The sequence below is a fragment of the Cavia porcellus genome, unplaced genomic scaffold, assembly GCF_034190915.1.
Source record: "Cavia porcellus strain 051 isolate PalLab524CR breed Dunkin Hartley unplaced genomic scaffold, mCavPor4.1 scaffold_9, whole genome shotgun sequence".
In the NCBI taxonomy this organism is placed as follows: Eukaryota; Metazoa; Chordata; class Mammalia; order Rodentia; family Caviidae; genus Cavia; species Cavia porcellus.
In genome coordinates this window covers 31,259,126-31,403,304 of record NW_026947492.1, presented here as the reverse complement: position 1 = coordinate 31,403,304, position 144,179 = coordinate 31,259,126, and the positions used below count along the sequence as shown (strand labels likewise).

The 144,179-nt window shown below is 34.4% G+C and overlaps 3 protein-coding genes, 1 long non-coding RNA gene and 1 pseudogene across 4 annotated transcripts in view; 3 read left to right on the top strand and 2 right to left on the bottom strand.

Annotated features, from left to right (window-relative positions):
• Nucleotides 1-23,624: 23,624 nt before the first annotated feature.
• On the bottom strand, nucleotides 23,625-45,733 carry LOC134477658 (caspase-13-like). The gene is made up of 9 exons (XM_063256149.1): nucleotides 45,457-45,733; nucleotides 38,852-39,106; nucleotides 36,137-36,246; nucleotides 35,233-35,406; nucleotides 33,804-34,038; nucleotides 29,033-29,176; nucleotides 27,640-27,749; nucleotides 26,046-26,149; nucleotides 23,625-24,378 (listed from the first exon to the last, which is right to left on the bottom strand). The coding sequence occupies exons 1-8, from the start codon at nucleotides 45,461-45,463 to the stop codon at nucleotides 26,051-26,053; spliced, it is 1,134 nt and encodes a 377-aa protein (XP_063112219.1). The 5' UTR covers nucleotides 45,464-45,733; the 3' UTR covers nucleotides 23,625-24,378; nucleotides 26,046-26,050.
• Nucleotides 45,734-47,538: 1,805 nt separating this feature from the next.
• On the bottom strand, nucleotides 47,539-60,772 carry LOC100725217 (caspase-1). The gene is made up of 9 exons (XM_063256148.1): nucleotides 60,719-60,772; nucleotides 59,816-60,082; nucleotides 56,491-56,553; nucleotides 52,854-52,969; nucleotides 52,032-52,205; nucleotides 51,381-51,615; nucleotides 50,779-50,922; nucleotides 48,602-48,711; nucleotides 47,539-48,122 (listed from the first exon to the last, which is right to left on the bottom strand). The coding sequence occupies exons 1-9, from the start codon at nucleotides 60,723-60,725 to the stop codon at nucleotides 48,024-48,026; spliced, it is 1,215 nt and encodes a 404-aa protein (XP_063112218.1). The 5' UTR covers nucleotides 60,726-60,772; the 3' UTR covers nucleotides 47,539-48,023.
• Nucleotides 60,773-77,535: 16,763 nt separating this feature from the next.
• LOC100730749 (caspase-1-like) lies at nucleotides 77,536-116,654 on the top strand (annotated as a pseudogene).
• A 6,425-nt stretch (nucleotides 116,655-123,079) lies between these two features.
• LOC134477657 (uncharacterized) lies at nucleotides 123,080-126,203 on the top strand. The gene is made up of 2 exons (XR_010049760.1): nucleotides 123,080-123,368; nucleotides 125,030-126,203. It is a non-coding gene; the product is annotated as an uncharacterized LOC134477657 (long non-coding RNA).
• A 16,697-nt stretch (nucleotides 126,204-142,900) lies between these two features.
• LOC100731032 (caspase-4) overlaps nucleotides 142,901-144,179 on the top strand; it is a 9,696-nt gene continuing 8,417 nt past the window's right edge. Inside the window, exons 1-2 of the mRNA XM_013155397.2 lie at nucleotides 142,901-143,000; nucleotides 143,856-143,929. Coding sequence (XP_013010851.2) covers nucleotides 142,901-143,000; nucleotides 143,856-143,929 — 174 coding nt within the window. The remainder of the gene's footprint in view (nucleotides 143,001-143,855; nucleotides 143,930-144,179) is intronic.

Sequence of the window (144,179 nt, the reverse complement as noted above, 5' to 3'; positions counted from 1 at the left end):
CCAGCTTTTTTTTTTGGGGGGGGGGTTCCTGTTGCATGGAATGTTGTTTTCCATCCTTTGACTTTGAGTCTGTGAATATCCTTTTGAGTTAAGTGGGTTTCTTGTAAACAGCATATGGTTGGATTTTGTTTCTTGATCCATTCTTCCAGTCTGATTCTTTTAATTGGTGTATTGAGACCATTTACATTAATAGTAAGAACTGTTATAAATTGGTTTATTGTTGACGTATTATCTTTCTGGCATTGCATGTTTATCTTTCTGCTCTGTTCACCTGTCTGCTTTGTTTAGTGGTTTTTTCCTAAATGTATCTAGGCTGTCTTTCAGTATTCTTTGCAGGGTTGGCTTGGTGATCATGAAGTTTTTCAGCTGATCTTTGTCATGGAAGTATCTTATTTCTCCATCAAATATGAAGGACAGTTTTGCAGGGTACATCAGCCTAGGTTGAAAATCATTTTCTAATAGCCTCTTCAATCTCCTTTTGCAGAGTATTGTAGTTTCAAAGTTGACTTTGAATATGACTTTTAGACTACTGTAATTGAGACCGTTAAGTATGGTAAAGATGTTATTACAAAATAGTATATCTGGGTTTTTGTTGCATAGTTCCACAGATTCCATGCTGGATGCTGTGAGACAAAGTATTAAGATTATGCTGTTAGATGACTCGTGCTCTGTGTGGCCAGCAAATTCTCCTAGAACTGATTTCATATCCTGAAAAAGGCCAATGCCATCCCTCAGTAAAACAAGTTTTGTAATCCCTTTAACCTCCCAAACTGATTATGAACAGTGTAGGAGTATAATATTCTGGACAAGATACATAGTGATACTCAATTAGGTTAATTGATATATTTTTTCCTCTTAACTCAGCAGTGGATAGTACATTTTTGCTCTTTCTGATATGCTATAAATTGAAAATTTAATATATTGTATATTGTCTGTGTCGGTTTTAACACTTTTTTCTTTCAATATGTACCTTTACTCTCCTTACCCATTGATGACATTGTGTTATAACTTAATTGTCCAGTTTTATTTTTCCTTGAAAACCCTATATGCTTAGATTAAAATCAAACTTCTGGCCCGATCGTTTCCTTCTCTGCTTGCTTCTACAAACTCTTGTTGCAGTGATTTTCTCTGTTTGGATTGCCATGCCAGTTTTATTCCTGTCTTAGCCCTTTTACTTGGACCTCCGTCACTATATTTTCAAGGCCTTTCCCCTACACCTTTTCAGGACCATCTCCTTTCTAATGGTCAGGTCTTCTCAGCAGCACAAAATGTTTCCTAGACTCCTAAAACATCCTCTCTCTATTATGTCTTTTATTATTCATATACTTTTATTCATGTGCCACATGTTTAAAAGCATGCTCTCATTACATTTTGATTCTCCTTTTCCAACTTAGATCAATGCAAAATAGGCACATTAAATCCAGTGACAGGAAAAGGCCCTGCCCCAAAAATAAGATCTAATATTTGTGTTAGGAATATACTCCCAGTTAGCATTTACTATGCTGGAATTCTGGGCCTGAATCCCAAACATTTTGCTCAGGAGATAAGGAATCAGTTAGAGAAAGGAAGATGTCTGTAAATAATCAAAGCTAATAAAGGTATTAAGTGGTGTAACAGAGATGCATGAACTATGTGAACTTTAACCAGAGTTGTTGAGTGTTCCCTGAGGAGAATGCAAGTGTGCCTGTAAGGATGCTGTCTTCCTCATGAACATAATTGATAAAAATTTGACAGATTCCGGCATGTTTTTGAATGAGGGCATAAACTAAAACTTTGACCTTACCTGTAACTGTCACATGTCTTTCTCCATCTCTTCCTGGTTCTTTTCTCCAGTAATTCACCCAGCAAATCATTTACTGGGCCTGGGCCAAGGGAATAAAAAACTACTTCTTTTTTTCTTTCAGAATTTTGCGTCTTAGCAGCACAAGAATTGCTCAAATCATCAAAACAGCCTTCCTTTCCTCTTGGATCACCAACAGCAAAAGGCTTCTGTTAGATTTAATTAGTAAACCATCCCTCTGTGCATTCAATAATATCTTATTCTATTGCTACACTGCATTGTCCCTTTAGTATTGCCCGCATGTGCACACAGAATGGCCGGAAGACTGAAGAACTATCCCTCTGTAGTAATTTAGAGATTATCCTTTCATTGCCTGCATTTGTTCAACTCTGAATAATGAAATAATGAAAGAATAAAAACCCATTTTCTTTGTAACAACAGTTTCTAATAGTCAGTCTGTTCTGATTCTGTTTTATTGTCAGACTTTAGATGTCTAAGAGTTAAAATTGCAAGATGACAGCCAGACTTCAGTAAAGCCGCAGTGCCATTCTAGTCCTTGATTTTCTTTTCTTGTACCATCTGGAATCTTGTGAACCCTTTTCCTCCCCTTTTCTATTCTCCCGCTTCAATTTTGTTTACCTAAAAAGCCACAGAAAAAGCCAGGCCCTATAAATCTATTTATTTACTTTTTAATTTTATTTTAAAAATAGTGAAACTAAACATAACATAACAGATCAAAAGAAAACAATGTAAGTAGCACAGATTTCATCCCAGAGACCATTTTTGGTGATGACACTTCAACTGCAGTAAGCCCTAGGCCCTTGTTTCCATGAATCCATATCCAAGAGGGAAAGACAAATTTGGATGGCAGCATACAATGAGGATATTGAGAATGGTAGCATGTGGTTAAGTGCTCAGGAGAAGAAATTATATAAAATCACAGATAAAATGTTAGAGGATTCAGCTTAGAGAAGTCAAGGAAGGCCCAAGGTGATCGGTACTTTATGCAAGCACATGCTTAACTGATTATCCTAAAACAAGATCCATTGTACCAAACTTATTTTACAGATGTATTTGATGAAAGATGGATGAGAAACAAAAGGCAGATGCTGCTCCTTCAAGCTTATCAGTTTCTTTATCAGAAGTCCTGGGTACTGATGAATTTCCTGCCTTTGTGTTTGTACCAGTCACGCCTTGCCACAGTGCTCTCATCTTCACACAACTCAGAAATAAACAGATTCCCACAGGTGAGGTTGAGGGTGTAAATTGAGAGCCATCACGCATTCAGTCAGTATATCAGAGGCTTATATGCCAGGTTGCTGAAGATTCTGTGAACCTCTGCAGCCTGGAGACTGAGACACTCACGGGTATTATAGGTGTTTATTCTGGCTATGTTCACCTCTAAATGAAATCAATGTAGGCCATATATCTAGGAGAAAAATTTTACTATGAGAGACACCCTATAAAATTAGTAGAAGCATCTGGTCTCCAGGATGTAAAAATGTCATCATAGGAACTCAAAAAAACATGACAGAAGATGATAGCCAGACAACTGCAAAGGAATGTAACAATTCTCTAGCAATATACCCTCTAACACATTGTCTAAAAATGACTTCAAAATAATTATTTTAAAGATAAAAAATTACAATAGAATATATAAAGGCAATTAAATGAAAAGAAGAAAATAATTCATGATCTGGATGAGAAAAATGGCAGGGAAAGAGATGATAAATAGAAATAAAAATATTGGGACTTAAAAATTTAATAAGGAAAAATTTTTAAACAGTTAAGAATCTCAAAAGCAAACTAGATCAAGCAAAATAATTTTGATCTTGAGGCAGTTCTTTTGAAATGCCTTAGCTATATCTAAAATAAGTAAGAATGAAGAAAGCAAAGAAATATGTTTAACACATATGAGAGTCTCTGAAGGGAAAGATTACATAAATGAAAACAAAGCACAATCTATTCACGAAACAACAGCTGAAAAATTTTCCAGAAGAAATATCAGTTATAATCAATAATGGGCATTATAAAAGACAAACTCACAATGACTTGAAAATATGCCATGTTAAGATATATCCAAAAGGATTTTCCAGTGTGCAAGAGATTGAAGAGGTGGAAAATCTGAAAGAAATTTGAGGTAAATGATGTAAAAATTTGTGATGCGTGTCAGATTTAAAATATCATGAACACAGGTGGACATGCACAATGTGTGTTGAGCAGGATAAATCTAAAGAATAATTGCATTATGACAAGTCTGAGATAGACATTGTTATAGGTTCCATTATGTCTTGTAAAAGTGTATTGAAACTCTAAAAAACATTATATTGAAATTCCTATGTTTGTATTAGGGTAAGGGAGACCTTTAAATCAATAAGACTAGTATCTTTGTTGGGAGAAGGAATGAGAGAGTGACCGAGAGAGACAGAGATAGAGAGACAGAGACAGAGGACTGACAGGCATGTGAGATAGGCAGAACAAAGAGGAAGGCCCAGAGACACAAATAACAATGAAGAAAGCAGAGAGGGGAGGAATGTAGCTAAAAGCAAGGAACACAAATATTGCTAGGAATAATCAGAAGCAAGGAGAGAGACTTATCCTGCTGACAGCTTGCTTGAGACTTCTAGCTCACAAACTATGAGAAAACAAATATCTATTTTTAGCCTCTCAGAATGTCGTGATTTGCTATGGCAAATGTGTATAGACATTATTCCTTCCATCGTGTGGACAAGCAAATGAAGTTTTTCTGAGATTACGCCCTTAGGAATGTCAGTGAGGACTGATGTTAATCTCATGGACACATACTCCCCTAGTAGATAAGAGAACATATGGAACAAAAAGTGGAAGTGAAAAACTGGTGATCCATATGAGCATCAGCATACTTCCTTGACCTTTACAGATTTAATTATTTTATATTGAATTATCCTTAAGAAATAAAAAATGAGATTATTAATTTTGGATACTATGCCTGTTCAAGGTTCTATGTGTTAATAATTGCATAGAATTAAATCCATGCAACTGCCTCATGCATGCCTATGCTGTCCCCTTTTTCCGATTTCCATATACATTATTAATTTAATGCACCCTTTTCTGTTAAGCCTATGGGGTATTTATAGTTGTGGTATTTGTTCCAGAGACAAAAGACAAGACTTTGGACTTAACCAATCTTATTAGGATTCATATTAATAATTATTCTTAAATACTTTTTAACAACCTTTTTGTTTTGGGTACTTGGGATCAAACTCATGACCTTGCCAGATAGGCTCTTGTGCCACTTAGCTAAACCCCTAAGCCTTAAATACTATTTTAATCTCAACATTTTACATTGATATAGTGAGAGGCATCATAATTGTCTACCTCAAAACTGAGTTACTGTACTAAACACTGTTTGTACTGGAGATGTTGTTTGATTAATTGTAATGCTTGAAAAAGGGTGTTGACCATCAAATATCCTATGATATTATTTATTATTTTAATATAATCAATCATCTGTAAGCTAGCAAAATGACAGAAACGTTTAATAAGAGTAAACTAATACAAGGAGTTCAAAAGAGAAACTTCACCCATTTCAAGACTGGGAGGAGAATAGAATGCCGTGGAAATTGTGTTGATTAACACAATAAAATACATTTAAGAAACTAAAAAAATACATTTCATAAACAGTGTACATCTGATGTTTCTTTAGAGTATAAATTCAGAAAATCTTCAACACAAGCCACACTTCTCCAGTCTAGCTGATCTCAATGCTGTGGTGTTATTGCAATCCCCTTATGTGATTAGTATCCCACCTAAAACACTGAGCAGCAGGTTTATTCTGTTGTAGCCTAACATGTTCCCCAGAGTACTCAGGGCTATGGTTGTGTCTGGCTGTCACCCCAGAACCTCACGTGGTCATACAGCTTTTTCAGAAGTGGCTAAAATCTAGACTATGTGATTGATTTGTAGTGAAATATTGCGATCAAGCATTGAGAATTACTGGATTAGTCCACTGAATAGACTGGCACCACACTCATCCCAGTAGATTGACCACAATATAAAGGACAGCAAGAGGCTTGCTCCTCCCTCCTTTCTTATTGTTTTGGTATGTCCTGCTGACCTGAATGATTGTTTCTCTACCACACCATTCTGCCGTTCAGCCAGATGATTATAAACTGAAACCTCTACAAATCATAAGCCAACTAAACCCCTGCTCCTTTAACTTTGGGTGTCAAGTATTTTCTCTCAAGCTGAGGGTTTAGCTCAGCAGCACAACTGCCTGACTGACAAGCATGAACTCATAAGTTTGATGCCTGGTATGAAAAAAAAAAAAAAAAAAAAAAAAAAAAAAGATGTGTTATGTATAATTATTTTGCCTCAGCAAGGAGAAACATAATACAAAATTTGGTACCAGAGAAGCAGGGTTGTTGTAGTGAGTATATGTTACCATGTGGTTCAGGAACTTTTGAGAATGTTTTGTGGGAAGAGATTGGAATGATTCAGAAATGCTGGTGGAACAAGTAGAGATAGAATAGTTTAGATTGTTCTTTATGAAAATTATGATCAGAGCTGACAAGACCAGAAAACTGATAGAAATCTTACCAGGAAACACCATGCTTGGGAAAAAAAGACTGCACTGACTGTTGGACTCCATATGATGTATGCTACAGCTTGGGAGAAAGTTTGCGTTTTACTCAGGTCTGAAGTCTTTTCCTAAGAGTAAGATTAGGGGCCGTAGGCTAACACATCTCATGGGAATTTCAAGGCAGTTGAATATTGAGGTGATGGCATGACACTGCTGGGAGATTTTTTTAGCCAGATTTTTGTTGAGAATCAAGAGTTAAGAACCCAGAAGAATGTTTTAAAATGTTGCAAGTTTGGCCATAAAGGAAGCTCCAGTAAAACTGTGGACTTCAAATGCAGAGCTGAGGAGAAGTAGAACAGAAAATATGATCTCAGGGCATCTCAAGAAGTAGCAGGACCATACACTTTGCAGTCTCAAAACTGCAGAATGAAAGACTTTGCTTTGAGAAGAAAGCAGCAGAGAACCATGTTCCAGAATGGCAGCTACACAGAGACTTTGTTCCTAGGAATTGGATTCAAGGTCTCAGCAATCTAGACACTTGATTCCTACAGCCAATAGAGTGGGAACCCTGGGTATTGCTCCAGCTGGCAGTAGACACTGGCATCATGCACACGAGCAGGTTTTAGGTGTGTGCAGAATATAAGACCTGTGGGGTCAGGAAGGCTTCTACCCCAGTTTCAGAAGAAGGCCTGAGAGACCAGGCAAGTATGCCTCTGAGAGGGCAGTCTGTGAAGCTGTAAGTATGAAGCCATAAGGGCAGTGGAGATCTTATAAGTTTGGGGAATCCAAGAACATGAATCACCTGAGGACAGCTTCAAAGAGGGAGCAATGCCAACTTAAGAGAGAATCCAAAGGAGCTGCAAACACCAAAAGTGCCATCGAGATGGGGCCAGTAAAGACTTATGGATTTGTCATCTTTCCACAATTACCTCAGATGCTACACAGTATTTAAAGTTTACGCTGATAGATTTTTGACTTGATTTTGTTACATTCTTTTGTATCCTCCTGTCTGTTCTTAGAATAGAAATGTTTATGTTGTGCCATTCAATGTTGGAAGTGTTTAAGTTTCTTTTAATTTATACAAAGGCTCACAGCATTAAATCTCAGAGGAGACTTTCTACTTTTCAGCAGTACTAAAACTGTTAGGACTTTTGCAATACTTGGAGATGGAAGAAAGGCCTTTTTCATAAAAGAATGTGCATACGTCTGGAGAGTTATGTTGGGGTGGAGTGTTATTTGTATCTAGATGTTCCCCAAGAGCATCATGTGCTCATGGAACTTTTGGAGGTGCTAAATCTAGAGTGTATGATTGCCTCATAATGCAATGCTAGGATCAATGGTGCTGGAATTAAGTGTGAATGATTACTAGATCTGTCCACTGATTGGATTGAGACTGTCTTGATCCTAATGGACTGAGTGCAACATCTGGGACAGAAAGAAGCCTGTCTAGAGCTCTCTTGTTGCTTTTGCTGTCTTCTGCCAACCATTAATTCCTCTCCTTTGTGAAGTCACTGTCTTGGCGGCAACTGATTATGCACTGAAACCTCTACAAATGTGAGCTAAATAAACTCTTCCTTCTTTAACTTTGGGTATCAGGTACTTTGTCTTGGAAAGAGGAAAAATAACTAAGAAGCTGGGATGTTGTACGCATAGGGAGCAGACACTTAGGGGAAGAAAGGGCCTCCTTTGTGAGCTCATTTCAATCAGTGGTTAGTAGCAATCAATTACGGGCTACTTCTAGTTTTCCATAATTCCTCACATTCCAGTAAAATGTTTTCTAAAAGATTCCAGAGATTCTCAACAACATTTAGCCATAGATACTTCAAAAATTAATGAATTTATTAATGAGGGAATTCATTAATAAGGGAATATGTTTCTTTCTGTCCAGTAACCTTCCATTCTGCCCAGGCCTTATACTCCATCTCTTCATTCAGTTGTACCCAAATTGAAACATCCTCCTCATTTATTACATACTTTCTTTGTAAAATGCTATCTGCTTACTTTTCCACACATGTAATGTTATTCTTACCATATTGTTATATTGATAGTATTATTTACCCTCTCTGATAAAAATCTATAGCTAGAAAATCATACAAATAACAAAACATATGAAACATAGGTATATTTGGACATATATCCATTTTAGTTTAACTTTCCAAATCTAGTCTGAGTTTGATTTATTTATTTTTATTTTCTATAATTCTTACCTTATGTTTCAAAATATTGAAAATGTGTTTAAAAATATTATTTCAGACACATTACTTATTGCTTCCAACAATATGGTAAGCTAATTTTAGACAAAGACACTTACTGCATATTATCTTAATATTTTTCTTGTCTTCCTACACAGAAACTTTTTTGTATTTTAGGTCTGTTTTCTTTTTTGTCTGATATTCTCTGTCATGACTCCACTATTTGATGAGATCATTGAATTACAACTAACTTAAAAATAAAAGATACAGGATTATTTTCTATTAATAGATGGAATATTAAATCAATAAGGAAATACACACAAAATCATACTCAAAACTCAGTGTGAACACTAAAATCCTCTTTTTGATATATCTAAAATTCATCACTTTCGTCTGGATATCATCTGACTTCTTGCTCCTACGATGTGATTTTTAAAAAAAAATTCTTGGTAGAGAACTCTCAGTGATTTAATAAATATGTAAACAATTTCTACTTACAGTAATAGTTTCCAATTTCTCCATTATCTTGCTAAAATTTATGTTATGCTTGTTTGTTTTCATATTAACTATTATTATATACATTCTGATAAGTGTAAAGTAATAGAGTGATTTGATTAACTTTAAACTAATGGCATTGAGTATCTTTACATGTGCTTATTGCTTAATGTTATTGTAACATTTCTGGACAAATATCTGTATATAAGTATCATAGCAAGGAGTCATCTAAAAGCACAGTGAATGCTATACTTTAAAAAAAAACTACAGTAAAAGAAACATGGCCAATGTCAATGTGATGAATGTGTTTGATGTGAGGCGAGTAATCTGATTAGGATCAGTGATAATGTGTCTTTTACTGTAATGATTTTTAAAATATTTTAATATATATCATAAGTGTTATTCGTACTTTACTATGGCAATTTCTCTCAAATAGTAGCATTCCAATGTGCCCTCACCCATTTTACTTCTTATATCTAGCACCTTGTAAATTTTTTTTTTTAATTTAAAAAGGGTAAAACAAAACAGAACAAAGCAGACCAGAAGAAAACAATGTTTACATTTACATGACACAGATTTCAAAGCAAAACAGGAGATTTATAGTGGCTACATTAATTTCTCTTGTTTTCTTCTGAATAGTTGTCCATATCTTCACACACATACAAAACAAAAGATATAAAACTGATCATAACAGAGCAATGAAGGCATGATAGGCCTTTAAAATTAGACAAAAGGGAAATCAACAATGGCTGCCATAGTGTCTCTAGTTCTCTTCAAAATAGCGTTCGATACCTTCATGTATGTTGAAATTAAATAATAAAAACAGAGTAAAACCACTCTAAACAATGAATAAAAGCATTACTGGTTTCTGCAGCATGATGTAGGAAATCAGAAATGGATACCATAATGTCTCTTTGTCTTCAAAGTAGCTGTTCATTTAATCATGCATTATCTAGTCAGTTCTCATAAACTGTTTAGGAGAAGTTCTACGCATATATAAGCTTCTATGTATCCCTATCCTTTCTGTACTAGAAGGAAAAACAAAACAAAAGAAACCAGACTACTAGAAAAACAAGAAACCAAAAAGACAAATAAATAACAATAGTAAAGAACCCAAAACAATGACCATATAGGCCTTCAAAACAAGATGGTCGGAGCACAACTAGGGTTGTTATTTTGCATAATGATCTTCAAGACTTCCTCAGATCACTAGACACTAACATGCAAAATTATGCCAACGCTATGAATGTTAGCTCTTTTATTCCAAAAACTTAGAGAATTTGTAACACAATCATCTTAGCTATCCAAAGTATGTTTATTTAAGTATTTTTCTTTTCCTTTTCTTTTTCTTTTTCCTCTTTTCCCTTCAGATATTATTTTTTGCCCTTTGAGCAGATTCTTACCCTTTCACTGTCTTTACTGAGGATTTTGTATCTTATGTACTCTTGCCATTTCTTGTACTAGGGAGACAATTTTTATTTACACATGTGGACTTAAAACAATAAAAAATGCAATGGAAGTCGTTTTAGGAGAAACTCATTATATTATAAAAACTGATGTATAAAATGTGATGGTGGCAAGAGGGCTTGGAAAATATGGAATGCCTCTGATGAAAAATAAAAAAAAAAATTGCTATTGTTTGAATCTACTGGTGGGCCAGGGTTGAAATTGTACAATAGAAGTTCAGTATTAAATAAAATGATTTAGATGAAATTCCCAGTATAGATTCTGACATTCATTGATGGGATAAAGTAGAAAAGGAACTGGTTGGGAGGAAGATGATGGTCTTAGCTTTAGACAAGTTTAGTTTAAAAGTGACTGTATATGTCCAGTAGGTAGGAAAGAGAGCTACTGTGAACTCAGGAAAGTGGTCTTGATTTAAGAATTCGACATGGGAAAAGTCAGTCTATAAATAAAGCTCGAGCCAAAGGAATAGATAAGATGCTTCAAAGCCCATCTTTGAGTATGGTTTAGAATCAGTTCCTGAGGTCTCCACCTTCCTCTTAACATAGATTAACTTAATAGGCCAGTGATAAAAACTAATGGATATAGGCTTCAAAGGGTGCATTGGCTTTGGAAACAATATTGATTACTAGCAAAAGAGATTCACTGCTTGGAAACCTACTTTACTGTCAGTAGTTCTAGCATATTGTGCTAAGGAAGGATGAGAGGTAATAAAATACAGTAGTTACTTATCAATTCAAATTTAGTTTTCCAAATATACCTGGTATTTGTCAATGACAATTTCTTTGGTTGGCTGGTAAATCATCCATTCAAAGCTATGACAATAATGACATTTGTCAACTATTTACAAGGAAATTCACTGCTTGAGTTGTATATGTTTTAGGTTCTTAGTCTGATCATCACTGGATGATAAGTATTTCCAGTATTAAGCTAGCTAGATTATAGTAAAAAAAAAAGCAGAAAAACAAAACAGTTCATAAAAACTACCAACCTTGCATAAGTTTATTGGAGAAATATGTAATCAAGGGGTACTCTTGCTTTCATCAAATTTTAGAGAATGAAGCTCCAGCATCAAGCCTAAAGTAGAGAGCAAATTCACTCAAAGCATGATTGTTGAAGATTAGGTAGATCAGAGATAAAGAAAATTAGTAGCTCACAAAGTCTTTCACTGGAATTTTAGGAAAAGGGAGATAGTTAATAGAAATATCTTCTCCATTTTTGAATTATGGATATTTATGCAAATCAACAAAGGCTCAAAACTATTCATTTATTCAATATTTTAATGTATTTATGATATGCTAGATCTTTGATAGTTACTGACGTTAACCAGAAAGCACTAATTGACAAAGGGGCTAATGTTTTCATGGAGATATTTATATGGTTCAGCATATACATAAAAAAAGAAACACTTTAAAAACTAAAATCTTAAAGTCTCCTGCACTTTGATGTGTTATCATTAGAATGTAACTAAAAAATATTATTAAGTCTGTTTAGTGATGAATGTAAGAACATATAAATTAGAATCTTTACTTTTTTTCAACCTAGTGGAATTAAGGCTTACATATAAAAATGAGCATAACAATTGTCTTCATTCTTAAGGCAGAGATGAATATTAAATGAGAAGATGCTGAAAGCTTTCTCAGGTAGGTACCCATAAAGTAAGTTTGTACATAAAGGATAAAATCTATGAATGTATGTGAATATTTACATTGAAAGTGACATCTGATTAAGAGGTGAAATATTACAGGTTGACTGAAGAAAAATCATTCTGATAAGAGGAGACAGATTGTGATCAGTAAAGTGGATAGTGGAAATGAGGGAAAAGAGTGGATAAAAAAAGCATGCAAGGTTGATGTGTTCTGTGAGGAGGCTAAAGGGGGTAAGCAGGCAGAAGAGAGAAAGCCATGCTGGCTGTTAAAGAAAGGCTTTTCTAAAAGAAGTTTCTAATCATAACAGTACTGCTTACCAAATATTTATTTAAGAGTGGATTTTTATTGAGGAAGTGAGAACTGAGAAGGCATTTGCTTTTAACTGTGTCTCATTGAAGATTCTTCTATTTGATTTATAAATGTGAACTGGACATATTGAGTACAGGAATGAAAACAGGATTGGTCAGGAAGGGGCAGATTGGAATGTGAATCCTCCATTATATCTATCATTTGGAAACCATCACATCCATTGCTTTTCACTTACTGTTGGTGTCCAGGTTAACAGCCAAAATTGGGAATCCCTGATTTGCTTTAACAGTGTCACCTAAGAGGAAGACACTTCTCAGCCTCTCTACACTTGACATTGATTATGCATGGTGCACAGAGTTTCATGATCTTGAATTGATTATATATATATATATATATATATATATATATATATATATATATATTGTGTTTTTAAGTAAAAGAAAAAATAATTATCTATTCAATAAATCTTACTCTCTGGACCTTCTATATTTTCAGTATTTTGCTTCTGTGTCTCCAAGAATACAAGTAGCAATAAAGTGATAACATTTTTAGAGAAAATGTGTTGCTTGCTCAATAGTTTGTACTCATTGGACTTAACACTTTACAAGCTCATTTAGTTTTTTCCAGTACTTTGTCTGAATAATGTTAATTATACTTAATGTATGAGCATATTGTGCCTCAAAAGGGCTAGAAAACTTTTCAATGGGTAGAACTTACAGAGTCATCTCTTGAACACAGCATGGGCTCTTTACTACATTACTACCAAACCATCTTATAAGTGTGTTTCCTGATAGAATCCATCTGATTGCCATGTCAGGAGTTCTAAGCCAGTCTCTAGTATTCCTCAGACAAATACACAGACTGTCAGTGACACATGGATCCTCTGTGGAGAAAAATATTGAAACAATATGTCTTTGGTGTCATAATGACTTTGTCACTATAATTTATGGCTGGCCAATTCAGAAAGTACAGGAATGAAATCAAGATTTATTTTATAAAGAACTAATCAAAATTGCATCTACCGGAAAATCCAGTTAATGATTTTCTCTTCATTTTTTGGATTTTGATATCACAGTTTATGGAGTTTTTAAAAAGGTATTAATAGTTTATTTGATTGACTGAAGCAAGGATAAATTAAAGCCCACTGGAAATACTCTATGGATGTCTGATATTCCTTGGTTTATTGCCAATGAGGATATTGAAGGACTCAAAAAATATAAATCATAGAGTAGATCAAGTAAAGATTTATTTGGTACAAATGTGAGGACCTCAAAATACAGCCTTTACCAATATCTTAGGAAGCAGATCTGTGAGCAGAGCACCAGCGTCCCTGAAGTACTCTGTCACCACCCTTCTCTCTATGCTAGACCTTACAGTGAGGATCAGAGTCATTCAATTGGGAATGTAAAAGACCAAGGATTTAATTTGCTCCTGGAGTGAAAAGGACTCCGTGGGAGTACTCAACAGACAAAGACGGATAGGGTGGGCATCCTTATCGTAATAGACACGATCTGAGTGACCCAACATGAGTGGATCATGGTGCTCACTGATTAGTCATGGTATCTCCAAATATGAAATCAACAGGAAGGGCACTGAATTTTTACTGCATTTATATTAGCTGAAACATATTTGGCCAAATGAACAAAAATTTACCACAGATAGTAGAAACAGAGAATCATGGTCCTCTAACCAATCCCCAGATTTGAACCAGTTTTGAGATTTTGGACCCCTAGAAAGAAGGAGAGGGCAGATCTCCTTGAGAAAAGACCCTAATACATTACCAAAATTTATATCATCAATCTTTCTTCAATCTTTCCTCAAAGTGACTTAAAGTCTCTTAGCAAAATAACTACTCTGGGGAAAAGGAAAGTTAGACATTTTAGGAACTCCTGGACATTGGTTCTGAATTAATGCTGAATCCAGGAGATCCAAGCCATCCTTGTGATCTTCCAATAATAAATGTGGGCCAAGGCAACTGAAATAAATAGATATTTCATAAACAAAGCACAAATATTCAATAAATATATTAAAAATATTCAACATCTCTGGTGTTTAGAGAAAAGAAAATTAAAACAGTATTGATATTCCTCTTACTCCATGAAGTGTGTCTAGCATAAAAATTAATAAAAATATTGCCAAGGCTGCAAAGATAAAGGAACACTGATATGCTGTTGGTGGTAATATAATGCTGTGTAACCTGTATAGAAAACAGTATGGTGATTCTTCCCAATACTAAAGCTAGAAATTTTTGGATGAGCTATTCCCCTTCTAGGTGTTTCCCCAAAAGTGTTAAAGACACCAAATTATAGTGATAGCCACATTTATAGCAGCACAATTTGTAATAGCTAAATCTTTAAAGTGGGCTTATGTCCATCAACAGATAAATAGATAATGAAAGTGAGGTATTTATATACAATATAGTACTGCTCTTAGAAGAAACAGTGACAAACTTTACTCTTATGCAGGAAATCTAATATGCCTCGAAACCATAATGATCACTAAACTTCTGATACACAAGCTTAAATATCATGTTTTCAAATATATGGGAGACTAAAATATTAAGAGAAAAATAAAAGATAGAAAATAGCAAACATGAGGATAGGCTTTCTGGAAATATGAAGGGGACCAAGAGATGGAGGAGTGGGGAGAGAGGGAAGAGTAAGGGGATGAAAAAAAATCTAGATGTGTTATTTAAATGTACCAACTCCCCAAAAGGAAGGTCATTGCTAATTACTATAAACACACACTACTAAAAAATGAAATAAAAAGACTAGGTCACATGATCAATGGAGGTCTGATTCACAATGGATCCAGTAGGTCCTGAAATTCATCCTTTGACCATTTTTTTAAATGATGCATAATTTGAAGAGGTATACTTAGTACGTGGAGGAACTTCTGTAATGATTCTGTAACATGCAATATGAGGATCTTTACAGTGGGGAAGAGCAAATGGAAACCAATAGAGTTGCTTTTACCATGGAAAATAGAAAATTAAAAGAAGATGACATTCGAGGAGAACTGCAATGGTTGGTGCCACCAACGAAGCCTTGAAAGATGCAGGCTGGTGTCTCATACCACATCCAGGTTTAACTCTCTTTTTGATCTGTGCAGAAGAGGGATTGGTCTTGGACAATGATAGTGGATTACCATAAGCTTAATCACGTGGTGACTCCATTGCAGCTGCTATGCTAGATGTGGTTTCCATCTTGTAGCAGTAAAACACATTTCCTGATACCTGGTATGGAGTTACCACTTTGGAAAATGCCACTTTTCTTCCCACCTGTCAGTAAATCCTACTAGATGCTTTCATCTGGCAATGCCAGAAATACAACTTCAGTGTTATACTTCAGAAATACACAAATTGCAAATCTTCTGTCACAATTTAGTTTACAGGAATCATAGCCATATTTATTTCCACAAAGTATCACATTGGTATATTTTTGATGACAGTATGATCACTGAGCAACGTGCTCAATAGTAAAAGTCACCGTGGACTTGTGAGTAAAGTATTTGTATACAAGAGGATAACAAATAAAATCAAGTAACACTCAAGGTTCCACTACTAAGAAAAATTTCTAACAGTCCACTCAGCTTTCAAGGAGAAGGGTCACTTATTCCATCTGACCACTCTAAGACTAAAAAAAAAAAAAAAAAAAACAGCGACAGTGCCTATTGGCCTCACTGTATTTTGGAGGCAATGCATTCCTCCATTAGATATGTTGCTCTGGTCCATTTACAGAGTGATTCAGAAACCTGCTAGTTTTGAGTCAGGCAAAGAGGAGACTTTGAAAAAAGTCCAGACTGCCAAGCAGGCTACTTTGCTGCTTGGGCTGTGTGGTACAGCAGAGACAGTCAGTTAGAGGTGTTCATGGCAGATAGGGATACTGCTAGATTCCTCTGGCAAATGCCCATACATAAACCACTGCAAAGGCCCTTGACATCATGGAGTAGACTCTTCCATTTGTTTTACACAACACTTTCCCTGAGAAAATCCACTCCTAGTCTGCTACTGGACCTTAGTGCAAACTGGAACTTTGACCATGTGACATCAAGTCGTCATGCAACCAAAACTGCCTATTATAGACTTGGTGCTCTCTGACCCACCGAGTCACAAATTTGGATGTACACAGAAACCATTAAATAATGTCCATCATTAAGGAAAAGCAGTATGTGTATAATCAGGCCTGAGGAAGTCCAGAAGGTACAAATAGTTTCCTCTAAAATGTAACCCAAATCACCAAGGTTGCTACTCCTGTTGTTTTGCTCTTTGCCCCCTAGTGTGCACATATGGTGACATGAGGTATAAGTTATGATCGATATACAAGACTCAGCCTGGTTCAGAGGAGAAGACTAGGACCTGGTTTATAGATGGTCCTGTATGTTATTCATGAACCATCAGAGAGTCGATAGCTACAAAACTGTAGTCTCTTCCCAGATATCCCAAGGATCATGATGAATTCTTCATAGTAGGCAGAATTTGAGCAGTGTATATGGTTGTATAACTTTGCTTGAAAGAAAGAACGGCCAAATGCATGACTATATACTGATGCATGGCATCTAGCAAACGGTCCTTCTTGATTGTCTGGGAGTTGGTAAGAACATGACTAGAAAACTGTAAGAAAGACATCTGGGAGAGTGTTATATAGGTAGTTCACTCCACAAGGGTGAGGGATATGAACATAATTGTGTTATGTGTAAATATTCTCCAAACAGAGACTTCATCAGACGAACACTTTAGTATTCAAGTGGATAAGAAGACCTTTTCTATGGATTGTGGCCCACTTCTTTCTTAGGCACTTCTGTTATTGCCCAACAGACTCATGAATGGATCACAATGTGAAGTATGGAGGTTATGTATCAATTCAGCACCATGGGCTTTCACTCCTTTAAGTCTGATCTCCCTTTTAATCACGGCTAAATTCCCAGTCTGCCCACAACATATACAAATCTTTGAGATCTTTTGTGCTTCCTTATATAATTCATCATTGTTTGTCTAGTTCTGTGACGAATGACATTGGTATTTTAATGGTAGTTGGATTGACTTTTTGGAGCAGTTTAGCAGGCTGGCCTTATGGAAAATATAATTTTTCTGGTCCATGTAAATAGCTAGTATTTCCATTTTCTAACACCTTGTTCAATCGTGAAAATTTGAAATTTTTATTGTAAGGTCTTTAACTTCATTAAATATTTACTTCTAAATATTATATTTTAATTTAGGCAATTCTGAATGCCATTGTTTTTTTGATTTTTCTTCTCAGAATACTTAATAGTGTACAGCAAAATTATTTTTGTGCATTGATATATTTTCTTGAAGTCTTTAGGGTATTCTAGTGGTAGAAAAAATATGTCAAAAAATAAGGATTATTTAACTTCTGCCTTTCCTATTTGTATATATTTTATTTTTTCTGGCTTGATTGGCTCAGTTTTCACATATGTGATAAAATAAGAGTGGTACCGGTGGACACACGTTCTTTATTTCTGATAATACATTAGAAGAAATGTTACAAGTTTGCAATACATTGTTGACTTTGTGTTGTCACTCATGACCTTTGTTTTGTTGAGGTCTAATCATTTTGAAAGTAATTAATATGAGTTTTTATCATGAAGATAATTTTGAATATTATGAAAGACATTTACCATTTATTGATTTAATCCTGTGATTTAAAAATCTTGTAATTTTATTTTTAAATTTGCAGTTTATGTAGTTTGAGTTGTACTGGAAAATGGATACATTCACATATTACAGTGTGTTTCTTTCTTTTGTTCTTTAACCCTCTTTGTCTTCTGGCCTAGTCCCCACCTTGTTCTTATTGTTCCCTATCTAGTTTTCCATTCCTATTGATAATATTTATCTCAGCTCATGTTATAGTCTATAATGTCTACATTAGTTGGTGTAATTAGGTTCCTGTATATAGGACAGGATTGGTCTATAAATAATAACGAAGCTCAGGTAGTTGTGGGGAAATGGATGCACATGCAAATCACAATGTTCAGTGAAATAAACCAGACACATAAACTTAAAGACCATGATATTTCTCATTTGAATGGGGCAAAATACAAACAAAAAACTGATAAAGGATGCATGGAGAGGTACAAGGGGATGGATCTCTTGCAAAGGGAGAGTGGAGATGAGGGGAGTGGAAGAGGAGATGGCAGAATAAGCAGTATAATGATGTTTTCATTACTGATTCTATTTGTGTGGTTTGTCATGTTTATTGATTTGCATATGTTGAGTAATACTTGCATTTTTGGAATTAAAAGAAAGAGAAGATCCAAATGAAGTTAGAGATGAAAAAAGGGAATACTTCAGTGATATCATTGAAATCCATAGGATTGTTAGTCAATATTTTAAAAAATCATATGTGAAAATTTGGAAGAAGTAGTATAAATGGACTAATATCTTGACATATTTGACTTATCACAATTGAACCAAGAGAATGTAAAATTATTTAATAGATCAAGAATATTGATATATAAGAAGTAATAAAAAGTCTTCCAAAAAGAAATGCCCAGCATTAAAAACTTAGACCTCTCTTTTATTATAATTTTAAGGGAGTTACGCCAATCTTCCTTTGAATATCTCATAAACAATAAAGACAAAAACTTTTCTATTCTGACTCTATGATGCCAGTGTTACTTTGATATCAGAACTTCACGAGGACCCAAACAACACAGAAAGAAAAGTATATGAATAATCACAAAAAAATTCCCTAAAATACTCACAGGTTAAATTTGACTAGTTGTTATAAAAATCATAAAGATTGTCCAATTGACTTCCTATTTTCTGGAAGCCTAAAAGGGAGCTATTAGATAACTGAAGGCATTCTTGGTTATATAAATGATAAGTACCACTGACTATAATTTTACTAGAAAGAAAAATATTTTCTTTTCTACTTCAGCAAGGATTTACACTAAGTTGCAACTATTGAGAAAGAGTAAAAATTAATGACCCTGAATCTGATTGCCAGAGATATTAATAGATACATTCTTAGAGACACCAAAACATCACAAAATTCACTTACAAATAAACACTAAGAAACACACTGGAAAGCAAACCCAAAATATGTGAGATCATGAAAAACAGAAACTAGAAATGTAGAAGCAATAATTTTCACATATGTTTTAATGTTGTAACAAAGTATACAGATGGTTTATGTAGTAAACGCCCAAAAATATTCATGAAGAGAGAAACACATAAACTTTAGGACATGATCATATTCAAACAGAGTTCTTTTTTTCGTTTCATAAATTTTGGGACTATTTAGTGTTTTAACAAAACAAAGGACTATATTATAAATGGTACTCTAATTTCGTATTCTGTTTTTAAGTGTAGCATAAGGAACATACTTTAGATATGTATTTTTTATCTTTTTACTTTTTAATCTTTTCATTGGTTTTGTAGTTTAATTGGTTTCATTTCAGAAGAATCATTCACACATCTAACAAAAACATAATTTTTCCAAAATAGAATTTATGAAAATAAATCTGCAATCATTAAAGTTAAAATTTATAGGATAAATACCCAAATGGTAGGAGATAAGTGAAAGTTATTAAAGTTTTTATCTAGAATATACACATCTTAAAGAAAATACAAATGTGTTCCTAAGGTAAATCTTGGGAAGGTGATGGAGTCACGAGAGGAATATTGTTGGTATTATTGGCAGGTGATGGAAATAAGAGAAGGAATTTTATTGAAGAGATTAGATCATGAGGAACTAAATTTGGGAACCATGTCACCTTATCCACTCCTCCTTCTCTGCCTCTTTTCTTTTCTCAGTCATTCCTGGCTGCCATGAATCCAGCAGTGTTTTTCAGTAAGACTTTCTACTGTCATGTTCCTTCTCACTACAAGTCTAAAACCATTGGAATCAGCTTATCATCAAGTTAGAACTCTAAAACCATGAACCAGAAATATCTTTGCTCCTTTTGTTTTTTCAGGTTCATGATTACAACAGTGAAAATCTGACCAACACAGGAATTTATGATATGAGAAAGAATGAGCTTCAACAAGCAAATCTAAAATAATAGGAAATACCAAACATTTACTTGCTTAAAATAAGAACATAAAAAGAAGTATATTGCAGTTCTATTGAATGGTATGTTGACACAGGTATTATTGGACAAAAATCAAGTCTTAGACAATGCTGTGTCCCTCAGTACAGTTATCTAGAGAATCACTTACTTAAGGCGCATTAAAATTTTTTGTTGAAACCTGTTCCTCAAGGTTATAGAACAGAAACTATGTCCTCCTCTGTTTTCAGTTGGGAGTTGCTCTGAATTCCAAATAACCTCTGGCTCTGTGATCCTTATATACACAAACCCCCTTACTCCCTATAATCAAAAAGACTATGCCAAGTACTTCTCAAACATGAAGCCTAATTCAACTTTGGCTGAGTCACTTATGTTACCATTTGGAAACAAATCTCTACATTTAAGAACTAAATGACTACCTTGAGACTACTCAGGAGATAATTCAGATAAAGTATAATACCATAATAATAATACCATAAGATAGTCCATATCATATGGTAAATTGATCAGTAAACACAAAGATTCTTTTACCACCAAAAGTTATCTATTTGAAGCTTCGGGACCAGGGAGATAAACACTTTAGGAACTAAATTTCACTCTCTCACATCTCATGTGACACAATATTAAGAATGAACATTAGACAATATCTAGAAATTTCTATACTTAAGTTTGAGTTAAAAAAAAATCAGAAATCCAGGGCTGAGGATTTAGCTCAGTGGCATAAGAGTCTGCTTGGCAAGCACAAGGTCATGAGTTCGATCCCTGATTCCACAAAAAAAAAAAAAAAAAAAAAAAAAAAAAAAAAAAAAAATCAGAAATCTGAAATACTGAAATATGAGGTTCCAGGAAGACAATTCATAATTATAAAGAAAGTTACTGCCTTTCACCACTTCTAAACAGATCAGATAACTCCTCTCTCATGAAGGTTGATCTGATTTAGATAATGAAGAGAGACTGCTTTGTTTCTTATGAAACTAATTAGAAATGAAGAAAATAAGACATATGCGAAGCGAGTTCTAAGGATGTGATGAAGCACACAGAATTTAGACCCATGATTCACAGTGATTATAATTTAACTGTAAACAATGGAAAGGATTTTATTGTGTTTAATGGGAAATTTATTGAGCTGTATTTATGATAATATGGCTACTAATACTGGATAACAGTGGAACTAGTAACTTTAAGATATATTCATCCATCGGGCACCCAATGGAACTTGCACTTTAATTTTAATAAGTAAAATATGGAAAGTGATTTTTTTCAAAATTTGGCAGTAAAATCAGGTTGTCTGTCTTGGTGACTTATTTTCAATTTATTCACTGTGTTGGAGGCTGTCCTATTGTGAGCTATCCTGTGAAGAAGCTCATGTATTAACAAACGAACAGTCTTTGGAAAACAATCAATGAAGAAACAAAGGTTATTAACCACTATTCTACACTACTCAAAAGCGAGCTAGAAAAGAGATCTGATCTTTCCATCATCACATCTTCAAATGATAACACAGCCCTGTGTGATATCTTTTGTCCTGCGTTGCTTGAGTGAGCTTCCGAGAAGAGTTTATATATTTTTTGCTCTTAGAATTATATCCCCTCATGGAAGTAAAGTATGATAGAAAACAAACTATTGCTATGAATGATCCTGGAATAAAGCAGACTTGCAGAGCCAAGAGCAGGAAGATCCCGATGAGTGTCACATTCAAGGTACAGGATCTGATAATTATTAAAAAATCTCAAAGGTAAACTTGAAAATAATGTGTATGCTTTCTACACTAAACAACATGCAATTTTTTACTCCATAAGCTGACCTGGATAATGACAATTTTCAGTTTTTCATTAAAAACTAGAAATATTAGACATGTGATAGTATGACAGCTAGAATGAAAACACCCAGTACCATGACATGGGTACTCCCATGAAATTACAACAGTAATAAAATAATCATTGCAGATTAGATTTTTATCTATTAGGAAAAGAGATTTTTGTTTAATTTTCATTTTTTCTATTTAATTTTTAATTTTTAACAGTATATAGTTGTGCTTATCAATATACAGAAGATTTAGTGAGGATCGTATCTCTCACTGTGTACTAAACTAAGATCGACATGATCAAAGACATAAGACAGAAAAATTTAATTTGCTGGAGGTTATAACAGACAGTTCTTAAAGATGTAGAAGCTGAGTATAACCAAAACTGTACAAGAAATAAGTACAAGAATTAACAAAGAGAAAGGACCTCATTGACTTGCAATAATACAGGATCTTCCTAAGGTTTTAACACTCTATTCCAATATGATAGTGACATTTCTTATTATTCTTGGCTACCTACTGTTTATGTAAAAAAAAAAAAAACTCTATATATTTTAAATCTGTTCCACTTTTAACTACACCTAAGAGGAATACTAAACTAATACTAAACTCTATCTTTCCCTCACACTTCTTGGGAAACCAGGCTGAGAGAAGTGTAGTGCCACTCCTTGGGGTCCTGATTCAGCCCCACTGCCTTGGCAGGCCTACAAGATGAAATACTTCATTTGTTTCTCAGAGTTTTACAAATAAGTGGTTGAATATTGCAGTGATAGAGAGTCATTTTGAAAAACACCTGGGGTTGGGGATTTAGCTCAGCGGCATAAGCGCCCACCTTGCAAGCAGGCAGTCGTGAGTTCAATCCCTGGTACTGGTAAAAATGAAAAAATGAAAAAAGGCCAAAAAAAAAAAAAAAAAAACACCTGCTGTTCATCTCTGTGCTTTGTTTCTCGTAATCCATCCAGGACGCCATGTGACTTAAACACAAGGAATGCGCTGCCTCCACATTGGTGTTCTTGGGGGTGAGCAAACTGCCTTGACTCTGATGTGATTTAGTGAGGAGATTTCAAGGTCACTCTCAAGGAACTCTCTTTACATAGTTCATACTCACATAGTAGATGGAATCCTCAAAATGAATAAAATACAATGATTCAGATGCTTTTTACGGATGGAATTGTAAGAGAAAACAGTTCTTTAGCATAAACTCAGAAAATTTAGATATGCAGTTTATAAAATTTAGTATAGTTTTTATATAGCATCTGACCCAGTGCGATTTTTCCTTGAACCTTAGAATTCTGAAGAAGCTAGGAGATGGAATGCTATGAAGACCAGGTGAGACGACTGTTCTCTCACAGGAACAATTTATTTTTATTTTCATTAAAGTGATATTCCTATGGCTTTCACTAGAGAGTGATAGACATGCTGACAGAGACTTGTTCTGAAAAACTTTTATATTGAATCATATGACATTAAATCCATGTGCTTTACTTGGAAATATCCTTCTTGAACTGACAAAGGAGAGCTGCCTGTGGTTTCTGCTGGAGAGCAAAACACGAGCAGGTAAGGGTCCTTATGTCCTTCAGCCTTCATCTCATCCCACATCATGTGTCTTCTCTGTCTTCCACATGTGCTGGCCAGTCCCCTTCACTTCCATCTGTATATTCTGCTGTGTATTCAGGGATAATGTCTGAAGGTGCCTTCGTGAAAGCAAACTTATCAGGTATGAATGATATGCATGATTAATATTTAGTAAATACATTGTTACAATGAAAAAGAAATTGTCATTAAACTTCAACCTTCCCCTTGGGGAAGCAAATACCCTCTCTTCGTGATCCTTCTGCAGCAGTTCTGAAAGTCCTAGTCCTCTTCCTAAGTGTTTGTACAATCATGGGTGCCTCCATGTCCTGTTTAATTCAAAATGTTTCAATTTGATGGTCATTTTCACTTTGGAGAAGAATCAGAACTCACTGGTTCCAGTCAGGAGAATAAGGCAGTTGGGGACACACCATAATGATCATAGCCTGCATTCTGTTGGACATCGCTGAGCAGCAACATTTACTGTAATTTCTTCTCCATGAAGAGCACGTCCAGATCTCCTACAGAAGTGATAAGAACAATGGGGTAAGAATGCTTAGAGTGAGGGGAAGTACCTAAGGGGAATCAATGGCTGTGTATCTTACACTGAAAGAAATTATTTTAAACACTTGCCATGCATTTTGACCTCATAAGGAATATCACTGAACTGCTGAAAAGCACGTGAAGGGGTTTCCTTCTCACACAGGGTAAAACTTTTTAAAAGCTTTCCTGTCTCTTCACAAAGCTCGTGTGTTCCAGCTCTTTACCCTGTGTCTAATCTCTTCCTTCCATTTCCTCCTTTTATTCTCCTGTACTCTCCCTGTCTCCATGCAGCTTTTTAAACACTTTTGGCACATTTCGCCACAGTGCATAGCATTTGTCTGTGCTGTGTCCTGGCGTGAGATATACCCTTTATGGCAACCGTGAGATTTGCTCCCCACTCTTTCTCTTCTTTTCTATCTGAATTCCTCATTTCAAACATGTCTTTCATATTTTTTAAATTTTATTTTTATTCTTTTTTTGTACCAGGGATTAAACCGGCCCCACACTTGCCAGGCAGGCTCTGTGCTGCTGAGCTATATCCTCAGTCCTTTCATAATTTATCTATGTCAGACAGTACATCATCCACTGCTTTGTGAACCATTGCTGATCATGTGTTTTCCTGCTGCAATATTATTTTTCTCAACTATAGTAAATGTTTCTGTTTATCTACCAGGAGTATATCTTTAATTATTAGAATTTAAACTTTCTTACAGTCTGGATTTCATTTACTTTGTTCGCCAGTTTATTTTATGCATTTATAACAAAACTTGGGAAATAGTAATGTTGATAAACACCAGTCAAAAAATTTCAATTCTCAAAGTGTTACTGTGTATGAATTAGGCAACAAAGACTATTCTCCTACAATATCCATGTAGATTTATGAGTATCAAAACCCAGAAATAAGAGATGATGCAGATAAATTCTTGCAGTATGGAAATAATCTTTAAAATAAATGCAATTTAAATTATTTTTCTGTAAGGTAGTTTATTAATATAAAATTGTGTAATTTGAAATTTTATGCATATACTAATCATTTGGTTTAAACTCATTCTACTCATTTAAATATTTTCATCAAAAATGTTTGAGCATTGTCATTGAAGCTTAAAATTTTCTGAGTAATATATGAAAGTCTGATGACTGACTGAGCAATCCACCATCCACATTGTGAGCATATTGTGCCAAGTAGATCCCAGCATCACGAGATACAAACATTCAAGTCTGGTAATATTAGAACTACATCATCCATGTGGAATCTCTTCCATTTGGCGCCCAAAGAATTCATCTCTACACAAATAATTCATTTTTATGTTTTGTTTTGTTTTATTTTATTTTTTAATTCCACCCCCCTCGTGTGTCGTGTGTGTGTGTGTGTGTGTGTGTGTGTGTGTGTGTGTGCTTCTGTGCGCGGGAAAAAGGAAAGGGATGGCAAGGGATAATAATATAAATAATAGAAGAATAAATACATTTTTATGCTATGAACTGGTACCCTGGGTCCTTCATTGTTTATTATTTATTGCCTTGGTTTTGATATAACAAAGAACACAGCGTTATCCTCCACATAGTCAAATGTCATTGGACACTGGACCTCAGCATCAATATTATCTTCTCACTGTATTATTTGAAATCAGTAATTCTTTGTACTTACTATTTTCAGTGGCCAGGGAAGAGGTAGAATAGTCTTCCCACGGTTGATCGACCAATAGTAGGCATTTGGGCTATACCATTTGGCTTTTCACATGATAGCTGAACCTAAAACCAAAGACAGGATCTAGATGAGATTGGTTTAAATAATCTCCAAAGACATTTCATAATATAAAACAGATAATTCCAGTTATCAAGGATGCTGATGAGGTTGACGGGTTTATAGCTACAGGTTTTCTAGCTTTCTATCACAATTTCTGATCTCTTAGGACTTTCAGGCCATGTAGGTGTATGGTTTTTATATCAATGCTGTATCCTTAATTCAAGTCCTTTCCATCTCCATCTCAATTTCTGCAATTTTCCAATTCTGAATTACAGACCTGACCATCATTCTTTCAGATCTGTTCAGGAGAAGTGAATCTGTAGACACCTCAAATTTTCTCCTCCCAGGCTGACTCCTCTATCAACTCAAATACCCTCCAATCTGAGAGTCTTTTCTGTCAGGCTTGATTGAAGAACAACTTTCATATTTCTGTCAAAAAGTAGACCTGGACAGGTTTTTGCCTTGACCATAATAAAGGTGAAACACATTAAATGCACTTTTTCTATTCTTTTCTAACTATATTGTTGATATTGTCAGTTCTAATCCATTTTCAAACAGCAAAATATATATTTCAAGGTCTCTATGCACATGAATGTTTACTTCTTCAATAAGGTAATGTATGCTAACCTCATAAAGATATGTCTCTCTTTTCTTACAAGAATATTACTGTCTTCTTTAGTTTTGAATTTAAATGAACCACCCTTCCTTGGGATCTTAAATTAATTCCCTTTTCTGCAAAAGATTAAGCATTTATCCACTTATTTAACTATTTTTCCTTCAATCAACATTATTTACTATTTACTTTGTATCAGGTATTTTGAGATATTAAACAAATCCTTGCTTTCATGAGGCAAGGATTTTAATGATAAAATAAAAATGTAAAAAACAACCAAACACATGAACGTTTACATACCTGGTGAATAAGAGTAAAAGCAATGAAAAAAGTTAATTAAGGATGGGGAAGGAAAATAAAAAACATTCTCAGCTGAAGAAGTTTTCTGCATCATGCAATTTAATTTTATTCATTCTCATATAAGTATAGATCTTTCTCTTTATGGATATTTGATAATCTTCAATCATATATTTATTTTATAACTTACATCTTTTAGAATTCATGTATCTCACAAAAATGTGAGTTTTAGGTAGGATGATTCTTACTGTGGTAAAGCCAATATACAGCCTGTTTCCTAACAGGATATATGACATGTACTTATTTCATACATGAAAAAAAAATGGAAGTTAACTTTATATACTTTACATTGTTGGAGATTCATAGCCTCAAAAAAGCTGATATTTTTATATTGTGTTTTTTTTTTTTTACTTTCATCTCCCACTGTGCAGTATTTAGCTCTTTTTCCAAATTACATTTAATCACTTGCACGACAGAAACGTGGCAGTGCTCCACATTGTCCTGCTGGACAAGTATGCTATTACAGTGTGAAAAGTGCAGAGGGATAGTTTTTTAGGAGTTATTTGAAGGGAAACAGAAACATACTTTCCGGAATATTTCTTGTAGAGGATCACACCAGGCATATTTCTGGAAACCAGTGATAAGTTGTGTGATAAAGTAGGAGCCCTTTGTACTGTCTCGCCAGGAAATGTTATCTATGAAGACACAAAGTGGTATATGTTAGTTTATGGTCTCTTACTGTTTTGTTAGTATTTTGGATTTTTAGACTTGAAAAAGAAGAGATAAGTATAACTAAGGAATTGTCACAATATTTTTATAGGAAACATTTATTTCCTCTACACTGAGTCACTTTTACAGAGAAAAAAAAAATTGGCAGAGGAGTTAAGTGGAATCTTAAGAGAACTCCAGGAGATTGGATGAGTCTATAAGTTATTTACAATGTGTCTTATTCTCATTTGCCAGTCTATGGAACAGGGCTGGCTAGATAATTAGAATTAGCCCATCTATGGGAGAGAAAAATAGGAAGTCAGCAGGAAAAAAGAACTTTCTCAAGTTCCCACAGTGAGTAAGCCTCAAAAAAAAAAAATGACCTTCCAATTCCATGCTGATCTATATTTCATGTCATGCTTTCTTTCACAACATAATAGACAGAATACACAAACTGAGCCAGAGTTTTGGTAATAAAAGATGAAGTCATAGAGATCTACTACTCTACACATAGTGCCAATGACTAGACTATATCATATGTCTAAAGTATGTTCATAGCATAGATCTTTAATACATGCAAACAATAATAATAGAGAAATCAAGAAGATTTCATAGGATAAGAATGTTTTTGTGGCACAGATTGTGACGATGGTTTCTTATATTCATCTGTTATTTTTATACAGTATATCTACACGTTTCTTTGCATGCCATTTTTATCTGAAAGAAATGGGTTTTAGAGTGATACTTGAAAATTGGTAAATTAGAAAATTTAAATATATGCTACATGCAAAATCTTAACCAGTATTCTCTAACATTAGACATAATAATCTACACTGTGCCAGTTTCTTCCAGTTGTAAAAGGGCATCCACATTCCTCTATTTATACAATGACACAACATATGGAGAGATGCATTTGAGTATATTATTTCAGAAAGGATGGCCAATCCTGGGATCTATAAAATATCTAATGAAAAACACTAACTGAATTTATCAGAAAACTTAACCAATAAGGGTTTCTATTAATAATGATTTGCTTTATATTTTAAATATACTTGAGTGTAAATTACCATCTTATGTAATAAAAAATTAAAATCGTGTGTAAATATAAGCAGATCTGACTTCTAAGAGCAGATAATAATTAAAATTTATTGATAACACTGAACATTTGTCTCAGAGTATTAACTTACAGAGTTCACCTTGATTTCCTAGAAGCACTGAACAGTAATCAGAGACCCATAACAACACCCATCTGAACCCTAAAGACACCTACGTGGGGTTGTGGAGTAAAAAATGATAAAATCCTTCTCCACGTGGGTCATATAAACAGCATCTGACTCCAGATTCTCTGATGATTGGGCAAGGCTGTCTTCCAGGGCTGCTGGAGAATCTCTGACCCACATTCCCCCAGGGTTTACTGTGGAGAAAACAACTTTTTTAAAATTTTATTTTAAAGATAATAAAACTCACAAAGCAAAACAGGTAAATCTCATCACATCAAAGCAGTGAAAGTGGCACAAAAACTTTGATGTAGGATAATTGGAAATTAACAATAGCTACCATAGTATATCTTCATTATACTTGACCACTCCATCAGACATAGTAAAATCAGATAAAACAAAACAGAATAAAACCAATCAAAACAGAAAATTGAATAAAGCAAAAAAAATAAATTGGAACTATACAAAATTGGAAAATAATACTGAATTTCTAAAATAGGACCTAAGGAAAGCCCCCTTATTTGATATATTGCATACTGCCATCCTCCTAATAGAGGCTAAAAACACCTTTCAATACTGCTGTGCCTCTCTGAGGACTACCACTACAAGTCACCTGTTTTTCAATGTTTATTTTAAATAACTACACACACACACACAGAGAGAGAGAGAGAGAGAGAGAGAGAGAGAGAGAGAGAGAGAGAGAGAGAGAGAGAGAGAATATTTGGCTTTATCTCTACTGTCATTAAGAAACATGCCAGTAAATAGTGAAGATATCCTGTTGAAAATAGAGAGTATAAATGTGGAAGAAGCTATATGCTGAGATTTGAAAGGAGTTAAAGTCTCATCTACATAATTTCAAAGAATGGCTACCAGATTGTAAATCGATCATATTTGCTTAGAAGATTTAGTTCCAAGTTATCATAATCAAATTTATAATAAAGAATGCATACAAAGACATATTTGATAATAATGTATCCATGACTCATGAACCAACAGTCATTTACCCATCAATAAGGTATAAGAAGATATCCATTATTACACCATAAATGCATCTTATCTTTTAAAATGTTGTATTATAGAATTTAACACATGTTAACTGTTGGAATTAATGTGTGTCACTGTGTCATTTCCACACATTTTGTGTCATGATCATTTCCACTCCGCAGATTCTGTCATCTCTTAATATTCAGTCTCTCAGCTCTCTCCACAAACCAAGTGCCATTTTCGAACAGGTCCTAATCTAGCTTAAATTCATTTACAGTTTGCATAATACCTGTCATTTTCTGTTTGGCTTATTTCAATTAACCTGACGTCTTCTGGTTCCATTCATTTTTCTGTAGGTGATGTGAAATCTTTTTCTTTATGAGTAAACAGTACTTCTTCTTGAGATACCAGGTTATCTTTATCTTTTCATCTGTTGAAGTGCAAGTGAGGTGATTCTGTGCTAGCATCCTCAAAAGTGTTTTCACAAATATTGTTATTTAGAATCTCCTTTGTAAGCTTTCATGTCTTTTGGATACACAATTAACTTTTTGTTTCTTGATCTCATGTTCTGTATATTTTTTTTTTCCCTCGGAAACTCGAGATTATTTTCCATAGTGAAGATACAAATTTATGTTCTTGCCAATACTGTAAAGGGGTTTATATTCCCCCATATTCACCAGTATGAGTGATTTTTGTTTTTGGGAAAATAGTTTTCTGACCAAAATGGGATGAAATATCAATGTCACTTTGACTTGTATTTTCCTGACAGTTAAAGATAGTGAGCATTTCATCATAGGTATATTGGTAAGTTACAGTTTTCCTTTTGAGAAGTATCCATTGAAATCTGCCCATTTTGACTCAATTATTTATCCTTTTTCATTACTTTTTGAGTTCATTATATACTGCATGTATTAATCCTCTGTAAGATGAATAGCTGTTAAACATGTTCTTGCACTCTGTAGCCTGTTTTTTAATTCTGTTCAATATCTTTTTATCAGTACAGGTGTTTTTCATTTGATGAAATCCAATTTGTCTTTTAATTCTTTCTTTTGTTTGAATTGTTGCTGTGCTACACATATAGCAAATCATTGCCTCTGTCCATATCTATATATCTGTACCATATATTTTTTTCGACTGGCCTCAATCTTTCAGGTGTTACATTAAGGGATATCATCACTTTTATGTTGATTTTTGTATATCATGTGAGACAAGGCTAGCATTTCCATTTTTTCAAATGTGGTTATCTAGCTTCCAAAGCATTTTTTGAATACCCTTTCTTTTTTCCACTGTATATTTTTTTTGCATTTTTATTCTTTCTCAGTTGGATATAGATGCATAAATTTATTTGGGATCCTCTGTTTCACTCTGTTCATTTCCATATTTACACCATAGTGGCTTTGTTGCTTTGGCTCATAGCATTTTAAAATGAAGCATTATGATTCCGGCAACATTTTTCTTTTTGTTCATAATTGTTATGGCTGCTTCAGAATTTTTATGTTTTTATGCTTTTCTGTGAGTTTTAGGATTGCTGAACTAGTATATAATCATCCTTTTGATGGAGATTTTATCAAAGCTATGGATAGATTTGGCAATATTACCATTTTAACAATATTAATTATCACAATACATTTTTATGGGAAATATTTTTACCTTTGAGTGCCATCTATGATTTTTTTCCTTTTTATAATTTCATTGTAGAGGAACTTCACATCCTAAATTAAGTTCACTTATATGTATGTATGTATGTATGTATGTATGTATGTATGTGCCTGAGGCTATGGTGAATCAGACTGCTTTTCTGATGCCATTCTAACCAGTTCAATGTTGATGTAAAGGAAAGTTACTGAGTATATTATGCTGACTTTCAATTCCTACCAGTTTCTTAGTTTTATCAAGTCTGACATTCTTTTGGTATAAACTTTAAGGTTTTCTGCTAAAAGTTGAAGTACTTATTGAAAAAGATTGATCACAGTGGACATCACTGGCCTATTCTGTGTAATAGAGGAACTGCTTTCAGATTTTTGCATTTCAGTAAAATACTGACTATGTGTTTCTCATACATAGCTTTTATTTGGTTTTGTGTTATGCATCTTTGCCTATATTATTCAGAAATTTTTTCATGATGGGATGTAATGATGGATTTTTACACATCTTTGATTTTTATCTTTTATTCTATCTATGTGCTATTTACTGCTCTGTGTTTGTTGAACAAATATTGCATCCCTGGAATGAAATCAACTTGATCACAGTGAATGATCTTTTCAGTATGGTGGGGAGTTCACTGAAAATTAATTTTAATGAGGATAGTTGATTCTATAGTTTCATGGAGACTTACTCATTTATGTGCACTGATGTGTCCCCATTGGATTCCAGCCGCAGAATAGTACTGATCTATGTCATTCATTTGGAAGCATTTCTTTCCTATTTATATTTGATGAAGAATTGTGAGGAGCATCGCTATTATTTTTTCTTTAAAATCTAGTACAATTCGGCTGTACTTTTATACAATACTTGGCTTTTCCTTACTGAGCCATTATATTTCTGCTTTAATTTGATTACTTGCTATTGATCTATTTATCTTTTTCATATACTTTTATTTCAATCTTGGTTAGTCATGTATGTCTGGAAATGTAACCATTTTTAAGTATCTTCCAATTAAAGGTAAAAAAGAATATTTTTCTAAATATTCCTTAATGATTCTCTAGAGATATCTGTTGTAATACATCATCACTATTTTTGACTTACATTTTATATGTTTGGGTTTTCTTTTTGTTTCTTTCGCTTGGCTTGGCCAATCTAGCTATCTTTTCAAAAAATCAACCTTTTTGTTAATAGAAATTTTTGCTTAATTCTTTGTCTCTACTACATTTAGTTTTCAACTTATCCTTATTAGTTTTTTACATTGTATCATTGATATTGAATTTGCCTTACTATTTTTCTAGAAACTAGAATTTCATCTTACATTACTCACTTGAGCTCTCTCTCTCTCTTTCTCTCTCTCTGTCTCTCACCTTTTGATGAAGTCTCTCATTACTATAAAATTCACAATTAGTTTGCTTCTGCGGCATCTGATTTGTTCTGGTATATTGTGTGCCAATTTCCATTTGGTTCTGGTTAGCTTTGCCCCCATGATTTTTTCAGTAACTCTTTGGGTTAAGAATGTACTGTTACAAATCCATTTGTTTGTACACTTTTCTTTGCTGCTAATTTCTAGTTTTACACCTTCCTACTATAATCTCAAAAGATGGAGAAAATTATTTCATTATTTTTAAATTTACCAAGCCTTGTTTATTTCTAATACATGATCTAGATCAAAAAAAGTTCCTTGATGTGATAAAACTATATATATTTTCTAGCTGTTTGATGGGATATTTTATATATATCTGTTAATTTTTATCTGCAGTATATTTAATTTCAAGGATTCTGAGTGAGTGAGTGTTTGTCTAGATGATCCATATATTGGTAAGAATGGGGTATGGAAGCTATAAGTACTATTCTGAAGAAAGGCCTTATTTTTAAGTACCTATCCATTCAGGCCAAATAATGTTTATACAATTAGAGCTAAAGCTGAAATTAAAATGATTAATGCCAAGGCTTCACTGTTTCTGACTACCTGATTAATAAGAGATTCTGAAGACCACTGTAGTACTTACCACAGTTGAAAACTGTATAAAAATGCATGAGCTGAGCAGCCAGTTTCTCAATACACCATTTCAGGAAGAATTTCTTAAAGCTTATGTTTAGTTGGGACCTGTGATAGTTTATCAGTTACTTAAAACACGCAAGCTTTTCCTCTGGAAACACCTTTAGGACTATTAGATTTCCTGGCTGATAACTCACCACCTCTGCAGGCCTGCACAATGATGACTTTGGGTTTGTCTCTTAGACCTGGGCAGGAGCGATTGTTGAATATCTTGAAGATGGTGTCATACTGAAGCACATCTGGGCTGTCATCACTATGAAGAGTTCCACAGATTCCATGCAGGATGCCATGAGACATAAGAACCAAGAATGTGCTGTCTGAGGATTTGTGCTCTGGTTTGCCAGCAAATTCACTTAGCGCATACTCCATGTCCTGGAAAAGGGCAAAGTCTTACTACAGTTGGATGAGTAATAAAATCAGTTTGACCCACCAGATTTACCTTGAGCAGTATAGGAAACATAATGTAATGAGCTGAACAAGGTGACCATACTTAGCAGCACTCAATAACATCAAATGTTTCACTTTCTCTTTATCAGGCAATGGATTTTAAGTTCATTTTTCTTACTGATACTGATTGTCTAGTCAATATATTGTATATTTACTATATTAGTAATATTACTTTTTTCTTTCATGTTTGCCTTTTTTCTCCTTATGCAATGACACAACTGTGTTGTCACTTAATTAACTTTCTCTCTAAATCCCTTTCCATGTGCTAAGAATAATATTAAACTCTGCCTGATTATTTTCCAATTTCCTCTATGCTTGCTTCTCTTACTAACTGTGGTTGTAGCATGCTTCTATCTGTTTTCTTCCAGGACAGATGTATTTTCATTTTAGCCTTGATACTTGGGCCTCTCTTGCTGTATTTTCAAGGCATTTGCCTTACATATTTCTAGAATTATATCATTCTTAATAATCATGCCTAGGCAGCTGTGTTATATAACCACAGAATCTTTTCTGGATTCCGCGGATATTGTTCCCAACTCTCCGCTTTTCTCTCATGTTCTCTTTTATTATTCACCTACTGTTTTATTCATACATCACTTCTCTAAATCTTCATTTTCCTTATATTTGGGTTTCGTCTCTCCAATGTTGATCATAGCAAAACAGATGTTTTCTATTCTTATTTACACATGCATACACAGTGACTAGGGGTTCTTTGTGTCCCAAAGAACTCCTGCTACAAAGTCAGAATCCCTGCCACAAAGGCAGAGTTAATATTAGTGTTAATTCACATCTAAGTGACATTCACTTCTCCTGAATTTTTTTTTCCTGACTCCGAACATTCCATTTTGAAGATCATGAAAATTCATTAGATATCCATGTCAATCATTTTATGTGCAGTTACATGAAACTGAGACTATCTGATACTCCAATAGACATGGATAAAGTCTATTTAATTCCTTCAATATAAAGCATGTATGCACACACACACACACACACACACACACACACACACACACAGTCCCATAGATTGTTAGGGCTTTGCTTTAACACTATGATCTAATTTATTAGTGAAATGCATGTTTGATGGCGCATGAGCTTAGGTGCATGTGTGGCTCTCACCCTGGCTGTGAGATTCTCTTTCACAGTCACAGTGTAGTCCAGTTCTTCAAGCAGTTGCTTCATTCCTGTGACATCTTGTTCAGCCCCATTCCTCACAGTGAGATGGGAAAACTCTACATTGCATATGATGAGAGCCTGGCGAGTGCGTTCATTTCTGTTTTTTATTGGGTAGATCTGCAGAAATTTTTTAGTGAACCATGTTTACTCGAATTCATTGAAATCCCCACAGACTCCTATGTGTAGTTTTATTAATTCTCATCTGCTGTACAGTCTCCAACTCTATCTTATTCTCTCTTACAAACTCAGAGACAGACACTAGAAATAGTAAAGAATTTTGAGGAAAGTAATATCATTTTTAGTTGTGCCTCCTCCTCCACCTAGTCAAGCTCAAAATTAAAATTTCATAATAACTTCCATGAAAGCAAGGATTTTAGTTTTGGAATAGAACTAAGTGAAGATTTCACTGCCTTATTCAAAACTAATATAACAAATATCCTTTTCCCTAGGTACTGTTATTAATGTTGTATTATTTTTAGCATTTCAATTTATGATGCTTCATGAACTTTCATGGCATTTTAACAATAGCCATCATGTTTATAACTTTCAACTAGAATACAAGCATTTACTATTTCTGCATGTTATTTTGTAAATATTTTAAGTTGGCAATATGTTTGAAATTCTCATAATTCTCAAACAGATATCATAATAAGTAACAAAACAAAAGATGGTATGTAATTTGTTCGGAGTTTAATAGGAATTGGAATCTGTATGAAATCACATATCTAACTTTACAGCAAAGCATCTTTTGAACAGCCTACTCCTGTCCTCACTCCCTTGAATTTCATTCTTTTAGGGACAGCAAATATTTCTGCTCTGATTTTATTGTATGCATGTTGCACAGTACCTCTGAAGCCCTTTCTATACACAGTTTCTGGAATTCCTCAGGGGGGCATGTCTTGAGGGTGTCAGTAGTTTCTGAGGACTCAATTGCTCTGCACTCATTGTCCTGAGGAACTGTGGATAAATGACATAATATAGAGTTCAATTTTTATTTGTGACCTTTATCATCATCTGAAAGTTCTTAAAAAGGCAAAGTTTAAGAAGAAAGCTTCGTATGGAGTGATTGTGATAATAGCTCTCCTCCAGTGTAAGGAGATGCATGTGACTGGTAAAGAATTTTAAATTTCTTGATAGACAAAGAAAAAATACCCCAAAACAAAAATAGATTTAGTAATTTGGAGGGAAACATCTCCATGATTTGGGGTTAAGTTTGGCCTTTACACATTCAACAAAAATTGATTGATTTTTTTTCTAGTGATTTACTCAAAGATACTCACTTATGCATGTAGTCTTACTTTGTCTCTAAGCAAAAATTTATAAGACTACTGACCATTATGAATATAGCACAAACTACATGTGTAATTTGAAATATCTCCCTATAAAATAAACAGGGAAAGTTGTTTTTTTTTTAATAATATGCTTTTTTAATTTAATATATATTGTTATTTCATTATATATTACTAGAGGAATTTAAGTCCCATATGTGGCTTATATCCATCATAATGCACAATAAAACACCTCTTAATGATAATACCCTTTGGTCTATACTACACACACTGAGCACTCATGAAACACTGTAAATCTTGCATTCTGTATCATCTATGTATTATTCATTCAGGAATCTTAATTTTGAACCTTTCTAGAGGAAATGAGCTTAATCATTCCTTATAAATTTAAATCAGCTATTTAATGAGGAAGGGTCATCTAGAAATAATGATAGTATATTCAAGGTGAAAGGGGCATTTTTTTTTGTTAGTGTTTCTGACAAATTCTGCATATCTTGCCTGCAGAGTGCTCTGAAACCAACAATAGGCTTTTGAACACATACATTAAAATGTAGAGAAAGTAATTCCCCTTTGTGGTAAATCTATTTCAGAGTCATCCCGGTATATCTCCTAGAGAAATGTAGTACTATGATATTGCTTAAACTCATATGACAGAGATTGTGCAAGCCACTGGGGAGTAATTGAGCCCTTCTTTGCAAAGAAAAAAAAAAAAGAAGAGGAACTTATAAACAGAAATTAAAAGTATACTGAGATCCAGCATAACAAATTCTATTGAAGAAGGAGTAAAGAGTTATGTTACTCCTCTTTAGTTACACGAGTTCAGCAAGCTGTTCTCTGGCTTTGTACTTCTTAAATGAGAAAATCGATATGATCTTATAATTTTGCTCATTTTTATATTTATAATATCTCTATCTTCTTATTTTATTCATTTGTTTTCATGAGTTTTTGAATAAGTGCCTAAGTATCTCATATTCTTGAGATACAGCATATTCAAACAGCACATAAAAATATTAGTTTTTTTTGGGCATTTTTAATACATCAAACAGTAACACATATTCTCACATCCTATTCAGAAAATCAAGCCAATGTGATGACCTATAGTTTCCCTGGATAATCCTTGGGCAAATGGTATGTTTTTTAATCCAAGTTTTATGCAGTTACCTATTTATTTACAAGTAGAGAAAATTTTGTGAGTTAATAGTCCGCTAACAAACTGGTGCACACGTATAAATAAGTGTTTCCTGCTAATGTTATCCTATACCTAATAGAAAAATTAGCATAAGGGCAAACCTGTTTATTACCAACTAGTGAATAGGATAGTACAGTCTGGTTCTCAAACAGATTCCCTATTATTCTGTTAGTACAACAAAAATGGAGAAACTATAAATCTAGACAAAATGTTTAATTTCTGAGTCCTATGAGCTTTTCAAAATTTTCTTATAATTAATTGCAAACAAATCCATTAATACAGAATAAGACAAAGACATGTTCCTTGGCATGTAGGTGTTAAAGTGATTATGTCTGTGGATATAACAATGTTTTGCATGTATTGAAAATGAAACAAACAAGAAATTAATTTGCAGTCTTTCTATTCTTCACTGCATAACCTTTAGATTGTGCTTGAAACTATTCCATTGTATCTATGCACATTCATCTGGTGAGAGTCTTTACATAATTCCGTATTTAAGCACATATAATGTCCTACTTATCTGAGTTGTTTTACCTAAAGGATCCTCAGATCATTTTTGTGACTTGAATTTAAATGTAGCATAGGGGCTACTAGAACATCGTAGCTCTACATGGGCTTTTTCCCTAATGCAGCCTCTGCTGATCACATAGGTTGATTTTAGAGTTTAAAACTTCTTGTGATTCTGTTTCTGAAGTCAATTTGAATATCTTGTGTGTTTTAGATTCCCAACTGATATGGTATCTTTACACTGGAATACTCTACAGCTAACAAATGCTAAACATGACGATTGAAAAGGTTTAAGAATCTTGCTCCAAGTCACAGAATTCATTAGGCAATAGAATCTAGGCTGGGGTGTCCCTTTCTACAATGTTTCTGTGTTGAATATTTTATAAACACCTTAAACACAAAGAAACTGGATCCCATCCAATGAGAGACAGTGTTGCTTTTAAAAGTAAGATACTCCTACAGTGAAAGCACTGCTTTGTTCATGGAATGGGAATCCCAGAAAAGAGTTGAAGAGACTGCGATTTGAATTGATTTTGGAAATGTTAAGGCATTTATTTTCAAGTGATTCCAGTCTTACCTCTTGTACCATTGGTCTCTTTGTCGAGATTAAAAAATGTCTGGAGAAATGCTTGACCTGCCTCCTTCGGTTTCCGTCTGACAGAGTCTACAAACACCCTGGCCTTGTCTCTACGCTCGGCCTCCGTGAACCTTTTCTTGGCCTCTTCATCTAACTTCACCACATTCTTCTGTACCATATCTTCCAAAATACCAGTGAGGTATTCTTTGCCTATGTGCTCCAGCATCTTAAGTGGTGGTTTAATTTGGTGTTTTTCTGTCAAAATAGAAATATACCTTGAATAATATCCCAGTTAAAGAGTTTTGCCCTCATCAGTCACAATATTTATAGTATGAACTATCTTGTGTGTACATTCCATTTGATTATCTCCCCCAATAACTATACAATTATTTCCTTGTACCTATAAGTTTTCTCAAATCCTTGAAATTATATCAAGCTGAATCTAATCATTCATTGTCACCTAAAGTTTGTTTTTGATGTCTTCATCTGTGTCATCCACCTTTTTCATATTCTTTATTGTTTTTCTCAGAACTTTGATGATAATGAGATCAACCTAGAATGTGTGCTCCATAGAAAATAAAAGATCTTGTCCAGATGGTAAATTCCTCCACTACACAGTAAAGTATTTCTCATGTTCTGTATTTTGTAGGGTTAAAACACTCTGTCCTTAAATTCCCATAATTCTACATAAATTCTATCTTCAATTTTTTGTGCTGTACATACTTTAAAACTTAATATGCTCACTTAATTTATAAATTAAATAATAAATTAATAAATGCATTTAGATTTTGCATTCTTCCAAGAGCTAATTCCCAATTAAAATTTAGCACTTAATATAATGGTTACTAAACTTTCATTATGATAAATTAACTACTCCTTAGGAAAATTTAAAACTTTATGGAGAAATAGAATATGAGTATCAAATAACAAATCTTTTATTGTACATTTATGGATATATTTTAGTGAAGAAATATATGGGAAGGCAGGTTATCATATTTATTTTCAGTTTTGCAGCAATAGTTACACAAACGTTCTAAATGTTCAGATAGGTATGATATAATTTATATTGTCTAAAGAAAATGTGCTATAAAATTGAAAAAGAACACTGTGAAATGAGAAAAGCGAGGAAGAAAAGAAAGGAAATAATGATAAAAGTAGGAAAAATTGAGGCAAAACTTTTGTAATTCAGGAGGGGAAGAGGAATTAAAGAGAGGGGAGGGGAATGGAGTAAAAAAAGAGTCGAGCTATACCATGTACAGGTTCAAATTCCCTATAATGAATGTTATCATTATGTATATCTAAAATATACCAGTAAACTTAATTAAAAAAACAAAAAAAAAACACTTTGTCCCAGAATTCCAGTCTCATAATCTATGTTATATAGAGTTATTCTATCAGTAAATGTTTATTAATGAATAAGTAATAGAAATACACATAGATATCATAAAATAAGGAAAAAATTATATACCATCAATTAATATAATGAATGTTCGTATTTCCAATGAACTTTTATGGCTAATAAGTAATATATCAAAAGCAAGATAAGTCATATCATTATTATTTATGCATTTATCCTGTTGTCTACTAACATTATGCCAGAACCACAGAAAATCTCAATGAAGTAGTTATTTACCTTACATTTAAAAAAAATAAAAAAAATTAATAATATAATAATAAGTAACATATCAGCTCAATTATAACTTACCCAAATTAGGAATTGTGTTCTTACACAATGGTTAATATAGCCAACTATGACACAGCTTCAGTAACAATAGTTAATACTCCCCTGTTATGACAATCATTTTACAGGAATCTTCTCTCTGAAGCAGCACAAAACCTCATAAAATATCTCTTACTCTCAGAGAAGAAGTTAATTGAATTATTGGCCAAACTTGGGGGAAAAGATGGACATAATGGTCATGAAATTAAATGACAATTGGGGAATAGCTACTTATAAGAAAACAAGATATTTTTATAAGAAAACAAGAAAAAATGGGTCAATTCTAGCTGGTAAGATCACATAGGCTTCAAAAAGATATAGTGGGCCTGGGGATTTAGCTCAGCGGCCTAAGCGCCTGCCTTGGAAGCAGGCAGTTGTGAGTTCGATCCCTGGTACTGATAAAAAGGAAGTGAAGTACACAATACATGATAAACTAAAGAGGCTAAAAACATAATAATGGCAAATATGACAAACTCACAGCAAACATCGTATTTAATGATCTGTAATTGAAAAAATTTTTTTCTAAAATGAGAAACAATATAAGAGTAATAAATCTGACGATTTCTATCAAGGTATTACTGTAAGTCCTAGCAAGAGTAAGTAAAATAAAGAAAAAAAAATTGAATTGGAAAGAAGTTAAATTGTCCAAGTTTACAGACTATTCTAAAAATCCTGCCAAAATTCTAACAGAATTAATAAATCAGTTCAGTAAAGTTATATTAGGCAAAATCAATAAAGAGAAATTTGTACATATCTTACTAACAACACTCTCTGAAAAATCAAGAAACAATTCCATTTAAAATTGTTACAAAAAGTAAAATACTTGAGCACATTTCACCATTGAAGTAAATGATAAATACACTGAAAGCTACAAGATACTGAAGAAGTAAATGGAAAATGTATAAATAGGTATTTTGTGTTTATGGATTAGAAGAACTTAAGATTGTTAATATACCCATATTACACAAAGAGGTCAATAGGTTCAGTGGAATTTCTATCAAATTTCCATTTAGTTTTTTACAGAAGTAGAAAAATTTTAATTCAAAAGGAATAGCCAAAGTAAACAGAATGAAGCTTCAGGAATTATATTACCTGACGTTAATATACGCTGCATAGCTAAAATAAGCAAAACAGCATAGCACTGGCATGATAGCATACAAAAAAATCAATGAAATAGGCATGAAAACAAAGAAGTATCCCAATAATTTATAGTTTGTTGATTTCCTACAAAATTCCACAAAACAACAAATGAGGAAAAGACAATTAAATGACTCTAGGAGAACTAGTATTGGCATTAAAAATGCTCGTTAGAACATTATTTTACGTCAGATCAAAAAATTAGCTACAAGGAGGTTAAACATTTTAATATGTGTTTAGAAATTTTGAAAACTGCAAAAGAAGGCATAATAGGAAAATCATTACTTTAGGTAGAGATTTAGTGGATATGACCTGCAAACCATGAGTTTATAAGTCAATATAAACAAATGAGATTTAACTCAAAAACTTTTGTACAGCAAGCAATCCGTAGAGTGAAGACAGAATTTACACAGTGGGGAAAAATGTTTGTTAATCACATAATCAAAAGGGCATTAATATAAAAATAAATAAGAAATTCCAACTAATAATAAGAAAACAAGTAAATTGATTTAAAATGGACAAAGGACTTGAATTGATAGTTTTTAAAGAAGATATACAATTACTAAACATATGAAAACCACGTGACTGACCACATGAAAATACTTAACATTTCCAGAGATCAAGGAAATGCAAACTAAAACCACAATGAAAATTTCCCTATACCTGTCAGCAGTCTATTGTTAGAGGATGTAGATAAAAAGAAATCCATGCATGTTCTTCATTAAAATCTAAATTCATACCACCACTATGAAAAATAATGTGTGCCTTAAGGATAATAAGAAACCCCCAAACTCATTACTGGGCATAGGTCCAACCATATGGAAACATAGCTGAACAATGCGAAATGATAGCTGTGTTTGAATGTTCTCTGAAGCATTATTCACAGCAACAAAGGAATCAAATCACCACAAGTGTCCGATGGAATGGGAATGAAAAAAGAAAGTGGAATACTGTTCATCTATTTTAAGAAAGAGATTTCGGAAATGAGGAAAAAGCACGAATAGGGAGCTGGGGATTTAGCTCAGTGACATAAGCGCTGCCTGGTAAGTGCAAGATTGTGAGTTCAGTTCTAGTATCACACACGTGCACACACACGCACACACACGCACACACACACACACACACACACACACACACACACACACACACAAGCATGAATAAAACAAGAGGACTTTATGTTAATCAATAATGACCAGATCAGGTTCTGAAATTCAAGGACCACATGATGTCACTTGTATTGGAATCTTAAAAAAATAATATTCTTAAAAATATAGAATAGAATGGCACTTAGCAGGTTTTAGTAGTGGAGTGGCCAAAATTAGAAATTTGTCAAAGGAAATAAAATTTAGTACCAGAAGAAATAAGTTAAAGAGATCAATTGAGAAATATGGTGAATATAAAAAATAATGATATATATTATTTTTGAAAGTTTGTCAAGACGAATTTTAAGTGTTCCCATTGTGGGAAGCCCTGTAATTGGCTGCCACCTTGTATCTGCAGTCCACACCACCTTAACTCCCTCTAGGAGTTAAGTTTGGTAGGTAAGCAGCACCTTGCCTAGCTTGTTTGGCTCATTAAGGATTATGCTAATCAGCTCACTTTATGAGCCCAAGCATGGGAAATTTAAAAATTTGAATTAACCTATGACCCTCAGTCTTGCCACTGTTGCTAAGTTACCTGCAGACCTCTCAGAACCCAACTCCCTCTTCCCCAATACCCTATATATTTGTTACTGATTTCTTGAATAAACAAGACTTGATTGGACTTTGTCTTGTCTCCATTCTTTGGTCTCTTATTTCCTTTTCATCCTCACTCCCCTTCTAGGGTCTCCGTGGACTTGCCCACAGGCCGGGACACCCATCACAAAAAAGATAGAAGTATCACATATATTAATTAGTTCCATTTAATCATCCCTCAATCTATATATAGTATATAAGAAATGTATACCATATTTACCAAATAAAATAAAACATATAAGTTGTAATCTAAGCAAACTAGAGTTTTGACCTCAGTTCTTCTTCTCTTAATCTACACATTTTCATTGCAGCAACTACTATATTTGAATAATAAATATAAAGTTTACACATTTTTAGATTCAGCCTAGATGTGGATACCAGTATTCAGATTCACATATTCAACTATCAATGACATACTTCAGAAAATATTTAGATTTAACTTGAAAAGCTTAATCATTTTAATCCCCCTCTCCCATTTACTCACTAGTAAAGTCTCTAATCCCCAATATAAGAAATCAGCAAAACTTCATGACTTTACATTTCTTCCTTACTTATATTTTGCTTTTAATCTCAATGTATATTAGTTTTATTTCATTATCTAAATGTTTGCAGCATCTTACCAACTAATTCTGTCAGTTCTAATAGTTCATTTCTCCTCTTCAGATCAACATGCTTCTTTTCTTAATTATTCCAAGATGCTTATAATCTACGCTTATCCCCTTCTTGTGTATTCTTCACAATGAAGCGGAGTGAGATTTCTAATATTAAAATTTGATAACGAAAACTCTCAGTTGAATCTAATCTAAGCTTTCTCATCCAGCCTTACTTTCTGATAGTAAATCCACATTTTACATTTTAAGTATGCTACCTGTCTTGTGATTTATCAAAAATGTCTACTTAGAAGTCTCTGCATCTCCCATTTCAAAACCTGTCATTTCTTCCTGTGGTCCTATGTTTATTTCATACAACTACAACTGTGATTGCCAACCTATCACTTATCACTTATCATAAGAAATCACTACACTATTATTAGATTCACATCACTATCCTATTATTAGATTCCACTATCCTGTGGAAGTGTAGGAGCCATGAATTAGGTCTGTATTACTTCTGAATTTAGGGGATGTTCAATAATTCTCTACTGTATCACTGGTCAATTATAGGAACAAAACAAAATAGGGACAAATGACTAAAATTTAGGCATGACCTATCTCTTAACAATGCTTAATCATAAGTTAGGTAAGTTTGATTTATTTAACATTTCCAATGATCAAGGTTTTTTTTGTGTGTAAAATGGGTGTCCTGAGAGTAGGGTGCAGGATGAATCAGAGTATTACATGCAGGCAGAGGAAGAGAAGGACACTAGGAGACAAGGGAGCTGGGAGACAGAGAGAGAGAGAGAGAGAGAGAGAGAGAGAGAGAGAGACAGAGACAGAGAGAGACAGAGAGACACACAGAGAGAGAGAGAGACAGAGAGAGACAGAGAGACACAGAGAGAGAGACAGAGAGAGACAGAGAGACAGAGAGAGAGGGAGAGAGAGAGAGAGAGACAGAGAGACAGAGAGACAAAGACAGAGGCAGAGAGATAGACAGAGACACAGACAGATCGTGATAGCAATTAGACCAAGAGTATAATTCAAAATAATAGGTTAAGGGTGTAAACTCAAGGCTTTCGAATCTGATCTGTTTCTTGTGACCCGAATCATAAATTCTGAATCAAGAGGAAATATGGAAGATTTCAGAGTGGATTTAGAGACCTCTAGTGCTGTTCCACACAGTACTTTACCCACTGTTTCATTACCAGACACTGAAAAAACTCCTGTCAGGCTTCAGGAGATCTGGAGTCTTCTTTATTCCTTCCAGTGTCTCTAACGCCACACCCTGTGGTTCTAATTACACACCGAAGAAAGGGGAAAGTTCCACTTAAACACTCCTGGCTCGCTTCCCTTTCTTATTTCTGCCTATCACAGGGCAGTAAATAAATCCTTTTACAGGAAGGGACCCAAACTCACCCGCCATGGGTAGCCACTCAGTCTCTTCCCTGGCAGTTGGGCTGAGAGGGCCTCACACTGGAAAATGGAACTTGCTGCCTGTTTCCTAAGTGCAGGGGTGGGGACGACCACAGGCTGTGAAACTGCTGCTCAGAACTTCAGTTTCCTTGTTTGGAAGTCCCCTGCCGCTGTAACAGTGGAATCTTGGTCCTGGACTCTAATATCTTCCTTTGGAAAGGAAAGTTTAAAAACTAGAAGTGATAAACACTGTCCTAGGGCCTGACTCCTCTGACTCCTGTGTTCCTCCTGCTCCTTTGCTCTGTCCAGGGCTCACAGAACTCCTCCTCATCCTGCCTTCTCTTTTACTCTCTCATGTCTCCCTCTCTAGTTATTAAAAGTTTGAATATAATGAATCACTTTCCATTTCCCAGTAAAAAGTCACCAGGTAGCTTCTGTCTTCTGTTTAAACTGTGCTTATTGTATCTTTGCCTTCTGCCTGTCATCTTAATCTTCTATTGCAGAGAGTTTTAGAACCTTTTTCTTACTCCTTCCCCCAAAATGAGTTTCTTTAGGTGTCCAAGAGCAGTGTCAGATTTTTTGTTAACTGGATGTGACAGTTCTGCTTTGGATATTTGCCTTTTGATATTCTAGACCAGAATTCTTTATAGAACCAGTTCTAGCCTGTAGTAGAAGGAATGATCACACAAAAGATACCTGCCCAAAACAACCGGCAAGAAAGAGAAAAAGCAGTGACATGTTTAACATGGAATGTTTCCTAAGGGTCAGAAATCCACTTTCACTTTAAAATACTTTAGTACCAGAGAGGGCCATTCTTACAAGTGAAGCTGGAATTCTTCCAGCGGACAAGATTTTAGCCCACAATTTAATTTCCTTCTTCACATAAGGACTTCACACCTCTAGTATTTATTATTCGTGTCATACATCTGCTGATGGTTTCATGTTTGTTGATATTTTATCTTCTCAGTAGACCCAACTATTTCCTTTCTGGGTATTTTTGTACAACAATTGAAAACATCATACCACAGCAATGTATGTGCATGTATGTTTATAGTAACAAAATTAGTGATATTTAATTCTTGGAAACAAATCAAATGCCCATTTACCCAGGAATGGATAAAAAAGATGTTGTCTTTTCATACAATGGAGTACTAATCAAATATAATAATAAACATGAGGCTTTTATAGGTAAATAGAAGCAACTTATGAGATCATACTCATAACTGAAATAAATTAGACTGGCATTATAAATATCATTTTCTCCCTAGTGTAAGAAACTGAAAGAGTAAATAAGATTTAAAAGATACAAGAGATATTGTGAAAGAGAAAGAAACAGCTCAAAAGGAAAGAGAAACTGAGATAGAGGAAAGAAGAATAGAAGGAAGGGAAAAAATTTACAGACACACACTATATAAATATATGATAGCTAAGATACTTGTACTACTCATTCTATTAGTTCATTAAAAGAAATAGTGCTCATATTGTTTGATCAAGTTGGAGTGCCTATATCTGATAATCTGAGCAACTATTTTGAAGATAACAAAATGCAATATAATAACCATTGTTAATTTCTTATCATCTTGCTCTGAAATTCTTAATCAATTTTGTTTTTTATTTTTCTTTAAAAATTTTTAATTAAAGTGAAAACCACATTAAAAAAAGAATGTAAGTACTAGGAGTCAAACTTTGCTTGGCTTCCCTCAAACGTCTTAACAAACTTCAGAAATATGTAGGTTGTGTGCATAACTTTGTAAATAGTAAAATCTGAGCTCTAGAATAACTCACTCAACACACTGTACCATTGCTGTCATAACTGCTTCTCGTTCCCTTATCCCTCAACTCAGGTGACTTCTTTGCATTGTAATACATTGCAGTACTTTTACAGGTAATACTTTGCATTGTATTCCTAAAGCGGAAAGTCAAGCAAACAGTATTTTAAAATAAAAAGAATAGTGTTACCAGGAGTTCCACTCTCATGGTGTTAAAACACTCCAAATATGTTACTTTTGTATGTTGCACCTCTTGAATTCCAAGTGTTGTAAAAACAAACAAACAAACAAATAACAAAGTAAACCCAGGACAACCTTACATTTTTATTTCATATTTATTAGATTTTTTTAAATAAATGTCTGTTTCCAAGAGATATGATTTTAAACACTGGCCCAGAAAAAGAGAACTGGCTTCCAACAGGAAAGGAAATAACACGAAGGTAAGGGAGAGTACTGTTAATATAAATGTAAGTGGTAAGATATCTTTACCAATGGGGACACACATACAAAAAGGAGGAATCCATACTGGTTTTAAATGTTTCCCTACTGTGGTTCTCCTAAAGTGGGTTCTCCAAATCTTACTACTATTTTTTCATTTACAGAAGTCTTCCTTAAAGAATACCCAGCCACCTCTGCAAAACGTTTAAAGCAATATGCTAAACAGAAAAAGAGATAATTTTCCAGTACCTCCCTTCATTTTATCAGATGAGGATGGGGTCCCCATACTCTGTTCCCAATTCCTTTTTCTCCTCACTACACATAGACCAACCTACCCACAGATATTGATACAACTTATACATTTTAATGTCCTGGGAAAAGATAGAAGTGTTTTGTCAAAGTCACTCTCTCAGTAGTGGGCATCTGTGCCACAGGATCTGGTATTTCAAATGAAAATTGAACCTAAAAGAGAAAAAGATTATAGACTTTTTTTTTTTTTATCTGAGTGGAGAACCTTGATTTGGTCAGTAAAACAAAAGAAAACTGGGATAAATATAGGAAAGTAAATGACTTTTTAAAAGCCATTCTCTAAGAACCACGGCAAGAAGCATTATCTAAGCATAGAATGACCTTTCAGACTTAAAATCTGTTGCTGATCCGTTTGCTATATTGGCTATGGGCCCATTAGAGTTTACTCATATGTCTGTTTATAGCAGAACAAGAGCTTAAGTAAGTGAGTATTCCTTAGGGCTTCTGGATCTTTCTACATTGGATCTCTCATACATGTTTTCTGACCCATCAAGGATCTTCAAAATTCCTTTGGACAGAATAGTTTTATAGAACTATTGGAAGATAAACAGGTCCAGAACTGACACATAGGAATCCAGCAGGAAAACAAAAAGCTGGAGCAATAGAGTAAGGAGAAACATTTAGCATCTCACCTTTCGAAAAATTTCCTGCAGGTCACAGCACCAGGCATATTCTTGCATAGTTTTAATGAGTTTCATAATAAAAAGAGAGCCTCTTTGAGGATGTCGCCAAGAAACATTATCTGTAAAAAAAAAAAAAAAAAAAAAAAAAAAAAAAAAAAAAAAAATCACATGACAAGTGTTTGCTTGGACAGAGGGGCAGCCCCAATATTTCCAGTGCAGCTTATGCATAATACTGAGGACATCACGTTTTCTACTTGTTGCATGGCACAGCAAATATATTTAATGTTAGTGAGAGTATTTTATGAGTACTCAAAACAGTGATTGATGCAATGCAGGTATTAGGGCAGCATAGTCCTCGATTTAAAGGAGATGCAAATGCATGAGAGAATGGAAAGGACAGAAGGACATTGAGAAGAGAGGTTGAATCAAGCGTTTCAAGCTTGTTATTTAATGGCTCTTATTTAAATTGTGGCATCAACTATTGAGGTAATGATTTCTGTGACAAAGAGACATTTGATGAACACATGTAATACAACAAAAACATCTGGCAAATATAGGATTATGTATTAGAAAATGCTAAATAAGAATGAAAATTGTATCAACATAATGATAAAGGGTCAAAAGGAAATATCATTTCCAAATGGAAAAATTAAAGGTTTTTTAGAGAAGAGAACTATGGAAGACACCACTAATAGTTATATAACATAGCAGATACATAGAAATAGTGGAAATACTTAAAATATCAAAGGGAATGTACAGAGAGAAAGCAATAGGAATAGCTGTATGTATTCATGGACACATCATTTAACCAAATCTTTTAGCCAACATAATGGTAATAAAATGCATATTAATAATTAAAATCCTGTTAAATTATGGCTGGATTATTGCACTTTTGCTAGCTAGTAAAAAATAGAACATAAGAGGAAAGGCAGAAGCAGGCATCTCTGCAGGTCTTTGTGGAATTCAAGAAGTTGAAAATCAGGTTTCTCCAGGAAAAACACATGATGCCATTAGGATTTATACAGAGGACTCTGAAGTTGAAGATGCCTGAACTTCGATTTGTATCTGGAATCATCTGGATGGGTGCAAGAAACAAAACTGAAGGGAACAGAAACCAGCAAAACAGCCGTTGAGAAGTCAGACGATACAGTCTACAATGTAGCCAGACATTAATATATTGTAGAAGCCAGAATCAAATGATTCAGAAGAATAATTTTGTCTGCTATTAAGTCCACTCCAAAAAATGCAAAAGAATGCATGGTATCATGGTTTTTACATTTCTCATTACTGGAAAATGTACTGTGTTCTACATCAGGACATGGTCAATATAATGAGGTGCCAGGCTGTTTCTGGAGATGGGAATCGCATTATAGAAGATAATCTCTAAATTATTTGAATCAAGGAGGGATGCCTTAGCATCAAAGGTAACTAAGAGAACATCAACTCTAGGACAATGCAAAATTTAGTAGATGAGAGGATTCACATGACTTTTATTTAAACTTTAATATGTGAAATATCTTGAGTTGTTATAAGATACAAACTGCTTATAACAGTTTTTTGTGTGCTTTTACTTCGTAATATACTCATTATTGCACATATATCATCTCATTTAATGCTTAGAATAACAATCTTACATTTATATATATTAATGAGTGATCAATAGGAAGCCTAGCAAGGCTAAATGACCAGAACTAGTTCACAAAGGACTAAATAGAAGTGTCAGGATATACTTGAAGTGCTCCTTCTCCATAGCTTACATTTAGAATCATTCAGATGTATTTTCTTTTATACACTTTATAATTCACTTTCACATAAGACTTAATGAGCCTGATTTGCCCTTATGTCCATATTTTCCCTCAACATACTCTTCTACAAATGAATAATGTCTTGGCAACTGGGAAATAAGGGATCTCAACATGGTGGGCATCTTTTCCTGTGAAGTCCAAGTATAATTCATTGCTCTTCAAAGATCAAGGAAACATGGTAAAATTTTATTGCTAATTTTATTGTTAATTCAGTAGAAATATATGTACATTCTATCTTCATGAATAAGGGCAGTTGAATGTGTTTTTCTAAGAAAACAGACTTAGTCTTCAAAAGTTTCATCTAAAAATAAACTTTAACACAATGGTGTGAATTTCTCTATTACTAATCCTAAAAAGCTGTTCTGCACAAAAGCCCATTACCTGGTGTTGAAGAACAGAAAGCAATAAAATCCTTTTCTATGTGAGCTTTCATAATGCCATCATCCTCAAAATCTTCTGGATTGAGTAACATTTTGTTTCCATAGTCTCCTGCTGAATCTTTTAACCACACTGCTCCTTGGTTGCCTGGAAAGAAAAAAAAAATTTAGTTTCTTTTCCTATAAACTTTTAGGAGCACTATTGGTTTCTCTAAACCACTACAAAACTATGATATAATTAATTTATTTACCACATAGATATATTCCATGTATATAATATCATACATTATCATTCTTTTACATATAAACATGTGTTCCAGGAGCTATCTTGTCAACAATTATTATTTTTCATAATGCGCAAATGAAGAGCATTTAAGCATCAAAATTTAAAGATTAAAAATGAAGTATCTCTTTAGTTAAAAGTGAAAGTAAAATTTTCAAACCAGAAACAAAATTCACAGAAACCACATCTGATGGATTTACTAAAATATATGATTTTTTAAATATCTAGAACATACATAAGAAAACAACGAACAATATTGGATGTATGAAAATAATAGAGTCAATAATTGAACAATTTGTGTTCCAGCAGAGATCAACACTCACCACCACGGCAGGCTTGGATGATGATCACCTTGGGTTTGTCCTTCAAACTTGGACAGTTGACAGTGTTCAACATTACAAAGATAGCATTGACTTTCAATACATCTGAGACTGCTGCAGAGTATCCCTTTCCACAAATGCCACCTGGAATACCATGAGACATGAACACCAGAAAAGTGCTGTCCGAGGTCTTGTGCTCTGGGCAGGCTGCAAATGCCTTCACCTCTGTAGCCATTTCCTGAAAAACATCACACCACCAGTTTTGGACTGTGTGATCATGGCACCCTGAGATTCCAATAAAGAGACAGTGTAGGATTTCCCTGAGTCATTCCATGACAATTAATGAAGTAGGAAAGAAGGTTTAAATCTCAATTCAGTGAGAATTGATGAAAGCAAAGTTTATAGAAAGTCATCAGATTTCTAGAGGAGAGAAGCTGACCTTCCTTAAAACACCTGCTGATTGAAACTTACACCAAACTCTTGCTAGAGGACATCTGCATTTGAAGAGGATATTTAACATCAGACAGTTTCCAAGGGAAAATTTAAAGATAAACTATCAAGAAGTTAAGTTTCCTGGCATGATAACTTTGCCTTCTAACATTATTTATGAGAATAATAGAAATAATTATTGTCTCTATAGTTCAAAAAATATACCGAAGCAGTGAGGTTTTCTCTCACAATCACTTGGTATCCCAGAGCTTCTAGCAGTGTTTTCATGTCTCTGACATCAACATCAGCTCCGGTCCTTCTGGGAAGAGTCTCAAATTCTGTGTTGCAGATAATGAGGGCAAGACGTGTGCGGGTCAGCTTATCCCTTATTGCATAAATCTGGAAAAAGGCACATTGAATGGAAGTCTTATTTTCTTTAACTCAGTATTTTCTTCTGTGTTTAAACAGTTGCTCCATCCTGAACCCTGTTAAGAAACCCAGTCCCATGAATGATAGATTAACAGAGGGGAAGAGAATGCAGGCTTTATTCAGAGGTGGAAATGGAATTTGCAAATGTCCAGATCATCTGAATATCTGCCTGTGTTTTGGACAAGGGATATTTTAAAAAGATTCACAAACTTTGAAGGCAGGGTTATGCAATGGGAATTAAAAACAGATACTTCCACCTCTGATTGTTTGACTCTGTAAAATGTATTTAGCAATCCTCTGATTTTAAAATGGATGATTTCTAAGGTTAAAGTCATTAATATGCAGAATAGTTACGGTAATATCTGACTCACAGTAAGCATCCAATACTAGCAATTGACATTGCTTTATTACTGTTTTTATTTACTCATAGAAATGGAATTCTCTGTACAAGCCTGGGATTCTAGGAGGCAAGGATCTGTTAAGTCAGGGGAGCTGCCTAATGATTCACCAGAGTATCTCAGTTACTTTGGCTCTAAGTAAGAGCCACTTCACTTTACAATAGACTCAGGTATTATGGATCTTTCAGCCTGCTCCATGCTTGTGTTCTGAGCACAGCACCTCTGCTGACTTCTCTTTCCGTATTCTTTGGAAGGTTTCCAGAGGGCAAAGCTTGAGGGTTCCTGCTGGGCCTGAGGATAGGACTACAGCTTGGTTGTCCTGTACTTCACAAGCAGCTGTAAAGACAAGAAACACTATGGATCATCATATTTCCAAATTCTTCCCTTCCCACTCTTGACAAAATCACCTATGTGTGCAGCCACAGAAGTTAGTGTTAGGGGTACAATGCTGGGATGCTTGCTAACAAGGTGAGCACATTTATTGCTGGTACAACACAATTCCTGCCAGAGGAGATTTCTAGAGGCTTGATACAGGGACACAAGAGATATACATTTGTCTGTTGGAATAACTTTTTGACAGATATCTTAGAACAATGTAAAGAAAAGGAATTCTTCCAGATATTACATGTCAAAAGACTCAGAAAACAATGTTAGTAAAACATTAAAATATAAATTTATTTCAAAAGTTTTAAAGCCTACTGTAGATTAAAAGATAAGATTGTTAGAGGTATGTTTTGACTATTTAAATGCTTTGTAAAACATGTATGTTTTTTCTATTTATTAACTTAAGAAGCATGATGGTAGATATTTGTATTTTTTTAACTTTCTCTGGTCCTGTTCTTCAGAATCACTTTCTGCACTATACCCATGTAAGATGGCATAAAAATATTGAATATATAGAATAGAATAGCTAAAGTAGAAAGATAAATGCTACAGTCAAGGGGCATACTAGATATAATCATCTCACAAAATGCTGATTGTTCAAATGTAAGGGAAGGTTTCCATAGTCACTATGAGAAAATCCCAAAGGTTTTTATTTGATTACACACCACCCCACAATGTAATGTACTGACTAAACAAATTAATCTGCTTGGTTTTTATTTTAAAATAGATATAACTTGACTGGATATCCAGAAGATGTTTTAGAAACTAAATTGTTAAAATAAGAAACATCATCAATTTTAAAGAAGAATCTTAAATAATATGTTGCATATTCATCATTAAACATTCTAAGTGGAAAAAAGAACTAATTAGAATCAATGTATTGGAGAAAATAGTAGAAATAATCATTAATTGGGAGAAATATCCTGTTTCTGCATAATGAACTCTAGAGAACAATAGCAAAAATAAACAGAGAAAGTTAAATTAAATGAGCTATTTTTCCAGGAATAGGATAAGGTCTTTGGATATACAATGAAATATCCAAGAAAAAAACCTAGTTATATCACTATTAAAATGTTCAGTATAGTGATTTTCCCATGTTTTCTATGTTTCATATTCTTCCAATCATAAGCTCCTATTAATTTAAATTAAAAATGGTCACTTTTGGATGGCACTATTCCACAATTGTGGGTCCGAAACATTTTTAAAGAAAAAATAAAATAGAGATAAATTGTTAGGAAGAGGCTAATACCTGAAAGAAGTAAAATTAGCTATCAAGGAGACTGGTGAATGTTGACTCCTTGAATAAAGCCGAGACTATCATTTCCAGAGCAGAACAGATGAACTTAAGATGTTCTTCATCATTTGGAACACAAGCATTCTCTGAACTTCCTTTAACATTGTGAGAAATGGGAAGTGTTTTTTAATGGTTTTGTGACAAAGAACGCATACTTTCAGTGTCCACATTTGGGAGGCACTATTTCCCTGATACTTAGCTGCTGTGATTTGATTATATGTTCCCCCAAAGCCTCATGCAGTCATGGAGGCAACTGAGTCTAGCGTTTGTGATTGGTTTATTGTCTATCCCTGGGATTGGTAGTGTGAATGCTGCACCTGCCCAGGGACAGCTAACTAGCCTACAATACAAGTTAGGGAAGGAAGCTTGCCTTCCCCTTTTTGCTTTCTCTTGTGGTTTTTGCCACCATGAATGGCTGCCCCTCAGCCACAACTCCTTTCCTTGGCGTCAGCTGAGTGTGCACTTAAATCTCCAAAAAACTGTAAGCTACATAAACCTTTCCTTCATTCATGTTGGGTGTCAGGTGCTTTGTCTCAGCAGTGAGAGACAAGTAAACAAAACAATAGCTAATCACTCCAGAATGTAGCTGTGATCAAGGGACTGGTTTTAGCAATGCTGTGCAAGATATGTTTGATGAGACACATCTAGACTGAAAATCCTCCACTAATTATATTCTATGTGTTTTAGAATGCCACTGACTGTATAGCTGTCATAGTTCTTTTGTATTTTCAGGTATCTGAGCCACAAAACCCATGAGCCATGGGAAGAGGTATTAATACCTGGGTTAAAAACTGGAAGAAAGCTGCCTGATGCTCATGAATGGGCATCCTAAAATTTTCATTCATAAAATGTAATTTTCTATCATTTAAGAACCACTGTAAATACTTGAATTTGATATTGTTCCCTATATTATCTTTATTGAAATAAATGTGTATAGTATAATTTCTATTTCTAAATGTGTGATGCTTAACTTTACAGGTACTGAGGTTGAACCCAGGGTTTTTGATATTAAGTAAATCCCCAGTCCATGTCTGTTTGATTTTGTGACAGGCTTTCACTACATCATAAAGAAACCCAGGCTGGGCTCCCACTTGCTTTATTTCTGACTCAGTCCTCCATAGTGCTGTAGCTGCACATATAAATCAGTGTAATATTTGATATATGTAGCTATTGGATACCATGTAAGTTTAACTGATATAGGTTTGTACAGTATCATTTCCATTGCTAAATCTGTGGCAACTTTAACTTGATAGTAGAAGGTTGCCTATCTATTGATTGATAATTTAAGTATTAATGCAACTTCAGTCTTAACAGGTGAGCTGTGTATCTTGTTCATTATTATAAATTGTTAACTCTACATAGAACAAGATCTGGATTATAAAAATTATTTTTGAATATTCTACTAAAATAGTAATTCTGATAAACTGTATTTAGAGAAAGTATTTTAACTATTGCACAATACTGCAGACTATTAACAACCATGGTTAGATGACCATTATGAATTAACCAGGAAGGTTTAATTTCATTATAAATCATGAAGTCAGTGGAGGTAAAGGACAAATTTATTTGAAAAAAAAAAAAAACAAGAAAAATACAGTAAGAGTTATGGATGTAGAATTAATCTGCACTGTAGGAATGTGCACTGTGAAATACAGCAGTGGGAGTAGAAAACAACAGACGAATCCAGATTTGAGAGAGGAATCAAGAAAAGTTAACCATTCCTTGACATTAGAATTTAAGAATAAGAGAGAATCAAATATAAATTTTTGGGAAGCCAGGTTTGAACAAGTGGTGAAGTAACACCATTACTCAAGACAGAGGAAATGAGAGAAGAAGTGGGAGGAGGGAAGCATGGCAAATTTAGCTCTGGGAGCTTTAGATAAAGAAGTCTCAGGGAGCTCTGAATGAATATATTTACTAGGCACTTGAACCATAAAGCCTGGCCTTCGAAAGAGAAATTAGGATTTAAGACACAGGGTCCAAACTTTTTATTATAAGTGTGGACTGTGATGCTGTGAGAATAGTTTGTGGTAAAGCATAATAAACTCAGTAGAGAAAAAAAGGGCATATTGTCCAATAAGAATTGCTATTCATATTCCCCTCTCCTTGCGTTTAGGCTATTAAGTTAATGACTAGAAAGACGAAGTTTCAAAGAATGTTCTTCCTTGAAAACAATTACCTGAGGAAGAAGGAAATACTTCTTGTTTGCCCTGTGTATTAAAATCACTTCCAGTTTGTGGACCTGCCAAAAGATACCAGACAATGAGAGTTACTTATGATCTCAGATGTACTTTGTGCAATGCATTGCATACTCCCCATTGACCTCCATCCACAGGCAAAAGGGATTAACAGTCCCATCCAAGATGTGATTCAGGTGAACTCACTCTCAGCACTGGGAAATGAAAGGCTTTACTTTTCATAACTAGGTAGTTACTTAGAGGACAAAAGAATATCTGTAGTGAAAGTGAGACTAGGACATCATCAGAAATGGGAAACTGCACTTGATATGTGGATATCAAGGTGGCTCTTAAGATAAGTGCTACAGGTGTGTGCATAGGAATAAATCCTAACTAAGAGCTGGTTTTAGGGCACCAGCACTCACAAAACTAGTGTTGCTAAGATTTACCACAGCAGAAAAAATTACCATGATCTTCTGCTGAAATCAGAGGGAAAAAAAAAAAAAAAACTCAGTTCAAACATTGAGACAAGTTGCTGATGTTACCAGAGGAATATTTATATCTATAGAAGAGTTCATCCAAGAAAGGCTTTCACTTACAAGGTATTCAATTCTGCTCTCAAAATTGGTTTTTGTGTTATTAAACCTACGTCTTTAATGTCTAACTTTTTTAATTTTCTGAAAAATAAAATTTTATGATCAAATAGAGAGTAACAACAGTTTGTATATGGTGCATGATTGTCTTCACAGTAGCTTGGAGTATACGACATAGACCATAAAACAATTCTGACAGAGAAGAAACTAAGAGTAATGCAAATCTTACCTTGAATAACAGCACCAAGACTTTTTACTTTTATATTATTGAGACATGGTTTTGCCAAATTGATAAATTTCCAGACTGTCTAACTTGAGATCCTTCAGTTTCAGCCTCCCTGAGTGCTTTTATTATAGGCATGATCCATTATCCTCCACTTTCAATGTATTTTTCAACCCAGAATTAGGCAATTTTGTACAAAATCAGTAAATCTGCTTCACAAGGTTGCAAAAATATTTTATGTATATTCTTTATTCATATAATCTCAACTCTTTTAAAGTAATGAGACACCTATGGTGCTTAAAGACTTCTGAGGCACAGACAGACCATTTAACAAAGTGGCTCTAATGATATAGATGAGTGTCATAAGAAAATACTGCATAAACATCCCTGTAGGACTTATGCTACCCAGCCATTTTCTATAATTGTCTGTTCTATACTCTATCTATCCTCAGTTATGTAAACTTGACCAAAAGTAGTAATGAAATTAATAATAATAGCCATATTGGTTATATTTGCACTGGTCTTTAAGGAGTAACTCATTAGGTTATTTTCTGAAGGATTAAGTAAATTCCTAAACATGAGGGTATAAAACTGGTATATCCACCACATAAATGTTCATTGGTCTCCATTAAAAATTTTGGATTTTAAAAATCAAACCCTTCAGATGGCTCCAAACCTACTCCCTGGAATTTCCCAGGTGGATGCAACTTGCTATTAGTAACCTGGTTTCTCCTCTGAGGAGGAAATCCTGGAATCAACATTCAAATTATTTAGTCATACAAATTTAACTGTATCTTTTGTTAATAGTTCTACTAGATTGTATAGGATTGTCAAATTCAATGATAAAAATTGAATTGAATCTTATTTATACTGATAAAGAACTTGTAATAACAGCAGTCACCCAAGAAATTTGTCCAAAATCACAAATAACTTGAAAATTAGGAATGCCCCAAATTTATTTTATAATATCTAAAGAATACAAGTTTTCTTCAGAAAAATATATCCAACTCCCATTGACAGAGAGCCACATGATTTCCTACATAAATTTCAGCCTAAGGATTAAGGTTATATTTGTTCCATCTTTTTAATATTGACTATTGGACTATATTTATCATCAAAAAATTCAAGATATTTGAGGAGGCTTTGTTATAGTAATAGAATATTGCTATGACCTCTTCTCTAGAAGACCTTACCTATTAGTATACCTATTAGTATATCATATATTATCTTTAAGTGTTACAAATATGACCTGAGGAAAAACCTGAATGAAGAAATATCATCTAATATCTAGAAATTCGGGACTGGGGAATTAGTTCAGTGGCATAAGTGCCTGCCTTGCAAGTGTGTGGTCATGAGATCGAGTGCTGGTACTGATAAAAAAGAAAAAGACAAAAAAAAAATTAGAAATTCAGACTTCAGGTAGTAAAACAGTCACAGTAGGCTGTGGAAATGCCTTTGGGATTCAAAGACAAAAATGGAGCAAGGAAGAAGACAACTTTGGTTATTTTACAATCATTTCTGATCCGTAATGAATAGGAATTTTGTAGGATATAAAAAGAAAATAAAATAATGAGAGAAAATATGGAATTCATTGCACGTGAATAAATACAGAAAACACATACAATATCAATCATATAAGAAAAGGATTCTGACAACTTAAAAGGAATAATGTGTTTGGGATGTGAAAAAGAATTCAGTTCCTGGGAGTCCACGGTGCTGGTGGACAGTTTTGAATAAGAAAATACAAAGACTCAACTGAAAAAATGAGGCTATTAAAATCTTTACTTTGCTATAAATATTCAGTTTATTCTCTGAGTGTTCCCCCATCATTCAACTATAATATATTTTCCCAGAGAGGCACATTTTGGAACACATTTATGAGATGTGTTATATGCCTGTGTCTCCACATCAGATGAGAACATACATCCATAGTGAGTTTGAGATTTGACATTCATGACCCAGGAAAGTGACTTAAGTGTTAAAGTATATCATTTAATGCTTTTAATGTTTTTTATGAATTTCCAGAAATAAGTGAACATATAGGCAATATAGGAAACAGATGTCAGTGGGGAAAAAAGTCATTGAGACCAAACTCATGGGAAAACAAAGAGGAAATGTGCAGAATATCTGCTGACACAGGAGTGGAGTCCTGAATTGAGAAGTAAGGAAGATCTCTTCACACTAACAATATTAGAAAAGAAAAAGAGGAAAAAGACTGTTATAGTACTAATTTCTCTTAGTTCATTGTAAAGAAAAGTGTGTGCTAATAGCATCTGGAGAATTTTTGTACCTCTAACTTGTACTCTGAGTAAGTAATTTGAAGAAACAGTAACATTAATTATTGTTATACTCTTAAATTTTTGTTTCAAAAATTTTCCCATCAATTAATAAAAGAGAGAATAATAAATTAACCAACACCATAAAGAAGGAATCAGTTAATAAAAAATGTCAGATTTTGTATGCAAAGACACATAGACTATGTGAACATTAACTTGAGTCATCAAGCCTTACCCGAAAAGAATCCCAGTGTCCTAGCAAGGTGGCAATCTTCTTCATAAATATAATCAATACAAATCTGGCAGGCCTGGGGCCCTTTTCCAATGAGGCTATCCACCAGTGCTCGGGCCTTATCCATAACTGTAGAATTTCCACATGTTATAATCTGTACCTCTTCTTGGTTTAGTACTCGTTTCTCAAGCAATTCATCCAGCAAACCATTTATTGTACCTGTGCCAACTGAACGAACAAACTGCTTTCTTTTCTCCTTCATGGTCATGTCTGTTTGGAACAGAAGAATTTCTCACCATGAAAACAGCCACATTTTCCTCTCAGATGATCAGCAAGAAATAGTTACTTTAAGACTCAATTAATAAATCATCCATCTCCACAGAATTCAGTATACTCCAATTCTATTAGTAGAATTACCTCTATTGCTACACTTAGCTCTTCAACATTGTCCATCCATGCATATGGAGTGGCCTGAAGACCGAGAATTCCTATCCCTCTACTAAGTAACTGAAAAGCAGCAATTACTTTGTCGCATCTCATGTTAATTTACCTTTGAATAATCATAGCACAATAAAACCTCATATTCTTTGTGAGAACAGCTTCTGATACTGATTTTGTTTTGATTCAACTTTCTCTGGCAGACTTCAGACACTTAAGAGTTAAGGTTGCAAAATAGCCTAAATCCCGGTCCCATTCTAACACATGGCCTTACTTACTGACACCCCTCCTTCATAAGCTTCTCCTGTAGTTTAAACAGTGCAGTTTAAATCTGAGCTCTTTCTTCCTCTCTCTATTCTTTCCCCTCGATTCTGCTCACCTACACATTTACAAAAAGAGACACACACTTGCAAAGCTACTCATTCCCTAAGACCTGTCCTTTCATGAGTCAAAAATTCAAAAACTCACCAGCCATGGTTTTCTATTCTATCTTCTTGTATGATATGAAAATGAAAGTATCCCTCACTTCCTCTTTAGCAAGGCACATATATTTATTGAGAAATAACCACTCACCACGCATTTTTACTCTTTTATTTTCTTGAACAAATGTTAAATTCTTGGAGTTTAAAGCAGATCTGAGATTGCATTCATTGGAATTTTTCTTCCATGTCATTTGGAGCAGTTCTTGGTTCCTAGAGATCTAGGGCTCCCAGAACATAAAGTAAAATTTTTGTATAACTAAACTCAATAAAGAATCTACTGTTCGTTAAGAATTGTGATTCAGAAAAATAATTCAAACTGTGGAGAATTTGAACCACTCTTCCTACCTTCTTCTGCTACTCTGTGGAAAATCCAGAGGTTATATTACTGTCTGGTTTGTTTTTAGAAAAAGAAAGCCTTTTTATTTAAATCAAATGTTTCTGGTTAAATGCTCTTCCTTTTCAGGTGTATCTGTTCTGAGGTACTCTTTATCATACTAAGTAAAAGCTGGTGCTCTAATCTCAAAAGGTTGAACACAGTATTTTAATCTTTATTCCTAGGCAAGGTATTGAACTTTCTTCTGTATTTCTCAATGTGGAAAATAATGATGTGAATGTGTTACACATTATGTCTCTAAATTAATGGAAATTTTAAATTTATAGCAATTATTATGGCACCTATTTATCACACCATATGTTTTAGGATTTTAGTATCAATGTTTACTCAACAAAATGTACTAAAATTATTTACAGAATCTATATTTAATTTGATCTTTGTAAGAATCCTATTGTATCTCATCCATTCATTTACCTAGCAAATGAATATGGACAACACTGTCCACCCTAGGTTACAGATGCAGAAGTTTCAGTTAAAAGACCCCCTGTTCCACTGTCCCAGGGACCTTTGTTTGAAGAGTAAAAGACATGTTAGATTCCAGTATGTAAGCAGGATATTGAGAATGTGAATGTTCAGTTAAGTGCTAAAAAGAAGTCAATTAAGAAAATGGATGAGTGAATTTTGGAAGAGCCAGTATAGACTGAAGAGTAGAGCAAGAGCCCAGTGAGTTCACTACTTTGTGCATGCAACTACACATGCAGTTAATTATTCCAGAGCAAAATCCATTGTAGTCAATTTTATTAGTGTTTCAGGAAAATTGTTGGTATATTTTAAGTATGCATAATGGTTACATTCACCAGAGAGAATTTGTGCCTGTAAATGATATATCTTCCTTTTTTGTTTTTTCCCATTTGTCTGATTTCCCTCTAATCTATCTTTTCCTTATTTAAAAAGGCTTTGTTTCCATTTTTCCATCTATGCTCTTTTTTCCTTATTCCTTCCTACTTTCCTACTTTCTCCATTGTCCACTACTTTCTCCATTGTCCCTCTTTCAATTTTCTATCATTTTCCAATATCTATGAACATACGCAAATTAAATACACCCTCTTCAATAACCAGTGTACCCCAGATGAAATTAAAGATAAAATTAGACAAAGTTAATTATTAAACAATAATATCAATACATAGCGAAACTTAAGGGATGCAATGAAAAGAGTCCTATGAGGGAAATTTATAGGAATGAATTCCCATGTCAAAAAACTGAGTGAGCTCAAACAAACAACTTAATGTTGAACCTCAAATTTCTAGAAAAAGAAAGGTAAGCCAAGAACAAAGCTCACACAAGGGAAGACATTCTAAAGATCAGAGCAAAACTTGATGCAATTGAGGCTAAGAAAATACTGTAGTCAATTTCATTTTAGATATATTTGATGAAACATTTACCTATAAAAATTCATATTGTTATGAATTAAAAACTGGCGATCAACTTACACCAGCTGAATTAAATCGGCTTGGTACTGAGTGTAAATGGCTCCATGAGTAAAGTTCATGTCCTAAAAGGAGCTGTGGAAAGGAAGAGTGAAGCATTGTGTGTTCTCATAAGTATTGTTGCTTGGAGCCATCGGTTCACCTGCAGGAGCTTGTCTTGACTGCCCCCCCCCCCTGATATGAATCTAGCCATTGTCATTGGAGGAACTAGGGACTTTGTTGCTGAGAGTATCTGTGGTTCAGTTTTGGGGAGCTCTGGCCCTCATATTGAGCATTTCTTCCTGGGTACAGAGGGAATGATGTGCGCTGTTTAAACTACAGGAGAAGCTTATCTACTATTGCTAAATTTAGCTCTTCAATATTGTCCATCCTCACATGTACTCCACTATTCTTGTAGGAGGAACTCAGGGCCTCACTGTTGCTAAGGATCACTGTCATAATTTTCAGGAGAGCCCTGCTCTTTACACTGAGCATAGTTTCTTGACTCCAGTATAGAGCCCTTAGCCTACCAACCCAGATCTTTCATCTCACTGGCTAGACTTTGCACCTTCCACCACTGACCTTCCCACTAGGCCTTCCCACTAGGCCTTCCCAGTGCAGATACATAAAACAGACTTGCATGAGGCCTTGTTGTGAGCTCTAGACCTCCAGTTAGAGTTTCTCTGGCATTTTCTATGGCTCTGGGTCTTCAGCTGGACTCTGCAGGATATTACTGAGATATACAGGCCCTAGGATGAATTTCCTAGGTCATTAGTGTTGTAGACAGATTTCCTGCACTGTCTTGTATTTAACTCTGGATGACTATCATAAAATACTATTAAAAATTCCATGTCCTATATGTAATTGTTCTCCTTGTAACCCTTGATTACAATGCATATGTTATGCCTTCAATTTTATCAATTTTATTATCAAATAGTCTTGGATACAGATGAATGTCCCCTCCCACTGTTTTTTCAGCCATACCTCATCTACTCAAACTGCCCACAGTGGCTTCATCTTACACAATCCATAAAAACTTCCAGGTTTTTAGAAATGAAGTTGAGACTGTCAATTCTATAACTGTCAGCTGTTAGACATTGAGTCGATCAGGTCTCAGAAGTCTATATCCCAGGTGGCAGAAGCCTTAAGAAATTGGGCAGGCATTGCTGATTTTTATTACAGCTTAAGAAGCTTCCAAGACAGTGTATTACTGTGGCCATTTGGATGCAAATCAATGTAGTTCATACACCAATTCCTTACAACATATATCTAAAAGAAACATTTCTCTGTGAAAGATATTCTGTAAAAGTGGAAAAAGCAACTGGTCTTCCTCATGTACAAATGTTCACATAAGGACACAAAAGTATACTAAAAGAAGGTAATGAGATAACTCCAATGGAAAATAGCAATTCCTCAGCAACATACTCTCTGCAACAGAGGAAATTTCTGAAAATGAATTAAAAGCAATAATTTTAAGGGTAAAAAGTTATAAAAGAATATATACAGATAAATCAATAAAACGAAGCAAAGAAATCATGATCTCAATGAGAAATACAGCAACAATAGAGATGTAAATAGCAATAAACATAAATCTTGCAATGTAAGAATTCAATATACAAACAAATAAAAAATATAATTGAGAGACTTAACAAAAACTAGACCAAATGGATGAATTTCTAAACTTGAATACAGATCTTTTGAAATAACATAGCCATATTTTTTGAAATAAAAAAAAAAATGATGTGAAGAAAATCTACAAGACATATAGGATTCCATTCAGGGAAAACAAGCACAATATACAGGAATTTGAGGAGAAAAACAGGAATAAAGAAAAGCCCAATAAGACAAATTCCATAATGTAATAGTTGAAAACATTTCAGATAAAGTTTCAATTATTTTATTAATGAACAGACTAAGAGTAGACACAAACCTTTGTGAAACCATAAGTCATAAAGAAATTATTCTAAACTTATTTACTGTGGGACAGAGATGAGGGGTAGTATGCCAGAAAACATGATGGAGGCCTAATTGACCTCTGTGAGCTAAGGACAAAAACCACAAGCTGTGCTCCTTTGTTGACATGCCAACATGCTAGCGCTTTGCAGGTTTCAGGAATCCAATTGTTTACCTGAGTATATACTATAGATAAAAGAAGACAGAGACTCTTCTACTCTAGTCATTTAAATAACAGCAAGGTAAACTAGATGGTTATATAATTCCTTTTCCACTAGAGGCAAGACTCCATTGGCCTCCTCTGTCAAAAGTAACAGCGTCTTGTCCTTAATCTCCATTCACCCACTTTTGGTTAGATATTGCTAGCAAACTGGTTTCCTAAAAGTGGTACCCAAACAGGGACTTGACAGGGAAGGTCACTGGAGTGGAAGGTGTAGTTAGTAAGCAACAGAGAGTTTCATGTCAAAGGGAAAACAAAACTGAGCAAAGAGAAGAAAAAAATGATCAGGAGACAAGAAAAAAGTAAGCAAAAGAAAAAGAGCAGGAGAAAAGAAAATTGGGAGAAAAAGAAAAGGAAAAAAATGAGCAAAAGTAAATTTGAACATAAGTATGTGTGGAAAACTCTCAGCCAGGTTAATGAGGCTAAAAAAAGGAAAATAAAATAAAATAAAATAAAATAGAAAAAGTGCATGCAGATAACTTTCTCAGCCAGGGTAATGGGGCAGAATTTGTTGATCGTAATATAGCATTATGCCTCTTAATTAGAAATTCTGTTGCACCAGTCAAGCACTGAAGTCAATATTCAGTTGTTTTTCCATATTTTACAAGATGCTATCAAACATAGTCTATGGTTTCCTTAGACTGACACATTCAATGTAGAATGTTAGGAGAAAGCAGGTGAAGATTTGGAGCATGCTTGCATCCAGGGCTCTGTTGCTTCCCCCAAAATTTTCTGTATATGGAGCTTGGACTCTGCAGTTTAACTACAGGAAAATATCCCACATCTAGTGCATCCTTAGAAAAGTTAAAAATGAGGGTGTAGAGTTTTGATTCCCTTCTTCCCCTTTCCCCCTTTTTCTTCTTTTTCCATCTGTGATAGATACAGAAGTAGTGTCTCCTAATCAAAGGCTGATTAGAAAATATTAGGCTTCTTCAAAAGTATAATTTTTAGTTGTGGCAGGTGTCTTCATGGACAGAGTACCCAATCCCAGAGGAGGAGGGTACAACTATCCTTCCCCCAAAAGGGAGGGCACCAGTCCTCAGTCCTTGATGTCAAAAAAGGAAATCACTGGGTTAATCAATGTCATTCTAAATATCACAAAGATGGCACCCCATTGATGGGAAATGGGCTGCTGGTCCAGCCAGAGGCTCAACAAATGGTCAGAGAATTTCCAGTACAGGTTTACAGTCCTAATCCTCAGTAGATCTCTGGAGAATTATTGAGTATCTTATTAACAGAACCCCACAATATGCAAGATTAAGCCTCTCCACTGCTGAACAGGTGACTTTGACTTGTGGAGATCAACTTGTCAAAATTCCTACAGGAATCTGGGGGCCTCTACCCTTATATACTTTGGTATAGTTTTAGAGTAAAGTAGTTTAAATATATATATATATATATATATATATATATATATATATATATATGGAGTTGAGATGCTACCTGGCAATATTAATTCAGACTCTTTGGGGGAAAATTCAGATTGTGGATCAGTTTTACACTATATTTGGGTTTTTGAACCAGGGAAAATTTTCCAAGGGCTTGTGGGCAAAGGTGCAATGGTTTCAGTGATGGCTTCCTCTTAGTGATGGCTTCCACCTGCCTGGTCCACCCAAGAAGCTGTCAACTCCTTGGTGGGGTTTGGGTTACCTAAGGAGGCCATGCAGACCACTGCATTTCTTTCTTATGTAGGCCTTGCACAGCATAATCATTTCTGACACTTCCTTGGCCTGATAGCCTTTTTACAGATTATATAGGATTGAGTTAGTAATTATTATCCTTCTAATAAGTTCATGCAGCTATATTGTCATTGTTCATTTGCTTACCTCAAAGTACTCAGACAATTCCCCTTATAAATGCCTCAATTTATTTTGAGGATGAACCTTCTCTGGTTTTGCTGCCTATTGTACTGTGCAAAATCACCAGAATATTGTTACACATGGACTTACAGCTCAACGATCAGAATTAGCTGCTGGGGTTACTGTATTAGAATGTACTCTGGGCAGAATATCTCAAACTTTAATGTACTTAATGTCACTAATCACTTGGAGACCATGACTGTAAAGGGAAGCCTGCATGTGCTTCTGTTAAACCTGTTTTTATGATTGCATAAAACCATTATGAATAGGATTTCCTCTTTCTGATAATCATGTGCTCTTACACTCTGATCTTCCTGTACCACTAGTAGAGGGCCCATTTGGCAAACTTCAGTATCTGCGTATGCTGAATGTGCATATTTGATGATTCAAACAATAATTACACAAGCGAAAAAGGAAATGAGCTGTGATAAGCCATAGTTTCTCTTGATATGGCAAAATTTAGCCTTAATTCTATGAATCATGTTGGTGATACAGATAGCTCTCCAAGGGAATTACATTGGTCAAAACTACAAGAGCATGCACAAGAGGAGAAAGTAGAAAATTTATGGTAGCTGTTAGAGACCGGAAAATGAGAGGGACTGGTCACCCTATGGGCATGGGTGGGTGTATCCTTGTGTCCTTGCTGGAAATGGACAAAGCGTGAGAGTGCCTTCTAGGAGCGTGCAGCCTGGAGAGGTACTCTCTGTGGTACACTTGTGCTGGAATTTGACTCCACTGTCCTCACCAGTGGGAGTCTTCTGCCACATGACAGCTGAAGAAAGCTACCCAGGAGGCAGACATTTTGTGCAAGGTCAAGGACTGTTCAGAATGCCCAATAATTTGATATTATTTTGTTCATAGTCTGCAGATGACCTCAGTAGAAGAACCTAGCAGTGCAGGAAGTAGGCACAACCACACTTTGCTTCACTTGTATTATAAAATCCGCTGGTAGTATTATAAAAACAAAAAGGGGGAGATGTAGGAGGTCAGACAATGAGAATCAAGGCTTACTTGACCTTCTCTGTGTACACAACAGACAAAAATCATAAGCTGTGTTCCTTGGCAGTGTTCTGGCAGGGTACTGTAGCAGAAAATGTTCCCCCTCAGCCAACATACTCAGTTTCCGTTTGTTGGCAAGGTAACAGTCTCTGTTATAGTTCCTATTACTTCTGTCTCTTAGAAACTGCTGGTTACTGTGATACAGATTGTTAGAACCAATCCAAGACAGCCAAGTATATTCTGTGTATTTCCTGCTTGCAACATCCATATAAGTCCTAAGTCACCAGATGCAGGGCCTGACATTTTTTCTTGAGATCCATGCCCATTGATGTTAAAGAAATCTGCTTCCAAATCTCAGTTGTTGTTTCAGGGTTTCTGTTTGCCACAGCAGTACCTCCTTGAAAATTCTAGAAAAGAGTCAGTTGAGCTGAGATCTGGTTGTTTACATGGGTATATACAGCAGATAACAGGAAGCAGATAAATCTTCTGCTACTCTACTCATTTGTTCCTGTGTCTAAGTAAATAAAATTGAGGTGATCCAGGTGCCCAGGGCTTTTTGTCCATTAGAAGCACCAGCACTCTGATTCTACATTACACATTCATTCCATGGCTTGTAGTCTTTCTTTCTCATCACTTCCCATTCAGTGACAAATTTGTAGGCTGGTTCTTACAAGGAGCTATAAAATTTTAGAGAGGGAAATAGGTGAAAGTCGATATGAGAATTTGTAAGACATATCTAACGACAATTTAATAGAAGTAGACATGTAAGTACAATAAATGGTGAAAATGATAATCTAAAGACAAACTATAGTAGTATAAGAGCCTTATGAGTTAGTCATTGTTGTAGAGAAAGTTGTTATATAAACTAAATTGAAGCCCAAACTCTTAGTGATTCTTATTGGAAATGTACCATTATTGAGAAGTATGATATTAAAGAACAAATTATTTCCTGTAAATAAGATAGATACTTAAACTGTTGTCCATGTTTAAATTGGAAATAGAGAGGAGGAAGATAAATGGACACTTGGAACAGAAATAGACAAGGAAGACAAATTATAAGGCAATGAGTAAAGAAAATGATCAAAGCAATGATTGGAGGGATGTAGTTTCAAACCAGATCAAAGTATCACTGAGAATAATCAACACTTCTCTGCAGATTTGTGGCTGAAAAAATGTGGGGAAATAAATTTTCATTTTAAGCCTCTGGGTGTATGGTAATCTGATACAACATCCACAAGAATTGCATAATGGCACTAATCATTCATTGTGCTGGGGAGGATGAACTGAAGTTATAGGGAGTCTCACACACACACACACACACACACACACACACACACACACACACATTTAATTTTTTTAGCATAGTTGTCAGAAGTAAAAAAAGAAAAACTATATTTTTAAATACTCTTTTGTCCAAATGTCCACATGGCAATAACTACCTAGAAAGAAGTCCATGAGTTTGCTTCACGCAACCCATGCTTCCCCACTTTCCTGATGCCAACATTACCCAAGAAATATAGTGCATATTTCCCACGAAGCACATAGAGTGTGTATCTTTGCAGCATTTGCTGGGAAGACTGAAGACCAAACTTTGCACACAGCCAACTTTGGATTTATTATTAATTATTCCTAATTATTAACGCTTTACACTACTATAATGATTGACATAACAATTTTGTACCTCAAATTGCCTTCTATGATGAAAATGCCTCTCACTGAGAAGTTGGTGAATTAAATTTGATGCCTGAATAACAATAAAAATGATAGTGTTATTTATTACTTTAATGTACTTAGTGACATGTGTATAAGCAAGCAAAATCAGAAAAGCTTTGTAAGATTAGTTTTTATATGAGATTCTGGCATGTTTCTATAAAGAGGTCAAGAATGTGATGTTGTATCCACTATAAGAATGCAGAGTAAAATGCCTCAGAAGTGGTGTTGATTAAAAAACAAGAATTTGGCCTTGTTGGAACTTAGGGTGCTGGGAAACCAAGCAATCAGCTTGCCCCCCAGGTAGGTGGCTTTGGTGTGGCAGGCTGCAGTGTCCCAGGGGGAGAACCACCAGGGACTCCTGGGATCCATGCCATGATGGAACTTAGGGCCCAGGGAAACCAAGCAATCAACTCATCTCCCTGGAAAGCAGCTGTGGTGTGGCAGGCTGTGGCCACCCGAAGGCTAGAACCACCAGTGACTCCTGAGATCATGCCATGTTGGAACTTAGAGCACTGGGAAACCAAGTAACCAGTTTGCCTCCCTGGTAAGTGGCTTTGGTGTGGCAGGCTTTGGCCACCCCAGGGCTAGTACCACCAATGACTCCTGAGATCACGCCATGTTGGAACTTAGAACACTGGAAAACCAAGTAACCAGTTTGCCTCCCTGGAAAGCAGCTGTGGTGTGGCAGGCTGTGGCTGCCCCGGGGCTAGAACCAGTGATTCCTGAGGTCCATGCTATGTTGGAACTTAGGGCACTAGGAAATCAAGCAACCAGCTTGCCTCCCAGGTAAGCAGCTGTGGTATGGCAGGCTGCAGCCACCCTGAGGGAGAACCACCTGCATCTCCTGAGATCCATGCCATGTTAGAACTTAGGGTGCTGGAAAACCAAGCAACCAGCTCGACTTCTTGCTAAGCAGTAGTGAGCCTACCAGTGCACGGGCTGAGAATCAAACACCCCACCTTTCTCCCCCCTGCCCCATTAGCAAATGGGAGCCAGAGATCTGAGCATATTTTGGGAGGTTGATCATATGCAATATATTAAATAAGGAGGATTTCCTTCTACCATCTGTTTGATGGTTTACCACTGTTTTGCTTTATTCTGATTAATGGTATTGCTCTATTCAATATTCTGTTTTGATAAGTTCTATAATATTCTGTATTTCATTTTATTTTGCTATACCTGATTGAAAGAACAACTATTGTGAAGATAATGTGATATACTCTGGTACCTATTTCTGTTATCCTGGTAATCTGCTATAAAGTTCTGTACCAATTTCACTACACTGTCTAAACTGGCTTTGTTCCATCTTCTTCTGTTGTATTTTACTACCTTCAAAATAATAAAAAAAACAAGAATTTCAGGGAAAAAGAATAAGTTTTAAAGCAATGTACCATGAGATCCTCGAAAATCATTATCATATACCACTCTCCTTCAGTCCACCTACTGGTAGTGCTGCTGTGGTTGAAAACTTCCCTCCTCCTGCCAGTATCCCATCTCAAGAGACTATCTCTGTGGGATTTTTCTGTGTTGCTGTCTTCTGATGTTCCCCAGAGTGCTGAGGGCTTGCATTCTGTGTACATAGGGATTAAGATTTTGGCTCCCATGGTAAGCAAATTTGTTTTGTTATTAATTAATGAAGTTTATTGGTACATTTTAGGACTACACAATGGTCATATTCAACATAGGGAATTTGTATCTCTGTATGATATCCCTTGATCCTTTTCTCTGCTTTTTTCCTTCCCTTCAACCCCTCTTCTCCTTACTATTTGCAAAGCTTTCTTTACAGTTTATCCTTTGATTCCCTTACCCCATCCTTCCTTTTCCCCTTCCTCCACCAAATTTCTCTTTCCTTTTGAACGATTTCTTCCTATTTCAGAATATCAATTGTACATTTCAGTTTTTATTTACCCTTTCAGTGTCTCACACCAGGGAGACATTGCAATATTTACACCTGTGTATCTACTTTGTTTCACTTAAGAATTTGGTCTCAAGTTCTATTTATTTACCTAGAAACATCTCAAATTTTTCCTTCTGTACAGCTGTGTAGTACCCCATTGTAGGAAAAACCACATCTTTTTTATTCATTCATTGGGTGATGTGGATGTGGGTTGTTTCCAAGGTTTAGCTAATAAACAGTATGATACTGTAAACATGGTTGTCTGTATATTGCTGTGGTATGATAGTTTTAAGTATTCTAGGAAGGTACCCAGAAGGTGAATAGCTGGGTCCAAAGGAGTATCTAGTTCTAGTTTTGTTTTTGTTGTTTGAATTTCCACAGTGACCATACCAGTTTGTACTCCCTCCCACTTTCAATGGAGAAGTGTTCCTATTTCCCCAAACTCTCCAGACTTAGTTATTGATTGATTTCTTGGCAGCCACTATTTCTGGATTCATAGGGGCAGTGTTGTTTTAATTTGCATTTCTCAAATGACCAGTGATGTTTATTTGTCATTTTTATCTTTTTATCTGAGAAGGGTGTATTCATCTCAGTTGCCTGTTTTTGAATGAGTCTTTAAGTTTGAGAGGCCTGATTTTTTTTTTTTTTTTTTTTTTTACAGATAGTCATTTGTCTGAGGGATAATTGACCTAAAATTTTCCAACTCTGTGGGTTTTCTTTGCACTCTGTTGATTTCTTTTTACTATGAAAATGCTTTTTTAATAAGATGAGATATCAATGTTGATTCTTTGTATTATTTCCAGTGGGACTGGTGGTTTGATTATGAAATTTTTGCTTACGCATATGTACTTCAAGAATTCTGCCTATTCTCTCTTTTATCAGATTTAGTATTTAGTATTTCTGTTTGATGTCTAGATCTTTGATCCATTTTGATTTCAGTTTAGTGCATGGTGATAGATGTGCCTAGTTTTCATCTTTCACATGAGGAGTTTCATTTTTCCTGCACTATTAAAGAGACTATCTTTCTTACAGTGAATGTGTTTAGTCCTTTTGTGAAATATAAGGTGACTGAGTGTGTTAGAAGTTGTTTCTGCATCTTTCTAATCTTTTACATTAATCCTCAGGTCTGTTTTTATTTTTTTTTAACCAGCACTATGTTGTTTTAATCACAACAGTATTGTAGTATAATTTTAAATCTGGAATTTTGATGTGTCCAATCTTGCTTTTGTTACTCAGTATTGTTTTTGTTATTCTAGGTCTTTTTTGGTTCCAACTATATTTTAGGAAAGTTTCTCTAGTTCTGTAAAGTGTACTAATGATATTTTGATTTGGATTGTGTTAAATCTGTATAAAATTTTTTTTTTGGTCTTTTTTTTTTTTTTTTTATCGGTACCAGGGATTGAACTCACAACTGCCTGCTTGCAAGGCAGGCGCTTATGCCAATGAGCTAAATCCCCAGCCCCTGTATGACAATTTTTAATATATAGTCCCTTTTCCCTATGTTCATTTTTCCTATCAATGAGCAAAAGATATATTTACATTTTCTAATAGTTTCATTGATCTCCTTTTTCAGAGTACTATAAATTTCAATTTATAGATCTTTCATTTATTTTCTTTTGTTGATACCTAAGTAATTCACGTTTTGGGGTTCTATTGTGAAAGGTACAGTTGCCCTTATTCCATCTCAGTGGGCCTGCTGTATAGGAATGCTATGGACTTGTGACTGTTTACTTTGTATCTAGCTATACTATTAAATTTGGTTTTTAAATCTACAACTCATTTGGTGGTGTCTTTGGGCCTTCTGTGTAGAGTACCATGTTGTCTTGCAAATATTTTAAATTTTTCCTTTCCTATCCTTATTCTTTTTATTTCTTTCTCTTGTTTAATTGCTCTGGCTAATATTTCCAGAACTAAATTGAATTGCAGTGGTGATAGTGAGTATCCTTGTCTTGTTACTGATTTTAGAGTGAAAGATTTCTTTTTTTTTTTTCTTTTTTTTTTTTTTTTTTTTTTTTTTTTTTTTTTTTTTTTTTGTCCATTAAGCATGGCATTGGCTACTACTTTGTCATATATAGTATCTTTTATCAGATTGGGATAAAGACCATCTATTCCAATTTTCTGAAGGGTTTTTATACAGAATTGGTATTGGAATTGTTCAAATGTTTTTCAGCATCTATTGAGATGATCATACGATTGTTGTCTTTGTCTCTGTTAATATGGTTCTGTATTATGTTTATTGATTTACATATGTTAAACCATGTCTACATCTCTGAGATAAATCCCACTTGGTCATGATGTATAATCTTGACGATTATCTGCATTCTGTTTGCCAGTATATTGAGGGTTTTTGCACCTATGTTGATTACAGAGGTTGGCCTAGTTTTCATTTTTGGTTCGGTCCTCCTCTGGTTTTGGTATCAGGGTGATTCTTTCTACCAGGAATGGTTTGACTGGTACTCTCTCTCTTTGATTTCATTAAAGAGTTTCAGCATTAGTAGCATTATATCATCTCTAAGTTTCTTGTAGAATTCAGCAGTGAATACATTAGGATGTGGGCTTTTCTTTATTAGTAAGTTTTTAATTACACCTTTTTTATTGACTGATACTGAGAAATGTAGAATTTTTATATCTTTCTGATTGTTTTGGCAATTCGTATGTCTTTAGGAATCTTATCATTTCTTCTGTGTGTTCTAACTTATAAATACAGTTTCTTAAGTAGGTGCTGATGACCTGGATTTCCATAGATTTGTTGTGATTTCATGCTTTTCATTTCTAATTACATGAATTTGTATTTTCTTTCTTTTTTATTATTTAGTTAAAGATTTATAAATAATATTTTATCTCTCAAACAACCAACCTGTTGTAGTCAGGGGTTGTGAGGAGAACAATTAGAATCAGAACGCAGAATTTATAATATTATCTTATGATCGTCACATACTTTCCTCAGGAGGGCCATGTATACTCAGCAGCATGCTGATTTAATTCAGCTGGTGTTAAGTTTACCATCAGTTTTTAATGCATAACACAACCTTTCAATTGATTGATTCTTTGTGCTGTTTCCTTAGTCTTGATTTCATTGATATCTGCTTTGATTTTAAGTTATTTTTCTTTTTCCAGAAATTTCAGGTTTGGTACTAAGCTGTTTATTTGAGTGTGTTCCATTTTCTTGATGTGAGAATTCGTCACTATAATTTTTCCTCTTGGGGCTGTTTCATTACATTTTATAAGTTCTGAAATGTTGTACCAACAACATTTCCTTTCTGATTCAGTAGTTGTTCAGATATTATTTAATTTTCATTTGTTTATGTAGTTTTTGTGGTTTCTTTTGCCATAGATATCCATTTTCATCGTACTATGGTCAGACAATTATACTTGGGATAATTCTATCCCTCTGAAGTTACTTAAGCATGTTCTATGGGCTAGTTTGTGGTACACTTAAGAAGAATATGTATTCTAATATGGATTGGAATACTCTGTAGACATTTATCAAATCCATTTGTTCATAGGTTTGATTTATTTCTTTTTTAAAAATTTATTTAAAGAAAGACTAAACAAAAGAGAAAATGGGGAGAAATAATATATATTTTCAAAGAAAAAATAAACAATAAGAAATCACTATGATGATTACATATTGTCCTCTTACAAACAGTTGTTCAAGATACAAAAGTGAAACATACAAAGTGGGGATTCAAATAGCGAGACTGCAAATGGTTCTGTTGAACTATTAAAATTTAATAATATGATCATAAATCCTATACACTTAAACATACATGCAGTTATCCATAACTTCATTTTTGTAGAGATTAAACAAACCATAGCAGGCTCCAATAACTCTGAACAAGGAATAATAGTATTGCTGGATTTCATATCACAACACTAGGGAGTCATCACTGGGTATTATAATGTCTCTTTTTTTTTTCAAAGTATTTGTTCATTTCATCATGGGTTATAAGATCAATTCTCATAAACTGTTTATAGGTTCAACGCATGCATGAGTCTTAACATGTATTTCTATCCTTTCTAGGTTAGAGGGAGAAACAAAACAAAGCAAGACAAAACAAAACAGATTCCTATAAACACATGAAATGAAAAAGACATATAAGACCACTGTAAAGGAGTTCTACAATGGTTATTGTGTTGTCCCTTGTTATTTTAAATAGAATTGTCTATATCATAAAACATGGTATAATTAAATATAGCAGTAAATAACAATATTAATAAAAACAAAATTTTGTAGATAGTTTAAAACTTTACAAACAGGTAATAATCAAACCAGAATGGGTATAGTAGTGAATCTTGTCATTTTCAGTGTAGTTGCCTATACTCTCAGACTTGATACAATCAGTCATAAGTTTTGAATAAAATATGGTGATAATAAACAGCAATTAAACAAACCAGATTTAATTAAGATCAGTTATGATAAAACAGTATAAGTTATACTAGACTCCAGATTAAGTTAATAGGAAATTAAAGATGATTACTGTACTATATCCTGTTATTTTTGGGATAGCTGTCTGTGCCTTTAGATCTAGTGCAAGTAGACAAACTGGGACAGAATAAAATCTATCTAAGCAGTGAAGTGCGATTAATGTGGGTTTTAAATCCTGATACAGTATTAGCAATATCCTGTGCCATCTTTTTTAAGACTAATCCTCCCTTTCATTCCCCCAGGGAGCACTATGATATTTTTGGGTCTCACCAACACCCTCAGTTTTTAGGTTGTGGGGCAACCTGCTATTTACCTAACTTAAGTAGTTCCAAACCTCTCCCCCCTGGACTTGATCTCTAGTTGTATTCCTTTATCCATTAAAGCCTACCTTTCCAACCTATCTACAAATACTGGTTGAGTTGCTCCTATTACTCTCTAGTTCCCTGTCACACAAAGCATTGTTTTCTCATATTTGATTTTCGGACCATAAATACTTTTTCAGATTAATTATATTTCCTATAAAGAGCATCTCGGTGGACCCTTACCTCATGATCTACTCTGCCTGTGTTTCTCTCTCTCTTTTTTTTTTTTTTTTAGTATATCAAGGCCATCTATATTAGAGATTATAGCCAAACTTCTCTGCCTCTGTTGTGCTCTTTTTCTGCCATCAGTTGTCTGCGTTTCTGCTTCATTCCACCTTGGTCACTGTTCCTGGAATCTTGGTACTTTTCCCTCTCTCTCTAGAATAGCCCTCAGTATTCTCTGTAGAGTTGGATTGTTGGTCGTGAATTCCCCCAGTTTCTCCCTGTTTTGGAAGCATCTTGTTTCTCCATTGATTTATTTCTTATATTTACTTGTTGATTGTTTTTCTTTTTATCTATCAAGTTGTGATAGCTGAGTAATTAGGTCCCCCACTGCAATTGTGTTATTGATTACTTGATTTTTCATGTATGTTATTATTTGTTCTATATATTTGGGTACATCAGAATTTGATGTATATATGCTTATAATTGTCATCTCTTTATGTTGGAGCTGTATCTTTACAACTGCATAGTGACCTTCCTTGTCTCTTTTGATTATTCTTGGCTTGAAGTTCACATTGTCTGAAAATAGGAAAGCTATCTCTGCTTTTTTTAAGGTTCCTTTCACATGCAGTATTGCTTTTTACTCTTTGACTATGATTTTCTTTTTGAATTAAACACATTTCTTTTATGCAGCATATTGTTACATCTTGATTATTGATCCATTCTGTCAGTCTTTTTATTTGACTAGTAAATGGAGACCATTTACTGATGGTTATAACCATTATGTATTGACTTATCCTTTTCATACTGTTTTCCTCTCAGTTTCTTGTCTTTCCCTTGTTTGCTTGATTTTTCTGCCTGATGTCTTGTTTTTTAGCTGTATTCTTATAATTGTGGTCTTCCTTTCTCTTTCTAAAATATTCTTCAGGACATTTTGGAGAGCTGGTTTGGTGGTCATGAATTTCTTCAGTTGTTCTTTGTCTTGGAAATATCTTACTTTTCCATTGGTTTTGAGGGAGTTGTGTAGGGTACATCATTCCAGGTTGGACTTTGTTTTCTTTTAGGGCTTGAAATACTTAACTCCAAGCTCTGCGTAATTTGATGGTTTGTGCTGAAAAATCTACTGTTAGCGAGTAAAGCCCTGTGCACCTGGAGGCCCTTGGTTTCTTTGTGAGTTATCATCCACTAGCAGAAGCAGACCAACACACCTCTGTGTGTCTGCAACCATCATGTGAGTCCCAGTGTAGGCACACAGGCTGAGAGAAGCAGCCCCACCTCCACATACCTCTGATCATCAGGAAATTCACACGTATTTGCATAGGTCTGGAGAAGCATGCCCCATGCCCTTCTACTTCCCTGTAAATCTAGGGTTAGAGGAACCCAAGTGCCTGTCCTATCCCCCTACACCATGGAGAGGCAGCCAGTGTGGGAAGTGCTGGGGGCCCACAACCAGCTTGTGGAAGGAACCCAGGAGAACGTCAAAACAAAAAGGAGCAAAAGGCAGTCTCAGACCTCTAGTCCACAGAGAGTGTATCTTGGAGATACAGTCAAAGAAGAAAATGGAAGTCACACTCCTGACATCTCTGAAAGGATAGCAAATGAAATACGGAAACAACTTCATGAGATTATAAAAGCAGTCAAATCATAAATAATGTCTCAGGTAAAAGAAGAAATCACAAACATGCTGAAAGAAATGTTCAGCAGTTATAAAGAAGACATAGACAACAAGAGGAGCATAAAAAATGATGGAAACCTTGAATAGAAAGAAATTACAGTGTCTTGAACAGTTTCAAAGAGAAATCTAGGTGAATAAAAATTGAATCAAAAGCTGACAAAACGACTTGAAAGCGACCAAAGATAGACTTTCAAACCTTGAAGATAAGATTGCAGCTAGAGATCATGAAAGGAAAGATCTCTTAAACATAACACAGAATTGGGAAATAACAACTGCATGACTGAAAGATGATGCAAAGAAGCATATTTTAAGAGTGATTGTTGTCAGTGAAGAAGCATGGATCAACACAAATGAAATTAAAAGTCTATTTACAGAACAAGTAGAACAAAACTTACAAAATGTGGGAAATGGATCTGGTATGCAGAAAATTGAGGTATGTATAAGACCAACTAGTCATAAAAAAGTAAATCTATACCCAGACATATCATAATCAAGATCCTAGAAATTCAGCACAAGAAGAGAATATTAAAAGCTATTAGAGAAAAGAAACAGATCACCTATAAGAGAAAACCAATCAGAATCACAGCAGACTTATCAACAAAAAGCATCAAGTCAAGAAGAGTTTTAAGTGAAGTGTTTCAAATCCTGAGAGAAAATAACTTCCAACCCAGATTTAACTACCCTGAAAAATATCTTTCCACATTGATGGAAAAATAAGATACTTCTGTGATAAAGAACAGCTGAAGGGTTTCATGACTAATAAACCAACCTTACAGAGCATGTTAAAGCATATTCTAGAGAGAGACAAAATGACTGTGGTTCCAGGATCAGCAGCAGAGGAGGATCACCAAACAAGACAGGAAATTGAATGAAGGGAAAATGTGGAGGCCAAACAACAGGAGGACAGTATGGCAGAGACAAATCAATGTATGCTGGTTGTAACCATTAATGTAGATGCCCTAAAATCAGCAATAAAAATACACACAGGGAGAGTGGATCGAGAAACAAGATCCACTGATATACTGTATACAAGAAACACATTTAACTGGAAAGGAAATTCATAGAAAATTGAAGGAGACATAACAATTAATTGTTCCACATGACAGGAGTCTAGAAAAAAATCAAGAGTAACTTTCCCATCAACCACAGAATGGATAAAAGATATGATATTTTTATGCAGTGGAAAGTTATCCAGCTATAAAGTAGAATAATCTCAAGGCTCCTACAGGTAAATGAATGCAACTGGAGATAATGTTCATGTGTGAAACGGTTCAATCTTGTACAATTGAACCCTAGCATAAGAAACTGAAGGAGTTAATGGGATTCAAGGGCAAAATAGTTCTTGTAAGAGTGACAAGGGGAAAAACAGGTTGGAAGGAAATTACTGTTAATTTCTTATTGGCTTGTCTTACACTTTATATTGTTATCACAATTTTGTTATGTTTGGCTTGTTCTGTCTTGATAGATTTTACTCTGTCTTATGGTAGGGGCAACTATTTTGAATAAAGTGGAATAGTGTATGTAATCATGGTTTTCTATTATATTGCTTTGAAGTCATATAATGCTTTCATTCATTGATCTAATTGGTTTTATTCTGTCTTGTTTGATTTTATTACATGTGATGGTATGAACAGCTATTTTGAAGAAACAAGACATTATGGTAGCCATTGCTAATTCACTATCATCTTGTTTTGAAGTCCTAGCATGCTTTTGTTCATCTGTTTTGATTGGTTCTATCCTGTTGTGTTTTATTTGATTTTATTGTGTGTGATGGTATGGACAACTTTTTGAAGAAAATGAGATATTATAGTAGCCAGTATTCATTTCTTGTTATCTGCTTTCAAAGTCCTGTAATGTTTTCTTCCTTTTGAATGGTTTTACACTATTTTGCTATGTTTGCTCTTATTGTGGGTGAAGGTATGGACAATCATTTCAAAGAAAGCAAGAGACATTATGAATGCCACTGTTGATGTCCTCTTGTCTTTTTGTGAAGTATTGTGATACTTCCATTGTTTTGTTCTGATTTACTTTGCTCTGTTTTGTTATCTTTTATTTTACTCTTTTAAAATGAAATTAATTTTGAAAAGAAGACAAGTCTGCTCGGGCAGACTTTCTGATGGGCTTTCCTTTATATGTGATTTATTTCTTTTCCCTAACTACTTTTAATCTATTCTTGGGCTGACATTCTGAAATCTTGTTTATTATATGTCTTAGTGTAGATTTGTTGTGATCATGTGGTCATATTTGGAGTTCTATGTATTTTATTTATTTTTACGACAAAATTTTTAACCACTTTTGGAAAATGTTTGCTGTTTTGTCAAGGGATTTTAGATGGCATTTATCTTAAGCTTCCTCATGGACTCCAATCAATCTTATGTTGTTCTTTGCTTCATCTTTTAACTGTTGGAATGAGTTTTCATGGCTTGCTGCAATCTTATACTCTAGATATGATAATCTATTTCTAACCCTTGTTCAATCTGTTGCATATGCTTTAAATGCAGCTTTTAAGCTCCTGTATTTCTACAGGATCTATTTCATGAACTCCATTTCCTTTCTTTGTCAAGAATTCATAGTTTCCATCATTTTGCTGTTTCTTTACTTTTTAATCTGTGTTTTTTATTGTCTTTCGTTTTGATATTCTGGTATAACCTTATTAACTTTTTTTCATTTTGGCTGCTATCATTTTGGAAAATTACAATTTCCTCTCTCTCATTATGCTCTGGAGTTGTCCTGAGCTCACACTTGCAATTTGCTTCAATGTCTTGTTATTTTCTATTTTGTTTTCTTTGTTGATGGTTGCAGATTTCTTATGGTAGAAAGGTTTATCACAAATATTGAGACTTTCTTAGGAAATGGCTACTCCTTAGAGATGTCTTCAATTTGTAAGTGGTTCTTGGTCTTTGTGTCTAACCCAACCACCTACCTTCCCAATCTATTAAGGATGAGAAGTTGCTATCAATTTGGCTCAGTACCCACTTTTTTACTCCTGGAATATGATGATAGTTATGAATCCATACAATTGCAGCATTCTCATACAAGTGAGGAAAACTGCTAATAGTAGGTATGACATACTAAAATATTACAGTTAGCAATAACAATATTATTAAAAATATTGTAAAATAGAACAGTTAGCAATAACAATATTATTAAGCACAGCCTAGCTAATGATAAACTGTGCTAACTGCTCACTTCATATGTTTAATCATCAGAACAAGCTGCACAGTTATATAACAAAATGCAGCGTATACCAGGAACTGATATACAATGATTTCCCCCTATAGAGTGGTTTTACCCTGTGTAGGGTTGGTAGGGTGAAGGATTTAAGAGGGATAAGGGACAAAATAGAAAGATGAATGAGGAAAAATACAGTAGAAGCAAATCTGGAAGGCAAAATAAGATTACTCAAGTTTTTGGAAACTAGAAAGCACAGGAAACAAAAAAAAAAATAAATAAATAAAATAAAGAGAAAGCAAAGGAATAGTGAAGTGATCCAGAATGAGAAGAGACAATGTTACCTTGAATGAAAACATCAAAAAATTGAGAGCAGTATTTGAGGAGAAAAAAGATACATAAAAGAAAATGAAAAGAAAGGTAAGTGACCTAAAAAGTGAAAAAACAAAACAACAACAACAACAACAAAAAAAAAAAAAAAAAAAAAAAAAAAAACAGGGCAGCAAGAAAAGACAATCAAAATATACAAAAATATTAATAAAATTCTTCTGAATGTCTATGGTTCTGTGGTAGTGTCCAAGTCAGGCCTCAGAAATGTGCTGTAGAAGCCTGTCAGGTTGGCAGTGGATTTGTGCTGGGAATGTGGCAAATCTTGCCCTGTGGATGTGAGAGGTAGGACTTGTCTTAAGTGGACAGCATTGTGGATACCCACTGCTCCTTACCATGATTGTCTTCATGGCTTTCTGCCAGTCTCTGTGGCACCCTGGGGTAGGAAAAGCCCTAGGTTGCTCCCAGGTAGGTATACAAATGGCTCCTTCAGACCTTGCAGTTTCCTCTGCTCCATATCACTGACTCCTCTTCCAGGCTGATCATTGGACAAGAGAAATGCCCTTGTCCACATGCAGGCCAAGACTGCTTGCCTGCTTATTTTGCAGGCCACTCTGCTGGTCTCAGACCAGAGGTATATTTCCTGTTCTCCTTATTTAGGGCTAAATCTAGTTTTTTGTGGCCACTGGGGTGGAGTCTAGGTGATCCTGCTCCTACCTGTCAGCAAAATTCCCATAGTTTGCTTCCCATGCTGCCAGCAGTCCACTGTGATTGGGTGGCTCTTCCCTCATTCTGCTTTGGGACATTGACAGAGAAGATATCTAAGATGTCCTGCTACTAAAATTTACCCTGAGTCTTTTCAAATAAAATGGCGGCCACACTCACCCTCTTCTGTTCTGTATGTCTTTGTGCTGATGCCCAGCCACTGGCTCTAATTTCTCTGCTGCTTGACTTTTCCATGCTACACTGCTGACTTACTGCTGCATGAGTTGTGTTGGGCTGCTGGCTCTGACTGCAGCATGAACTGCGCTGGGCATCTGGCCTTGTCTCTTTGTAGTGGTTATTTCTCAATGTGTGTGTATTCTAAATATGTGAGTAAATTTCTCAACAGATGTATTTCTCTATATTTCCTACAGAAAAAGAGGTGGAGCATGTATTCAGATTTATATATCAGACAATAGGAGAGAAACCAGATCATACTTGACAGTAGGAGAGAAAGTCCAAGGCTAGTGAGGTTTTGAGTTTGCCCTGATAAAAGAACAAGTCTTAGGAAATAAATAGATTTAAAGGGTGTGGTTTTTTTTTCTGGGAATATGAAGCTGAGCAGAATTGAGAGGGAGTGAAAAGGAGAGGAATGAAGGACCCAGAAGATTCTGAGTGGAGTCAACAAATACAGCGTTGTGTTAGAATGGACTGGTGTTTCAGCTGTTATTTTGAAATCTTAACTCTTAAGTGTCTGAAGTCTGAGAGAGGAACAAAATGAGTACCAGAAGCTGTTCCCACAAATAACATGGGTTTTTATTGTTTTATTATTTTATGATTTAGAAATAAGTAAGCATGAAGTGTGACCGAGTAACCTCTGCTTTTCACTTACTAATGGAGGGAGAGGAATTTTCAGATTTTAAGCCACGTGATGTGTGAAGATGAACAACTTTGAAGGTACAAATGTGGCATAGCAATAGAAAAAAGAGTATACTGAATTCCATGGAGAGGGATGGTTTGCTAATTGATCTCTAAAGAAAGAAATTTTTGGTTAATGATCAGATAGGAAAATATGGTTGTTTTCATGGTGAGAAATTATTGTGCTCCAAACAGACAAAATCCTGAAGGGAAAAAGGAAGCAGTTTGTTCAGTTGGCACAGGTACAATAAGTGGTTTGTTGAATGAATTTCTAAAGAAACAAGTGCTGAACTGGGAAGAGGTGCAGTTTGTAAAATCTGAAAATTCTACAGTTATGGGAAAGGCCCGAGTGTTCGTGGATGGCCTCATTGTAAAAGGTCCAGCCTGCAAGACATATTGGTTACCTTTGTGAAGATCACCACCTTGCTAGGAACTGGGTAAGGTAAGGCTTAATGACTCAGGCTAAAGTTCACATGGTCTATGTGTGTTTGCATACAAAATTTGATTTCTTTATTAATATTGTTAATGTGCAAACATTTTCCTTACCTGAAATTTAGAGCTCCATTTCCATGTCAGCAGCATTTCTGCACATATTCTTTTCTTTTTCTTTCCATGAGTTAGGTCTCAGTGACCTTCTTTTTTTTTTTTTTTTTTTTTTTTTCACCGAGGCCTGTCTTCTATCCTGCATATATGGTCATTCATTCCCTCAAGTTCATAAAAAACAGTACTAAAAGTATCAAATGATATACTTCAATCCTTAAATTAAGACACTTTATTGGATTCATGAATGTGAAATCTCCATATCTCTATGAATTTGTGTTCTTGTCTAATGTGAATATACAAGCCATATAGTCTAACACTTCTCATAAATTGTCTCCAAAATGTGGCTTTCTGGGAAGATATACTTGAATGATAGTGGGACACTCAGAGAATAAATTGAATATTTATAGCAAAGTGAAGTTTTCAAATTGTGTCATTTTTTCGGTTATCCTAGTATTTTCTTTGTTATTTAAGACTGTCTACCAGCACAGTGGACTCCCAAGAATCAAATTATTTTTCTTCTCCCTAACACATTTCCAGGTGCCTTGGAGATTAGCAGAATCCTTTTCTTGTCTGTTTCAAATTGTATGTGTTTTTCTATGTGCAAATGAACTCCATATTTTTCTCTTGGTATTTCATTTTCTTTTTGTATCCTACATAATTTCCTAAGTGAAAGATAATAAACAACAGTAAAGCCAGGAATGATTATAACATAACCAGTCTGTCTTTTTCCTTGTTCCATTCCCTTCTTGGAGTTTTAGTTATTTCCACAGCCATCTGTAACTGTTTTAACAATGTCTGTCTGTCTCTCTCATTAGCTGTGGTTATCTCCTGATTCATGCTGTTTGCCAGGCCATGTTTGAAAAAATTAAAGGTAATACATGAAGGTAATTTAATGGGAGGTCTTCATAGAAAAATTGCTTTTCTTCTAACTTTAGATGATCAGAGAGCAATCACTGTTTGAAAGATAATCGAGCAATTGGAAATCAGATTTAAAGAGATTATTATAAATGATTTCAGAAACAAGAAAGTCATAAAAAGCTTTCTACTCTAAATTGAACGAATATGAACAGAAGCTCTACTAGAAAAGAGACAAAGTAGAGTCTTACCAGTTTCACTGGTTTCTGTGCTCTATTTGAAATCCAGTCACAAAAGTGATTAAATATGGCACATTTTTGCCTTGAATAAGATGTTTCAGCCAACCAGTACATTAATAAGCTGAGATATTAGGGTAGGTCAATTGTTTGCATAATTTCATATATCCAAACATAGCTATTTAGTAAGAGATAAACACCTCAGTATCTGTGTGCAAAATGATATAGCTCTCTTATTTTGTAAAAATCCTTTCTTTTTGTATCAATTACAAGACATTCCTGAAAATTTCACAAGACTCAAAAATTAGATTTAATTTTTCAATTTTGAATTTTCTATTTCTTTCTGTTGTACTAACAGGTTGTGTCTTCAGGAAGCTCTATGTTATTCACTATCGTCAAATGAAAAATTTTCTCTTGTGCTAATTTCACTGGATATGACAGAAATTTTGGATAATACTAAATTTTATTGGAAAACAATGTATCTACTGATACAGTTATGGGTTTTCGATGATGTCAACTCATAAAATTCACTATGCTTGCAAATAAAATGTTACTTTCAGAAAATTTGGAGAGAGAAACACATCACTTTTCCTAGGACATGATAAGTTTCTGATTGGCTGCATTTTCTGAAATAGAACAGGAAAACATGTGTCATTATTTCCTCTATACAAAGAAATGGCCAAAAGTATTGATATTCTTATATGCTCTTAAAATTTGTTACATTTCAAAAACTCGGGATTTTATCATTTTTAAAATGCATTTATTTAAGTTCTCATTGAAAGAAATAAAATGAGAAAATATAAAATCATTATATAGTCAAAAGATTTCAAGGATATTACTTTTATCATTAAAATAAAATAAAATTAGGTTACTTAGTTGACTTACGTAAACGTGAAAAATGTAACTGTCCATCCCCTTCATCAGTAGAAATGAGTTATATTCAATCTCAGTAAATTTATAATTTCTCCTTATAAACCCCTGTCCCACTTTTTTCTTCAAGAAAAGGATAGTTTATTATTTGCCAGTAGCTTGTACATTTTCTGTGAAGTTTGGTTAAGTAATATCAGATGGTACTGTATTCCTTTTGGGATACATCAGAATGACTTAGAAATAGACTTATCCCAAAAGAGTGAATTATGTTCTCTAAATTTTAGAACATATGATAAAAAGTCTAGTTTTGGTTGCTTAGATCTCTGTAGGCAAGATATCCTGAATACATCAGAAACTTGAAAGAAAATTGTCCTTTTGACTTCAAATAAAATACTATTATAATAACTGGGTGACATTTCTTCACTAAATTATTAAGTTTAATGTATAAAAAATGATTGAAGCTCTCTCCCTCTTGAAAGGTTTAAAATTCAGATGAAGATTCCTGAAATAATAATGCACATATGCTATAACATACAAGATATTCAGTGTCTTATGTATGCTCTGTATGTGAGGTATGGATTAAAGGTTATTTTCAATATGGGATGTTCCACCATACAATATAGTAGCCTCTAACCTTATATTGTGCTTGAATTATAGCTGATAACACATGGTAAAATAATAATACTTGGTCTATATTGAACTAAATAAAGCATATTATTAAAGTATTTTTTCCTCATCAATTTTACTTTGTAAATGTATATAGAGATTTCTAATCGGGACATGAAGTACATACTTAATTTGTAATGGTCAACATTATTATAAATACTTATTCAATATTTTCTCGCTTACAAACAAAGTGAAAGCCAGGCATGGTGGTGCACTCATGTAATCCCAGCACTCAGGAGTCTGAGGCAGCAGAATCATTGCAAGTTTGAGATCAGCCTGGGCTGCAAAATGAGATCAAGGACAGACTGGAATGTATAGAGAGACCCTGTCTAAAAGAGACAGAGAGAGAGAGACAGAGAGAGAGGGGGAGAGAGAGAGAGAGAGAGAGAGAGAGAGAGAGAATATACAAAGGAAAAATTAAAACTCAAGTCATGGAGATGATTCTCCCAAATTACCAAATCTGTTACTGTATTTCAGATTTTTTTTTTTTTTTGCTTTCTCTACCATGGAATTTAATTTTCTTTGCTACTCATGATGCATTTCCTTTTGGTGAAGGATGGGAATTGCCCTAAATGCTCCATATAAAGTTTTTCTCGTTATTTTCCTTTTCTCGGACCTCTCAGGTGATGAAATGGGTCACAGATATAAATCAAAGTTAATATTATATAATTTATCTTCAGCTCTTAGGAAAGTGAAATTGGACCAGTTACATCCCCTCGATGATCCCCCATGATACCTTCGAGACAAGTCTCCCTGAGGAATTCCAGAGAGTGTGGACAGAAATGACAGAAAAGTTCTTGTGCAATGTGAATAAAATCATAAAGAACAAGAAAAGTTTTCTCTCCCTAAAGGAATAATTACTTAAAACAACTATGATCAGACAGTTGGGGACAAGAGTAGCCTCTTTTACTGCTAAAATCAAGAAGAGATTATGTGGTTTCATATTAATTGCAATTCTCTTAATACTCCGTGATGAAATATACATCATCTATTTGTATATATTTGGTCTAATATCTATTTAAAATTATTAGTGTTTGAACTAAGTTTGTAGTTTAGTAATATTTATAAAATGACATGATTAAATAGTAATTATTTTTACTGTACTTGAACATCCTAGACATGATGAATATTTTTGAAATATCATTAAAAGTTCCAAAGCATTGTAAGTTGATGCACCAAAAAACAATACCAAATTAATAATGTTACAAAAGGCAGAGAATCCTTGTTGTATTCATTTTGAGTGTAATGTTTTGAATTAGTTTTCTGTGAAAGTTGATCTGAAACTTGGTTGCTAAGATTTGATTAGGTGGAGAAGAAGGAAGAGGAGAGTCTAAAAATTATTCAAGTTTCCCGAAGATTCTTTACTGATCATCCCAGATATGTCCAGGATCTGTCTCCCAGCTCTTGGGATAGAGAAGGGCAGAGATGAAAGTGAGTAGATAGAGCAACCAATGAGATTTTAACAAAGCAACACTTATGGGTCTGTGGGATAGTCAAAGAAGTCAAGTAAATAAAATTCACTGCATATCATTTTTTTTTTCAGATCTATTCAATAAAAGACAGAAATGAGTGCACTCCAGCCTCTCATAATATGCAATATAGAGTTTGATCATCCTAGAGTAAAGAATGGGGCAGAACATTACTTCACAGGAATGAGGAAGCTGCTTGAGGACCTGGTCTACACTGTGACTGTGAAGGAGAATGTTGCATACTGGTGGACCCCAATTGTCTAACAGGTGTTGCAACATAACTGAAAAGAGGAAGTCATGGTGTAGTGGAGAACTGGGCAGTTGTTCATAGGGAACAAAAGGCCACAGGGCAGCCAGAACCTAGATATTTAATCAGCACATTTGCACTAGGAACATGGTGAGGGATGTTCACCTAGAAGAGTGTCCAGGCAGGCGAGGAGGAACAAAGCATTCTTGTGGAAGAGACTGAGAAGCCAGATTCAGGCAGTAGTTAACTAGTAACACAGTTTGTAGCCAGTATGGGATGGAATTTCCTCTGCAGTCACACAGGCCTCAGTGGAGAGGTTATCTAATATCTTAGCAGCCCAGTTTCATGGCCCACCTCTCTGGGCTCAAGAGTGGCCACTGGCAAAAAGCATTTGTAGTCCAACACCATCTGCTTTCTATCACAGAGACACATACACAGCCTTGACCAGACTTACTAATTAAACTAAAAATCAGTTCAAGGAAGTCACCTCTACACAGTCTGTGCTGCTTTAGTAAGCACAGTCACATTTGGCCCTGCGGCAGGGTGGTGTGGTGGTCTCAATAGTGTGCACACCCCAAGTTCATGTACATTCAAAACAATACATTCTACTAACAAATTTTCTCTACAGCATTAAAGCAAATCCCAACAACTCATGGGAATACGTGTGTGTGTGTGTGTGTGTGTGTGTGTGTGTGTTTGTGTGCTTTATCAAAATGAAGGAATTAGATAAATTATATTTGTCTTTTTTGTATACCAAATATGCTGAGTTCCATGTAACTTGTACAGAAAATGACTGGCCAATAATGCTTAGTGATCTTCAGACTGAACATTTGGGAGTCAGGGAAAGAAATTTCCAGAGTAGTGAAGGTTAGGTAGGTGTAGCTTAGTACAAGTACTGGTTCTGATTTTTGTAGGAAAGGTTTTTCTTGGATCTAGAAATAGGTGTACAAATGTGACAGGACATGCCTGTTTTGTATTGATCTATGTTAGAGATACAACATCCATAAGTAAGGAAACCATAGATTTAGAATGCAGTACTCAAATAAAAAGTATAAGAAAAATAAAAAGCAAAGGACAGAATGCACGATAGACATGGAGTGTAGGAGAATAACATTTGAAATGGTGCAAAAAAAATTCTGTAAGGAGACCATAGGTGCTAAAACATGATTGCTGGGAATGAGACAGTTTTGGAAGGATGAGTGAGAAATACCTTGAAAATACAGTGTGGGAAGCCCAAGTAAAAGGGTTAAACTGAGAATGAAACGGTCTTCAAAGAGCATTAGAACCAGAGTTCGTAGGAGAAACAAGCATAGTAAGGAATTGAAAAACAATCAGGTCAGAATTTTGATCTTATTCTTAGTTTATGGATATGGTTTTAGAGATAAATTACATCATACATTTATAACAAAACCTTGTCATTGTGTAAGGAGAGAAAAGCAAAAAATGAAAGAAAAAAGTAGTATGTCTAACGTAGTAAATATAAAACATACCCAGTAGACAGCCTATGATATATAAGGAAAAGCAATGAACTTAAAATCCATTTTGCCATTAAGAGGAAATAGAAAATAATTGACATTATTGAGTACCATTATGTATGGTCACCTTGTTCAGAACATTATATATGTTTCCTATACTGATCAAAGTAAGTCTTGTGGGTTGGATTGATTTTGTTATGATTTTATTTGCTGCAGTAAAACTTTGCACTTGATCAGGGTATGGAGTCAGTGCTGAGTGAATTTGCCGGCAAATCAGAGCACGAATCCGCAGGCAGCACATTCTTGGTTCTTATATTTCATAGCATCTTGCGTGGAATATATTGAACTCTGCATAGTGATGACAACCCAGATGTGCTTCAATATGACACCATCTTCACCACTAAAACATAAAACATTTTTATATGTGTAGGGAACTTTTTCAGGGATCAGTCATGTCTTTGGTCATAAAAGAAGTCTTAGTAAAAGTCTTATATGAAAAATATTGACATTTTTTAAAAATTTTATTTAAGGAGAAAAAGCTATTTTCAATTTCCTCTCTGCAGAAATGAGTCCATGTAGAGGTAATAATTGCTTTGCCTAATCATTATTTCCCTAATCATAATTCCTTTATGCTTATCATTGTAAAAAAGTGACTAAAAGTAGATTATCATAATGCCCATAAAGAGAATGACCTACACTTGTATAACAGAATGAAGAAACTTAGATGGAATCATCTAGATGGGAAAGCATAAAACTTCTTCCTCGTCTTATGTTGTTCCATATTTTCTCTCCTCATCCCTAATTAATTGTTTTAATTGTTATCACTCCCATCTACCCCATATGTATCTTATTTACATGTTTGTTTTGGCTCTTTTTAAAATCAACATTCTAGAGGAGAGTAACATTCTTGTAAGAAGAGAGGTGCGTTTTTGTTAGCTTAGAGAGAATTACATCATTGCATAGGTGAACATGTCTGTGTACAGAGATCTAGATATTTAAGTCTTGTTTGGGGAAAATGGACTAGAAATATCAAAGATATACCTAAAAAGAAAACACTAGAAATAGCATATTTAAGATGTTTCAGCTGTGATTTCATGGAACAGTCCAGTGACAATAAAGTTGTTCATTGTTTAGAACTTAAATATAAGATCTTAGGATTGCAGGAACTTTAAATTGATTGAGATATCAGTCTGGGTGGGGTAAAATTAGGGTGACTCACAAATTCAGTTTTCCTCGACAGATCTAAAGGCTTGGTCATCAGGTCTGTAATTCAGAAGCAGAACAGAGAAGAAATGAAGATTGAAAGGAATTGAATTAGGCATAAGGCATTTAAGTAAAGAACACAGCTAAATGTGGGCTCAGAGATCACATAATGTATGGAATCTATAGATTCATCCCATTCACCTCAGTGACGATCTTCATGCCTGGGATTCTATGTTCCAAAATGTCTTCTGAGATTACATAAATCTCATCTCACCCAGAGTCTGTCTTTGGTTTTACATAAAGCTATCATATGTTACAGCACAGATGCCTACCATTGGCGGATCAACCATGGAAAAACTATTGTACCTCTGTTGAGGCCATTAAAATATTAAGAACAAAGAGTTGCTTTTAGGCAACACAGATGAGAAATTAATATTAATATTGAAGTTCAATATCCAATGGCTCTTGTGTGGAGGATCTAATTAGTTTTCTTTGTCCTAGCAAAACCAAGGCAAAGTGACAAGCAATGGAAGACACAGGGTAGGGATTCATAAAGTAAAAATATATTCCTTCTCACATTATTTATATTCATTTCCTTTTCCTTTTCCATTCCCTTTTTCCTACACACACACACACACACACACACACACACACACACACACACACACTCACACACACAGAATAGCTGAACATCAATTCACACAGTGAACAAAACACAAAATACAAAACAATCGTCTATGGAGCAATGTACACTTTGTTTCACTGAGTGGAGATATCACACATACATCTAATATTACCAGACAACATAAAATATATTCTAGACTCAAACATGTGCCCTATAAGTCTGAAATCTGCTTCTCACAATAGTCTCTTATTATAGATGACAGATTACTTAGTCTTCAGATGTTCAGTTACTGCTCAAAGAAATTTCAAATTTCCTTGGTGACCCTCAGACTTTTTTGCTTAAAATATTTTTTAAAGAAAAGAACAAATTTGAACCTAATTATTATTATGTGCACAATTTTATATCACAGAATATTGTATTAGTAAATACTCTCGCAGAAAATACTATAAATTACATTTTATCTTAATGTTTCTACATTATAAGCACTAATTCATATCATCTCTTATTTCTGCCATCTAACACTCATAAAAGGGCAGAAATATTGTAGCAGAACAGTGTTCATTTCCTAACTGATACACAGTAGTACCTCAGTGGGAATTGAAATATTTTTGACTAACATTTGTCAAAATTGCCAAGTACAGGAACAAAGTAATGGAGAACTGACTACAAGAAAACCTAAAACCTAAAATTAGAGACATACTCCCAGACCTATATAAAAAGTACTATTTATCAAAGCTTAGGAAAAATAGTTAAGGAGAATAATGCATGAGGAACACAATGTGGTGAATGGTGTACTGTTACTGATTGCTCAGGAAAAAATGCTTTGAAATGATGAAATCAGGAAACAAGGAGAAAACAGAATGAGGGAGTGAACCTTACAGCTCTCAAGAAGAAAACATCCTACTACAGGACACAGCAGGGAGGAAGGATCTGGGGCATTAGTATGTCAAATGAGTTTTAAGAACTGAGTGGGGGAAGTGTGAGCGGAAAACACTAAGACAGGAAAACAGCAGAGACAGGTTAGAGACATGGTGAAAGCTTGAACACAAGGGCATTGGTGCACAACAAAGTTTTTAAAACTTTGTATCCTGAGTGAGAACGAAACCTGAAGAGAGAATGTTTTTGAACAAATAAGTGATGTTCAAGATTTAGCCAAAATATAGGACAAATGTTTACAGCAATTTAGTGTAGTGAAAGGTGTGTTGCCATTTATCGCCTTAAATACTTCCCCTCATTTTGAACATACTTATCGTTGTATTGTCTCATCTGGAATTACTCTTCACGGTCATAAAAATATATAATAGATTCTGTTGCCCAGTGCTGTCAGATGGAAAGGCCAGGTTGTAACCATTACAGTCCACCTTCTGCCACACTGTTCACCTGACCTGGAATCACGTGACTTCTGACTATTCTTCCAAGTGAAAATTACCATCAAACTTACGCACGTTGAGTTGAATGAGGACCCAGAGACAGCCATGACAGCACAACTATAAGGGTGCTTGTGAAGACTTCCTGACGTCCTTCAGAGAGACAGTTGTGGTTTAGCAAGGGAGAGTTCGAAGGAATAATGACAATGAAGTTTTTATTGTAATTTTTTTAAAAAAAAAATTAAATATTCCTCACAAGTTTCATTCATACCTGATAATTTTCTTCTACAAGTTCACTTTCATATTATTTCATGAATACACTGCAGATTATAGAGATGGAAGCAAAGGGGACTGGCCAGCACATGAGGAAGATAGAGAAGGCACCTGACGTGGGGTGTGAAAGACATAAGCGTCTTTCCCTTGTGTTGTTTTGCTCTCGTGCAGAAAACATGGGCAGCTTACTTTTGTCAATTTAAGAAGGATATTTACATGTAAACCACATAGATTTAACATTTTGTATTTCAACAAAATTTTAAAACAAATCTTTTGTCTGCTCGTCTCTCATTCCCTAAAGAAAATCATAGGATTCGCATTATAATACAAATGAAAACAAATTGTTTCTGTGGGAGACTGGTCATCTCACTTGGTCTTCTTTATATCATCTCCCAGTTTCTCCAAAAGCTGTAGTTTTCACACACACACCCATACACCCCCCCACACACACACACAAAATGCCCCTGGATTATATGCTAGATAAAACTTGTATACTCTGTACATTCTAAATTTTCTAAATATATGCTAAAATGTTATTTACATTATAAATCCATCATAACAAATCATCTGATTCTTTACTTTTTATCATGTTTGGACTCTATCAACTATGTGAGCATGAGCTATGTAATGAGAGTTCCTTGAGAGTGATCCTGGAGTGTCCTCACTAAATGAAATCCGACCCAAGGCAGCTTGCTGTCCTCCAAGAACACCAATGTTGAGACAGCATTAATTATACCAGAAAAGGAAAATAAAAGATTCAATATGTTTCAGTGAAATAAATCATTAAAACATTAGATGAAATCAAAGGAGTGTATCTTTATGACTTTGGATTTGGCACAAATAGACATGACAACAGAATAGTACATACTGAAATGCACTGAACTTCAAAATCTGCATGCAATAATGTACATATGAAGTATGTGGAAAAACAACTTAAGAAATTGAGGAAATATTTACTAATTGTTTGGAAGATATTAAAGCAACATATGGTTAATGTTTAAATAAATAATAATAATAAAAACTATTGCAGTAAAAGGCACATGGCCATTAATCTGCTTAAAAACCCTCCTGTTAATTTTCCTCATCAGCCTTAACATTTTCTAAGGCTGTTCTGGAAAACCTCTTTGATGAACATTTTTACTTGTGTGGTGATGATTACTTCCATACACTGAATGGGTTGAAGATATTTGTCTTTTACAGTCTTTTTGATTTTGTGGAAAAATAGGAAATCCCACAGTGCTGGATCCAGTGAATAAGGTGGATGAAGAGACACTTCAAATTGTAAATTGCCAGAAACTGCCATAAATATTTGATAAAGACACTGTAAGAAAAATATAGTGAATATTGATAAAAAAATTTCTTGCAAGAATTTACACTGAAAATTATTGCACAGTTCTTAGCAGCATGTCTTTTTCTACCATATTTTTATCATACTTTGTATATGATTAGCATGTAATATCCAGAATATATGAATGACTCCCATATCTCAACATTATAATTATAAGCAGATACATTTTTAAATGGGCAAATAAATTACACTGTATAGATATTTCTCCAAAGAAGCTATATAAATGGCAAAAAGGCTCAACATCAATGGGTAAATGCAAATAAGACCACAGTGAGGTATTACTTTACACTTCTCAGGATTTCCATGATAAAATAAACAAGTAAGCAGATAAGTATCAGATGAAATATGGCAAAGAGAATGAGATATTTAAACTCATGCACACTGTAAGTGAGAATATTCAGTTGTTTAACTACTATGGAAAAGTTTGATATTTTCCCCCTAAAATTGCACTTATAATATTCATGTAGTAAAGCTATATTCCTCATCTGAGTTTTCTCTCAAAAATACAAAAAAGCACAGTGCTCAGAAACTTATGTGCTAATGTTCATTTAGGCTTTCACAGTAACAACAACTAAGAATGAGAAACAATGAAAATATACAACAACACAATGCAATATACACAATAAACGTTATTTAACTGTAAAGATAAATGAACCTTTGACACATACTTAAGAATGGGTGGATTCTGAAAAATATTTTGCTATGTGGAATGAGCCAAAATTAATAGAAAAATACTACAAATTATTTCACATGAAATATCTAGAATAGGCAAAATCCTGGATAAATAATATTAAATACAAGTCACCACCATTGTGAAAATTAAGCTATTGCTTAAAGGTGATGCTCTTTGGAGTGATATGATTTATTGTTTGTAATATGTCTGAAAATATATTGAAATGATTATTAAGCAGCATGGTGAGAATAATTTAAAAAATAAAAGCATAAATTTAAAATTTTTAATTACAAATTCAAATTGTACTTTTTTTTTATTTAAGAGGAAAAAGAGAAAAACACAAAACAAAACAAAGCAGTGTAAGGTACAGAACTACAAAAAAAAAAAAAAAACATAACAGTAAGAAATCACCTGTTAATAGATTACATATTATCATCTTGGAAATAGTTGCTCAAATCACAGTATCAAAGAATACAAAGTAGACATTCAAACAGAGAGACTGCAAACAGCTGTGTTCAATGATCCAAAAACATTAATATAGTCAGCTATTTAACATCCCTAAACACACTTGCTGTTATATCCGTTAGAGCTCTTTTTTTTTCCCTCCCTCTCTTTTTTACAACAAAATTTACACATTTTGGATTTTATTACTCCTTAGTTCTTATTACTTTTTTGGGGGGGGAGAGAATAAAGTCAAATATGGCAAAACAAAGCTGTAAGTCAAAACCAAGGATAGACATAGCACATGGTGTAGAACAGAGTACAAGGTTATTAACAATGGTTATCAACATTGTCTCTTGTTTCCTTAAAAGGAATTGTCTATCTCATTAGATATTATAAAGTTGGACAAAACAGTGGAGAACAAGACCAATAAAACTTAGGCATTGTGAACATTACAGGACTTCCAAAGGAGACAATAGTCAAACCAGAATGGGCATCTTTGTGAATCTTATTGCCTTCAAATTAGTTGCCATTACCCTCTGTTCCATTCTGTGCGATAGTAGCAAGTCTGAGGGTAAATTGTACTTTTAAATCAATAAAAGTAAAATAAAAAGTAGATAGTGAGTTGAAAGATAAAATTTTAATCATAAAATTGAAGTATAATAAATTGATAACTTACAGAAAAGCAATTATTGTGAAGACAAAATATAATAAAATATAAACTTACTTATCGGTAGCAAAATGGATGTACCTTGAGACTATAACATTAGGTGAAAAATATCAAACACACAAACTTAAATGTGGTGTGATTTCACTTTTATTGTTAAACCTAAAACATAAATTAAAAGCAAAATAAAAGAGCTAAGAGGTAGCACAGAGATAGATCATTGTCAAAGTGGGAGTGAGTGGGGGGGGGGCAGATGGACCAAAAGATGGTAGAGCAGGGTGGAGGGGAAGGAGAAGGGATGGAAAACAACTTTGCACAAAGAAGGTAAACATTATACCATACAAATGTACTAATAAAAAATGTATAGATTATATCAAGCATCTGTGCCAAGTAATGCAAATAAAGTAGTATACATGGATGACATAGTACATGTTCTTTATAATTTATATGATTAAAAAAAATGAGTTGACCTTTCTATCCATCCTGTTCCATCTACTTATATATAAACTCATTCATTCATCCATTCATAATTCATCTAACTATAATACATCATGTATTTCTAGTTTCTTCTTTTATTTAGAGAAAAAAGAAGCAAAACAGAAAAATGCCACAAAAACTATAGAACTTCAAAAAAAAAAACTAAGAAATTACTAGTTGATAAGTTACAGATTGTCTTCCCAAGTATAGCTGTTCAAGTTACAAAACCAAAGTATAAAGAGTAGACAGACAGTCAAACAATGACAGTACAAACCATTCTGTTTGATAAACCAACAAAAACTTAGTAGGATGATTATCCACCTTGCACACTTTAACATAGATACAGTTATATCCTTTAGAGCACTTTCCTTCTTTTTCATCATTACAATGTCTACTATATATTTTGGACCTGATTACTCCTTCAGTTTTTATTATTTTTCACACTACAGAAACAATGTGCTATTTACATATGAGTCTGATTTACTTCATTTATGAAGATAGTCTCCATTTTCCTATGAAAGCCTCAAGATCATCTCTTTTATAGCTGAGTAATATTCCATTGTATAAAAATATCACATCATTTTCATCCACTCTGCAACTGATGGGCATTTTGGTTGTTTCCAAGATTTAGCTATTACAAATTCTTCTGCTAAACGTGGCTACACATATATAAATGTGGCCTGATCTTTTCAGTTTTTCTGAGAAAATACTCAGGAAGGGAATAGCTGGATTGAATGGAACTTCCAATTCCAGTTTTCTGAGAAATCTCCATACTGATTCCCATACTGACAGCATCAGTCTACACTCACCAACTGTGGAGAATTCTTTCTTTTTCCCCGCATCCTCACCAATGTTTGTTATCAGTTGTTTTTGTGATGGCAGCCATTCTTTCTGGGATGAGATGAAATCTCAACGCTGTTTTAATTTGAATTTCTTGAATGACCAGTGATGGTGAACTTTTCTTCATATATGTATTTGCTATTTTTATATCTTCATCTGAGAAATGTGTTCATCTCTGAAGACCATTTTTGGAGAGAGTCTTTGAATTTGGGTAGCTCGATATTTTTCAATTCTTCATATGTTCTTGATATAAGTCCTTTGTCTAAGGGATTGATTGCTAAAATTCTTTCCCATTCTGTGGGATTTCTTTTCACTTGTTGGTGATTTATTTTGAAGGGCAAAAACTTTTTAATAATGTGAGAGCCCTGTTGTTGATTTTTTGAAGTATTTTTCATGTGGTTTGTGTTTTGTTCATGAATTCTCTGCATACCCTGTATCTCCAAGATTTCCACCTACCTTGTCTTCCAGTGGACTTAGTGTTTCTGTTGTAATATGTAGATCTTTGATCCATTTTTACTTTAGTTGAGTGTATGTGTATAGGTATTGGTCTAGTTTCAGTCTTTGGTACATGGAAAGCCAATTTTTACATCATCATTTAGTAGAGGCTATCTTTCCTTTAGTTAACATTGTTAGAACTTTTTCTCAAATATAAGTTGTGTTAGTGTCTTTGTAGTTGTGTTTGCATCTTTTAATCTGTTTCATTGATTCTCAGGTCTATTTCTTTGCTTGTATCATGCTGATTTTATCACTGTAGCTTAGTAGTGTAATTTAAAGTCAGGAATTGAAATGCCTCCTGCCTTGCTTTTGTTGCCCAGAATTGCCTTTGCTATTCTAAGTTTCTTATATTTCCAAAAGAAATTTATGAGTGTTTTCTCTAGGTCAGTAAGGTATGTTAATTGTATTTTGATTAGGAATGCATTAAATCTGTATAACAGTTTTGACAGTATGGCCATTTTCACAATGCTGGCTCTTCCTAGCCAAGGGCAAGGAATATCGTTCTGTTTTCTAATATCCACTTCAGTCTGCTTTTTTAGAGTACTATAATTTTCAGCATATAGTTCTTTTACATTCTTGGTTAGGTTGATACCTAGTTTTTTGTTTTCTTTTTTTTTTTGTTTTTTTTTTTTTCAGATGCTAATGTTAAAGGCAATATTTCTCTAATTTCTTTCTGAGTTTGTTGTTTGTGTACAGAAAGACTATTGATTTTTATGTGTTCACTTTGTACCCAGCTACACTCCTGAATTTGTTTATTACCTCTATTAGTCTTTTAATGAGGTTTTTTGGATCTTCTATATAGAATATGATATCATTTTCAAATGTTGATAATTTAACTTGTTCCTTTCCTATCTTTATTCCTTTTATTTCTCCCTCTTGTCTGATTGCTCTGGCTAATATTTCCAGAACTATATTGAATAAGAATGGTTATAGTGGACGTCCTTGTCTTGTTCCTGATTCTAGAGTTAAAGCTTTCATTTTGGTCCATAGTATAATGTTGGTTGCTGGTTTATCAGTATAGTATTTATCAGATTGAGGTAGTAACCATCTATTCTGAGTTTCTGTAGAGTTTTTTTTTTTTTCATGAACAACAGTTGGGCTTTATTAAAATCTTTTTCTGTATCTACTGAGATGATTGTGTGATTTTTTGTTTTTGGATCCATTGATGTGGTGTATTTCAAATATTCTTTTGTGTATGTTAAACTATTCCTGCATTTCTGGAATAAATCCCACTTTTTCATAATGTATAATCCTCTTGACGATTTGTTGCATTCTATTTGTCAGTATTTTATTGAGAATGTTTGCATCAATGTTCATTAGTGAGATTGACCTATAATTCACCTTTTTGGTGGGGTCTTTCTCTGGTTTTGCTATGAGAGTAATACTTGCCTCCAAAAATAAGTTAGGGGGGATTACTTCTCTGTCAATTTCATTTAAGTGTTTGGGACGTACTGGCATTAAATCTTCTCTAAATTTCTTGTAGAATTGAACTGTGAATCCATCAAAACATGGGTTTTTTCTTTGTTGGTAAGTTTTTAATCACATTTTCGATTTCAGTAGCTGATATTAGGTAATTCAAAATTGTGGTATATTCTCATTTAAGCTTTGGTAGTTCATAGGCTTCTCGAAATCTGTCCATTTCCTCTGCGTTTTCCACTCTGAGTAGAGATTTTCAAAGTAGGTATTCATGACCTTTTGAATTTCCATAGGATCTGTAGTATTTCCTTTCTTTTCAGTTCTTATTCATGGATTTGAGTTTTTTCTTTATTTTTCTTAATAAAGTTATTTAAAGGTTTATCAATTTTGTTTATTCTCCAAAAAACAGCTTTTTGATTGATTAATCCCTTGCATTGTGTTCTTAGTCTCAATTGCATTAATTTCTGCTTTGATCTTTTCAATTTTCCCTCTTCTATGAGCTTTGGGTTTGACGTGCTCTTCCTTTTCTAGGAGCTTGAGATGCAGTATTAAGTTGTTTATTTGTGCTCATTCTATTTTCTTGATATGAAAAATTATTGCGATATATTTCTCTTTTAGGACAGTTTTCACTGCATCCCACAGGTTTTGGTGTGTTTATCCACATTTTCACTGAACTGTAGGTTGTGCTCACTTTCTTCTTTAATTTTGCCTGCAATCCACTGATTGCTCACAAATTTGTTATTTAATTTCCATGTATTGATGCAAGTTTTGAAATTTCTTTTGCCACTAAACTCCAATCTCAGGGTATTATGGTCACATAATACACATGAGACAATTTCAGTCACTTTGCATTTTTAAGAATGTTTTATGGGCTAATATCTTGTCTATTTTGGAGAATGGCCCATGAGCAGCTAAGAAGAATATTCTGATGTGGTTGGGTGGAACATGCTGTAAATATGTACTAAGTGCATTTGCTCACAGGTTTGATTCAGTTCTATTATTTCTTTGCCGATTTTTGGTCTAGTTGATCTATCTCTTTATGACAATGGGGTATTAAGGTCCCCTATTGCAACTGTGTTCTTATATATTTGGTTTTTTTCATGTCCATTAATACTGTCTTATATAGCTGGGTGCTCCTATATTTGGTGCATCTATGTTTATAATTGTTAGTTCTTCTTGAATTTTTCCACTAACAAATATGTAGTGATATTGTTTAATTCTTGTAATCATTTTAGGTTTGAAGTTCACATTGTCTGCAAACAGAATAGCTACCTTTGCTTTTTTGTGGGTTCCTGTTGCATAGAATATTATTTTCCAACCTTTGAATTTTAGTCTATGAGTTTTCTTTGAGTCAGATGTGTTTCTGGTATACAGAGTATTGTGAGACCCTGTTTCTTAATCAATTCTGTCAATCTTTATTTTAATAGATGAATGGAAGCCATTTAACACTGCTGGATATAACTGATATGTACTCGCTCAACTTTGTTATATTATGCTCCTAATGTCGATTTGTTGCTTTTTCCCATTGTTTAATTGCTTGCCCTGCCTGATACTTTCTTTCTGTTGTTGTTATAGGAAATTGTGTTCACTTTTTTCTCTACCTAGTATGTCTTTTATTATTTTATTGGGTTGGTTTGGTGGACATGAATCTTCAGTTGTTCTTTGCCATGGAAGTATCTTGTTTCTCCTTTAAATTTGAAAGAAATTTCCGCTGGGTACATAAACTTGGGCTGAAAGTTATTTTCTTTCAGTGCTTGAAATATTTCACTCCAAGCTCCTCCTAACTTGAGTGTCTGGGCTGAAAAGTCTGCCATGTTTCTAATATGCTTTCCTTGATAGGTGAGTTGTGTCTTTTCTCTAACATCTTTTAGGTATTCTGTTTTCATGCTGCATGTCTGGAATCTTAATTATTATATGTCTGATTGTACATTCATGTTGGTTTTGACTGTTTGGCATTCTATATGTCTCACTTATTTGTATATCAGATTTTTCCCCATGTTTGGGAAAAATTTTCTACTATTACTTCTGGGAATATTTTAGTTATGTCATTTGCATTGACTCCTGCATCTTCATTGATGCCTGTTAATCTTATATTGTTTCTTTTGGCATCATCTTGAAGTTGCTGAATTGTCATTTCATGCTGCTTTGTTATGTTTAAATGTTCTATCCTTTCATGATTGCTAGCTGCAATCTTGTATCCAAGGTCTGAAATTCTATCCTCAACTTCATTTAAACAGTTTTGCCAGCTTTCAATAGAAGCTTTTATTTCTTGGATATCTCTTTGAGTTTGTGTCCTGCATTCTTCTTGTTTTCTATATTGTTCATTCAAGGTTTCAGTTAGTTTCCATGCTTCTGTACTTTTTGTGTATTTCTTCTTTGTATATGCTGAGCAACTCCTTTACTAAGGTTGCCATTTTTGTCTTTACCTTAGAAACTATTTCTAATTTGATTTCCCCCTTAGCTTCATGGATTTGTTGTTTTATTATTCTTGCTATCTTTTCAGAGATTTCAGATGAATGAATTTTAAAGTCCTCTATTTCAATGTCTCATGTATTTGCTCCTGATGGGATAGATGGTGGAGATTGCATTTTGTTTTTTTCATTTTGTTATTGTCAACTTTTGGGCTAATATTTGGTCATTCAATCCCACTAATCTCAACTGTCGGCAGTGTGTATCATTGTGGTTGCTGTTTGTCAGATTTTTTAGTACCACAATTAAGAGGAGAGCCAGTTTCTAGCAGAACATATTTGGTAGACTACTTTCTTCCTAGGCTGACTGGACTAGGAGTATTGATGTAAGTTCCCATTGTTATTATGTCTTCAGGTTGTCCAGGTCACCAGATCTCCCTGTCTACAGTATTTGTCTCAGCTGGGACCCTACTGTGTCACTGGGTGTCTCATAAGCCATTTTAATTTTCTCCAGGTTGGAGAAGGCCTTGTTGAACACTCCTCATCCTGCCTGATGTTCTCTCTATGGAGGAAGGACTCACCCACACTCTTGCCAAGCTTACCAGTGTTTTACATCTAGAGGAAACCTAACCATTGCTCCTGTATACCCACTGAAGACCTCTACTTTAGGGATAAAATCACCATAGTGATGGAAGCCTGGCCCTGTTTGTACAATGGGCTACTGAGTCTCCTGACAACCCAGCACAGCCAATCCACTGCAGTTCAAGGTTATAAGAGGAGGAGTGTGAGCCAAAGATCAACAACAATAATAGGTCCAGGAGGTAGGAGGGTCCCCAAGGGTTTAATGATGCCAGTGGGTGTGCCCGGCTTCAGGTGTTGATGCAGGCTGCCCTCCATACTGCAGCAGTGGGATCCAAGGGCCTCTTATTTTCTCATAAGTGGTATAAAACAAAGTCCCCCAATCCCAATGCCCATGATGCCAAAGGGTGTATGTGCACTGGGTGTATATGTGAGTGCTGCAGTTGTTCTCTTGAGCTGTTCCATTTGCATCATAATTTCTTGTTGTGCAAATTACACATCTTCCTGGTGACTACTAGATTAATTTAACTTTTTAGGAATATTACACATCTTCCTGGTGACTACTAGATTAATTTAACTTTTTAGGAATATTCAGCCACTGTTATGCACCGTTATGCACAGTTATGACCACTTATATCCACAGGGATTTTATAAACATAAACACATTTCTGAATATCACATTGTCTGGCAGGAAAAACATTGGATTGGCAGAATTAAACCAACTGCATCCAGATGTTCCTGCTTCATTTTATGCATCTTTAAAACCTTGATAATTACAGACATCACTTTATCTCTGTTCCTGCTCATCATTTTATTACTGAATCCAAGAGGTATCAGCATATTGTCATATTCAGTTACCTCCATTGAATTCAGGTCACTGAGAAGATTGGTATGTGTTATCCATCATATAAGGGTCATCTATAATAGAATAAGTGTCACCCATGGTTTAAAACAAAGAAAGACCATCGTGCCTCAAAGGAATGATGTAAGTATTCTAGAAATTGCACATCATTTTTGGAAGTGGTTCTTTGGTACGGATTCTGACCATTTCTGAAGGACATCTTGGGGCATGTTGCAGCCCATGACTTCAGTTCAGTGAATCTAGTTAGCAGACAGGTTTTGTACAATACATAACTTTCCAGATTAAGGGACTCTGGCACAGACATAGATATGGGGTCTCACAATTCATACTCTCCTCTCCTCCTCTTATTGTGAACTGGGTTCTCTACAACAGATACATCAGCTCCTACCCAGCCCAGCTGTAGCACTCCCATGATGCACTGGGTACCCTAAGTCCTTAAAATTACCTGAACAAACATGCTAAGAGTCTCTGCTCACCTGGGCACTGTAGGGCAGCCTGGTGTTTGGTTCCTGGGAAGAAGCCAACTGTTGCCAGGAAGAGGGATCCACATGTTACATTCTGATCCCTCTTTTTTTCCCATTGTCCTCCTCTGCTGTCAACCCCTCTTTTTCTCCATGTTTATAGAGCTGTTTCCATCTTTTCAACAATTTCTTACTATTTTGCAATATCTGTTATAAATTTTGGTCTTTATTTATACTTTCAGTTTCTCAAACCAGAGAGACAATGTACTATATGCACATATGTGTTCAATTTATTCCATTTAAATGAATGTTTTCAAGGTACATTTATTTACCTAGAAAATTCACAAGCTGTTCTTATTTATGACTAAGTAGTACTCCATTGTTGAAAAACAGCAATTACGCAAACAAAAAGGATAATAAGTTATGATAAGCTATGATTGCCCTTTGATGTCTTACTCTCAAATGTTTGAACCATGTTGATGATGTGGATAGTATCCCAGTAGGATTATATTGGTCAAAAATACAAGAGCATGGACAAAAATGGAAACTAAAAAAAATGTATGGTGGTCCTGAGACAAGAAAATCGGAGGGAACAGTCACCCTGTTGGCACGGGTGGGGCTCCTTGTGTCATTGCAGGAAATGGATAGACAGTGTTGGTGCTTTCTAGGAGCATGTAACCATTGAGATGTCTGTGGTATACTTGTAGAGGAACTTTACTCCATTGTCCTTACCAGGGGGAGCCTCCTGACACATGACAGCTGAAGAAAACTACCAAGGAGGTAGACATTTTTTCCAGTGTCAAGGCCTGTTCAGACTGCCCAATAATCTCCTATTGTTTTCTTCATGGACTACAGATGGCCTCAGCAGAAGAAACCAGCATAACAGGAAGTAGACAGAACCACATTTTGCTTCACTTCTGCTGCTGGTATTATAAAAATAAAAAGGGGGAGATGTAGGAGGTCAGATAATGAGAATCAAGGCTTACTTGACCTTCTCTGTGTGCACAACAGACAGAAACCTCAAACTGTGCTCCTTTGGCCGTTTGATGGCAGGTTACAGTAACAGAAAATGCCCCTTGCAGCCAGCATACTTCAGTTTGTGTTTGCTAGCCAAGTCTCTGTTACAGTTCCTATTGCTTCTGTCTCTTAGAAACTGCTGATCACTGTGATTCAGATTGTAAGAACCAATCAAAGATAGCCGAGTACTCTGCTTCTGGATATTTCCTGGTTGCCAACTCCATATAAGTCCTAGGCCACCAGACATCAGGGCCTGGTATTTTTTTTCTTGAGGTCAGTACCTGTCAGCATTAAATAAATCTGCCTCCAAATTCTGGGTGTTGCTTTGGTGTTTCTGTTTGTCACAGAACTATCTCCTTGCAAATTCTAGGAAAAGTCAACACAGCTGAGATATTGTTGCTAACCTTGGCATATACTATAGATAACAAGAAGCAGATGAATCTTCTGCTACCCTATTTATTTGATTCCATGTCTAAGTAAATAAAAGTGAGGTCACCCAGATGCTCATAGCTCTTTGTCCATCAGTCACCAGCCTTCTGGTATCATAACTAGATTCATTCTGCATCTTGTGATCTTTCACTATCATTCACTTCCCAGTTAGGGGTAAATTTGTACGCTGGTTTCTACAGGGAGCTAGAAAACTTTTGAAAGAAAAATAGAGATATGAAGTTGGATTTGAGAATTTGTGAGATATATGTAATGACAATTTAATAGAAGTGGACATGTTAGTACAACAAATGATGAAAAGGATAATCCCAAAACAAAGCGCAGTGTAACAGCCATATGACTTAATCATTGTTGTAGGGAAAATTATGTCACATAAAGTATAATGAAATCCTAACTCCTAGTGATTATTATTAGAAATGTGCCATTTTGGGGAAGTAAGATAATTGTAGAAAAATTAGTTCAAATAAGTGGGATGGGCCTCTAAACAATTTTCCATGTTTAAAAAGACAAAGAGAAAAAAAGAGAAATGGAACCTTATAATGGAGATAGACAAGGAGGACAAATGTAAAGGCAAACACAAGAAAATGAGTGAAACAATCATAGGAGGATGCAGCTTCAAACAAAGAATGACAGTATCACTGGGAATAATCAGAAACCAAGATGGAGAAAATAGACCCACTGACACTTTAGATGGAGATTCGTGGCTGAAGAAATGTGGGGAAATAAATTTTCATTTTAAGCCCCTGGGTGTATGGTAATCTGGTACAACATCCACAAGAAATGCTTATAGGCACTAGTCATTCATTGGGTAGGAAGGGTGAAAAGAAGTCATGGTGAGTCCCACACACATACACGTTTAATGTTTTAGCATAGTTGTCAGAAGTAAAGACAAATGTGATATTTTAGATAGTCTTTTGTCCAAATGTCCACATGGCACTAATTACCTAGAAAGAAGTCCATGAGTTTGCTTCATGCAACCCATGCTTCCCCACTTTCCTGATGCCAACATTACCTGAGAAATATAGTGCATATTTCCCATGAAGCCTATACACTGTGTATCTTTGTGGCATTTGCTGGGGAGACTGAAGGCCAAGCTTTGCACACAGCCAACTTTAAATTTATTATTAATAATTGTTCCTAATTATTAACACTTTACATTGCTATAATGATGGATATAACAATTATGTACCTCAAACTGCCTTCTCTGATGAAAATGCCTGCCACTGAGAACTTGGTGGATTAAATTTAATGCCTGAATAACAATAAAAACTGAACAAAATACATCCAACAACATTATTTATTACTTTAATGTGCTTATTGAAGTGTGTATAAACAAGGAAAATCAGAAAATCTTTGTAAGAGAAGTTTATATGGGTTTTCAGCATGTGTCCACAAAGCGGTCAAAAATGAGATCTTGTATCCACTAAAAGAATGGAAAGAGAATGGATTGCTTTAGAAATTGTGTCAATTAAAAACTAAAATCAATTCAAAGGATAAAGAACTTAGGTTTTAAAACAATGTAGTATGGGATATTAATTTCTTTTTTAAAATTTTATTTAAAAGGAAAAAGAGAAAAAACAAAACAAAGCGGTGTAAGGGTACAAGTAATACAGAACTACAAAAAAAAAAAAAAGTAAGAAATCACCAGTTAATAGATTACACATTGTCATCTTAGAGATAGTTGCTTAAGTCACAGTATCAAAGCATACAAAGTGAACATTCGAACAGAGAGACTGCAAACAGTTGTGTTCAATGATCCAACCAAAAACATTAATATGGTCAGCTATTTAACACCCCTAACCACACTTGCAGTTGTATCCTTTAGAGCACTTTTTTCCCTCTCTTTTTTACAACAAAATTTACACATTTTGGGTTTTATTACTCCTTAGTTCTTATTACTTTTTTTTGGAAGAGGATATTAATTTCACAGTAAATCAGAAAATCATCATCGCGTGCCCTTCTCCTTCAGTTAACATGTGTTTGTGCTGCTGTGGTGGAGAGCTCCCCTCCTACAGCCCGGATCCCACATCAGGACACTGTCTTTATGGTTTTTTTTTTTTTTTTTTTTTTTTTTTTTTTTTTTTTTTTTTACTTTGCTGCTTTCAGATGTTCACCAGAATACTGAAGGCTCACTTTCTGTGTACATAGGGGTGAAGAATTTCAGTAAAGCTAATGTGTTCCCATAGTGAGCAAATATCTTTTGTTATTAATTGATGAAGTTTATTGGTACATATTAGGAATACATAATTATCATATTCATCATAGGGAATTTGTATCTGTACATGATAGATCTTGATTCTACCCACCCCTTTTTATCTACCTTCTCTTTAACCTGTCTTGCTCTCCCAAATTACAAAAGCAAAGTTTACATTGTTCTCTTCTTTTCTCATTTAACCTTTTTCTTCCATCTCCTTCAACTCTTGTATGTTCCTCTTTCCATTTGAATATTTTCTAGCTATTATACATAATAGCTATTATACAGTTTGGCTCTCATTTACACTTTCAGTTTCTCATACAAGAAAGAGATTGTGATAGTATCATTGGTGTTTGATTTATTTCATTTAAGGAGTGTATTCTTGAAGTAAATCCATTTATCTAGAAAATTCTCAAGCTTATCCTTTGTGACTCAGTAGCAAACCACTGTATGAAAAAAAGAACCCACATCTTTATTCATCAATCAGTTGATAGGCATTTGAGTCTGTTTCCAAGAATTAGTTATTATGAAGTGTGCCACTCTAAGTATGGGTGTGCATGTATCACAGTGGCATGATGCTTTTAGTTCTTTCAGGAAGATACAACAAAGAAGCAAAGCTAGTCCTAGGTTTTCTAGGAGTCTCTGTATTGATTTCCATAGTGGTTGCATCAGTCTACTCTCCCAGCAATAGTTCAGCAGTGTCACTTTTCCAACAGTCCTTCTGGCATTTGTTAATGATGGATTTCTCTATACTAGCCATTATTTCTGGAGTGAGATGTACTCTCAGTGTTGTTTTAAATTGCACCTTTTGAGTGACCAGTGATGGTGAATGCTTTTTTCATACATTTGTTTGCCTTTTCTACTTCTTCATGTGAGCTGTGTCTATTCATTTCAGATGCCCATTTTGGACTGAGTCTTTAAATTTGAAGGTGTCTGATTTTTTAAAGTTATTTATGTGTTCTAGATATTAATCCTTTGCTGAGAAAGAGCTGGAAATTTTTTGCCCACTCTATTGTTTGTCTCTTCACTCTGTTGATAATTTATTTTTCTGTGCAAATACTTTTTGACAAGATGAGATTCCAGCTTGGTTCACTGAAGTATTTCTTTTGTGGTCTTGGTTTTGCTCATAAAGTCTGCCTATGCATATGTTCTCAAGAGTTTTATCTCTTATATTTTCCAACAAATTTAGTGCTTTTGTTTTACTACTAAAATATTTAAATATTTGATAAATTTCAGTTTAACTTACTGTAAAAAAATTCCAAAGGATATTAGCACAAACCTTTCTTCTCAATGAGGAACTAGTACTATAACAATCTTGTATTTCTTTTTCTTTATTAAGATTGTTAGTATACAGAGATCTTCCTTATCTCCAGATTCAGGACTCCATTTCTGTGCCAGTAGCATTTCTTTTTTTTTATATGAGTTTGCTCTCAATGGCTATATTTTTCCGGAGGCCTGTCTTGTACCTTGCCTATATGTTTACTCCTTTCTGAAAGTTCATAAAAATAGTATTAAAAGCATCAAATGCTAAACTTTAGACCCTAAATAAAGATACTTTACTGGGTTCATGAATGTTAAGTTCCAAACTCACTATGGACTTATGTTTTTGTCTGATGACAAGACACAGGCATATAATTTAACATATCTCATAAATTTGCTCCAATATTTGTTTTTTGGGGGGAAATATAGTTGAATGATGGTGAGATGCTCAGAGATTACATTGAATATTTATAACAGCATAAAGATCTTTAACAGCATGATTCTTTCAGTTGTGCCCTTGTATTTTCTTTCATATTCCAGGCTGTTCACCAGCACAGTGGACTACCAGGAACTCAATTCTTTTGCACTTCTCAAACACATTTCTAGATGCCCTTTCGGTTGGCAGAATCCTTTTACAGTCTGGCTGACATTTTATGTGGTTTATGTGTAATGAATTTCATATTTTTCATTCAGAATTTGATTTTTATTTTTACATCCTACATAATTCCCTAAATAATAAGCATCATAAATGGTTGTAAAATAACTAAGGTGTCTGCTTCATGGCTCCTTCCCTGTCTTTGAATCCTAAAGGTACTTTCACAGCCTACTATGACTGTTCTATGAACTGAAGTCTTACTTTCTAGTTATTAGAACATATTTCCCCAATCAGATTGTTTCTCAGGCCATGCTTATAATACTTAAAGATAATGTATGAAAGTATATTAACAGGAAAAGTTCTCTAAAATACAGGTCATAGCAACATTCTATCACTATAACACAGACTCATCAAGTAAATGTTCTTGAATTTTTTGATGAAGAATATAGTTTAATAATCTAGATTGGAAATATGGAACAACTGTAACCTTATGCCTTAGGCTGGAGTTATACAGAACATCGTGTAGCTCTCTTTCACGAGGAGTAGTACAATCTACTGCTTCTGAAAGACCAGTGCATGTATAACTGGTCTCATTATTATTATTAGTTTTATCCTTACTTTTGGTTAAGTTTACATACAATTGAGAATAGGTAGAATATAGAATAGAAATGCATAGACTGGTTGGATGACATAATTCCTACAGGAACATTTATGCAGCATTTTCCTGTTACACTCATCTATATCATTAGACTCACTTTATTAAATGGTCTATCTGTGCCTCAGAAGCCTGTGCCCTGTGAAAATTTCATTATTTCAAAAGAGTTGAGATAATATAAACAAAGATACATACAGACATATTTTTTGCAACTTCATGAAGAAGCTTCACTGACTTTGTACCAAAATCCTTATTACTGGGTTGAAGTGAGAGGTAGTGGTTCATTCCTATAATACAAATACTCTGGGAGGCTGAGTTGGAAGGATCTCAAATTAGGGGTCAGGATATTTAGCAATTTGACAAATCCCTGTTACAGTAATAAAAAAGTAATAAGAAAAACCTGGTAATGTTTTATGCAAAGTAACATTTGCATTCCTCTTTGTTTCTTTTCTGTCAGAATTGCTTTATGTCTATGTATTGTATTCTGAGCAAATACTGTGAAAGCAGTAATATATAGTATAAAATATGTGTTATACTCATATTATTTGAGTATAAAATTGTATTTTAATTTTTCAAAAATATATAAGAATTTTAAAAATTAAACTGTCTTGGTTCAATACCCAGGAGAAGAATTTTGTAAGCAGAATGAAACACTAAGTAAGTGAAATCATTTCCTTGATTAACTTTTCTCTGAATATGAATATTCCTCTGGTAATGTCATAAATTTATTTCAGTCTTGGAACTGAATTTCTTCTCTGACTTCACCAGAAGTTCATAGTAATTTTTTGTGCTGTGGTGAATGTTAGCAAGGGTAGGTTTCTGAGTACTGGTGCTCTATTATCAACTTACCCTAAGGTCAAAATCAGCTCTCAGGAAGCTTCACTTTGCACACATCTGTTATGTACTAGTATTTATCTCAAGAGCCACTTGATATCCCATATCAGTGCACTTTGGTCCTACTAATGATGATGTCCCAATCTCAGTTTCACCAGCAGATTTTGGTTCTGCTAAGTAACTGTCTAGTCACAAGCAGGTAAAGCCTTTCATTTTCCAGTGCTGAGAGTGAGTTCACCTGAATCACATCTTAAATGGGATTGTTAATCCCTCTTGCCAGTGGATGGAAGTCAGTGCGGAGTATCCACAACATTGTGCAAAGTTTACCTGAGATCATACGTAACATTCATTTTCCTACATCTTTCTGCAGGTCCAAAAACTGGAAATAACTTTTCTACACAGAATGCCCAAGAGGAATTTCCTTCTTTCTCAGGTAATTGTTTTCAGTGACGAACAATCTTTGAAACCTTATCTTTCTAGTCATTAACTTAATAAAGTGAACATAGATGGAGGAGGTGACAAGTAATAATTCTCATGGAATATTATACCTTTTCTTCTCTACTGATTTTATTCTGCCTTAACTATTCTCACAGCATCACAACCCACACTTACAATAAAAAGTTTAGATCCTATGTCTCAATCCCCAATTTCTCCGTGTGCCAGACTTTACTATTCAAGTTTCTAGGAAATATATTCATTCAGAGCTCCCTGAAACATTTTTATCTAAACCTCCCAGAACTGTATTTGCCATTCTTCCCATATTCCATTCCTTTTTCAGTTTCTTCTGCCTTGAGTAATGGTGCTATTCCACCATTTGTAATGGTGCTATTCAGCATTTGTTCAAACCTAAGTTCCAAATTTTATATTTGGTTCTTTCTTACTGTTAGCATTCACATTTCATGGAGTGGCTTAGATTTCTTCAGTCCTCTCTCAAATCTGGATTCAACTCATTTTCTATTCCTACTGCTGTATTTCAGAGTGCACATTCCTACAGTGCAGATTAATTCTACATCCATAACTCTCACTATATTTTTCTTTTTTCTTTTTCAAATAAATTTGTCCTTTACCACCACTGGACTTCATGTTTTATAATGAAATTAAAACTCCCTCATTAATCATAATTCTGCTCTCATCTAACCTTGGTTGGTTCATAATGTACAGGATTATGTAATAGCTAACAATTGTTTCTCTGAATACAACTTACTAGAATTATCATTTTTAGTAAGATACTGAAAAATATTCTTTTAATCCATATCTGGTTAATGCACTGACTGATAATAATGAAAAATAGTAATGAACAAAACAAATAATGCTGCTGCTTTGACTGAAGTTTCATGAATAACTAAATCATTAATCAATAGATATGCTACCTTCTACTATCAAATTAAAGTTACCCCAAAGTTAGCAATAAAAGTGATACTGTACAAACCTGTATAAGTTAAAATTACATGGTGTCCAATAGGCCGAACAACAGTTTATACTTATTTATATGTTCAGCTACAGCACTCTGGGGGACTGAGTCAGCAAGACAGCAAGTTGGAGCCCAGCCTGGGCTTCTGTATGATATAGCGAGAGCCTGTCACAAAATAAACAGAAAGGGACTAGAAATTTACCTCAGCACAAAATCCCTAGGTTCAGCCCTCAGTATCTGCAAAGTTAAACATCATACATTTAGGAATAGAAGTTATACTATACACATTTATTCCAATTAATAATAAAGGGGATGATATAAAATTCAAATATTTATAGTGGTTCCTATATGACAGAAAATTACATATTATGAATGAAAACTTCACAGTACCCATTCATGATCAGGAGGCAGCTTTCTTCCAGTTTTTAAGCCAGGTATTAATACATCTCCCATCCTATGGCTCTGGTACCTGAAACAATCAATGACAAAAGAACTATGGTAACTATCTAGTCAGTGACATTGTAAAATACATAGAAAACAAATAGCAGAGGATTTTCCTTGGCTCAGTCTTGATGTGTCTCATCAAAAATGTTGTGACTCTCCACTGCTAACACCAGTCCCTTGGTCACATCTATGCTGTGGAGTAATTAGCTATAAGAAGAAGAGTGTCTTCTCAACTCCGAATGTAGACAATGGAAGTGTGCGAACTCTGTCACAAAACTGTCACACAGTAGAAAAACAGTAGGAAAACAATGGAAGTGTGCGAACTCTGTCACAAAACAGTACACTGTAGAAAATCATCCTGAAGAACAGGACCAGAGTATGTCAAAAAAAAAAAAAAAACCCACAAATATCTACTATCAGGAAATGCCTGTGCTCCAGATGCCAAAAAGCATATGATGTTTGTCTTTGTTCAACTCTGGGAATGATAGTCTCAGCTTTATTGATGGGGTCAATGTTCACCAGGCTCCTTGCTAGATAATCTTACTTCTGTCACAGACTAGCCTCTTCCTAACAAGTAACCACCATTTTATTTTTTCTCTACAAAGTTTTTCACCCATCACTGTGGAATAATGTCATCCAAAAATGACCCTTTACATTCAAATTAATAGGCGCTTATGATTGGAAGTATATGGAACATGGAAACCATGGAAAAAAGGACTATACTGAACAATTTAATGATGATTTAATCAGGCATGTTTTGTTATATATTTCTTTGAATGGAATTTTGTTCCATATCCAATGACCTAATTCTATCACTGGAAAAACGCTTTCACACAATTTAAATGTCTGTGCTTATTTTTGCTATTGTTCTCTAGAGTTCATTATGCAGAAACAAAACATTTCTCCCAGCTAAGGATTATTTCTACTATTTTTTCCAACATATTGATTTTAATTAGCTCTTCTTTTTACCACTGAAAATCTTTAATGATTCTTTCTTTTACCTCGTTGAGTAACAGGTTTTTTCTTTTACATTCTTCTTTAAATTGATGATGCTTCTAATTCTAACAGGTTAGTTAATAAAAGACCTTCCAGATATCTAGCTACATTGTTTCTACTTTAAAATAAATAATAGTTTAACTTATGTAGTCAGTGTATCACATTGTTGGATGGTGTGCAATCAAATAAAAACCTTTAGGATTTTCTCATATTCACTGTGGAAACCTTTCCTTACATTTGTGCAATAAATGTTTTGTGAGGTGATTACATTTAGTATGAACTTCGATTGTATCATTTGTCTTTCTAATTTAGCTGTTCTATTTTGTGTATTCAATATTTCCACACATCCTTACATGAGTACACTGTAGAAAATCATCCTGAAGAACAGTACCAGAGTATGTCAAAAAAAAACAGAAAAAGAAAAAAAAATCTACTATCATGCTTCCTAAATTAATAAATAGAAAAACATACATGTTTTATAAAGCATTTAAATAAAATTAAGACCACTCTAATAATTTTACATTTTCACCTACAGTAAGCTTTAAATCTTTTGAAATAAATTTATACATTAATGTATTTCTAACATACTGTTTTCTGAGTCTTTTGTCATATATTAGCTGGAAGAACTTCTTCTCTTTATGCTGTTTTAAGATAACTGTCAAAAAGTTATTCCAAAACATAAATGTACATCCCTGTATCAAACCTCTAGAAATCTCCTCTGGCAGGCATTGTGTTGCACCAGCAAAGAATCTGCTTGCCTTCTTAGCAAGCATCCCAGCACTGTACCCCTAACACTAACTTCTGTGGCTTCACATGTATGTGATTTTGTCAAGAGTAGAAAGGAAAGCTTTATGAGATGTGATAATTCATAGTGTTTCTTGTCTTTGCAGCTTCTTGTGAAGTACTGGACAAAGCTGTGTTCCTATGTAGCCATTTCATGAAATGGGTCACACCACCAGTTTTGGACTGTGATGATGGCACCCTGAGAATCCAATAAAGGGACAATGAAGGATTTCCTTGAGTCATTCCATGACAATCAATGAAGTAGGAAAGAACATTTAAATCTCAATTCAGTGAGAATTTCTTGAGGCTCAGTAGGAAACCTCAAGCTTTGCCCCCTGGAAACAGCCCAAAAATATGGAAAGAGAAGTCAGCAGAGGTACTGTGCTCAGAACAGAAGCACAGAGCAGGCTGAAAGACCATAGTACCTGAGTCTGTTGTAAAGTAATGTGGCTCTTAGAGCCAAAATCACTGAGATACTGTGGTGAATCATCAGCAGCTCCCCTTACTTAACAGATCCTTGCCTCCTAGAATCCCAGACTTATATAAAGAATTTCATTTTTCTGAATTAACAAAAACAGTAATAAACCGGTATCAATGGATAGTAGTGGATGCTTACTGTGAGTCAGATATTACCGTAACTATTCTGCATATTAATGACTTTAACCTTAAAAGTCATCCATTTTAAAAACAGAGGATTGCTAAATACATTTTCCAGGGTCAAACAATTGGAAGTGGAAGTATCAGTTTTTAATCCCCATAGCATAAACCTGGCTTCAAAGCTTGTGCATCTTTTCAAAATATCCCTTGTCAAAAACACAGGCAGATCTTCAGATGATCTGGACATTTGCGAATTCCATTTCCACCTCTGAATAAAGCCTCAGTTCTCTTCCTCTCTGTTAATCTATCATTCATAGAATTGGATTTCTTAACATGGTTCAGGATGGAGCAGCTGTTTAAACACACATGAAAATACTGAGTTAAAGAAAATAAAACTTCCATTCAGTGTGCCTTTTTCCAGATTTATGCACTAAGGGATCAGCTGACCCGCACACGTCTTGCCCTCATTATCTGCAATACAGAGTTTGTATACTCTTCCCAGAAGGACCGGAGCTGATGTTGATGTCAGAGACATGAAAACACTGCTAGAAGCTCTGGAATACCAAGTGATTGTGAGAGAAAACCTCACTGCTTTGGTAAATTTTTTGAACTATAGAGACAATAATTATTTCTATTACTCTCATAAATAATGTTAGAAGGCAAAGTTATCATGCCAGGAAACTTAACTTCTTGATAGTCAATCTTTGGAATTTTCCCTTGGAAACTGTCTGATGTTAAATATCCTCTTCAAATGCAGATGTCCTCTAGCAAGAGTGTGGTTTAAGTTTCAATCAGGAAGTGTTTTAAGGAAGGTCAGCTTCTCTCCTCTAGAAATCTGATGACTTCCTATAAGCTTTGCTATCATCAATTCTCACTAAATTGAGATTTAAACCTTCTTTCCTATTTCACTGATTGTTATGGAATGACTCAGGGAAATTCTTCACTGTTTCTTTATTGGATTCTCAGGGTGCCATGATCACACAGTCCAAAACTGGAGGTATGTTTTTCAGGAAATGGCTACAGAGGTGAAGGCATTTGCAGCCTGCCCAGAGCACAAGACCTTGGACAGCACTTTTCTGGTGTTCATGTCTCATGGCATTCCAGGTGGCATTTGTGGAAAGAGATACTCTGCAGCATTCTCAGATGTATCAAAAGTCAACGCTATCTTTGTAATGTTGAACACTACCAACTGTCCAAGTTTGAAGGACAAACCCAAGGTGATCATCATCCAAGCCTGCCATGGTGGTGAGTGGTGATCTCTGCTAGAACACAAAGTGTTCAATTACTGACTTTTTATTTGCATCCATCCAATATTTTTCAGTGTGTTTTTATGTGTTTTCTAAATATCAAACATGTATTTTGGTCAATCAGTCAGAGGTTGTTTCTCTGAATTGTGTTTCTGGTTTAAAAATATTAGATTCACTTTTAACCATATATATATATATATGCTATCATAAGTCCAATAAGCCAGCCATATCTTGAAACTTTTATGCTTAGATGCTCTTCATTTAAGAGTTAGGAGAAATAAGAATTACTGACAAGATGACTTCTTAAATGCATATTTATATATAAAAAATAACAATGTATGATGTGACATATATATATATATATATATATATATGTGAAATGTATCTACATGGTAAATAAAATATTTATATCATAGTTTTGTAGTGGTTTAGAAGAACCAATAGTGCTCCTGAAAGTTGGTAGTAAAAGAAACCATTTTTTTGTTTTGTTTTTTGTTTTTTGTTTTTTTTTTTTTTGTTTCCAGAGAACCAACGAGCAGTGTGGTTAAAATATTTATCAGGAGACGCTGGAAACTTAATTTCACTCAATCCAGAAGATTTTGAGGATGATGGCATTAAGAAAGCTCGTATAGAGAAGAATTTTATTGCTTTCTGCTCTTCAATACCAGCTAATAGGTTTCTGTGTAGAGCAGCTTTTTAAGGTTACTAATGGAGACACTCATCCTATTTTTTTCAAAATATGAATAGCAGTGTTTAATTTCAGATGAACGTTTTGAAGATCAAGTCAATTTTCTTACAGTAACACATCCAGTTGCCTTTATTCATGAAGGCAATATATACATATATTTCTACTGAATTGGTAATAAAATTTTACCATATTGAAATATATTTTTTCTTTGACCTTTGAGGGGTATCATTCAATTAAATGAAAAACCATCTATAATGAATTAGCTTATGATATTACTTCATAGAAGAAAATTCCCACAATTTGTAAATCGTTTACTCTCCATATGCCAAGACATAATGCATTTATACAGGAGTGTGTTGGGGAAAAACAGTGGCATAAATGCAAAACTATCACATTGAGGTCTTAAACTGAAGTAAATTTTATGTGTGTGCTGTGGATTAAAAACAGATGGTCAACTTAATACCAGCTGAATTTGAATTGAATCAGCATGATGTTAAGTGTAGATGGCTCACCTGAGGAAAGTTGCCAGCTTAAAAAGAAGACATGGAGAAGAGGAGTATAGTGTTGTGTGTTCTCCTAAGTATTGTTTGGAGCCATTTTTTCTCCTGGAGGTGCTTGTCGTGCTGGCTTCCCTGACATAAATTCAGCTATTAGCATTGAATGAGCTCAGGACCTTGTTAGTAAGAATGGTTCCAGTTCACTTTGGGAGAGCTTTGGTTCTTACTTTGAGCATTGCTTCCTGGCTCTGTATGGGAAGATACATGCTGTTTTATTTCCAGGAGAAGTTTGTCATGCTGGATTCCTGATATGAACTTGGCTCATCATCATCAGAGGAGTTAGGGACCATTTACCACTGAGGGTGACTATGATTATTTTCATGGGATCCCTGGTCCTTATTTTGATTGTTGCTTCTTGGTTCCAGTGTAGAAAGCTCAGTCTCCTGGCACAGATCCTTCACCCCACTGACATAGACTTTCTAGCTTTCACCACTGATCTTTGAGCCTTCCCAACAGAGATCCATGGGATAGACTTGCATGAGTCATTGTCATGGGCTCTAAGTCTTCAGCTGGACTCATGCAGGAAATTTCTCTGCAATTTAGGTCCCTTGCTGGATTTTCTAGGACCTTAGTGACCAAATTTGCTGCACATCCTTGTATTTAACTCTGGGTGATTTTCATAAAGTATTATTATAAATTTTGTGTTCTGTGTGCAATTGTCCTACTTTCAGCCTCTAACTGCAACAGTGTAACACACATGACTGATTCTAAATGTTAGCTGTCAAGTAGGGTTACTAGCTATATTCTCACACTTCCGTATTGTAATTTGTACACTAGTTCCAGTTATTTAGCCTTGCTAGGCTTTCTTTGAATTATTCATTCATATATGTAAATATAATATCCTTGTTTTGAGATTTAAATAAGATGATATATGTGCAATAATGAGTATATTAAAGAATAAAAGAACACATTAATTGACTTGTTAGTATTTTATAACTGCTCTAGAAACTTCACATATTTAGTTTTAAATAAAAGTCATTTGCATCCTCTCATCTACTGAAGTTTGCAGTTTCCTGGAGCTGATGTTCTCTTAGTTACCTTGGAACCTAAGGCATCCTGGCTCCATTCAAATAATTTAGAGATTATCTTCTATAATGAGATGTACACCTCCAGAAACAGCCTGGCTCCTCATTATGTTGACCATGTCCTGATGTAGAACACAGTACATTTTCCAATAATTAAAAATAATGACACTATGCATATTTTTCCAGCTTATGGAGCAGTCTTAATAGCAGACAATTTTATTGTTCTAAATCATTTGATAATGGTTTTCTACAGTACAGTCACCTCTGGCTACATAGTTGTCTACACTGTCTTGCTTCTTCTCAAGAGTTGTTTTGCTGATTTCTGTTCCCTTTAGTTTTGTTTCTTGCACCCCTCCAGATGATTCTTAGAAATCCAAGTTCAGGCATCTTCAGCTTCACAGTCCTCTGCTTTAATTCTGATGATGTCATGTGATTTTCCTGAAGAAAACTGATTATCAACTTCTTGAATTCCACAAAAGCCCTGCAGAGACACCTATCTGCACTCTTCCTCATATATATATATATATATATATATATATATATATATATATGCTATCATAAGTTCAATAAGCCAGCCATATTTTAATAGAATTTTAATTATTAATATGTACTTTATTACCATTATTGTTGGCTAAAAATTTTGGTTAAATGATGTGTCCGTGAATATATACAGCTTTTTGTACTGCTTTTTCTCTGTACATCCCGTTTGATATTTTAAATATTTTCATATATCTGCTATGTTATATAACTAATAATTGTGTCTCCAATAGTTCTTTTCTCTAAAATACCTTTAATTTTTTTTCAATTTGACACTTTTAAATTATGTTAATACAATTTTCTTTCTTATTTGGCATTTTCTAAAATATAATCCTATATTTGTCAGATACTTATGTTGTATTTCATGTGTTCCTCCAATATCTCTTTGTCACAGAAATCATTTCAGCGACCCTTTATAGTTGAGGCCACAATTTAAATAAAAGCCATTAAAAAACAAATGTGGAATGCTATGTCCGACCTCTCTTCTCTATGCCATTCTGTCGTTTCCATTCTCTCTACTGTATTTGCATCTCCTTTAAATCCGGGACTATGCTGCCCTAACACCTGCATTGTACCAATCACTGTTTTGAGTATTCATAAAATACTCTCACCAACTTTGAATATATTCACTGAAAACTGGGAGACAGCATGTAGAAGATGGATGTTCTCAATATTATGCATAAGCTGGAGTGGAAATACTGGGCTACCTCTGTTTCCAAGCAAACACCTGCCATACGACCTGGAATGTGATCTACTTACAGACAATGTTTGTGTACATCCTGAAAGAAGGCTTCCTTTTTATTATAAGCCTTATCATAACTATGTAAGAATACATCTGGTGCTGTGACCTGCAAGAAATTTCCTGAAAGGCAATTTCCCGAGACGCTAAATGTTACCTCTGTTCTACTTTTCAGGCCTTTTGCTATTCCTGCTGGAATCTTATGAGTCAGTTCTCGACATATTTATCTTCCCATAATTCTGTTCTCTGCAAGGGAATTTTGAGCGTTCTTGATAAGTCATAAAACATGGATGTGTGATCCAAGTGTTAAGATCCAAAAACCCTAGGAAATATTCACTTATTTAAACTCTTGTTCTGGCTGTTAGCTGTATTGGGCATGGGAAAATTAGAGAGGAACTAACTCTAATTCTCCCCTGCCCAATATAGCTAACAGATCTAGAAACAGATTTTAAAAGTCTGCAAGGTCATTCTATGCTAGATATGTTTCTTGCTATGGTTCTTAAAGAAGAGGTACTTTTTGTTAAAATCATTTATTTTTACTCCATTTATCACAATTTTTTCAGAACAAATCAAAATTTTCAACTAAAATAAAAAGGTGTACAGACTTTTCTTCTCTTTTAGGTTCAAATTTCATTTGAAATACCAAATCTTACGGAAGAGATGCCCACTACCGAGAGAGTGACACTCACAAAACACTTCTATATTTTCCCAGGATATTAAGATGTATAAGTTGTATCAATATCTGTGTGTAGGACTGTGATGTGTAGAGAAAGGAAGAAGGAATTGGGGACAGAGTACTGGGAATCCATCATCCTCTGGTAATATGAAGGGAGGCTACTGAAAGCCTATCTCTTTTTCTATTTAGTTCAGAGTACATCATTTTTATAGTTCTGCAGAGATGTCTGGGTATTCCTTAGGGAAGAACACTGTAAATCAGAAGGTATTCATAATATTTTCAAAACTCACTTTAGGAGAACCTCAGTAGTAGAACATTTAAATCCAGCATGGGTTCTTCATTTTTGTATTTGTGTTCCCATTAGTAAAGAAAGATTACCGCTTGCATATATTTTAGCAAAACTTTTACTGTTGGACACCAGGAATTCTAGTTTTCTGTGCCAGTGTTTAGGTTCATGTCTCATGGAAAAAGGCATTTCCTTTAAAAATATAATAAATCTGAAATAAAAATGAAAGACTGTTCTGGGTTTATTTTTGTTGTTTGTTTGTCCTGAGATTACAGGAGATGCAACATAGAGAACTAATATATTTAAACCAAACGAAACCTGTAAGACTGGGACTGCTAATGACAGTACTATTTTGATTTTTAAAATATTATTTGCTAGGCTTTCTGCTTTAGGAATATGGATTTAAAGTAGGTACAGTCACAGAAGTTACTTGATTTGAGGGACAAGGAAAAGAGAAGCAGTTATGACAGCAATGGCAGAGTGTTAAATGACATCCTAGAACTCAGAGTTTACTGTGGACAAAGTTATGAACCTACATGTTTCTAAAGTTCATTAACATGTTTGAGGGAAGCCAAGTAAATTTTGATTCAATATGAGGCTCCTAGTAGCTTGCAATAGTTCGTGTGTGTGTGTGTGTGTGTGTGTGTGTGTGTGTTGTATTAATGGGTTTTTCAACTTTTTGATTTTTTATTTTAAAGAGAATATAAAACCACTAAAAAGATACAGACTTTCAAAATAACATGAAAAATTAACAATGATTATTTTATTGCATCTTTAAAATAGTTGCTCAGATTATCAGATATAGGCACCCACAATTCATCAAACAATACAAGCACTAACTGTTCCTTTTAATGAACTAATTGAATAGCATAATTATCTTAGTTATCCTGTTTATGTGTATATTATTTCCCCCTCCTTGATTTCTTCTTTCCCCTATCACTGATGTTCTTTAGTTTCAGCAGTTTCTTTAGGTTTCACACTGTCTACTGTACTTTTCTGTTCCTAGTTTTTCAGTTTCATACACTAGGGAGACAATATGATACTTACACATGTGAGTCTGATTTATTTCACTTATAAGTATGGTCTGTAGTTACATTCATTTACATATAAATATCTCCAGCTTATCCTTAGTTATGGCTGAGCAGCACTGCATTGTATGAAATTACCACATCTTTTATTTTTTAAAGAAAAAAAAGCAAACAAAATAAAACAGAATAAAGCCAATCAAAACAAAATGGTTAAAGTGATAGAGAGCTTTAAAACAGTATGATATAAACTCAATAATTGCTACCATAATGCCTGTTGTCTTAAAAATTGCTACCCATATCATGAAACATAATAAAATGAAATGAAACAGAATAGATTTAAACCAAATATTTTATAAAACAAAACAATAAAATGGAACAAAACAGAAAAATGAGAACAAGATTGGATTTAAAAGACAAGACAGAATAAAATCCCCTGTATTTGCTATACTGCATATTGTTATCCTCTAAACAGATGCTCAGACAACTGGCTTTAGGTCTGCAAAATCAATCAAACAATACAAGCATTAAATTACTTTTGTACCTGAGTTGCTCTCAACTCAGTACGCATTCTTCTGAATCAGCCAGTTGCTTGGCTGGGGGGCTTGGCTCTGCTAGTCTTCCAGCCCATGAGCGGACAGGCTCACAGAAAGGGCACTTCCTATTTCTCTTCCATCCTACAGTTACTGTGGCGGCTCATGGAAAGAGTAAATTCACTTCCTGTTTCCCCTTCTGGCCCACAGCTACTGCTGGCTTACAAAAGGGCAAACTGTCTTCCTTTTTCTCCTCCCAGTCCATGACTGCTACCACATCTTTTTTATTCATTTAAGGGTAAATGGGCACTTGGTTTGTTTCCAAGATTTACCTATCACAAATTGTGTTACTATAAACATGTGTACACATATATTGCTGTGGCATGATGTTTTCAATTCTTCTGGAAAAATAGTCAGAAAGGGTATAGTTGGGCCTACTGAGAAAATAAACAGTCAACAAACATGACACAATCACTATACATATGATACTATGAATATCCTAGAGTGTAGTGTGAAGTCCTTGTATGAAGAAGGAAAAATAAATTGTGGGCTAAAATCCACTAAGCTGGAGGAATTCCAGCTTCACTTGTAAGAATGACCCTCTCTGCTCCTAAAGTTTTTTAAAGTGAAAGTGGATTTAAAAAACCTCCCAAGTTAACAGCTTTTTTTCCTTTTTACTGGTTGTTTTGGGCAGATATCTTTTGTGTGATCATTCCTTCTACTGTAGACTAAAACTGATCCTATGAACAATTCTGGTCTACAATTCAACAGGCAAATATCCAGAACAGAACTGTCACTTTCAGAAAAAAAAAAAAAAAAAAAAAAAAAAAAAAGACCTTACATTGATCTTGGGCAGTTAAAGAAAATCATTTGGGGGAGGAGTAAGTAAAAAATTCCCTAGAACTCTGCAGTAAAAGATTAAAATGAAACAGAGAGGTGCAAGACACAATCAGCACAATTTAAACAGAAGACAGAAGCCACCTGGTTAATTCTTACTGGAAAATGGAAAGACACTCATTATATTAATATTTTTAATAAGTAGAGGGGGAGAAACGAAAGAGTAAAAGAGAAGGCAGGATGAGGAGGAGTTCTGTGAGCCCCGGACAGAGCAAAGGAGCAGGAGGAACACAGGAGTCAGAGGAGTCAGCCCCTAGGACAGTGTTTATCACTTCTAGTTTTTAAACTTTCCTTTCCAAAGGAAGATATTAGAGTCCAGGACCAAGATTCCACTGTTACAGCTGCAGGGGACTTCCAAACAAGGAAACTGAAGTTCTGAGCAGCAGTTTCACAGCCTGTGATCGTCCCCACCCCTGCACTTAGGAAACAGGCAGCAAGTTCCATTTTCCAGTGTGAGGCCCTCTCAGCCCAACTGCCAGGGAAGAGACTGAGGCGGCTACCCATGGCGGGTGAGTTTGGGTCCCTTCCTGTAAAAGGATTTATTTACTGCCCTGTGATAGGCAGAAATAAGAAAGGGAAGCGAGCCAGGAGTGTTTAAGTAGAATTTTCCGCTTTCTTTCTGTGTGTAATTAGAACCACAGGGTGTGGAGTTAGAGACAACTGAAAAGAAGCAAGACTCCATATCTTTTTAAGCCAGGAAGGAGTTTTTCAGTGCAAAGGTTAAAATACTGAGTGGAACAACTCTTGAAGTCTCTAAATTCACTCTGAAATCTTATCTACTTCTTTTGATTCTGAATTTGCCATTCAGGTCATAAGAAACAGAACAGATCAGAGAATCTTCAGTGCACACCCTTTCCCTATCCATTATATTGAATCATATACTTGGTCTGTTTAATGTAACTCCAAATTCCCTGCCTCTGTAGCCCCTAATAAAGAATTCTCTGATTGCTATCAGGGTTTCTCTCTCTCTCTCTGTCTCCCCCACCCCTCTTCCTCTGACTTAACTCATCAATCAGTCCTGCACCCTACTCTCACCTGTTTTATACACAAAAACTTCATCATTGGAACTGTTCAATCAAAGTAACTAACACTGCTAAACATTGTTAAGACATAAGTCATGTCTAAATTTTATATATTTGACATTATATTCATTTATTCCTATATTAGATCAAAAGATACAATAGAGAATTATTGAACATTTCCTGAATTTAGAAGTAATTCAGATCTAGTTCATGGCTACTAAAATCGCAGGTGTACAATCTCATAACGGGATAGTGGTAAATAGTTTGGAAATCACAGTTATAGGAGATCTGAAAGATAAGCAATGGAACCACAGGAAAAAAAGAGCAAGTTTGGGAATTGGAGATGCAGAAATCTCTCAGTAGTATTTTTGGTAAATCACAAAAAGACAACATGTTTAAAATTTAATGTAAGATGTGGATTTACTATCAGAAAGTAAGTCTGAATGAGAAAGTTTAGATTAGATTAGACTAAGAGATTTTATTGTTAAATCTTGATATTGGAAAATTCATTCTTTTTCATTGTGAGGAATACATAAGAGGGAATAAGTGTAGACTTATAAATATCTTGGAATAACTAAGAAATGAAAGATGTTGGTGTGAACAAGAGAAATGAAGAGCTAGAATTGGTAGAAGTATTTGGTAAGATCCAGCAAACATTTAGAAAATGAAATAAAAACATTATGAATTGAGACTAAAAATGAAATATAAGTAAGGAAGAAGAGATGGAAAGTCATGAGATTTTGTTGATTTCTTATTATTTACTAGTAAGAAAATAGAAGTATTAAAATGAGTTAAATCTAAACATTTTTTAAAATACCTTATTGGCAATTGAATATATAATTCTCAGTATTGATATCCACATCTAGGATGAATTTTGTTTTCTTTGTAAAATCTCTCCCTAATTTAACCCACACCATCACTAGAACCTGCTAAGTTCCGTTCTATTTTATATTTTTTATGAATATTACTTTTTAGAATTCAACATATAAGTGGCATTGCATTTTCCTTGAATTTCAAAGCATAATCTAGTTCAACATAGATTAACATAAGTCCTCTTGTTCTATTTATGCTTTTTTTACTAATTAATGAAATTTATTTAAAATAGATAAATAGTATTCCACTTTTGTTGCTCATTCACTTGTCCACAGATGCTTCTTCATTGCTGTGAATTCAGAGAATATTCAAGTGCAGCTGTCATTTCGACATCATTCACTGATATTTCCATATGGTTGGACACAAGGCTCGTAGTGGGTTTGAGAGTTTATTATTTTTAATGAATCTCTTACTGTTTTTCATAGCAACAGTATTAATTCAGCTTTTAAACAAGAACATGCTTGGATTTCTTTTTATCCACATCCTCTCATAATAAACCTTCTGACAGGTGTAGGGAAATGTTTCATTGTGGTTTTAATTTGCATTTCCTTGATCCCAGGGAATGTTAAGTATTTTCATGTGGTCAGTCACGTGGTTTTCATATGTCTGGTCTTTGTATATCTTCTTTAAAAACTGTCCATTTAACTTGTTTTGAAGTCCTGTAATACTCCCACGATCTGGTTTTGACTGATTAGAATCTGTTCCATTCTGTATGATAGTATCAAGTTTGAGGGTATAGGCAACTACTTTGAAGGCAATAAGATTCACTAAGACGCCCATGCTGGTTTGACTATTGTCTCCTTTGGACGTCCTGTAATGTTTACAATGCCTAAGTTTTATTGGTATTGTTCTCTACTGTTTTGTTCAACTTTATAATATCTAATGAGATAGACAATTCTTTTTAAGGGAACAAGAGACATCGTTGATAACCATTGTTGATAACCTTGTACTCTGTTTTACATCATGTGCTATGTCTATCCTTGGTTTTGACTGACAGCTTTGTTTTGCCATATTTGACTTTATTCTCTCCCCCCAAAAAGTAATAAGAACTAAGGAGTAATAAAACCCAAAATGTGTAAATTTTGTTGTAAAAAAGAGAGGGAAAAAAAGAGCTCTAAAGGATACAACAGCAAGTGTGTTTAGGGGTGTTAAATAGCTGACCATATTAATGTTTTTGGTTGGATCATTGAACACAACTGTTTGCAGTCTCACTGTTTGAATGTCCACTTTGTATTCTTTGATACTGTGATTTGAGCAACTATTTCTAAGATGATAATATGTAATCTATTAACTGGTGATTTCTTACTGTCTTTTTTTTTTTTTTTTTTTTTTTTTTTTGTAGTTCTGTATTACTTGTACCCTTACACTGCTTTGTTTTGTTCTGTGTTTTTCTCTTTTTCCTTTTAAATAAAATTTTAAAAAAAAATGTCCATTTGAGACATTTGTCCATTTTAAATCAGTTTACTTTTTTTCTTATTAGTGGGAGTTTGTTATTTTTTTATATTATTGCCTTTTCAATTGTGTGATTAACAAGCATTTTTATTCTCATTGTGTAAATTCTGTCTTTACTCTGTTGATTAGTTGCTGTGTAAAAGCTTTTGAGTTAAGTCCCATTGTTTATATTCACTTATAAGCCTGTGGTTTGGGGATCATATCCATTGAATCTCTACCTAAAGCAATATAAATGGATTTCCTATTATGTCTTCTTTTACAGCTTCAAAATTTCTAAACATATATTAAAATGTTTAACCCCCGTGTAGCTAATATTTTGGTTTGACATAAAATAATGTTCTAACTTGAGTATTCTGTATCTTGATATGGGTTTTCTTAAAGTCATTTAGTTGTTCTTTACTCATTCGATATAAATTATCTTGTAGGAAATCAATTATCTGTAAATTCTTGGGTTTATTTCTATGTTTTCACCCGTTTCATTGATTTGTGTGTATGATTTTATACTAGTGCTGTGCTGTTTTGATTATTTTATCTATGTAGCATATTTTAAAATCAGATAATGTAATACCTGAAACTTTAGTCTCTTTTCTTTGGCTATTTCATGTGAATTTCAATTTTTCTATTTCTGTAAAAATGTAAATTGCAAATTTGATAGAAATTCCACTGAATGTGTAATTACTTTTGTACAACAGATATGTTAACAATCTTAAGTCTTCTGAGTCATAAAACACAAAATATCTATTTATATATATTCCATTTATCTCATTAACATCTTGTAGATTTAAGTATATATGTATATATAATTTAATTCAGTGCTTAAATTTACTCATAAATATTTTACTCTTGATAGTTATTTTAAGTGATTTTTTTCAGAGAATGATGCTAGTCAATAAGAAATCTAATTTTTTGTCAACTTTGCATACTGTAAATTACTGAATTGTTTATTAATTCTAATAGAATTTTGGCAGGATTTTCTGCATTTTCTATATATAAAATTTGTAGTCTTCAAATTTGGACAAGTAAACTTCTTTCTAATATGGATGTCTTTTATTTCTTCCTTTTTTTTTTTTTTTTTTTACTTAATTTCTCTAGATAGGACTTCCAGTACTATGTTCATAGAAGATGGTCAAACTGAACTCCCTTGTAGTGTTTCTCACTTCAGAAAAAAAAAATCTTCCAAGTATAGACCATTAAATATGATGTCATTGTTTATCGTATTTGCCATTACTGTGTTTTTGGCTTCTTTAGTTTATCATGTATTGTGTTACTTCTCGAGTCTTTCATTCAGTCAGCATTTTGCCACTTTTTGAGCATACAAACAAATGAATTAAAAACCGAGAATCTAGGCAGAGTGCTCATTTCACACAGCAACCTGGGTGCTCCATGAAACTCTTTCAACATCTGTACACTATTCTGACTTTATTGCAACTGTGATCCAATTCTGTTTCAACATCCATACTCTGTATTCAAGATCAGTTCTCCACTACCTCTTTGTTGAAGTCCATGTGATCTTACCATCTGGAACTGACTGGTCTTTTCTTGAGTCCCTGAAATATCTTGTTTTCTTATAAGTAGCTGTTCCACAAATGTCATTTAATTTCATGACTATTACCATCATCTTTTCACAAAAGTTTGATCAATTACTCAGTCAACTTCTGTGATGTTAAAGAAATATTTCATAAAACTTTTTTGCTACTGCAGGGAGAATATTCTTGTAAAATACTTGGCTTAACAGAGGAGTATTAACTATTGTTACTGAAGTAGTGTCATAGTTGACTATATTGACTATGGTGGAATAACACAATTCCTAATTCAGAAAAGTTATAATTGAACTGATATGCTACTCATTATTTTACTATAATTTCACTTTTTAAAAATATAAGGTAACTATATCACTGTCATTTAATTGGGACGATGACATAACATTAGCAAAAAGCAGTACAGATGCATAAAGTTATAATTTTTTACCCTACTTTTGATATATTTCTTTTTAATTATAAAGTGCATTGTAAGCATAAACTTTTTGGATTAATTGATATTAATTGATATTAACATTTATCTTATTGTATAACATCCATGTATATTTCTATTAATTGTTCATTAATAAATGTTAACTGAAAGAATAACCCCAGATAGCATAGATTATGCGATGAGAATTTTGGAACAAAGTTATTTTTATTTATTTTTTTCTTAATTCAGTTTTATTGATATATTTTACGTACACATAATGATCACATTCATTATAAGGAACTTGAATCTGTACATGATATGCCTTGATTCTTTTTTTTTCCCATTTCCCTCCCTTCTGTTCAATTTCTCTTCCCCTCATTGCTTATAAAAGCTTTGTTTCCGTTTCTTATTTTCCTCAGATTTTTTCTTTTTGTTTCCTTTATACCCCTCCTTCTTAAACATCTCATTTGACAGTGTTCTTTTCCAGTTTTATAGCACATTTTATTTAGATAATCTCATTTTCTATCATACATATCTGGGCATTTAGAAGGCTTTGGTAACTATTGCTATAAAATTTAAAATAGATATAGTGTTTTCCATATATTACTGTGTATATGTATAAGTGTGCAACATAGATAACTATACTAATTCTATATTAGTTAATCAAAAAACATAGTTTGTGCTGTTATTGCTTGATTGATCATTTTTCATGCCTCGATCTCATAATTTGAACTACTTCTAAGACCACAGTATGCAATTTATCAACTAGTATTGATTTCTTATTTTTAAAAAAAATTCTGTTATTTTTGTTACTTTTTCTGCTTTGCTTTTTAGAATAAAAATAGAAGAAAGAAAGAATTTTAAAATAGAGCCAGAGACCTCTGCAGCCAGGGAGATTAATGGTGGCCACGCCCTCTTGAAATGCTGGTGGGATCATCTGTCACCACTCCTCCTTCACTCCAGAGACCACGGGGTCCAGTGGGATCACAGATCACCATTCCCTCTTCACCCAGAGACCTCAGAGACCAGCAGGATTGTGGGTCTCCACAGCCAATGGACAATCAGTGACTTTTCCCACCTTGGCAGGTTGGTGGAAGTCCTAAAAACCCCTCATCCATGCAGAGGACCTCAATGAGCCTATGACAGTGTGGTGAGTATCCCCCTCAAATAGAGGACCACAGTGGGATGAAAAGGAGCAGTAAAAAACTCTCCGATGGGACCTTGGCAAGTATAGTAAGCTTGTGGGTGAGTCCTTTTTCCATATAAACAACACCGGCTTGCATAAGAAGAGCCCTGACAAGGCCACCCTAACCCAAAATAACTTAAAAGGGCCTAACAGACAAGTGATACAGGAGGGTCCTAGCTGAGGTGTACACAATAGCCAAGTAAACCTGGAAGCCTGGAGCAACCTAAAGTTGAAGTAACAATGGGACCTAAAGGTTAGTTTGCATTAATACTCCTGGGCTAGTCAAATTAGGAACAATACAGGACTCACCTAATAGACCCATCAGGAGCAATTCATGTGACTGGCCCCTCTCCTTCACTGTGGGATCCAGCAATTGAACAAACATCAGCCATACAGCAGGAAACTAATACACAAACAATGGTCATTTGAGACTAGTGGGATTGAAAAGACCAAAATATTAACCCAAGAGGTGAAAATGACAAAACAAAAAATTAAAATCCAATTTCAAATATGGGAATTCTGCAAGCAAAGACAAAATAAAGGGATACACACAATAGGATCAGCAAAATGACTGCTGCTGGACTATCTTTAAAAAGCAGCTCTTATTGAGATAAAGAACAAAGACACTCAAATTGTACATGCTTAGATTATATAACTTGTTTGCTTCTTGTCCTCATAGGATCTCATGTTTTTACATTGAGGTGGGGAATGTTTCAAGGCCTGTACTTTCTACAAAAACATCATCAGCCAGATGTGTCCAGGAAAAAATTGACTCAATGTGGCCTCTGTACACTCAAATGTCCAGTTCATCAAGAATAGGTACAGAAAACATTAAAATATGGGATAGGGATAAAGAATAAGTAAAGAACATTAGAAAATGGTAGAAACCTTGCATGAACAATGTAGAAAACAATTACAATACATGAAACAAATTCAGAGAGATGTTCAGGAAATAAGAAACTAAATTGAAAGGTGGCAAAATCATTTGAATGAACCTGAAGATAGACTTTTGGATCATGAAGACAAGATTGCAGCTAACAATCATGAAAGGAAAAAAGTTTTAAAAATAACAAGGCAGCATGAAACAAAAATTCAATAGCTTCAAGACAAGGCAAAGAGAAGCAATATAAGTCTTGCAGGCATAAATGAAAATTCAGGATTTGATGCACATGACATAAAAAACTATTCACAGAAGAAATAGTAGAAGATTATACAAATATGGTAATAGAAACAGATATAAAGATAAGTGAGCTATATAGGATACCAAACAGTCATAACAAAAGTAAATCTATACCCAGACATATAATAATTAAGATTCCAGAAATTCAGCATAAAAACAGAATACTAAAAGCTGTTAGAGAAAAAAGCATAACTCACCTATCAAGTGAAGCCCATTAGAATCATGGCAGGTTTTTCAGCATAACCCCTCAAATCAAGACAAGCTTGAAGTACTTCAAGTCCTGACAAAAAAGTACTTTCAACCAAGACTGATGTATCCTGGAAATCTTTCTTTCAAAATTGATGAGAAACAAGATACATGACAAAGAACAACTGAAGAAATTCATGTCCACCAAGCCAACCCTAGAAAAAATACTGATAGACAGAGACTAAAATGACTACAACTCATAGAACAACAACAGAAAGGGCAAGGAATTAAACAAGGGAGCAAAGCAAAAAACCAACAGCTGGAAAATAGCATGACAAAGTTAGGACAGTACATGTTAGTTATGTCTATCAATGTAAATGGTCTTGATTCACTTATTAAAAGAAATAGATTGACATAATGGATCAAGACACAGGCTCCCACAATATGCTATACAAAATAAATACATCTAGCTCAAAGGAAAACATAGAATAAAAATCAAATGATAGAAAACAATATTCTATGTGAAACAAACCTGGAAAAAAAGTAGGAATAGCTATTCTGCCTGCAAACAATGTGAAATTTAAGCCAAAAATTATCAAAAGAGAGAAGAAAGGTCACTAAATACTTGATAGGGAAAAATTCAAGAGGAAGAACCAATAATCCAATATAAATTTGCACGAAATAAAGGATCACTTAATTATATAAAAACACATACTAAGAGACATGAAAAACCAAATACTCAATAACAAAATTGTAAAAGGGGATATTAATACCCTGTTTCACAAAGACATAGATGAACTGGACAAAAAGTCTGCACAGAAATAATGGAACTGAATCAAACTTGTGAACAAGTAGACTTAGTAGATGTTTACAGAGTGTTCCACCCAACTACATCAAAATATACATTCTTTTCAGCTGCACATGGGACATTCACCAAATCAGACCATATATTAGCCCATAGAACAAGCCTAAACAAATACAAATGGATTGAAATTATCCCATGCATATTATCGGACCATAGTACACTGAAATTGGAAATTAATGGCAAAAGAAACTACAAAATCTACATGAACACATGAAATAATAAACTCATTTTTTTTTTTGTCTTTTTCCTTTTTATCGGTACCGGGGATCGAACTCACAACTGCCTGCTTCCAAGGCAGGTGCTTATGCCGCTGAGCTAAATCCCCAGCCCACTAATAAACTCTTGAATAACCCATAGAAACACTTAAAATTCAATGAAAATACAGATCCAACATACTGAAACTTGTGGGACACATTGATGGCAGTGCTAAAAGGAAAATATATAGCAATAAATTGTCACATCAGAAAAATACAACTATCACAAATAACCAACTTAATGCTACATCTCCTGCTTCTAGCAAAGCTAGTCAAACACAAAATTCATAGAAAAGAGGAAATTGTAAAGACCAGAGCAGAAATTGATGCTATTGAGGCTAACAAAATGATACAAAGAATTAATGAATGAGTTGGCTCTTTGAAAGAATAAAAACATTGATAATACTGTAACTATTCTTATCAAGAAAAGAAAGAAAAAACTCAAATCCATGCAATAAGGAATGAAAAGTATGAAATTACTACAGTTCCCATGGAAATTCAGAAGTTCATGAATACCTACTTTGAAAAATTTTACTTACATAGGGCAGAAAACACAGAGGAAAGGGATGTATTGCTAGAAACATATTAATTACCAAAATTGAGTCAGGAAGATATAACAAATTTGAATAATTCAGTATCAGCTATTGAAATTGAAACTGTGATTAATAACTTACCAACAAAGAAAACTATAAGTCCTGATGGATTTATGTCTAAATTCTACAAGAAATTTAGAGATTTAATGTCAATATTCCTAAAAATTGTACGTGAAATTGAAAAGAAGCAATCCTTCCTATCTTATTTTTGAAAGCAAGCATGGCTCTGATACCAAAGCCAGAGAAAGACCCAACCAAAAAGGATAACTATAAGCCAGTCTACCTAATGAATATTGATGCAAAGATTCTTAACAAAATATTTGCAAATATAATGCAGAAAATCATTAAGAAGAGTATACATCATGTCCAACTGGGATTTATCCGAAGAATGCAGGGATGATTTAACATATGCAAATAAATAAATATAATACACCACATCAACAGAGCTGAAAACAAAACTCACATGATCATCTCAATAGATTTCAGAAAAAACTTCTAATAAAGTCTAACACCAGTTCATGATAAACACCCTACAGAAACTTGCAATAGATTGTATCTAACTCAATTTGATAAAGCCATCTAAGACAAACCAACAGCCAAAATTATACTACATGGACAAAAATTGAAAGCTTTCACTCTAAAATCAAAATCAAGAACAAGACAAGAATGTCTAGGGGCTGGGAATTTAGCGCAGCGGCATAAGTGCCTGCCTTGCAAGCGTGCAGTCATGAGTTTGATCCCTGGTACAAAAAAAAAAAAAAGACAAGAATATCTGCTATCACCACTCTATTCAATATAGTTCTGGAAATACTAGCCAAAGCAATTAGACAAGAAAGAGAAATAAAAGGAAAAAGTATAAGAAAGGAAGAAGTCATATTATCCCTATTTGTAAATAAAATGATACTTTATATAAAAGACCCCAAACGTTCCACCAAATGACTACCTGACTTAATAAGCAAATTCAGCAGTGTAGCTGGATGCAAAGGCAGCACACCAAAATCAATAGCATTCCTCTACAGAAACAACAAACTCACTGAAAGAGAAATTATGGAAATAACACCTTTCACAATAGCATCCAAAACAATGAAATACATAAGAGTCGAACTAACAAAGGATGTAAACACCTATATGTTCAAAACTATAGTTCACTAAAAATGGAGATTCAAGAGGATGTAAAAAATAGAAAGGTATTCCTTTATCTTGGTTAGGAAGAACCAACATTGTTAAAACAGCCATACTCCCAAACTTATACAGTTGCAATCCCACTCAAAACCCTATTAACATACCTTACAGATCCAGAAAAAACACTCCTAAAATTAGTTTGAAAACAGAAGAATCCTAGAATAGCAAAGGCAGCAAAAGCATGGCAGAAGGCTTCTCAATTCCTGACTAGAAATTATACTATGAAGCTACTGTTATAAAATCAACATGGTACTGGCAAAAAAAAAAAAAAAAAAAAAAAAAAAAAAAAAAAAAAAAAGAACATAAAAACACCATATCCAAGGATCATCAATATAACAGATCACAAGATGCAAAGACAACTACAAAGACACTCAGGCATCTTGTATTTGACAAAGGTGTTCGAATTATTCATTGAAAGTCTCTTTAATATGATGCTGAAAATGGCTTTCCACTTGCCAAACATGGAAACTAGACTCATGTGTATCATGATGCATTAAACTAAAGTCAAAATCAATCAAAGATATAAACATTAAAATAGAAACACTAAATCTATTGGAAGACAAGGTAGGTGTTAATCTTGAAGACACAGAGGTAAGCAAACAGTTTATAAACAAAACACAAACTTCATGGGAATTACTTCAAAGAATCAACAATTGGGAACTCATTATTAAAATGTTTTTGAACTTCAAAAGAAATCAGCAAAAAAGTGGAAAGAAACTCCACAGGGAGGGAAAGAATTTTAGTCCCTAGTCCCGCAGATAAAGGACATATATCTGGAACATATAAAGAATTGAAAAATATCAGGTCCTCCTCCAATTCAAAGACCCAATCTCAAATTGGTCATCTGTGTTGATCATGCACTTGTCAGATAATGCAATAAAAATGAAAATAAATTCTTGAAGAAATGTTCAATGTTGATGGTCATTTGAGAAATACAAATTTTTAAAATAGATTCCATCTCACTCCAGAAAGAATTGCTGCCATCCAGAAATCAACTGATAATAAATGTTGGCAGGGCTGTAAGGAAAAAGAAAAACTTCTCCACTGTGGGAGGGAGTGTAGACTGGTGAAGCTACTGTGGAAAACAGTGTAGCGATTATTCAAAAATAATAAAGTTGGAGGTCCCATTCAACCCAGTTAGTACTCTTTGCCCAGAAAAATTGGAAATTTCATGCCACAGTGATAATTGTATACCCATGTTTATAGCAGCAGAATTTGAAATAGCTAAATCCTGGAACCAACCCAAAATCCCACCAACTAAGGAATGGGTAAAAGGTGGCATTTTTACACAGTGGAATATTATTCAGCTACAAAAAAGGGTCATTTTGAGACATTAATAGGTAAATGTAGGCAACTTGAGACTATACACATAAGTTAAATAAATACATCTTACACTTTAAAAACATCATAGTCTTCATTAATTAATAATAAATGAACTCAAAGAGTAATAAGATCCAAAAATATAATACATATTGTAATAATGAAAAGGAAAGAAAGTGCTCAAAAAAAAAAAAAAACTGGGATAGATGAAAGGATAAAAGGAAGAAAGTAAAAGATTACATGTATGCACCTGGGGAGCTGAGACCACAGGAAGTGAGTTCCACCACACCACCGAGGGCCCAGGGAGAATTAAAGACATTGCTCCCAGTGGTTAAGTATCCCGCATGATTTCAGACACATTGGACTAGGCTCCACAGGTTTCATGGGCCTGCCTGGAACATTCCCAGCAACCTTCTCTCAACCCAGGAGATGTGGGAGGGTGAGATGTGTTCCAGTGCACAGCATGGCCTGGGGAGGGTTTAAGACCATCACTACTAGTGATTAAGTGCCCACCCATCTTCCAGACACACTGGACTAGACTCAGCAGTTTTCAGGCCTAACTTGACCATACCTGGAGACCTTCATTCAATCTGGGGAGATGAAGGCAAGCAAAGTGAGTTCCAGTGTTTTGGACCTGTAGACTATCACCCGCACTGGTTAGGATCCTCGCTAGCTTCCTGGAATGCTGGAGATAGGACAGGAGGTCCTGAGGACCTGACTGGGCCATGCTAAGCAACCCCAATTCACTCCAAGGGGATAAGGGCATAGAAGGCAATTTCCAAAATGCCCAGCGGAAGCTTTAAAACATTGCTGGAAAGATGAAAATATAGGAAAATAACAAGACAAAAGACAAAAATGCAACTCAAACCTCGAGCATATCTAAGAAAGCCTAGGGGCCATGTACATAAAAGAAAATAATTCACACGCCTAAAATGCCTGAAATGATAGCAACTGAAATAAAGAAACTACGCCAAGAGCTATGAAGGAACTCAAATTAGAAATAATCTCCCAGGTAAAAGAAGAAATGATAGAAGTAATGAAAGAAATGCTAAAAAATCTAAAGAAGACACAGTTAAAAAATTAGAGGAACAATGCAAAAGATAGAATCCCTGGATGAAAAATAAGAAAGAAATAATACATTAAGGAGATTCAAAGAGATACACACAAAATCAAAAATTCCACTGAAAGTTATCAAAACTGCCTCAACGATAGTGAAGATAGAATTTCAGACTTCAAAAACAAGATTGTACCTAGTGAACAGGAAAGGAAAGATCTTTTAAAAATAACAAGGAATCAGAAAATAACAATTCAAAACCTGAAGGATGATGCAAAAAAAAAAAAAAACATGAAATTGATAGGGATAAATAAAAAAGAAGGGGGAAACACAAATGATATCAAGAGGCTATTTACATAAGAGATGAAAATTTTCCAAACATGAGAATGGAAACTGACATATGGATTAGTGAAGCATACAGAACTCCAAATAGCCATAACCAAAACAAAACTACACCCAGACAGAAAATGATCACAAGTCTAGAGAATGCAACATAAGAATAGAACACTAAAAGCTGTTATAGAGAAAAGACAGATCACCCATAAAGGAAAACCTATCAGAATCACAACACACTTATCAACACAAACAATGAGGTCAAGAAGAGTATGGACTGAAGTATTTCAGATCCTAAAGGAAAACAACTTCCAACCTAGACTGATCTACGCTGAAAAACATTCAATCAAAATGGATGGAGAAATAAGGTATTTCCATGACAAAGAACAGCTGAAGAACTTCATGATCACTAAACCAACCCTGCAAAGAATACTGAAAGACAATCTGGATACACATAGGATAAAACCACTAAGCAAGGCAGACAACTCAACAGAGTAGAAAGGTAAATATACAACAGCAGAAATATAACATGTCAATAATAAATGAATACATAACAGTCATAACCATTAATGTGCATGGTCTCAATTCACCAAATAATAGAAACAGATTGGAAGAATGGATCAAGAAACAACTTCCAACCGTATGCTGTCTACAAGAAACTAATCTAACACAAAATGAAACTCATAGACTGAAAGTCAAAGGATGAAAAGCAATACTTCATGCAACAGGAACTTCCAAAAAAGCAGGAGTAGCTATTCTATTGCAGACAATGTGAACTTCAAATCAAGAATGATCTGAGGAGATAAGGAAGATCACTAATACTAGTTTGGGGAAAACTAGTTAGGAAGAAATAACAATCTTAAATATATATGCACCAAATTCCAGAGCACTAAGCTGTATAAAACAAATTAACATAAATGAAAAATCAAATAAACAATAAGAGAATTATAACAGGAGTCCTTAACACACCATTGACACCAAGGGACAGATCCACCAGACAGAAAATCATCAAAGAAATAACAGAACTAAATCATACCTGTAAACAAATAGACTTGATAGACATTTACCGAGTGTTCCTTCCAAAAACATCAGAATATATATTCTTCTCAGCTGTATATGGGACATTATCTAAAATAAGTCCTATATTAGCCTACAGAACATATTTAAATAAATGCAAAAAAACCTGAAATTGTAGCATGCATGTTATCAGATCATAGCATCATGAAACAAGCAATTAATGATAAAAGAAACTGCAAAAACAACACAACCACATGAAATTGAATAATTCACTCTTGTGCAATCAGTAGTTCTCAGAGGAAATTAAACAAGGAATTAAACAATACCTATAAGCAAACAAAAATACAAAGATAATTTGCCAGAATCTATGGATGCAATGAAAGCAGTCCTCAGAGGAAAATTTTTTGCACTGAATTCCCACATAAGGAAAACAGAATATACACAAATAAACAACCTAATGCTACATATCAAACATTTAAAACAAGAACAGCAAGCCAAGCACAAAGCCAAAAAAGGAAGGAATTTATAAAACTCAGGGCAAAATTAATGCAATAGAAACTAAGAAAGCAATCCAAAGAATCAATGAATCAAAAACTTTGTTTCTTTGAAAAAATAAATAAAATTGATACGCCCCTAGCAAAACTTATTTTAAAAAGGAAAGAAAAAATTCAAATTAAAGTGATAAGAAATTAAAAAGGTGAAATACAGGCCAATCTCCCTAATGAACATAGATACAAAAATCATCAATAAAATATTGGCACATTAATGGTTATGACTGTTATGTATTCATTTATTATTGACATGTTATATTTCTGCTGTTGTATATTTACCTTTTCTACTACAGACTCTGTGGAAATATAGAAGATCATCAATACCTATTTGAAAAACTTCTACTCTCATAGATTTGATAACACAGAAAAAATGGACAGATGCCTAGAAACATATGAGCTACCAAAGCTGGGACAAAAAACATGTAAACCTGATGAATAACCCAATTTCTATTAAGGAAACTGAAAAGGTAATTCAGTCCTTGCCTATAAAGAGGCGCCCAGGCCCAGATAGATTAACTGTGGAATTATACAAGAAATACAAAGAAGAATTAATGTCGTCACTCCTCAAAATGTTCTTGAAATCGAAAGGGAAGAAATTCTTCCTAAGTCTTTACCAGTAGCAAATATTACTGTAGTTCCAAAATCTGAGAAAGACCCAGCTGAAAAAGAGAAATACAGGTCAATCTCCCTAATGAACATAGATACAAAAATCATCAATAAAATATTGGCAAATAGGATGCAGCAAATCATCAAGAAGATTATACACCAGACCAAGTAGGATTCATCCCAAGCAAGCAGGGAAAGTTTCACATATATAAATTAGTAAATGTAATCCACATATCAATAGACTCAAAATTAAGAATTACATGGTCATTTCTATGGATGCAGAAAAAGTTTTTGATAATGTACAGCATTCATTCATGATAAGAACCTTACAGCAAGTTGGAATAGATGGTCTTTACCTCAATATGATAAAGGCCATTTGTGACAAACCAACAGCCAGTACCATATTAAATGGGCAAAAACTGAAGGCCTTTACTTTAAAATCAGGCACAAGACAAGAATGTCCCTTATCACTGCTCCTATTTACCATAGTACTAGAAATACTAGCCAAAGCAATTAGACAAGAGAGAGAAATAAAGGAATAAAAATAGGACAAGAGGAAGTTAAATTATCATTATTTGCAGATGACATGATACTCTACATAGAAGATCTCAAAACTCCATTGAAAGACTCCTAGATATAATAAATAAATTCAGCAAAGTAGCTGGATACAAAGTCAGTACTGAAAATAAATAGTATTCCTATACATTAACAACAAAATCACTGAGAAAGAAATAAGAGAAGCCACACCCTTCGCACTAGCTTCCTAAAAAATGAAACACTTAGGAATTAATCTCACAAGTAAAAAAATCTATATGGGGAAATTATAATACCCTGAAAAGGAAATTGAAGAGGATCTCTGAAAATGGAAAGATTTCGTTTGTTCATGGGTAGGAAGAATAAATATTGTGAAAATGAGCATTCTCCCAAAACTGTTATACAGATTCAATGAAATCCTAATGAAAATGCCACAAATATACTTCATAGATCTAGAGAAATCTCTCCCGAAGTTCATCTGGAACCAGCAGATACCTAGAACAGCAAAGGCAATTCTAAGTAGCCAAGGCAAGGCAGGAACCATCGCAATCCCTGACTTGAAGTTAGACTACAAAGCTACTGTGATAAAATCAACATGGTACTGAAATAAAAACAGATCTGAAGATCAACTGGATATATTAGATGATACAACCACAACTATAAACACACTCAACCGTCTTGTCTTTGACAAAGGAGCCAAACATGTTCACTGGAAGAATGAGAGTTCTTTAATAAATGATGTTGGAAAAACTGGTTCTCCGTATGCCAAAAACTAAGAGTAGACCCATGCCTATCACCACACTTTAAACAAAAATCTGAATGGATCAAAGATCTGAATGTTAAAACAGAAACACTAAATATGTTTGAAGAGAAATTAGATAAAAATCTTGAAGACATATGGATAGATAGAGAATTCATGAACAGGAATCAAAGCACATGGGAAATATTTTCCAAAATCAGTAACTGGGGTCACATCTTATTAAAGAGTTTCTGCATGTCAAAAGAAATCTCCAGCCTAATGAAAAGAAAACCCCCAAATTGGAAATCTTACTAAACTGCCCCTCAGACAAAGGAATTCTTTCAAGAACATATAAAGAATTTAAAAATATCAGACCCCGAAATTCAAAGACTGAATGCAAGACTGAGCATCCAAGATGAATACACAGTTCTCAGATGAAGAAATACAAAAGGCTAATAAATACATGAGAAAATCTTTGCCATCATTAGTCATTAGAGAAAAGCAAATTAAAACAACACTGAGATTCTATTTCACTCCAGAAAGAATGGCCAGGATCAAGAAAACCACCAACAACAAAGCTGGAGAGGCTGTGAGGGAAAAGGAGCTCACAGTGATATATGTGCACCCATGTTTATAGCAGCACAATTTGTAATAACCAGTTCTTGGAAACAACCTAAGTGTCCATCAACTAAGGGATGGATAAAAATGATGTGGTATTTTTATACAATGGAGTACTAATCAGCTACGAAGAATGATCACATTGATATATTTATAAATAAATGGTTCTAACTTGAAACCATATTCGTAGGTGAAATAAATCAAACTAACATGTATAAGTACTGTGTAGTCTCCCTAGTGTAAGAAATGGTAATAGTACATAAGATTTTATGGGAATCATGATTCCCCATTACATACATTGCTTTGAAGCCTCATAATGTTTTCATTCATTAGTTGGAATGGTTTTATTCTGTTTTGTTTGAATTTATTATTCAAATGTGATGATATTAACAGCTATTCTGAAGAAAACAAGACATTATGGCAGCCATTGTTGATTTAATATCATATTGTTTTGAAGTCCCACCTCCCTACCTACCATGCTTTTGTTCTTCTCTTTCCATTAGTTCTATTATATTGTATCTTACTGAATTTTAATGTGTGTGATAGTATAAACAATTTTTATGGGAAATGAGATAATATAGTAGCCATTGTTCATTTTCTGTTATTTGGTTCTGAATTCCCTGTAATTCTTTCATTCTCTTGAAGGGTTTTATACTATTTTGTTATGTTTGATACTATTGCATGTGAAGGTATGTTCAATTATTTCAAAGAAAGAGGCATTATGGTAGCTACTGTTAATATTGGGTTGTCTGGTGTTGAAGTGCTGTGTTGCTTATATTGTTCTGTAATAATATGCTTTGTTTAGTCCTCTTTTGTCTTAATCTCTTTAAAATAAAATAAAAAAATTAAAAAATAAAAACATTATATGATTTAGATATAAATATATAACTATGTATGTGTATATATGTGTTTGCAAGATAGATAATTATACTACTGGCCTGATAGTTCACCAAAAAGATCTATAGGTCATCATATTGGTTTGATTTTCTGAAATGGGATGTAGCAATATATGTTACTGTTTGATGTCTTAAAAATTCTCCCAAAGATTATTTCATGTGATGTTTGAATTCCCTGCATCTCAAGAATATGAAATGCTTAGAAAGGTACTTATTTTAAAACTCATGAAAATAAATGAATAAAACAAGAAAATAGAAATACTATAAATATAAAAATGAGCAAAAGTATAGGTTCACATTGATTTTCTCATTTAAGAAATACAAATCCAGGGAACATCTTGTTGGGCTTATATAACTTTAAGAGGAGTAGTGTGGGGTAGCGATGTAGGTCAGTGGCATAAGTGCCTGCCTGGTAAGCATGAGCTTGTGAGTTCAGTCCCTGGTATGAAAATAAAAAAGGAGCAACAACTCTCCATTCACTTCACCAACAGAATTTGTTGTATTGGATCTCAGTACACTTTTGTTTACAAATTTCCTTCATTTTTCTCTTCGAGGAAGGGCTCAGGTGTTTCTTAGTTACTTACACAATATCTGCCATATGAGGTTAACAATATCAGATACTTCTGCATTCCTCCAGGAGATTCATCAGGATGACTCTGCAATAGATATATCCCCATAAGGATGATTCTGAAATAGATATAGCCCCAAAGGGTAATTAATTTCTTTACATGTTAAACTATGTGTGAAAAGACCTGGTGCTTGTTACTCAGCATTCTGTAGGCAAGATATCCGTAGTATCTCAGAAATTCTAACAAAAATTACACTTTTGACTTTGTATTAGTATTGTTACTACTAGATGACATTTTCTCATTGAATTGCTGATTTGAATTTATAAGGACTGATTCAGCTCATTTTCTCTAGAAACGTCCAAAATTTAGATTAATATTCCTAAAAGCATAGTACACAGATGGTACAGAATTAGAAGTTTTCAGTGTTTCATGTATGCTCAATGTGTGTAGTATGGATCAAGGGATATTATCATTAAAGGATGTTTTATTGTACAGTATGATGGCCACTAGCCACATGTGGGGCTTAAATTGCTCTAGTAATATGTAGTGAAGTAACAATATATGTGTTATATTAAATTTTAAAAGCACATTATTAAACAGCAACTTTCCCTCTCAATTTTATAGGGGGGGATTTCAAACTATTCATGTAGTTTGCATTACATTTCTAATTGTCAGTACTCTTATAAATACTGACTGAATATTGTCTTGCTTAGAGACAAAGTAAGACTACATGCATCAGTGAGTACCTTAGAGTAAACCCCCGGGAAAAAAAATCAATCAATTTTTTGTTGAATATGAAAAGGCCAAACTTAACCCCAAAACATGGAGATGTTCCTCTGCAAATTACTAAATCTATTCTTGTGTTTTTGCTGTCTATCAAGAAATTTAAACTTCTTTACTACTCACATGCATCTCCTTACACTGGAGAGAGGTATTATCTTAATCATTTCATATGAAGCTTTCTTCTTAAACTTTGCCTCTCTCAAATTTTTCAGATGATGATAATGGTCACCAGTATAAGTCAAAATCTGTATTATGTAATTAATTCACAGTTCTTCAGGATGACTACTGTGGAGGAATTGAGTCCCCCAAAATTACTGAAACCCTCAATACATGCCCCTCAAGAAATTCGAGAAACTGCACACAGAAAGGGCTGTGGAGGTACTGTGAAATGTGCATAAAATAAAGTTGGAATAGAAACATTTGCTAAAAGGAGCTAATTCAGAGGATGAGGACAGGGGTAGGCTGTTCAATTAATGCTTTGCTAAAAAGAGTAGATTCACACAGATTCCAATTCTTATTAAACTCAAGAACAAAGTATATTTCACCTTTTGCTCATTTATTTATTATAATATCTGTTTAAGAATTATGAGAATTTCAAATATGTTGCTAACTTAAAATATTTATAAAATAATGTAGCTAAGTAGTACTTGTGCTCTAGTTGAAAGTTATAGACATGATGGCTAAGGTTAAAATGTCATTAAAGTTCATGAAGCATCATAAAATGAAATGCCAATCATAATATAAAATTAATAATGCTACCTAGGGAAAAGGATCTTTGTTATACTAGTTTTGAATAAGGTAATGATACCTTCACTTTGTCCTATTCCTAAACCTAAAACCCTTGCTTTCACGAAAGTTATTCTGCAGTTTGTGTACTGTGTTTGACTAGCTGTAGAAGAAGGAAACACATCTAAGAATGATTGCACTTTCCTCAAAATTCTTTACTCATGATCTGAGATATTTCTAGTATCTGAGTTTGTAGGAGAGTGTAGGTGAGTTGGAGGGCTGGACGGCAGATGAGACCTTAATAAAACAGCAGTTATGAATCCATGGTGCTTTCAATGAAGCAAAGTAAGCAAAATCTACTCTGTATCAAATTCTGCAGATCTACTCAATAAAGACAGAAATGAATGTACTTACCAGACTCTCATCATATGCAATGCAGAGTTCACCTATCTCAGTGTGAGGAAGGGGCTGAACAAGATGTCACAGGAATGAAGTAACTGCTTGAAGACCTGGACTACACTGTGACTGTGAAAGAAGACCTGGACTACTCTGTGATTGTGAAAGAGAATCTCACAGCCAGGGTGAGAGTACACACATGCACCCAAGCTCATGTGTTGTCAAACACACATTTCACTTATAAATTAGTTTCATAGTGTTAAAGAAAAGCACCAACAATCCATGGGGCTATCTCTGTCTATCTGTCTGTCAGCCTGTCTGTCTGTCTGTCTGTGTCTGTCTGTCTGTCTGTCTGTCTGTCTCTCTCTCTCTCTCTCTCTCTCTCTCTCTCTCTGACTCTGTCTCTCTCTGTCTCTGTGCATGTGTGTGTGTATG

Bases quoted from the DNA above. Each gene is read 5' to 3' on its own strand.
- LOC134477658 (XM_063256149.1), bottom strand. The intron at 34,039-35,232 runs GTGAGAGCCACA...GCCCTTTTCCAG, and splicing joins AAGAGAATCTCACAGCCAGG to GACATGGAGTATGCGCTAAG. The intron at 29,177-33,803 runs GTGAGTTATCAG...TTTTCTCCACAG, and splicing joins TGTGCAGGCCTGCAGAGGTG to TAAACCCTGGGGGAATGTGG.
- LOC100725217 (XM_063256148.1), bottom strand. The intron at 56,554-59,815 runs GTAAGGCTTGAT...ATCTTTTGGCAG, and splicing joins GACACTGGGATTCTTTTCGG to GTCCACAAACTGGAAGTGAT. The intron at 52,206-52,853 runs GTGCTGTGCTCA...GCCTTTTTCCAG, and splicing joins GGAAAGAGAAGTCAGCAGAG to ATTTATGCAATAAGGGATAA.